Here is a 134,998-nt window from a genome sequence, read left to right as displayed (position 1 = left end):
GCCAAATTCATCTGTCGACTTTCCTCAAGCATGGTAAGTATCACAATAAACATCATCCGGGAGATTTCTTCAAGCATGGAAAGTACATGCGCCGTGTCATGGGATTTTCCCGTCTTTTCTCCGCGTAAACCTAAACGCGTTTTATCCTTTTTAAGGCTGCAGCTTTCCCGCGTCACGCTAAATTCTCCCGTGTCACGGCATGTTTTGTCGTGTCGCGGCATTTATTTTTAGGGTTTTATCTTTTTAGGTTTCGTGTGTTCCCTCTACTCATTTTCCCTATAAATACCCCCCTCATTTTTGCAGTTCGGGACAAAAAATCATTCTCTCTTCCTCTCTTCTACACCAAAAAAAAAATCATTCTCTTCTCTCTCTCTCTCATACTCTAAGCCTTAAACCTATATTCCTAATTACATCATTCCTTCCTTAGGCACTCCAAGGAGTCCATACTTAACCCGAGATTGCGTCCTTAAAACCAAGGCGTGAAAGGTATAATTAACTGAGGGTTTGGATCAAATCAACTCTACTTTTAATTTAATTTAATTTAATTTAATTTCAATTTGATTTATATTTTTATTGAAGTTACTAACAATTTATTCATGATGTAGCAATTTTAAGGAACGCGCGTAATGTGAGTAATTAATTATTTTAATTACTTATTTTATTTTTATATTGCTAGTATCATGATTAGGTTAATTTATATTTGATTTGACTAACAATTTATTGTTAAATTGCTTCCAATATTAATGTTTATTCTATTTATTGATCACCATATTGCATGTTTAAAGGGAATATGTAATTGAAAACCACGCCTAATAAGATAATTTGGACGACTAGCTTAGGTTCCTTTTTAATCTTGTTATTTAATCAAGTGATCACAAATTTTAGAATTATATGTTGCATTAATATTCAACCAATTTAGCCTAATAATAGTTTGGAGCGAATTGAATATTTTGTTTGCATGCCTTTGAGATTGCAAGAATCACTTTTCACTATAAGAATCGAGTAGAGGCCAATACGGGCGAATGTGATTCCATGACTCACTTTGTACCATCATCCCCGATCCTTCTTTCGTGGTTTCGAACCATATGGAGTTAGTAATCTCATGGATTATGAATGGGGTGTAACCTTCACAGGTCAATCGTTGTTCTCTATCGTTGTCTCTTTATCGTGGTTGCCTTTTATGATCCGTGAACGGTTTACAAGTTCCTTAAAAACTTGTTGGCGGCTCCCTACTTTATTTGTCCCTAATCGTATACGTCAATTCCCACTTCGTATGAGTGCCAAGCATATTCACAACATGCTTTAACGTAGTCGCACTTCGAACGACGCCTACAGTGCCTCAAGTCATTGATGTACCTTGTGTTTGGTTCGGCGATTCCTTTTTTTTTTTTTTTTTGAATGAGTGAATGAAAAATGCTACGATCGAGATATAAAGGAAATATGCTCATTTTATTAATGGAAAAGGTGAACTAAACACATGAAACATATAGAAATTCGAAATGGAAAACCTATGCTACACATGAATGGGGGAGGGGAGATGAATGATAAAAAAAGGAAATCATGGAATCTTACACGAAGGATCTGATGTGCTCCTTGTCTACAGAAGGTTGTTCATCATCGAGCATATACTCTACAAAATAAGAGCATATACTCTCTTTGAATTATGTAATCAAAAGTCAACTAATATGGACAAAATATATGCTGAATATCCGTGAATACTATTGATTGAGAAGCAATATTAAGAAGTCAAGGATATTATCTTGGAGTATCTTTAATAATAAAATCTTTAATAATTATATACTCTACCAAAAAAATAATCCACATGTTTTTAAAATCTGTCAAAAAAAATAATCCACATTTTTTTAAATAAAATTAAAAAAGTTTGAATTTTAATTTATATCGAGAACTAAGACCCGAATTCGAATTAGCCCAAGGGGTGAAGTAGGTGGAACACTAAAAAAAAGTTAGTAATATTTTATACAATAAAAGATAAGGAAAATAGGTGAATATATTTTTGATGAAGTCTATCACAATAATATGATTTGATGAATATTTTTTTAAGGAAGTGAATCACAGTTATAAAAAGAAATGAGTTTTTTAGGAAGGGAATAAAAAAAGTTTTGGAGGGAAAAACAACATCACCAGGAAGTGATACGTATCATTCCCGGTGTTTGTTTTAGTATTAGTGAAAATTATTGATTGATGATTGATTCTTTATTAGATCTAAGAAAAAGTAGAGGTGATCATTGGGCGGGCCGGGCTGAAGCTAATAAAATAAGCCCACTTCTCGGGCCGGGCCAAGCTTTGGGTCGAAATTTTTGAGCCCAAACCCACCCAAAATGATCGAATCGTGTGGGCTTTTTCGGGCCAAGCCTAAAAATCAACTAAATATGCATAAAAACGCATTTCCAAACCCGGCCAAAAAAAAAAATTTCGAGCTGGGCCGGGCTCGACTTGATTCCAGGCCAAAAATTTCTGCCTAAAACCCGCCCAAAATCGGGTCGAGTCGGGCCGGGCTAACTTTGATCACATTTAAGAAAAAGCATAATTATTTATTAGTTTCTCTATTCCAGAATTTAGTCTTTCTTCACTATTCATATATTAACTTTGACTATAGTTTTTTTTTTAATATATTAATAACATATGTTATTGTAAAGTATGTTGTTAGTATCAACAACATATTTCCAGGCCAAAAATTTCTGCCTAAAACCCGCCCAAAATCGGGTCGAGTCGGGCCGGGCTAACTTTGATCACATTTAAGAAAAAGCATAATAATTTATTAGTTTCTCTATTCCAGAATTTAGTCTTTTTTCACTATTCATATATTAACTTTGACTATAGTTTTTTTTTTTAATATATTAATAACATATGCCCTCCCAACTCATGCACTCGTGTGTTTAAAGAGATAAGCACTCAACCTAAAAATAAGTTCAAACTAGTGCCTCGTCATGTGATCAAAGTTTGATTGTGTTAGTTATTTTGGGATAGAGGGCATATTCTTTACTAAACTGATTTTTTTTTACTGAACGAAACTTGTTTTTAATGAACTTAAATTATTTTAATGAATATTATTTTGGGAAATTCTCTTTGATATTATCAAACTTTTTGTATTTTTCATTGGTGAATTGCAAAAAAAAAATAATCTATTATCTTTGGAAACCTTGTAATATTGATTACCAAAAATATTAACTACTTTAATTAAAATCATTAATCATGGTTAGTTTTTTCAATTTTTTAATAATTCAATTTTTTTTTAAATAATAATAATGAAAAAAACCAACCCACTTGATATGTCTATTATGTATAGTGTTTTACCCCCGTCCCTTGGTCATAATTAGTAGTGTTTTTGGCTCTTTAGAGCCACTTTTAATACTAATTGGTGTTTTCTAGTGTTTTCGTAGTTTTGGTTGAGTTTTGTAGGAAATTACATCTTTGGAGCTTTTTCCCGGGATTATTGCGGTACAACTACGAGCATTTGAAGGCATGACCGATTGCATTTGGACACCGAGTTTTCAAGACCCGAAGTGGAGATTCGAATTGGGCCAAGAATGAAGCCCAATCCAAGTCCAGCATATAGCCGGGCCCGCTCGGGCGAACTTTAGCCCGATCGGGCGGATGCCCAGAACGAGTGGGCGAAGAAAAAGGCGGCTCGATCGGGGGGTGCCTCACCCGATCGAGCGCGTGTTTTTGAGGAGAAGTTTAAGCGTCGTTTAAGTTGTTTTAACTTAGGATTTTCGAGCTTAGTATAGATACGCTTTTGTTAAGCGAGTTTAGTATTCTTTTCTCCCTTTCCCTTACTCTCTCTCTCTTTCTCTCTCTAACTTTTCTCTCTCTCTCTCCTCTTAAACTCTAGTATTATTTTCTCTCTCTACAACTCTTTGTTTAATTCCATCTCTTGTTTCCTTCAACTTTGGGTAACGATTTCTTCTCCTTTAATCTCAGTTATTTATTCTCTCTCTTTCATCATGACTTGTTTAATTGCTTTGTTTAGTTTATATTTAATTATGTGTGAGTAGTTTTCTTTCTAGGGTTATGGAGATCCATAAATAATATGAAGGGATAATTTATTATTGTTAATTGTCAATGCTTGATTAATTTCCTATTGATTGATTTAATGCTATGCGGCTAGATTTGGCCAGATTTAATTCGTATGAGTTTAGCAATATTGATTCGAGATTCGAGAGATGAGAATTGATGTTTAGGCTTAGTTTCAACAGGCAGACTAATTTATAAATGGTTAGGTCGAGATTCGAGAGATGAGATTTAATACCGGTAAATTAACTCTGTAAATGTAATACGTAGCGTAATCCCTTTATGATCTGATTAATTGATGCATTGATGATTGATTGTTATGTTTTACCCTGGAATATTATTTATTGGTGAACCTATGCCCTAGGTCTTTTATTATTTGATTTCTCCTTACTCATATTCTTCGTAGTATAGTTCCTTTAAATAACAACTTTTGGTTACTTAATAATTTAGATTATAATAATTAATTAGGAATAGAAAGACTCGTTTCCCTGTGGATTCGACCCTACTTCCCTATCTATTATTAGTTAGTGGTTTTAGGAATTACTTTAGATTAGGTGATGCGACTTTAGCCTGTCAAAATTTGGCACCGTTGCCGGGGAAACGGTTTTATTTTTATTTCTGATTGTTTTTATAGTCTAGATTATTTTCTTTCGTCCCAGAGAACGTAAGTTCTTTGGGACAGTTCTCATATTTGTCGTCTAGTTCTTTGTTTATGCCTAGGTGTTCCAAATCAGGTTACATTCCTTTCGATCCTGAGATCGAGCGCTCTTTTCATAGACAAAATTCAGAATCAGAGATGACGGCACCTAAGAAGCTCGGTGATTATTCGCAGCCGACGCTTACAGATTTTCCACATCTTACTCCCGTTCCGGCTCTTGATGGGGTACAATTCGATATTAAACCCCAATTTATCACGATGATAGAAAGGAAGCAATTCAGTGGAGCTAAGAGTGAAGACCCAAATCTTCATATTGCGAACTACTGTCAATATTGTAATACCATCAGGCAAGCTGGGGTCACACAGGATCAAATCAGGGAGATTCTCTTTCCTTTTTCATTATGTGGAAAAGCCAAATTATGGTATAATGGATTAAATAGAACTGCACTTGGTATAACTAACTGGGAGACTCTTGTTTTAAATTTCTATAATAAATATTACCCTGTTGAGAGGACAGATTTTCTAAGAAGCGTAATTCAAAACTTTTCCCAAGAGCCAGATGAAACATTGTATGAGGCTTGAGAAAGATTTAAAGATCTGCAGAGGGAGTGTCCTCACCATAATTTGGCACAGTGGCAGTTAATTCAAGCCTTTTATAATGGGATTGGAAATTTATCTAGAACAATATTGGATTCTGCAGCTAGTGGGAGGTTTATGAACCTTAATGTTGATGATGCAGGTCAAGTTATCGAAGATATGGCAATCCACAATTCCCAATATGGGAATCCTAGAGGCTTTGCTAACAAAGGGAAACATAGTGTCGACTCTGTATCCTTTTTACAAGCTCAATTAACCTCTATCTGTCAAAAATTAGATAATCTTAGTACTGCAAATATAGCTAATGTTTCTGCAATTAAAAATAATGCTAATGAGGCTTTCTGTGAAAACTGTGGAATTGTAGGTCATTGGGAGCAAGATTGCAGGAGTTCCGTGGAGCAAGTCAATGCCTTTCAAGCTTATAGGCAAAATGACCCATACTCCAACACCTACAATCCTGGGTTCCGGAATCATCCATATCTTTCTTACCAGAGCACCAATGTTCAAAATCCGCCACCTCCACAACAATCACAGGCGCCACAACAACCCCAACAAAAATATTACCACCCCAATGCTGGCCAGAATTCCCAACCACAAACTCCTCCACCTACTGATCCTGCTTTGGCAGAAATAAGAGCGATGCTAGGAAGTATGCAAAAGCACATGGAGAGTAGAGATGCTCAAATTGATTCGATCATAGCACATAACAAAATAGTGGATAATCAAATTGCGCAGATTTCTTCTACTCTACAAGCCCGTCAACAGGGAGCCCTCCCAGCACAGCCAACCAGGCCTACGGATCAAGCTTTCGCAATTACTCTAAGGAGTGGTTCACACTGTGAAGGCCCCCCTATGCCCAGAGATGATGAACCTGTTTTAATGAATAATGCTAATCTTGATTCCATTAAACCTAACAATGTTGCTAATAGCCCTACAGGGCTAAAGAGTAGTACTAATATTTCTGATAATAAATTGCAGGGTACAACTCCAGGGAAGATAGCAGCTCCAGATAAGAGCATCATTGCTCCAAAGCCAACTATCAAACTACCATTCCCCAAGCAACATTTGAAAACTAAAGTGGATAAGCAGTTTGGTAAGTTCCTGGGGATGGTGAAAGATTTGCAGGTAACAGTTCCTTTCACAGAATTAATTACACAAATTCCTGCATATGCAAAATTCATGAAGGAAATATTGACTAGAAAGAGATCTATTAGTGAGGTAGAGACAATCGCTTTTACTGCAGAATGTAGTGCCGTAAGACAAAATAAATCTCCACCTAACCTAAAAGACCCCGGTAGTTTTTCTATTCCTTGTCATATTGGCAATCTGAAGATTGATAATGCATTATGTGATCTGGGTGCTAGTGTTAGTGTCATGCCATTGTCTGTTTGTTCAAAGCTAAATATGGGTAAATTAAAATCTACTAATATTACTCTACAAATGGCCGACCGTTCTTTTAAATACCCCCTAGGTATTTTAGAGGATGTTCCCGTTAGAATAGGTAAATTTTTTATACCTGTGGACTTTGTTGTTCTTGATATGGCTGAGGATTTGCAAACTCCAATCATTTTGGGTAGACCATTCCTTAATACTGCGGGAGCAATTATAGATGTACAAGATGGCAAATTGACACTATCAGTAGGGGATGACAATATTGTATTTAATTTAAATAATGCCCCTAAAAGCCCCATGATTGAGGAGAAGTGTTTAAGCATTGATATGGTTGAAAATAATTGTTCTAATGAGCCCCAAGCTCTTGTTAAGGATCCCTTGGTGGCGGTATCTTGTGTTGCATCTTCTACAGGTAAAACTAAGACATGGAAGGAAGAAATGGATGCAATAGAACGAGCTCTATATTATGAAGGGCTTGGTTTTGATGATGAGGACGAGGAGCAAGGTGAACAGTTTGCGATAATTGAGCCCTTAATGAAAGTCCTACCTGATCGAGTAGTAGTGGCTCAGTCGAGTGGGGAACCAAGGAAATTTGAGCCTAAGTAGGTGCCTCTTGCAATTAATGATAAAGAACCCCCAGTACAAGTTACGGAAGATCCGCCCGACCAGGCGAGATGGCGCCCGATCGGGCGCGAGAAGAACAAAGATTGTGGCCTTAATTTCGCCCGATCGGGCGAACCCTCGCTCGATCGGGCGGGAGATGAGGTCCGTATACGAAAAATTTCCCCCGACCGGGCGAGATGGCGCCCGATCGGGCGCGTGAAAGAACTTTATCGAGGACACAAAATCGCCCGACCGGGCGACGAGCCGCCCGATCGGGCGCGAGGTTAACGAGTTTATGTCCTTATTTTCGCCCGACCGGGCGCGCCATACCCCCCCTCCTTTCCCGCTTTATTTTTATTTTTCCTTTTTCTTTCCTTTTTATTTTTATCTTTTCCCCTCTTTTCCTAGTCTCTTTCTTAAAACCATCTAACGTTTAGCCATGCTAAGCTAATTCCTGAGCCAATGAGGACATTGTCTGATTCTGGCTTGGGGGAGTTTTCGGATTGAGGTATGGCTTCTTTCTTTTATTGCTTTCTAGTATAGTGTTATTGCTTTCCTATATGAAGAGAAAAAATTGAAGAAAAAATTGAAAAATAAAAAAAAATCCAAAAATATGTTCCAATGAATTGTAAATCATGCTTCCTTGAGCCCCTTGAAAATTGTTTTGATTCTTGGTATATGACGATGAGCATTGTGGATTTGTTGATCATGATTTGAAGTTTGATTGCTTAGATATCCTAAACACGCCTCAATTTTGTCCAACTACTTGTGAATATAGTGCTTGACTAGTTGATTTGGATAGGAATTGTGTGATAGTTCCTGGTATGTCAATGAATTTGAGTATTGGTTTGCAACTATGAGTAATGTTTATATGATTCACTATTATGCACATTGTGGAGGACGAAGGCGTTCATTCTTTTAGGTAGCCTTCAGACGATATTAGATACATTTGTTCCCTTCTTGCTACCCATGTTGCTGCTTGTGCCCTTTTGTTGTTTATTAGCCACATTACAAGCCTTTTTAGCCTCATTGGTTACTAGTCCCAAGCTTGGCTTGGGGGAGCTTTTAGTTAGTGAGGTGAGGGAGTTGTAGTGTGCATATAATTTGCACAATGTGAGAATATAAGATGAGTAATTTGTTCTTTGGTTTTGTGATTGGAAAAAATAAGAATTTGTGTTTCAAAGTTAAATTTCCAATGTGAGATAAAAAAAAATAAAAAAAAGAGCAAAAAATTAAAAAAAAATTATTTCAGTGTTCAAGTGTTCTATGTGAAAGTTACTCAAAAGAAACGGAAAAAAAATCAAGTCAAAGAAAAAAAAAAAGAATGAGTTCAAATTTTGTTTATTCACTCTAGTTCTTTAATATCATATTTTCATGAGTGAAGTTGTAAGTGACGGTGATTTTGTGAAATATTGATTTCGTAGTTTGGTGAATTTTTGTGGATTTGAGTTGTGTTGGAGATGATAGGGTCATTATTTATTTTTAACCTTGGTTTTATTAGGATTTTCTCCCTTAAGCATGGCTTTTCTCTCACATTTCCCAAATATTTTCTACCCTTTACCCTAGCCTTACATTACAAGTTTTAAAGACCTTCCGACCTTGTGCATGGAGTCGTGTGAATGTGAAATTAGTTGTTTATCAATGCAAAGAATGATTTGACATATTTTGAGTCGACTATTAGGTTGAGTGCTTATCTCTTTAAACACACGAGTGCATGAGTTGGGAGGGCATTGTTCACATAAAGGGGTTGGGATGGAGAGCGATCGAGTACATCCTTTACTCGCCACATAAATTAGAGTTGAGTGTGTGAGCACTAGTCTTGAATTCTATATGCTCTTGTGGTTCGCTCTATTTGACAATTGTTAGGGAAGATTGGTAGTTGGATGGATTTGTTTGATTGACTTTGATACTTGTTTGTCAGATTTACCTTGAATCGTATTTATTGATTTTAATTGTATTTGGGGTGAAGTATTGGTTTATTTATTCATTGCCTTGCTTAGGGACAAGCAAGGGTTTGGCTTGGGGGAGTTTGATATGTCTATTATGTATAGTGTTTTACCCCCGTCCATTGGTCATAATTAGTAGTGTTTTTGGCTCTTTAGAGCCACTTTTATTACTAATTGGTGTTTTCTAGTGTTTTCGTAGTTTTGGTTGAGTTTTGTAGGAAATTACATCTTTGGAGCTTTTTCCCGGGATTATTGCGGTACAACTACGAGCATTTGAAGGCATGACCGATTGCATTTGGACACCGAGTTTTCAAGACCCGAAGTGGAGATTCGAATTGGGCCAAGAATGAAGCCCAATCCAAGTCCAGCATATAGCCGGGCCCGCTCGGGCGAGCTTTAGCCCGATCGGGCGGATGCCCAGAACGAGTGGGCGAAGAAAAAGGCGGGCCCGATCGGGCGGTGCCTCGCCCGATCGGGCGCGTGTTTTTGAGGAGAAGTTTAAGCGTCGTTTAAGTTGTTTTAACTTAGGATTTTCGAGCTTAGTATAGATACGCTTTTGTTAAGCGAGTTTAGTATTCTTTTTCTCCCTTTCCCTTACTCTCTCTCTCTTTCTCTCTCTAACTTTTTCTCTCTCTCTCCTCTTAAACTCTAGTATTATTTTCTCTCTCTACAACTCTTTGTTTAATTCCATCTCTTGTTTCCTTCAACTTTGGGTAACGATTTCTTCTCCTTTAATCTCAGTTATTTATTCTCTCTCTTTCATCATGACTTGTTTAATTGCTTTGTTTAGTTTATATTTAATTATGTGTGAGTAGTTTTCTTTCTAGGGTTATGGGGATCCATAAATAATATGAAGGGATAATTTATTATTGTTAATTGTCAATGCTTGATTAATTTCCTATTGATTGATTTAATGCTATGCGGTTAGATTTGGCCAGATTTAATTCGTATGAGTTTAGCAATATTGATTCGAGATTCAAGAGATGAGAATTGATGTTTAGGCTTAGTTTCAACAGGCAGACTAATTTATAAATGGTTAGGTCGAGATTCGAGAGATGAGATTTAATACCGGTAAATTAACTCTGTGATTGTAATACGTAGCGAAAGCCCTTTATGATCTGATTAATTGATGCATTGATGATTGATTGTTATGTTTTACCCTGGAATATTATTTATTGGTGAATCTATGCCCTAGGTCTTTTATTATTTGATTTCTCCTTACTCATATTCTTCGTAGTATAGTTCCTTTAATTTAAATAACAACTTTCGGTTACTTAATAATTTAGATCATAATAATTAATTAGGAATAGAAAGACTCGTTTCCCTGTGGATTCGACCCTACTTCCCTATCTATTATTAGTTAGTGGTTTTAGGAATTACTTTTGATTAGGTGATACGACTTTAGCCTGTCACCACTCCTCCCCCACCGATCCACCAGTAAACCTTGCCTCCTCCCCTCCGCCAGCGCCACCCCCCACCCCCTTGCCAGCACCCTGACCCCCTCCTCCGACACTGGCGCCGAATGACGATCAACCCATCCCTTCTTCTCCCATCTTGACTCCCACCTCCCTCCTCTGAAAACCCCTCCCTCGCCCTTGAAAACCATAAGTCCACTTCTACCATGGTTGTAGCAGCTGCAAGCAAAAGAAACCCTCGAACCCTATCTCATTTATCATTAGGTGTACCTTCTTTCTCTCGCCTCCTCTATTTCTTTTTCTTTCTCATCCGTTGTTGCAGTTTCTAATACGTTCAATCTGTTATTTATTCTCTATTTTGCAGGAAAAACAAAAGGATTTCCAAGGGTAATAAGGGAGGCAAGAAAAAAGTGTATGTTTACGAACACTAATTTTTTTTTAATTTAGTTTTTTTTTTCAATTGATTTTTTGATGTGATTGTTTTTTATGTTGATGTTGTTTGATGCAGCTCTAAGCAATTTCTAAGGGGGGTGGTGGTTTAGGGGAAGAGGGAGAGGTGCGGCAGGGGTGGGGGAGGCTGGCACTAGGCACTTGGCATCTGCATCGGCGTGGGTAGGGGCGAGGTAGGGGTGGCTAGCTAGCAAGGAAAAGGGTGACTTTAAAAAAATAATAAAAAAATAACTATAGTTAAATATTTAATTAAAACTTATCATTAATGTTATGATTAACTTAATATCAAAATTTCATGATTACCATAGATAATAGGTTTTTTGCAATTAATCAAAGGGATAAAATGAAAAATAGTAAATTACCATAGAGAATTTCCCTAATATTTTGTAAAGGTAAAAAAACAGGCCATAAAATTGTATTTGTAAAAAAAAAAAATAATAAAATAAAAAATTAACATATAAAATGTATATAGTGCGATTAATGTATTTTAGACTCGGTTTATTTTGATGGAAAACATATTTGGAAAACTATTTTCTAAGGAAACCATTTTCAATGGATGTTAAGCCATATATCGTGTATAGCTAATGGGCCAATGTATAAGCCCTAATCATTATTCTTGACATGGTAACGTCGTATGGGGCATCCGTCGGATAATATTGTCAAGTTAGTGCCTGCTATTGGTGCTAGTTCTAGTAGCAAATTATTGAATAAAGACTGTGAAATTTGTCCACAAGCTAAACAATCACGGGATAGTTTTCCTAATAGTGAGAGTAGGGCTAGTCGTATTTTTGAAATGATTCATTGTGATTTGTGGGGGTCGTATAAGACACCTTCTACTTGTGGTGCTCATTTTTTTTTACTATTGTTGATGATTTTTCAAGAGCTGTTTGGGTTTATTTGTTAAATGATAAAACTGAGGTTTATTCATCCTTTGGTTCTTTCTTTTCTATGATTAAATGCCAATTTGATGTTCATGTTAAATGTGTGCAGAGTGATAATGGTGTGGAGTTCAAACCCATGCTTCCGTATTTCAATTAAAATGACATTCTTTTTCAAACCTCTTCTGTTGGTACCCCCACAACAAAATGGTAGTGTAGAGCATAAACACCAACATATATTGAATGTTAGTCGTGCATTGATGTTTCAAGGTAATCTTCCGATTGCTCTTAAGGGTGAATATGTTCTAGGTGCGGTTTATTTAATTAATCGTACTTCCTCTCGCATATTAGCTAATAAAACCCCATTTGAAGTACTCTTTGGTAAGGAACCTAATTTTGATGAATTGAGGGTGTTTGGGTGTCTTTGTTTTGCTTATAACCAAAAAGCTAAGGGGGACAAATTTGCTCCTACGAGTAGGAAGTGTGTATCCATGGGTTATCCTCGTGGTAAAAACGGTTGAAAGTGTTATGATTTAGAATTGGGTGAAATATTCGTCTCACGTGATGTCAAGTTTTTTTAACATGAATTTCCATTTGAACAAAAAGGTGATACTCGTGTGGGAATTGGCGAAGAGTCTCACGAAGATAGGGGGATTGATATAGGTTTTTTGGGCGATTTGGAGAGTCTCCTAGAGGCTAGTGAGGCCTCAATTGAGTTAGGAACACCGAATAACAATGCAGGGGCCAGCTACGGCCAGCTCGTGGCAACAACTGCCAGCCACGGCTAAACCGTGGCATCTATTGACATCAGCTCCCAAGTAACAGCAGCTGCCAGCCACGACCAGCCCATGGCAATGGCTGCTAAGCACGGCCAGGCCATGACACCTCCTTCCACCACTTCCCAAGGTACTTCGAGCTCAACTTCAAGCTCTCAAGCACCTAATTCTACTATTGACTTGAGTCGTGGTCTTCGTCAACGACATCCTCTGGGTCGGCACCGTGATTACGTGCACATACTATCTCTCTCCCGGGTCCATCTAACTCTTAAAGTTCATCGCCTTCTCCAAGCTCCTCAGCTACTCCCTATCCTCTAGCACATTTTGTGAATTGTGATAAATATTCTATGCGACACCATGTATTTATTGTAGCTATAGATACGTCGGTTGTGCCTCGTAATTTCAAGGAGGCTATGTAGGACAAGGGGTGGAGAGAGGTGATGCAAAAAGAAATCTCTGCTTTGGAAAATAATGAGACTTGGGTGATGGAAAATTACCGCTGGGTAAGAAAGCTTTTGGGTGCAGATGGGTTTACAAGGTCAAGGTTAATTCTGATGGTTTAGTTGAAATATTGAAGGATCGTCTTGTTATATTTGGTAATCATCAAGTTGAGGGTATCGATTATAATGAGACATTTGCTCCTGTTGCTAAAATGGTCATTGTTCGTGCTTTTTTGGTTGTTGCTTCTGCGAAGAATTGGGAGTTGCACAAAATGGATGTTCATAGTGCATTCTTCCATGGTGATCGATCTTGATGAGGAAGTATATATGAAACCTCCTCTCGAGTTTCATGGTACCCAACCTGATATGGTGTGTCGTCATCAAAAATCTTTGTATGGACTTCGACAAGCACCTCGTTGTTAGTTTTCTAAATGGCCACATAGGTATGGCTTTCTACAATTGTACTTTGACTACTCTCTATTCACTCTGAATAATGGGGCTATACATCTTAGTGTTCTAGTGTATGTTAATGATTTAATGATCACTGGAAATGAATCTTCTGCAATTTCAACATTTATATCATATTTGAGTGATTGTTTTCATATGAAAGATTTAGGTGTGCTGAAGTAATTTCTTGGTATTGAGGTTGCACGGGGTCCGGAGAGCATATTTTTATGTCAACGGAAATATACACTTGATATTATTGCAGAGTCTGGCTTGTTAGGGGCACGTCAGACAGGTACTCCTATTGACCAGAATCATACTTTGGCTAAATCAAAGTCCCCTCTTATTTCTGATCCTGAAATGTATCGTCGTCTTGTTAGTCGTTTAATCTATTTGTCTTTCACAAGAACTGGTTTGGCTTACGCAGTCCATATTTATCCCAATTTATAAAACAACTGCGTTAGGATCATTGGGAAGCTGCCCTTCGTATGGGTCGTTACTTGAAAGGATATCCGGATCAAGGAATCCTATTGAGTTCAGATTGTGATTTACATTTGACAGGTTGGTGTGACTCAGATTGGGCTAGTTGTCCTGTTGTCCTTTGACGAGGTGATCGATTTCTGGTTGGTTGGTGTTTCTTGGTGGTTCCCCTATTTCTTAAAAGACTAAGAAGCAACATACTGTTTCTAAGTCTTCTGTAGAGGCAGAGTATCGTTCGATATCTAATATCACTGATGAGTTAAAATGGTTGAAGGCACTGCTCACCAGTTTGGGAGTTCCACATCCGCGGGCTATGAGCTTGTTTTGTGATAGCAATCTGCGTTATATATTGCGCAAAATCTGGTCTTCCATCAACGCACTACGCATATTAAGGTTGATTGTCATTATGTTAGAGACGCCATTCAGGAAGGGGTTATAAGTCTATCGTATGTTAAGACCACGGATCAATTAGCAGATATTTTCATAAAGGCGTTGAGCAATAATCAATTCTTGTATTTTCTTAGCAAGTTAGTCATTTGTAATTTGCATGCTCCAACTTGAGGGGAGTGTTAAGCCATATATCGTGTATAGCTAATGGGCCAATGCATAAGCCCTAATCTCTATTCTTAGGTTATATAAATATGTTGTGTATACGGTAATACAATACACAGAAAACTATTCTCTCTATTTTTAACATGGTATCAGAGCTAGGTTCACGATCTCATGATTGGGGCCTTAATGGATAAAGTATACTGAGCCAAAAATTATAGACAGCTCACATATGAGAGGGAGTGTTGAGCACTTGAGCCTATGAACAACACGTATGTGAGTTCTCTTGTCCCACACTAAAAAATACTAAAGGGGGAGTGTAGTGATAATGGAATCTCACATTGAAAGAATTCAAGAGTTATCACCACTATATAATATTAAGGGGCTACTCCCCTCATTGCCATATGGTTTTGAGGTGGAACCTCCTTGGTCTTGTAAAGTGGTAGACTAGCACTCTCTCGTGACGGGTGCGGCCCAGACCCGTATTTAATAATGGAAAATATGATTGTGAAGTATTTTCCTTTATTTGTTTGATTATATAAAACTTATGGAGAAAAAAATTGGGAGTAAATGGAGGGTCGGGGAACGATATAAAAGAGAAAATAGAGAAATGAGGAGTAAAAAGGAGGAAAAAGTGGCATACCTTCCTTGCAAAAGGAAAATGTCTTTTCTTCTATTAAATGTTAACTTTCACCTTTTGGGAAATTGTTTTCCACTACCCTTTAAGAAAATAAACAGAGGAAATAAAGGAAAATTATTTTCCTGAAAATATTCTACACTAAAACAAACGTTTAAAAATGGAATTTTCTTAAAATAAAAAAAAAAACTTTAAAAAAGGAATCTTAATATTATTTTTAGTTGGAATAGTCCATAATTACAATAGTTAACAACTCCAACCATAACAACAACAAAAATTCAAAAAAAAAAAAAAAAAAAAAACCTTTAATTAACTCCTACATTACCACATAGTATTGGATAAATAGTTAAATTACTAATAGCAATTACCGTTTATTCAATTATAATAGTTTAATAGTTTGATTTTTGATATATAGTTTAATGGGGAAAAAAGAGAAAAGTATCACTAGTAGAAACACCTAAAAAGGCAGCAAGTGAAAAGCATCGGTTTTTAAAAAAGCGATGCATAAATTATGAATTCCTTTAACATGAAAATTGCAAACATAATGGGGCATCGGTTAAAAAAAACACGGTGCGTACTCTTAAAGGTATTGGTTTTGATGAATTAGTGCCTTTACGCTTTTTTTTTTTTTTAAATTTAGAATTTTCTCAAATATAGTCAGGTACTCTCAATTCGAGTCTCTCACTTCTATCCCCTAATTGCCTTATCTCTCTCTCTCTCTCTCTCTCTCTCTCTCTCTCTCTCTCTCTCTCTACTCGAAGATGAAGGTGCAGCTGCAGCTGCAATCACAACCACTACCGGGCAAAAGTAGAAACCATCACAAATTCTTTCCTTCCTTTCCTTTTCTCTCCCCTCTAGCTTCCTGCAGTCATCAAAACCCTTTTCCCTCTATCTATCATTTTAACTTTTTTAGGGTTTATCAAAATAATTTATCATTATGGTTCGTCTTTTCTCCCTCTCACTAGTGAAAAAAAGTGATTTTGCTTCGGTGGTAAAAAGAGAATATTTGCTCCGGTTTTGAACCAAAACACTTGTGGGGGCCAATAAGCCAATAACAAGTAGATAAATGCTCTGGTTTTGAACCGGAGCGAAAAGTGACTTTTTGTTTTAGTTTATAAAAAAAGGGAGCAAAAAAGTTGCTCCAATTCCTTAAAAAAAACGGGATCAAATAATTACTTTTCGCTCCTCTTTTAAATCTTAACCGGAGCAAAATGTCATTAATTGCTCCAAGTTTTTACCAAAAACCCGAAGCTTTTTTATGAATGTTACTTGCATATATACCCACAATTCTAGCTTGCTAGTAAGTATTTTTTACAAATAACTTGCATATATTCACTGCATGTAGCTATGTTTATATACTATACAACATCAATATTTTGTCGCAACAATTTAATTATTAATATAAATATAGTGCAAATAGCTGTGGCTACAAAATTAACCCAAAATATAAATTATAAGAAACAATTATTGAAACAACAATCAAGTATTTATGGCAAATTCAACAACAAATGTACACAATAAATTCAAAAACAGTTATGAACCATAAATAGAGCTAATTTGTCTCGAATTTCGTCTATTCCATTAGTAGTGAACGACCCTTGCTTTGGTGTTATGAACACCTAAAGTAAGCCAAAATATTATTGGAAAAATTGTCAAAAATAATACAAACTTTGAGCGGTCTGCTAAAAACAAGTCAAACTTTTAGTTATTTCTAAATAATACAAACTTTGAGGGATATCCGCTTTAAATAAGTTATTTTACCTACAACTTATTTAGCCGGTTAATTTATTTTATTTATCTTATAAAGTTGTTTAATAGTTTAAAAAAATAATACAATGTCACGTGTTCTATATAACCTATACACAAGGTAACTAATCGGTTTTAACTTGTTTAAAGTGGATAACCCTCAAAGTTTGTATTATTCAAAAATAATTAAAAGTTTGACTTATTTTTGGCGGATTGCTCAAAGTTTGTATTATTTTTGACAATTTTTCCAATATTATTATGATACAATATTACAAGAAATATTTTTTTTATTTTTTATTTTATTTTTTTTAACAACAGAACGAGTTTCAATTAATCAAATATTATAAGAAATAGTCTAAATATAAAAACAAGTCATTTTTACTATATTTGAGATTTTTATAACTTGAAATTACTTAAAACGAATTTCATTTTGTGCAAATACATATTCAAAGGAGCAAAAAAAGGTTGAAAATAGCCTAAAAAATGCTACTAACTTGCTCGAATTGCTTATTTTCACCATAAAAAAAATGACTTGTTAGAAATGTTATATAGTAGTTTATAGTGAAAATAAGCAAATACAAGTTTAAAATAGCAAAAAAAGGTGCAAATACATGGCCTAAAAATGCTACTAACTTGCACAAATTGCTTATTTTCATTGTAAACTATTATTTAAAACTTCTCACACAAGTCACTTTTTTATTTGAGATGTTTATAACTTGTAATTACTAAAAACTAGTTCATTTGATGCAAATACAAGTTCAAATGAGCAAAAAAGGTTGAAAAAGAAACATATATCAACTCTTAAATTATATAAAACAAATTATATTAAAATTACTAAATTAACAAATTACGTGAAGTTACTATGCAACACATAATTGACACATAAAATAAATTTTATTTTATAAGAAATCGACACAAATATAATAATGATGTGAGCGCGTGGTTATTATTTAGTTATAGTTATTATTAAATGATATATTGCATAAATATATTTTGTTAATAATTCGCACATTATATAAATTATATTATTTATAAAGATAAAAATTAATGTATTGTCAAGTTTAATGTGATTAAATTTTATGTTTTGATAAGGAATTCACTTATTATATTAGAACACCAAGCCTTTTATTCTTTGATGTACGTATCTATTTAAATTATTTTTTAAAAAAATGCGTTAGTATCATTTATTTTATAAATAAGTGTGTTGATTTTTATTTTTTATTTTTTTTGTAGCATTAAAGATGATGGAATTTGCGAAGATGATTATCTATCTATTGTTTGGAGAGGAACAACAAGATGAATTGTTTGTACGTTTACATAAGCAAATCAAACCTCTATTGAAAGGTTTTAAAATGTCTAAAAACCTACATATTAAGATATTTGTGGGGATAGTAAACGTTTCTAAGAATGAAAACAAAATTTTGGGTAATGTTAAATAATCTAATATATAATTGACATTATTTTAAAAAATGTTGTTTAAAAAAAGTGTCAATATCATTTGTTGACAATTTATTTGATTCAAGTATTTTGTGTATTTCTTATAATTGAAGGAATAATGTTTATGTGAGATTGTCGACAAGTAAACTTTTTGATGATACTCGACCACCTTTTATTCCAAACTTTTCTTCCCAAAATCTCACTACTACGTACAAAGAGATCGTTATGGTATTAATTTTTGGATGAGATCATGTATACAATTTGCACATTATTAAATAATTACAAATTCTAAAATCTCTATACAATCTAATGTTAGTTCTTGCACCGGGTGCCGTCATTGTCGACACATGGTCAAAGAAAATTCTTTTGGATAAAAGTCCGACAATCTGGCCATTGACGGCATATCAATGTTTGATGTTGGGAACATTACGTTCTTGTGCCTTTGCGGCTGGTGATATTGCATGCTTGATATATTATCGTCGTTGTATGAGTCTCTGTGGTTTGATTTCTTCCTCTCTCATATCTGCGGCGATAACATGTACTTTATATGATAATTATTTTCATGTTATAACATAAGTAATAAGTTTTAAGAGTTACAAGAATAGAGAAATACTTATTGTGTATTATTGCTTGGCAGTGAAAATATATACAAGTCTCAAGATATCATCATTATATGACAAAGTCAACTCACTACCTAAAATAAAAAGTTACAAATTAAAGTTAGGTTGTACATTATAAGATGAATTAAAATACTATGTATACTAGGGATTGTAATTGATTAGTTCTCATTCATTTAATGCTGCAAATTAGGATATGATATCTATTTAGTTAATATGATATATATCCGATCTTTGATAATAATGTTTGAGAAGTGTTTAATTATGGGATCAAATGTATACATTGATTTATAATTATATAAATTGGCGTACATAATAAAAAAATATTAAAAATAAGGAAAATACACTTTAATTTCAACTATGGGCGATTTACTTCTAATAATCCCAACAAAAGTTTATTATCTAATAATTTTAACTATGCTATGTGTTTGCCTCCAATAGTCTCAATCGGTCAACACCAAGTCAACAACCTATTATAACAGGTTACTATAACACGTGTCAACATGTAATTGGTCCAAAATAAATAAATAAAACAAAAGAAAACCCCAAAATTCCCAACCATCTCCCCCCTCCCCAAACCCTAACCCAATGTTATTAAAATTGCGATTCGAATCGTAGAATCGTATTCTACAATCCCAATCCACCTAAACGATGTAAATCGTAGGTAGAATCGCTATGCTGCAGAATCGCTCATAGAATCGTTAGAATCGGTACCAATTCTATATTCTACAATTCTATATCGATTCTAATGATTCCACTCCCGCACAAAGCCTAATTTTTCGAAACCCATAACTTTTGATTGCAAAGTCGAAATTAGGCTTATAATATATTGTTGGAAAAACACTGAGGTCTACTTTCTAATAGAATTGGTCTCGTACTCATATCATTTATATATTTTATATTATAGCCTAAAGAGTGTAAGGGTGTCATAGAATTGGTCTCGTACTCATATCGTAGTGTACTGTTTGAGTTATGCGAGTGCAAAATTACTTCTAAAACTATTTTATTTATATTTGTATTGTCGATATTATGTTATGAACAATATATATTATTATTATTCTCGTTACTTGAAAATTATGTATATAGTCATTAGTTATATTTTGAAGCCTAATTTTACAATTTTGTAGAGTCGATTTTACCGATTCGATTCTACCCCACTCACCGATTCAAGGTAGAATCCCGATTCTGATAACTATGCCCTAACCCACTACCCCTAACCTTGCCGGAAATCGACCGACCATCCCCTTAGCCACCGAAATTGGCTGATCAGCCCTCTACCACCCCATTTGACCTACCTACACCCCCGAAACTAACCATCTAGCCACTCCAACCCCCAAAACCACCCACTAAGCCACCCTAACCCCAAAATCATGCATATCTAATGTTATAATTTTTTATATCGGTTAAAACTTACCAACCTTCATAAAATATTTTTAGTTGGAGTATATATATATATATATATATATATATATATATATATATATATATATATATATATATATATAATACAAATATTTAATACAAATATTTGTAGAAAAAGGGGATGAGAAAGAGGATGTATTAATGTGGGAAGAAATAAATGATGAGAATTAGTTAAAGGATGAAAATAGTAGAAAGGGGGATATATAAAAGAGAAAGTGAGGCGTCAAAAGAGGAATAAAAGATAGAGTAAATTAAAGGATGAGGATGAGGACATGGTTGCCCATGATCTAATATGGTTAAAATATTATGCAATTGGGGTGTGTTGAAGAATCTATAATATAATTGCAGAATCAGTTAATGGAGGCGAGTGGAGGTTTCTCCAAAACCTCAATTCTCATGTACTCCCTTTTTTTTTTCGTTACTATCATTCAAATAACTTCCACTTTTTTTAACCAAAATAAATCTCCAAATAACTACCACTTTATTAATTTTTCTCTAATTAACACATACTATCTAATTTTTTAGATAGCTATAACCAGCCTAAAAATTATAATGTAGTAAGCTAATACTATAGTATCCCAAAATTACAAGGAATCCATATTACCTATTTTAATGTATCCAAAAAAAATACACACACACACACACAAAATTACCTATTCTAATATATCATCCAATAATTTACTTTTTAGAAACCCCAAAATTACATGGAATCTATATTATTATTGCACATTTTTTTCCTAACTTTTCTACATAACACATCAAAATCAATCATTAAATTATATGTACTTTATTTTCCTTTAAAAAAGTAACAATTGTTTTTCTTTTATGTTTTTACAAATCACTCAATAACCACCTTTATATTAATTCAATAGTCACCAAAATCAAAATAACACATTTTCTGTCTAGCTAGCTACACAACCCACACAAAACACTAATCAGGTAACCCCTGTCGGAGTAACTTTTGACTGAACCCCTGCCCGTAGGAATGACAGCGGATCGGATTCGGGTCGGATGGGGCTAAATCCGAATTTGATCCACTTCCTAATCGGATCATGGACTTTGATCCAAATCCGCTTAATCCGAGTCCAAAATCCAATCCGACTCATTATTTTAGCATCCAAATCCGATCCGTTTATTCAGACATCCGATAAAATCCGCTTCGTTTACGTGATATACTAAAAATTTCATGTATTTTCTCTAATAGATTTCATTTTTTTACTTCATATTAGTCGAATTCGGATCCGGAGTCGGACTTTGTGCAAGGTCCAAGTCCGATCCGTCTCTTATTCGGATTGATTTAGCCGAATTCGGATTCGGACTACTTTTTAACAGATTTGTATCGGACTTTTTTCTTCGGATCAGATAGAATTTGAATCGAACTCGGATTGAATTGCCATCCCTACCTGTCCGACAAAGTAGCTCTTGATTGAGTTACCCCTGACTAACCGAATATCCCCTGACTGATTAACGCCCGATTGACCGAGTAACCCTTAATTGATCGAATAACCCCTGATCGAGTAACCCCTAACCTAGTAACCCTTGAACAACTAAGAAACCCCTAAACAAATAACCCGGCCGCATGGTGTGGCCAGCCACATATGAAACTTTGTGAAACAAAAAATGTATACAACATATCTTCTACCTATTTCAATTGTTTCGTTTTATTTATTATTTTTGACAAGGAGTTTCAATAACCAACATTTCACTTTGTATTGTTTTCCTCGCATATAATATAATCCATGCATTGGTATGCTCGTTGACTGATATTTCTGAAAAACATTCAATAACTACCATATTATTAATTCAATAATCATCAACAAAAAAAAAATTATACAATATGTTTTATGTGCGACAAGCACCAGCGTGGATGCTTGTAAAAAAACAAAGTAACTTCAATAACACTGATGGAGTAACCCTTATAACACTAACGGTTTCACCTCTATAACACTGAATAAATAAGCCTTTAAAACTGATAAAATAACTCCCATAATAGTTGGCCACATGGTGTGGCTAGCCACATATAAGAGTTAGTTACCATATAAAATTGAACTTCTCGAATTTGAAATATAACTTTGTTATTAGATTTTTCGAAATATCATTCTATAAAATATATATCCCCTGTATTGCACGGGTACACTCTAGTTTATGAGAATTGATAGTTAAATTAATAGTTTATGAAAAAATAATGAATATAAGAGAGCAATCATAAATAATTAATAAGAGAAAATTTTGCCAAAAACCACTTTTTTTTTTATCCTGGTTTTTATATTTTAAAAATTACCTTTGAAAAAAATTTGTTAAAAATCCACCCAATTTAAATATTTTGTTGTAATTTGATACCAACAAAAAAAAAAAAAAAAAAAAAAAGTGACTATTGAATAGTTTGTAAACAAAGCTCATTTTCCTAACGACAACAAAATTTTTAAATTAGGTAGTTCCTTACAACATTTTTTGTAAAAAGGGTTCATTTTCACAAAACATGATTTAAGAGGTGATTTTTGATAAAATTTCCTTAATAATAATAACTAGTGTGTGACCTAGGTGATTCTCCGGGTGTTGTTTTGAGTATTTATTTTTATATTAAAGAGCTTGAAATATTTGTTGACTTTTTAATTGTTTGTAAATTATAATAATACAATGACAATAATAAATTATTTTGGACAAATCATTTTTCCATTTATATTACATTCTAATATCTATTAACTATTACTAAAATAGAAGTTGTCGCTTTCTCAATAAAAAATTTTCCGCCTAAATGCAATGATGATGTCATCTTTTTTAATTTTTTTTTTATTTTTTTAAGAGCTATCATATTTAACATTTTTGAAATTTAAATATTGGAAGCTTCTACATTACAACTAAAACCTATCAATTTATCGTAGGAAATTGAAACAATTTTAAGTAGCACACTAATAAATGACCTCCTACATTGAAGTATAAATTAGACAACGTTGAACAGATACTATATCATAAATTTTGATTAAAATAAAAATTTTAAAATTACAAAATATACGTAATTCTTATTTATATTCATGTATAATAGCGATATATTTTTAAAATGTACAAATTAAAAATAGGCTTTATATAAACCGTGCATCGCACGGGTTCTAACCTAGTATATTTATATTATGTAGATATATAGAAAGAACATGATTTTTAATTAGAGAGAGCTCTCCAGGAAATTGGCGAGTTATGGAAACAATGTTACTACACTTGATGATCGAAGCTTGTATTGTTGTACATTCAACGTACATATCAACTACATTATTCCAAAATGTGCAGTAGATTTCCAATATTGGAATCCAAGGGTGAAGAGTGATTGGATCAAAAATGATGATGCTCCGACTAAGCGTCTTTATAATTAGGTCAAGCAAATTAAAGAAAATCACAAAATGAGATTGTCACATTACGGGTTAAAGATGGTACTTGGGTAGAAGAACATGCTAATGCCTCAAGCTTAATTGTTAACTCACTTAAGGAGGATTTTAAGCCTCCAATTGAAGAATATCATATTGAAACTATTGATGTCCTTCTCTGATAACTTCATTTTCCTTCTATTTTGGCTACGAAGTGTGAGAATTTGGTTACCTTGTGATAATGATGAAATCAAAAGAGCACTCTTTAATAGAATGAGTTCTAAATCGACTGGTCCGGATGAGTTTATTGCGGAGTTTCTCCATAAGCATAGGGAAATTGGTGATAAAGTTATCAAAAGTGTTTAACATTTTTTTTATGCTTTCTTCTTATTCAATGAATGAGCTCAATTTGATCTCCTAGTCATGATCCCAAAAACTGATATTCATGAGATTGCTTCTCAATTTTAGTCAATCAGTTTATGTAACATTATAGTTTAAAAGTGTACTGCAAAGTGTTTTGTCTCTCGGCTAAAGCACATTCAACTATCTTTAGTTACAAACTATCAACATGCTTTCATCCCCAAGAAGTATATCGAAGATAACATTTTTATGTCTCATGAAATTATGTACTTCATTTATTCAAGACCAAATATCTACATACTCATCTTACAACCATCAATTAAAGTGATGTATATGTCTAAAGCTTATGACAAAATAGACTCGCTCTTTCTTCAAAAGGCCTTGCAAGCGTATGGTCTCCCACCTAAATGGATACAACGGTTTTCTCAATGCATTACTACAGTTTCCTTTAAAGCTCTTGTTAACAAGAAAGCTACGAACTCCTTTACACCAAAGTGCAGTTTAATTAAGGCAAGGTAACCTCCTTTCGATCACCTTACTTATTTTTCTTTCGTATGGATGTTTTATCTCGTATGCTGTCCTTAGAAGAAGATATTTCACATATATTTTTTTGTAGACGATGCAATGTTCTTTTTCAAGATCGACAGGGATTCTTGTATTAATTTCTTTAGTAAAATTTATCTCGTCGGTGTCCCCAGAGGTAGCAGAATCCCTTAAGAATATTCTTAGGGTCCTGGTTGTTGATAGTATTAGAAAACATTTATCTTAGAAGTACCAGTAGATATTATAGGGAATATTGCAACATTTTGTTTACCTTGTCAAACATGTTAAATGAAAATTATCTCATGGGCGCAATGCAAACTCTCTGAGAACACAAAGTAAATTCTTATTAATTATGTTCTTTTGGAAATTTCGTCTTATGTTATGAACCTTCAAATTACGGTTTGTAATTGCAAATAAGCTAGATTCATTTATCACTAGCTTTTAGTGGGAAAAAATGATGATAAAGGGATCATTAGCCTAGGTATTTGCTCTGTGAATTTGTATAATGATGCTTTTCTCTTTCACAGGTTCAAAGGAAACTTCTAACAACAAGAGTTTTAAATTGTGACTCGAAATCTAGTATGGCTGACTTTGAATGCAATATCCCGTATTTCTATACGTGTTTTAATTTAAAACATTATTTGATGAAATATTTAAATAATTCGAAATGAATTTTTTATGGTATTTTAATAATTTAAAAAGGTTTATTTAAATTAAAAGTCCATTTTTATTTGTTAAATCGTTTTAGAATTATTTTATTTTATGATTTTGAATCTTTGGGGCATATTATCTTATAAAAGGGGAAGTTTTCAGGTTAATGAAGTTTTAAAGAAAGTCAATGACTATTTTGAGTAAGAGGAATCATTAAGGTTAGAAAATGAATTTAAGTTATGAGAGTTTTTAGGAGAGGGTATAAATACCCATCATATGAGTAAATTAAACATTGACCAAGATGGAGAATACCCAAAGGTAAAACCTCTCTCTCCCCTCTTATTTTTCTTTCCCCTTTATTTCCCTCTTCCCCTCACAACACTTACACGCACATACATCAAGGTGGTCGGCCGCCACCACCACTTCCCATAGCCCGACCACCGCTGCTTGCAGCAACCGACAACAGTAGCCGCTGGCGTGCAGGGCGACAGCAGCCCCCTCCGCGTGTGTGCGGTTGTGTTAAAAAAATCTCTTTCTCTTTTGTTTTAAATTAATCCGCCTTGTTTAATTATTGATTTTTTATGTGTGTGATGATTTCATGATGTTTTAATTATGATTTATATGTATATAATTTTCAGAATTAGTTTTTGAATTAAAAAGCCCCAAATTGAAAACCCTAGGTTTCTAAATTATTGTTTATTGATGGAATTTGATTTTAGTTGATCAAAACCATTGAAATTAATGTTTTTAATCAAAATTACAGCAGGTTTATATGTTTTTATAATGCCGGAGTTTATATATAAAGGCTAGAATCATGTTTCTTGAAATGATTTTTGATTATTCGTTAATTGGGAATAAAAGTAGGAGGTTTATATTATTTTTCAGCATGTTTTAAAGGGTTTAAAAGTAAATTTAAAGAGTTCATATATTGGAAATTTATATTAAAAAGGTATTAATGTCTCTTTGTAATTTGGGTTGTAAAAGATTTCGAAGTGAGTGATTTAGTGTAGTCGTGGTACGTTCGCGTGCTCAGTAATTATTTAATTGTGTAGAAGCATGCTAGGCTTTGTTTAATTAATTCCAATGTAGTATCATGATAGGTATTGATTGGAATTGTTGGTTTTAATGATCTTGGTGAATAATTCTTGATGTATGGATTAATTGTGGTGGATTGATGATTAGAATTAATTATGTTGGTATGTTGATTATGAACCACACTTTTATTATTGGCATGATTGAGAGCATATTTAATTAATTAAACTAAGTGTTTAATTTTGCCTGGAATATAAAAAAGAAATTTTATGATGGTTCATATAATTTTTTTTTAATACTATAAGCATGGGAATTGAGCTATTAAGTGTCTTAGTACACAGGAATATAATATGATGCGGTGCATAAGTGCACTTAAGATGCTTTAAACACCAAGGATAGGATTGCGGTGCTTTATGCGCTTAAAATGTTATTCAACGACGAGGTAGTTTATAAAGGGTTCAACGTTAAATTTATGTGGTCACTAATTATTCAAGAATTTAATGGGTATGTTTGATTCCCTGAATGAATTATGATGTTTGATTGTGTTGTGGATTGAGAGTCATCACCAAGTCTTAAATATGTAAAGCAACGTAAAGTGAAAGAGATTACACATCAAAACTCTTGGAATGTATATACCTCGAGTATGAACACATGAGGGGAGATATGGGGTTTTATATTTAATCATAGCTTCTACTGGGATGGAGTACAGGACGATGTATTTCCCTTTAATTTTTATGCGCAGGACGTCCGTCACTCATAAGTGACACTTTTGCCTACCCGGTTAGCTCTCGGTGTAGTTTACCTCAATTTATTTGAGGCAAGGATTTGGTGGGAAACTCGTTCGATGCGTACTCAAATTAAATAAGTAATTCATTTATTTATTGGTTGGTTATGTTGTATATTGTTTGATTGTAAACAGGTGAAACAAGCTACGTAAGTTGTGTGATGATAGGATAAAAGCATGTTAGTGTGTACTGTTTATGCTTATGTACTCAACATTGTGATTGTGTGTTTGTATGTTTGTTTGGCCTTATCTTTATCTTGGCCCTATGACGACCCATTTCTAATGACGAGTAGTGGGGACAAAGTAAAGAGAATTTTTTTCAGGTAATGAAGTATATTCATGATGGGCATGAGTGAAGAGTGAATCCTGTTTGGTTTCCATAAGAATATGATGTGTTTTATTTGCTTTGATTATCATATATTTGCTAGTGGGACTAACACAAAGGTTTTAATATTGGTTTTGGTTTTGGTAAGGGCCTACAATGGTTCTACCTTGTCGGTTGACTTCGTTTGACTTTGGTTCATTTGACTTTTTAAGTTGACTTGTTTTGAATGGTTTTAAAGTGAGTCTTTCGCTGTGTGTCTATGATAAATGTCTTAGCCGTTTTCACGGTGGCGATACTGTCTTAGGATTTCCTATTTCGTATTTTAAAAGAGCAAAACAAGTACTCCCTCCGTTTTTTAAATAGTTGCTTTACTTTCCTTTTTCGATCGTTTTTAAATACTTGCTCCTTTTCCTTATTTAGAAATTTTTTACAATATTTAATTCATTTTTCTTAGGAAAATTTGAAATTTGCTACCAGCAAAATCACCTTGCTTCACATTTACTACCGATTTAATTTTTATTTTATCTTACTACCACCCAAATCCTAAAGTTATAGTTATTGCTACCACTTAACGAAATCCTTTTTATTTCATTAAATAGTAATTTAATTTATTAAATTCCTAGCCACCTCCTTTTCCCCGTCAGCCACCCTCCCCTCTCCCTGTGCCGGCTTCTATCGTCAGTGCCGACGCCCAAACGCACCCCTGACACCGGCGAACCCCACCTCTACTATTTCCCAAAATCCACGTTGCTCGAAACCACTCTAAATGGGTGACAACGAAACCCTAAACCCGTTTAGGGTGGTTACGGGGAATGGGTTTAGGGTATTGGTACCAGTTTTTGGGTGGGGGAAGGGGAGGGGGTCGATTCAAGTTAGGGGAAGGGGAAAGGGGCCATTTCCGGTTGGGGGAAAGGGGGAATTGGTGGTGAGGTGATTGCGGCTGTTCCTAGCCTTGGTGGTTGAAGGACGGGTGTGTTGTTGGTGGCTGTGCAAAGGTGAGGAGATGTTGGTGGCATTTGGGAAGGAGGTGGGCTGCTGGTGGAGTTTGCGGCTGCTGGCCCGATTGCACTTGTTGCAGTTGTTATTGTTTTGTCGCTGTTGATGGGGGGAAAGGGAGGGGTGGGGTCCCTGGCATCAGAAGATCGTTTGGGCGCCGGCGTTGATGGGGGAAATGGAGGTTTGACGGTGGTAATGAGGATGGTTGAAGATGGAGTGGTGGCAGTGAGGTGGCTGGAAAGTGGCAGTGAGGTGGTTGGACGGTGGTTGGGCACTTGGGCCCCACTAACGAAAATAGTAACGGCATAAGGCAACAGGTAATGATATCCAAAATTTTGGGATTTGGGTGGTAGTAAGATAAAATAAAAAAATTAAATCGATAGTAAATGTAAAGCAAGATGCTTCGCTGGTAGCAAATGTCAAAATTTTCTTTCTCTTACCTAGTGGACCCAATATAAATCATATTTTATCAATTTGATATTCTCTTTCCTCCAATTCTCTTAACTACTTTTGTTTTTTTTACAATTTTTATTCTTCCACCAACCCCACTACCTCTATATTTTATTATTTTCTCCAATTTCTACTAAAACTTCACGCATGGAGAAATGGAGCAAGTATTAAAAAATGGAGGTAATTTTTTAAAGGAAAGGAATTTCTAAGATGTTACATTAAATGCAAATATCTCTCAAACTATTAGTGATTTTGAGGTGATTCAAGTTGTAGGTGATAGCTTGTTGCAAGAGCTTTCGAAATATAGGTCATGTGCCCAATTCAGATAAGAAACAAAAAAGTTATGGCAGTTTTACGAAGACATGACGAAGTTGGAAAGTTATGACGTGGAGGCAAGCTATAGCTCTGGGCAAGTGAGCTTTAGCTCGACCCTATGAAGACTTGCGGTAGCTAGGCTTGAGCTAGCTGCGGTCTTGTGCTACAACTTATGGAATTATTCCTAATTTGGTTTTCTTCACATGACGGCTATTTGAGTTTTACTTGGGAAATACTTTAGGGTTTTATTATGGTTCCCTTATGTTATAAAATGACCCTTTAGGTGATCAATTGGATCACAGCTTCACACCTTAGAGAGGCATTGAAATTAAGACTTGATTTATGACAGGATAAAATCGTATCACCTAATCAAAATTATTACCTAAGTCCTCTAACTAATGTAGATAGAGAAGTAGGGTCGAATCCACAGGGAAACAAGTCTTTCTATTCCTAATTAATTAATATAATCTAAATTATTAAGTAACCAAATTGTTGTGATGGATATTAAACTAATGAGAATAAACGTAGGGAAGAATACAAGTAGGGAGAAATTAATAAATAAAAGCCTAGGGCATAGGTTCACCACTAAATAATAAACCGGGATGAAAGACAAAAATCAATTATCAATGCAAAAATTAACCAGATTATAAAGGGCTTTCGCTACGTATTATAATCACATAATTAATCTACCGGTATTAAATTGCATCTCTCGAATCTTGATTTAACCATTTATAAATTAACCTGTCTATTGAAACTAAGCCTAAACATCAATTCTCATCTCTCGAATCTCGAATCAATATTGCATAACTCATACAATTAAACCAGCGCTAATCTAATTGCATAGCATTAAAACAATCAATAGGAAATTAATCAAGCATTGACAATCAACAATAACAAATTACCCCTTCATATTATTTATGGATCCCCACAACCCTAGGAAGAAAACTACACACGCATAATTAACTCTAAACTAATCAAAGCAACTAAACAAGTCATGATAAAATAAAGAAATAAAATTACTGAAATTAATAGAGAAGAAATCGTTACCAAAGTTAACGGAATAATGAGTTGAATCAAGAACAAAGTGTAAAGTTGTAGAGAGAGAAAATAAGAGAGGGAATAAAGCTAAGTAGTGAGAGAATTTCTAAGAGAAGAGGTCACTAATACTAAAAACACTAAATCGTACTTATACAAAAACTCCTAACAAATCCTAATTAGAACTAAGTAAATCGCCGAAAACACCCCATCAGAAACACGCGCCCGATTGGGCCCGCCTTTTTCTTTGTTCTCTGATCCTGGACAGCCGCCCGATCGAGCCAAAGGTTGCCCGATCGGGCCCGGCTATGCTTGGACTTGGATTGGGCTTCACTTCTTAGCCCATTCCGAATTTCCAATTTGGGGCTTGAATACTCGGTGTCCAATGCTCGGTATTTCACATGTCGAGCCCTTAATCACCGGCTCGATGACTCTAACCGGCCCTGGCCTGTGAAAAGTGGTCGTGCTCCTCCAATGCTCGTAGTCGTTCCATAAAATCCCAGAAAAAAGCTCCAAAAGTGCAATTCCCTACAAAACTCAACCAAAACTACGAAAACACTAGAAAACACCAATTAGAAATAAAAGTGGCTCTAAAGAGCCAAAAACACTACCAATTATGACCAAGGAACGGGAGTAAAATACTATTTAAAATAGACATATCAAACTCCCCCAAGCCAAACCCTTGATTTTCCCTAAGCAAAGAGCTCATCAATGAACAAATAAAACATGCCTCACCCCAAATAATCAAAATCAAGAGCAACCAATTCAAGGCAAATCTAACAAGCATGCATCAACATCAACCAATCTCATCCATCCAATCACTCATCCTCCCTAACAATTCTCAAATAGTGAAAACCACAAGAGTATATAGAATTTATGACTAGTGCTCACACATTCAACTCTCATTTATGTGGCGAGTAAAAGATGTACTCGATCGCTCTCCATCCATGCCCTTTATATGAACAATGCCCTCCCAAACTCACAACACTCGTGTGTTTGAGAAAACATGCACTCAACCTAATAGTCGACTCGGAATATGTCAAGTCATTCTTTGCATTGATAAACAACTAATTTCACATTCACATAACTCTATGCTCAAAAGTCGGAAGGTCTTTAAAGCCTGTAATGTAAGGCTAGGGTAAAAGGTAGGATAAATTTGGGAAAATGTGAGAATAAAGTCATGCTCAAGGGAGCCATATCCTAATAAAACCAAGGCCAAAAATAAATAATGACCAATCATCTCCAACATAACTCAACTCTACAAAAATTCACCAAACAACCAAATCAATATTTCACAAAATCACCGTCACTTATATTATCACTCACAAAAGTATAACAATGTAAACTTGAGTGAATAACAAACTTTATTTTCCAAACTTGAATTTTTCGTTGAAACTCATCATCTTATTTTTCCTTTCTTTTGATCAATCTCCCATCAGAACATTTGAACATTAAACAATTTTTTTTTCTTTTGCTCTTTTTTTTCTTTTGAAGTTCACTTATTTTTTTCACTTCTTTTTTTTCTTGAACTTCTCTATTTTTTTTCTATCATGCTTTATTTTTTTTAATAAATTCAACATTCAAGATCATCAAAAATAAACCACAATCAAGAACAAATAACTCCTCATATCCACCCAAATTGTGCAAATAATGTGCACACCACAAAACTCCCTCACCTCACTCACTAATAGCTCCCCCAAGCCAAGCTTGGGACTAGTAACCAATGGGGTAAGTCGGCTTGTAATGCAGCTAATAAACAACAAAAAGTCAAGGCAACAACATGGGTAGCAAGGAGGGAACAAATGTATCTAAAATCATCTGAAGGTCACCTAAAAGAACAAATGCCTTCGTCCTTCTCAATGTGCATAATATTGAGCCATACAAACATTACTCAAAGTTGCAAACCAATACTCAAATTCATTGACATACCAGGAACTAACACACATTCCTTACCAAATCAACTAGTCAAGCACTATATTCACAAGCAGTTGGGCAAAATTGATGCATTTTATGGTATCTAAGCAATCAAATATCAAATCATGGCTAACATATCCACAATACTCATCATCATATACCAAGAATCTAAACAATTTTTAAGTATGGGGCATAGGGAAGCATGATTTACAATTCATTGGAACGTATTTTTGTGTTTTTGATTTTTCAATTTTTTTTTTTTTTGTATTTTTATTATTCCAAAGCAATAAAACTACTCTAGAAAGCAATAAGTCTATACTAGAAAGCAATAAATAGAAGAAAAGAGAGAAAGTAATACCATATATACAAGATCATCCCCCTAAGCCAAATCAAGCAATGTCCTCATTGACTTGGGAATGTAGCTAAGAATAGCTACTCCTCCTCATCATCCTCATCCATCCTAGAATAGCCACCTCCATGGCTAGAGCCGGCACCACCATAACCCGAACCACCTGCAAAATAGTTAGGATCCACATTCCCCCCAATCCTACCAAAAGGAACATCGGTCCCATAACCATGGACCGAAGAATAGTCCACATAGCTACCAAAGGCACTGGGGGTCGAATATCCTCCTTATGGATATTGAAACCAATCGGGAATAAGAGCCTCGGGGGGAATAGCCCCTCGGCGTGCATAGTCATCATACATGGGGTATAAACCCCTCCCTAGGTTTCTCTCCACGTACCCGAACCGTCTATCTAGAGAACCTACTCTAGAGTCAAGGTTTTGAACTAAGCCCTCCACCCTTCCTTGCCCCCTCTCCTATCAAGTTGGCTCCTAAAAGCCGAGAAGTCATATGGTGCATTGGGATCGATGTTGTAGTCAAAGGAAGAGGTAGAGATATCATGCATGTAGGGTTGGGTTTGTGGAGGAGGTTGGAATTAGGGTTGTGGTTGAGGTGGTAAGTGGTGAGCCTCTCGAGCCTCTCCTTGGTTACCTAGTTCAAAAGTGTAGGTGGACTTACCCTTATCGAACTTGGTTAAGTTCGGATTAGGCAATGTGAAGGCTTGATCCCTCCTACCTGACTCTCTATGAGTTATCCACCACATCTCACTAGGTTGAGTCACACTATGGGTAGGTTGGATCCAGTTAAGGCTTCCTAGGTATGTGAGGTCCGTAAGGGTAGGGCCATCTACTCTCCTATGGTCATTGGGTGTAAAACCCATCAATTTCACTACAATGTGGGTGGCTAACCCACCAAAGTAGATAGGGGTCCTAGCTCTACCGGCCTCAGCCGCCTTAGCACTTCATTGGAAGTGTTGACCATCCTAAGTGGGATATTTAGCTTCTCACTCTTAGAGATCATGTAGGTGCCCAATAACTCTAACTCATCCCTCCTCACATTTGCCGGTTCATGCCTCCCGAATATGCTGAGGCCAATAAACCTTTGCCAAAATTTTGGCACGGGATGTTGAATCCAAGTTCCCTTGGCATGTTGGAGGCTCTCTAATACATTCCCAGTTAAAGCTAAGTAGACTTCGGCACAATAATCCCTAGGTGGTTCCGTAGGCCTATCGGATTTTAGCTCAAAAAGTTTACCAAAATCTTTCAAGGACATTCTCACATCATTGTTAAGTAGACGAAATCGAACATGATAAACAGATGCACTAGACTTAATCAAATTAAAGGTAGAAATAAATTCCACAATCAAGTAATCATAAGTGTCATAATGCAAGTTAAATAAGCCACTCATTCCAATTCCCTTAAACAATTTTTCAACTTGTTTGTCAATTCCTAGTCTAGACAAGGTAGGGTGATGAACAAAGCGAGTAGGAATTACCTGTCTCTCGACGAGGTTGAGCATCCTAGTCTTTTGCTCCATGCTTGTTACCACCACCTCGCTCCATCCTGGAATTTGGAGCTCCGGGTCGACCGTGGGTGTCGGTCGTTGCCTTGATTTCTCACCCCTTTGAGTCCTTGATCTCTTGAATGCCATTTGAATTGATTTCTTGACAAATTGAAGCTTTCTCTCTCTTAAGGTTTCCTAAAAAATTTGAGAAAAACTAGTGAAAATTAGATGGAGAATGTAGAGGAAAGTGAGAGGATGAGGAATATGTAAAAAATTTCGAGTTTGATGGGAGAATTTGAGAAGATCTTGATTGGAAAAGTGAGTTTGAAGGTATAATAATGGAGGTTAGAGAGAGAAAGTGTGAATGAAAGAGATGAAAGAAGGAAGAAAGTGAAAAGAAAAGAGGAGAAAAGAGATCAGTAGCCTGGCGTAAGATAGGCGCGTCCAGGCATAGGTCCGCCCGATCGGGCGAAGCTCCAGAAATTCGGATTGCGAGTTCCGCGCCCGATCGGGCGCGAGGGACCCTTGCTTTTCGCTCGATTCCTTCGCCCGATCAGGCGAACTTTGCCCGGGATTTCTTTTTGTGTGACTCGATTTCTCCATTTTTGCGCCCGATCGGGCACATCCTTCCGATCGGGCGAATTTCCTTCGAATTTTTCTTTCACTTTCACGCCCGATCGGGCAAGATTTGCCCGATCGGGCGAATTTCTCACTCGAAGATTGGCTGACTTGCGCGCCCGATCAAGCGTGGCTGCCCGATCGGGCGAATTGACGCTCGATCTGAACTTCACTCTCGCGCCCGATTAGGCGAGGTTCTCCTGATCGGGCCCCTGCCCAGCTCGGAGCACACATTTTTTAACTTTTTCTCTTTAAATCTCCTTACTTGTTGATTCGAAACCTGTACAAAAACAACTTGAAAAGGTAAAATTACACTCTCCTCACCTCTCAAAAAAAAATTAAAATAAAAAGAAGGAAAAACTAGTCTAGAAAGCAAGAAATACGGGTTGCCTCCCGCAAAGCGCTGGTTTATCAAGGTCCCGCACGACCCTCTTACCACAACATTGCTCAAGATGAACCAGAATCGATTAGGTGAAGTAATTCAACCGCACCAATCGTAGCCCCTTCATGGTATAGCTTAAGTCTTTGACCATTTACCTTGAACTCATTACCATGCTCATCGATTAATTCCACAGAACCAAATTTATTAGCCCTTTTAACAGTAAAAGGACCTGACCACCTTGACTTTAACTTTCCTGGGAAAAGTTTAAGTCTAGAGTTGAACAACAAAACCTTGTCACCCTCTTTGAACTCTCTCGGAAGGATCATCTTATCGTGCCATCTCTTAGTCTTCTCCTTGTAGACACGTGCACTATTATAGGTCGTCAACCTAAACTCATCGAGTTGGTTAAGTTGAAGTAGCCTTTTTTCTCCCGCTAGCTTAGCATCCAAATTGAGTTCCTTAATAGCCCAATATTCCTTGTACTCTAATTCCACCGGGAGGTGACATGCTTTACCATACACAAGTCTATTAAGGAGTAGTACTTATTGGGGTCTTAAATGTAGTTTTGTATGCCCAAAGGGTGTCATTCAACTTATCACTCCAATCTTTCCTTGATTTTGCTACCACCTTCTCTAGAATGGCCTTAATCTCACAGTTAGAAACTTCAACTTGGCCACTAGTTTGGGGATGGTAGGCTAAACCTGTCCTATGGTATACACCATACTTCTTGAGAAGGGTGTCTAACTTCCGCTCATGAAAGTGAGATCCTCCATCACTGATTATAGCTCTAGGTAATCCAAATCTTGGAAAGATGGTCTTCTTGAAAAGTCTATGGACCACCTTAGCATCATTGGTAGGAGTGGCAATGGCCTCAACCCACTTGGATACATAGTCAACGGCGACAAGTATGTAGCGATTCCCACTTGAAGAGGGAAATGGTCCCATGTAATCCACACCCCAAACATCAAAAAGTTCAACTTCCAAAATTCCAGTTTAAGGCATCTCATGCCGCCGCAAGATGTTGCCAGTCCTCTGGCAGGAGTCACAAGCCTGCACAAAAGTGTTAGCATTCTTAAACATGGTGGGCCAATAAAAAACCAACTCATTAATCTTGGCCACCGTTTTGGTGGGACCATGATGTCCTCCATAAGGTGAGGTGTGGAAACTAGTAAGAACGCCGTGAACTTCCCATTCGGGAACACACCTGCGAAATAATCCATCTGCACACTCACGAAACAAAAAAGGATCATCCCAAAAATAATGCTTAACATCATAAAGGAACTTCTTCTTCTGTTGGTAGGACAAGTCAGGAGGTAGAGTACCACCCACTAAATAATTAGCAAAATCAGCATACCAGGGGTGTTGCTCTACAACTGCATACAAGTGGTCATCAGGGAAAGAGTCATCTATAGGGAGAGAATCCTTACCCTCATCATACCTGATATGTGACAAGTGATATGCCACAACGTTCTCTGTACCTTTCTTATCCTTTATCTCCACATCAAAATCCTGGAGCAAGAGAACCCAACGGAGTAGCCTAGGCTTTGATTATGCCTTGGCTATTAAGTACTTCAAAGCTGCATGGTCAGTAAAAATAATAACTTTAGAACCAACTAGATATGATCTGAATTTGTCTAAAGCATAAATCACAGCAAGAAACTCCTTCTCTGTAGTGGCATAGTTGACTTGAGCTTCATCTAAAGTTTTACTTGCATAATAGATAGCATGTAAAACTTTGTTCTTTCTCTATCTTAGCACGGCACCTAATGCAAAATCACTTGTATCACACATGATTTCGAAAGGAAGAGTCCAATCGGGTGCACATATGATGGGTGCCGATATCAATGCCTGATCTAACCTGTGAAAAGCCTCAAGACACTCGTTAGTAAAATCAAAAGGGGCATCCTTGAGTAAAAGCTGAGTTAGTGGTTTAGCAATTTTAGAAAAATCTTTGATAAAGCGACAATAAAACCCCGCATGACCTAAGAAACTTCTAACCACCTTAACATTAACAGTAGGATGCAATTGCTCAATCACAGAAATCTTGGCTTTATCTACCTGTATACCCTTATCAGAAACAATATGACCAAGAACTACTCCCTCTGTCACCATAAAGTGACACTTCTCCCAATTTAAAACCAAGTTGTATTCTTCACATCTTTTCAAAATTTTAGCAAGATTTACTAGGCATGCATCAAATGAAGACCCATACACACTAAAATCATCCATAAAGACTTCCATGATAGACTCTATGAAATCAGAAAAAAATACTCATCATGCAACGTTGAAAAGTAGCAGGTGCATTACATAAACCAAAGGGCATTCTACGATATGCAAAAGTACCATAAGGGCGTGTAAATGTAGTCTTTTCTTGATCTTCAGGGTGAATCGGCATTTAAGAAAATCCCAAATATCCATCCAAATAACAAAAGAACTTATGACTAGCCAACCTCTCAAGAATTTGATCAATAAAGGGAGAGGGAAGTGGTCCTTCTTAATGGCGATGTTTAATCTACGATAGTCAATACACATACGCCACCCTGTAACAGTTCTAGTGGGAATCAATTCATTTTTATCATTTTTTATCACAGTCATCCCACCCTTTTTAGGAATCACCTGAACAGGACTTACCCACTTTGAGTCAGAAATAGGATAGATAATACCTGCATCAAGTAATTTCATCACCTCTTTCTTAACTACTTCTTGCATATTAGGATTCAACCTCCTCTAGGGTTGAATACATGGCTTGTAGTTGTCCTCTAAATGTATCCTGTCCATACAAAAATCAGGGCTAATACCCTTGAGATCATCAATACTGTACCCAATTGCCTTTTTGTGGGTTCGAAGAACCTCTAGAAGTTGGGAAGTTTGTGGGTCATCAAGTGCAGTAATAATGATCACATGGTATAGTACCTGCTCATCAAGAAAAACATATTTCAAATGAGAAGGGAGAGGTTTTAGTTCAGGTTTCTTGACCTCTGCAGGTTTTGATTCCTTAACTAATTTCACTACCTTCATGGTCTCTTTAGGATCAAGCTCCTCTACTGAAAGAGCTTTCTCAATAGTATCCACCTCATTGCTCCAAATGCTTGCATCACCTGTAGATAAATCTCCACAAAGAACTTCCTTTAAGGGATCCCTTGCAAGAACCTGTGGTAAGCTTTCTTCACAAATATCATCCATTATATCTATGACATCAATTAAACAATAGTTTTCTTCTAGCATAGGCCCTTTTAAAACCTTCCCCAAATTAAAAGTGATATTATCATCTCCTACATAAAGGGTTAGTTTTCCATTTTTAACATCAATAATGGCTCCTACAGTATGGAGAAAAGGCCTACCTAATATAATGGGAATTTGTGTATCCTCAGCCATTTCTAACACAACAAAATCAACAGGGATAAAAAATTTACCAACTCTGACAGGGACATCCTCTAAAATACCTAAAGGGTATATAACAGAACAATTTGCCATCTGTAAAGTAATGTTAGTAACTTTCAAATCACCCATATTAAGCTGAGCACATACAGACGATGGCATAACACTGACACTAGCACCCAAATCACATAATGCTTTATCAATGAAGACATTACCAATATGACAAGGCATAGAAAAACTACCAGGTTCCTTTAATTTAGCAGGAGATTTATTTTGCAGTAAAGCACTACATTCCTCTGTAAAAGCTACAGTTTCTACCTCATCAAAGGCCCTTTTTCTAGTCAAAATATCTTTCATAAATTTAGCATATGCAGGAACTTGAGTGATTAAATCAGTGAAATGAACTGTTACCTGCAAGTTTTTCACAACCTCCAAAAACTTACCGAATTGCTTATCAAACTTACTCTTCAAATGTCTATTAGGGAATGGTAATTTGATAACTGGGCTCTGCACATCTCTACCCTTGTCCTGAGATTTACCCTGCAAAGAAACATTAGAAGGGTTAATTTCTTTTTGTAGCCCTGCAGGGTTAGCAAGATTAGCATTTGGTACAAGGGAATCAGGATTAGCAACAGGTCCATCATCCTTGGGCATAGGAGGCCCATCATAATGTGAACCACTCCTTAGAGTGATTGCATTGGCATGATCTGTAGGATGGCTTGGTTGCGATAGTAGAGCTCCCTGCTGACGGGTTTGTAGGGTAGATGAAATCTACGCAATTTGATTGTCCATGATTTTATTATGAGCTATAATCGAATCAATTTGTGCATCCCTACTCTTCATGTGCTTTTGCATGCTTGAAAGCATTGCTCTAATTTCTGACATAGCAGGGTCAGAAGATGAGGAGGATTGTGACTGGTTTTTCTGGCCAGAATTAGGATGGTAATATTTTTGTTGTGGTGGTGGTTGCTGTTGTGTTTGTTGTGGAGGTGGAGGGTTTTGTACATTGGTACTCCGATAAGAAATATATGGGTGGTTCCAGAGGCCAAAATTATAAGAGTTGGAGTATGGGTTATTTTGCCTATAGGATTAGAAGGCATTAACTTGCTCTATGGAACTCCTACAATCTTGCTCCCAATGTCCTACAATCCCACAATTTTCACAAAAAGCTTCATTGTTAGCAACAGCAGAAACATTAGCTACAGAGTTAGGAACAACAGTAAGATTATCTAGTTTCTGACAAATAGATGTTAACTGAGCTTGCAAAAAGGATACATAATCGACATTATATTTTCCCTTGTTAGCAAACCCTCTCGGATTCCCATATTGGGAATTGTGAATTGCCATGTCTTCGATAACATGACCTGCATTTTCAACATTTAGATTCATGAATCTCCCATTAGCTGCAGAATCTAGAATTGATCTAGATGAATTTCCAGTCCATTGTAAAAGGCTTGGATCAACTGCCATTATGCCAGATTATGGTGGGGGCATTCTCTCTGTAGATCCTTGAACCTTTCCCAAGCCTCATATAGAGGTTCATCTGGCTCTTGGGCAAAGTTCTGAATAGCACTCCTTAGTAAAGTTGTTCTCTCTGCAGGGTAATATTTATTATAAAAATTCAAGGCAAGAGTTTCCCAGTCAGTAATACCAAGTGCAGTTCTATTCAAACCATTAAACCATAATTTAGCTTTTCCACATAAAGAAAAGGGAAAAAGAATCTCCCTGATTTGGTCTTGCATGACCCCAGCTTGTCTAATGGTGTTGCAATATTGGCAGAAATCTGCAATGTGAAGATTAGGATCTTCACCCTTAGCTCCACTGAATTGCTTCCTCTCTATCATCGTGATAAATTGGGGTTTGATTGCAAATTACACTCCATCAAGGGTCAGAGTAGGAGTAAGGTGTAGAAAATCTGTCAAGGACAGTTGCGAATAATCACTGAGCTTCTTAGGTGCTGTCATCTCTTATTCTGAATCTGAAGGAACTTCTAAATCACTAGAATCAGTTGGAGGGTCTCTGTGATTATTGTTATCCCCATAACCCGCCAGAATTTGTCTGTAAAGATTCTTTTGTCTATGGAAAGAGCGCTCGATCTCATGATCGAATGGAATATAACCTGATCTGGAACACCTGGGCATAAACAAAGAACTAAAGGACAAATATGAGAATTGCCTCAAAGAACTAACGTTCTCTGAGACAAGAGGGAATAATCTAGACTACAAAAAAAAAACAATCAGAAATAAAAATAAAACCGTTTCCCCGGCAACGGCGCCAAATTTTGATAGGATAAAGTCGTATCACCTAATCAAAAGTATTATCTAAGTCCTTTAACTAATGTAGATAGGGAAGTAGGGTTGAATACACAGGGAAACAAGTCTTTCTATTCCTAATTAATTAATATAATCTAACTTATTAAGTAACCAAATTGTTGTGAAGGATATTAAACTAATGAGAATAAAAGTAGGGAAAAATAAAAGTAGGGAGAAATCAATAAATAAAAGTCTAGGGCATAGGTTCACCAATAATTAATATTCCGGGATGAAAGACAAAAATCAATTATCAATGCAAAAATTAACCAGATTATAAAGGACTTTCGCTACGTATTATAATCACAAAATTAATCTACCGATATTAAATCGCATCTCTCGAATCTTGATTTAACCATTTATAAATTAACCTGCCTATTGAAACTAAGCCTAAACATCAATTCTCATCTCTCGAATCTCGAATCAATATTGCATAACTCATACAATTAAACCAGCGCTAATCTAATTTCATAGCATTAAAACAATCAATAGGAAATTAATCAAGCACTGACAATCAACAATAACAAATTACCCGTTCATATTATTTATGGATCCCCACAACCCTAGGAATAAAACTACTCACGAATAATTAAATCTAAACTAATCAAAGCAATTAAACAAGTCATGATAAAATAAAGAAATAAAATTACTGAAATTAATAGTGAAGAAATTGTTACCAAAGTTAACGGAATAATGAGTTGAATCAAGAACAAAGTGTAAAGTTGTAAAGAGAGAAAATAAGAGAGGGAATAAAGCTAAGTAGTGAGAGAATGTCTAAGAGAAGAGGTCACTAATACTAAAAACACTAAATCGTACTTATACAAAAACTCCTAACAAATCCTAATTAGAACTAAGTAAATCGCCGAAAACAACCCATCAGAAACACGCGCCCGATCAGGCGAAGGGCCGCCCGATAGGGCCTGCCTTTTTCTTCGTTCTCTGATCTTGGGCAGCCGCCCGATCGAGCCAAAGGTTGCCCGATCGGGCCCTGCTATGCTTGGACTTGGATTGGGCTTCACTTCTTAGCCCATTCCGAATTTCCACTTTGGGGCTTGAATACTCGGTGTCCAATGCTTGGTATTTCACATGTCGATCCCTTAATCACCGGCTCGATGACTCTAACCGGCCCTGGGATGTGAAAAGTGGTCGTGCTCCTCCAATGCTCGTAGTCGTTCCATAAAATCCCGGGAAAGTGCTCCAAAAGTGCAATTCCCTACAAAACTCAACCAAAACTACGAAAACACTAGAAAACACCAATTAGTAATAAAAGTGGCTCTAAAGAGCCAAAAACACTACCAATTATGACTAAGGGACGGGGGTAAAATACTATATAAAATAGACATATCAATGTATTATCCTCTTATTCTTTCTTCATTATAGTGAAGAGCTTCTCGAATCCCTCACTTGTTGATGTAGGTTTAATTTGACTGAACCACATAAATCCTTGTATTCTTTGTTCATTATTTTTGTTGCTTTTCTCATTGTAATTTTTCATTGACTTGTTTCGCATGAATCAAACACAACTACACCCTTATTTCTTAACAAATTGGTATCTAAGCCAGATCTTGAGATCTTAGGTTTTAAGTGCTTATAGACGAACCGAGTTTGATTAAATTATGTAAATGAAATTCGACATTGAGAAATTCGATATTCGAGTGAATTTTAGCCTATGGCGATTGAAGATGCAAGCCATCTTGGTTCAAAGTGGCTTTCACAAGGCTCTAGAAGATGATGTATCCAAAAAGTCTTCGGGCATGCATGATGATGGATTATCGATTTGAAGGTCTTTTGGCAATTCATTTTATGTCTCTCTAATGAAGTTTTAAGAGAGGTTAACAAGGAGATGACTGCTGCGGATTTGTGGTTAAAGTTGGAGTTACTTTATATGACAAAGAGCGTGACCAACCGTCTACTACTCAAATATAGATTTCATGATCTTCGTCTAAAAGAAGGTAAATTGCTTAAGTCTTATTTGGATGATTTCTTCTCTAGTATTATGGATTTGCAAAACATCGATGTTGAGATCGATGATTAGGGTATGGCTATTAGGTTGTTGTGTTCTACCACCTTTAATTTGTATAAGAATTTTTGAGATACTTTATTGTATGGTAGAGTTTATTTGAGTTTGGAGGATGTTAAGGATTTCTTAACTCAAATAGATTTAATTGACATTATATTGGTTAATAAATCTAATAATTACTTAAACTAAGGCTTTGGTTTCTCATGGTGGTAAGAATTTTGGAAAAGGAAAAGTTTGTAACTATTGCCAAGTTAAGGGTCATATCAAAGACAAGTGTTGGAAATTGAAGAAGAAGAATAAGGAGAAGTCAAATGAGGAAAAATTTGCAAATATTGCCAACGCCGACAATGATGCTGATTTTGCACTTTAGGGTTACAAGTTTTGGGGGTGCGGTTTCTACGATCTCTTTATGATAGGTGCCCTTTTGAGATCTCTTAGTGAAATGAGAAACCGTGCGGATTTTGGTATGGAGTCAATGATAGATTGTTTTTTATTTTTCGCTTGTAATAAAGTAGCAATCTTGGTTATGGATTAGTTATGCTATTTCTTATTTCAATTAGGTATTTTTATGTTTTGTTAAAAAGTACAATTGCAATTTAGAAATTCTAGATGTAATTTTTAATTTCTAATATTGCTTAAGTTTTTTTAGTTTGGTTTTGAGATGAAGAAGTGTTTGGAGAGATTTTGGTTAATTTTGATAAGCATTCTTGGTGTCGGGACGTTATACTCTCAATCTAGGCCATGTGATGGTATTGTGTACGAAATTTTGTTTAAGGTGGAGGTTCTTTGTTTTCTTGTGAGCATTACTTCTTGGTTTTTGGTTCAAGGTTGATTTACCTTGTTTTGGTCTATTTCAAGTCAAGGTGTAGATTTGTTCAATTATGACTCGAAATCTAGCGGGGCTAACTTTGAATGCAGATATCTCTCAAATTATAATTGATTTTTAAGTGATTCAAATTGAAGATGATAGCTTGTTTCAGAAGCTTTCCAACGATAGGTCATATGCCCAATTCCAAAAAGAAACAAGAAAGTTATAGGCTGTGTTTAGTAACTAGTTTATTTGAGCAAAATTAGCTTATTTGACCAACATTAGCTTATTGACTATTAAATAAGCTAATTCAAAGTGTTTGGTGGGAAGCTTATTTAAAAAGCTTATTCCATTAAATAAGCTCTTTTTCAAAAAGCTCCATTTAGGAGCTTTTTCAATTAGCTTATTCAATTCTTATGGTAAAATGACACTTATACCCCTATTTGATTAAAAATCCTATATGAACTACCTAGCCCCACAATTAGTTTATTTGTCATTTCATATAATCAAATAGCTTTAAACAATTAGCTATTTACCAAACATTTTTCTACAATAAGCTAATAAAATAAGTTAGTCAAATCAGTTAACACAATATGCTAGTTAAAATCAGCTAACACGATCAGCTTTCAGCTTTTCCCCAAACACGACCATAGTCATTTTACGAAGACCTGACGAAGCTGGAAAATTGCGACGGAGGAGGCAAGCTAAAGCTCTAGGCGAGTGAGCTATAGCTCGGCCCTATAAAGACTTGCGGTAGGCTTGAGCTAGTTGCTGAGCTCTAGCTCGATAGCCTGGTCTTGTGCTACAACTTATGGAATTATTTCCTAATTTGGTTTTCTTCACATGACGGCTATTTGAGTTTTACACCTTTAGGGTTTTATTGGGATACCCTTATATTATAAAAGGATCCTTTAGGTGATCAATTAGATCACACCTTCACACCTTAGAGAGCCATTGAAATTATGACTCCTTGTATTATTCTCTTGTTCTTTCTCAATTATAGTGAAGAAGCTCCCGAATCCCCTACCCGTGGATGTAGGTCTAATTTAACCAAACCATGTAAATACTTGTGTTCTTTATTTATTATCTTTGTTGCTTTCCTCGTTCTTATTTTTATTGACTTGTTCCACATTAATCAAACACAACTACACCCTTATTTCCTAACAAAGTGTTTATAATGCGTTCACTTAGCATGTCTATTATGCACGAGGAATACTAGGAAGAAACCTCAATCTTCTTTTTCGTGGTTACATAAGAGTATGCATAACCTTTTTCTCAAAATAAGTAAAGTCTTCTCCTTGAAAATTAGTTTTGGGAAAGATATTTTAGCTTGTAGCACAAATTGGGTTATGGTAATACTCCGGTAGTTCACTCTAATCAAAACCTACAACACAGTGAACAATGCACCGATTTTGATACTATTGATCATATATCTCATAGATGTGAGAATTATTGAGAAGCATTTTGAATGGGATGGTGCAAAAGAGATCTTCACATTAAACTAGCCACAACAAGAAGAAGATGATTTTCTTTATCGACCAAACACCCTTGTGGAAGCTAAGGTATACATTTAAGCATGGTTATGCCTTTCTTTTAGTTACAAATAAAAGCATGGAACAATCACATAGAAAGGAAGCCTTTGATTTTTATAAAATCAAATGAAATTTGGAAATTCCACCAAAATGACAAATTTTTCTCTAGAAATTAGTAGGTCTTCTAGTTAAAGAAAACCTTCCTAACTAGAGGCTTGCAAGTTGATGGCTTGTGTGACTATTTTGGTGTTTAGATTGTTCTATAGCTCAGTACGTTTAGGATAATTGTGGTATACCACTATACCGAATTGTAGAAACCTATTGGGTTTAATTCCTTACAAGAGTGGATACAAACCTATATACTTTGCTATATTATAGTCAGAATGGTCATAGAAGCTATCCAATGCAAAAAGTTGTAGCTACTTTGTGGTCTCTATGGACTATATGAAACAAGAGGGTCTTTGAAGGGGATAATGGTTACTTGAGGAGCTTTTTGTAGGGAATATTTCAATCATCCCACACTTGAGCCCCATTGTGATCATACACTTGAGCATGGTGGCGTCCAAAGGGAAGGAAGCTAGAGCAAAAGAGTCGCCAACAAGTTTTAGGAACTTGTAAACCGTTCACAAGGGTGAAGGTTACACCCCTTCACGATCCATAAGATCGCTAACTCCATAGTGGTCCTGAACTATGACTGGATATTTGGGGATGAAGGTACAAATCCAACCTAAAAGAGATTGAACCTGCCCTAAAAATAGGCCTCTACTTTATTCTTCTCATATTCATGTGCGCTTTCTGATTAACATACAATCAATATATTAGTCCTAAACCTGTTTAATCTATGTTGTTTGAATATTAATGCACAAACAAATCTATTATTGGCGATCACTTGAATTATAATCATATTAGCCTGAACAAGATTATTAATTATCTTATTAAGCGTGATTACAAGTACAAATTCCCTTTAAACTTGCAAGAGAGGGCGTGATCAAGCAATAACAATAATAATATCAAGCAACATAATATTATTGACACAACAAATCATCATCATAATAATATTCTCAATCTCAATAAAACATAGAAATATTAGCAAGATCCTAGGCATGATACTAACATGATTAATAACAAATCCTAGCATGTCAATAAGCAATAAAGATCAAAGCTTTATCCCTAACATGATACCAACATGATAGAAGAAATAGGAAGCAACCTAAACATGATACTAGAAAGCAATAAAAGCATCCTAACATGATACTAGGAATTAAAATGACATCCTAACATGATACTAGGAATTAATATAATCTAAGCATGCTTTCTATAAAAATAGAGCAATTAAAACAACTTACTTGGTTGCCTCGTATCTTTTTCTAATAACAAAATACACACGTTAGTAATTTCAAGGAAAATATTAAATTAAACAATTAATTTAAATAATTGAAATAGGGATTTGGGACCAAACCCTCAGAAATTATCAACCTTTCACGTCTAGGGCGAATGCAACTTCGAGCTTGGCTAGGTGTGTCTAGAACTAGTGAATGTGGTATTTTTATTTGAAAAGGGAAGGCTTAGAAAGAGGGAGAAAGAATAAGCTTCTAGCTTAAGAGAGAAAAGAATAGAATTAGATGATGATTGTGAATTATTGTTGATGAATAAAAACGGGGAAATACGACCCTATTTATAGAAAAAATAGTCTGAAAATGATAGAAAAGAGTTAGAATTCCGATTGGAATAAAATTGGTTCTGTCGCAGAATGATAGGGTCCAACACGATGCGACAGCCCTGTTGCAAAACGACAAGGTCCAGCGCGACGCGACAGCCCTATCGCTGTGCGATAGGCTTGTCATTGCACGCTAGCCTTGTCGTTTCGCGCTGATTCAAGTGTTTTCTAAAAACCTGTACGGAATCCTTAATCTAATTAAATTCGATTAACAATGCCCGTACTTATCTTTGAAAATCAGATTTAATCTCTGTAAAAACACTTGTTTTAATACAAATAGAATTCTTATTTTCATAAAAGATATAATTATTATTCCTAATATCATTAGAGCTCAAAATAACCTTCTAGATTATTCTAGAAAATCAAAATCAATCCTAATAACTTTAGGAATATTAATTAATGAGCCCTTCTCTAGATCATTGGGCCATAAAACCATTTCAGGCCTAATTTAGTATTTTGGCAATAACTTCCTCATTATTCATCGGAATTGGACTTATAATATATCGTTGGAAAGCTCTTTTCGAGCCCAATCCAACTACACTATTATTGGACCTTTATCATGGACCAAACTAAATTGGAATGAACATTTTCATAAATAAAGTTTATTTTTAAAAACAGAAAGAAGAGTTATTTTTATTAAAAACAACCGCATCACAAGACTTTACACACTTTCACCTCGTTCGACAATCAAATGACGTGAAAGGTACTGATCATTGGGTTTGGTTTTGGGGAGACACAATTAGGTGTTACACTTTTATTCAAATCTGCTTCTTGCATTGCAATATCTTCATGACCTCTTGAAGTTGGATGACCGAAAATTGGGTATTTTAAGGATATATGATGGGGATGTACATGTACCACTTGAGTTCTTATAGGTCTCCTTAGGAGCGGAGAATCATTTTTTGCATTTTAGGACTACTCCCTAGATAACCGTAGTTTGTGTTGATGGATCTTGGCACAAAGGTACTAACACTTATGGTTTTGGACAATGACCACTTTTGAACAAGCGCAGAATGATGCGGGAGGTGATTTTGGAATTACAAATCCAGCTCTTTAAGTGGAAGAGTTTGCCTATCTTTCTACTTTACGATGGAATCTTGATTGTGGACTCTAATCCCTAGCTATCTGCACAGACATGATGGTGCTAGATAGTAATAAGGATATGGACATATGGCTAACATGGAGATACATTGGACGATAGAAGAAATTTGAAACCTGGAAGGTTAGCTGAGCTCATCTGCTAGGAAACTAATGACGGTCTTTTCGTTCATCTTTTTCTTTTCCATTTTAAGTTCTTATGTTGGTTTGTTTTTTATTTTGCAATCTGCTAAAGTTTAAAAAATAAAAAATAAAAAATAAAAAAGCTAATAAATGTAGTCTTTATTCAATGAGCTGAGGTTTAGTGTTCAAACCTCTTTGCTTGTTTGCATTTTAATTAAATCATGACAGGCTATGACATGAAAAAAAGAATGTTGAATGATGATTTGGCATAATGCTACTACAAGAATGGGGTACACGTGACACATCTACATTTTTAGAAATGTTTTTTTAACATAGAAGTATAGATTTGGGAGTGAATTTTAAACTTTTAACTACAAACCTTTACTCAATTGTGTTAACTATTTTCATACTAAGTTTAGATCTCATTGTAAAATTCGTAAACTTTCACCAATTATAAAAATAGTACTCCCTCTATATTTTATCACTTGCTCCACTTCTCTTTTGCGATCGTATTTTATTATTTGCTCCATAACCTTTATTGAAACTTTTTAACAATATTTTACTATTTTTCCTCCCCACTAGTGGTCCCCTCATACTACATTTTAATATTTTTTCATATTCTCTCACCTGCCCACTTACACTCACTTTTCCTTTTTTAGATTTTTTAATCCTTTAACCAATGTAACCCTGATTCTATAATATTTTATTACTTTTTACTATATCTCCTAAAACTCCGTACATGGAGAAATGGAGCAAGTAATATGATATGGAGGGAGTAATAATTATAAAACCAAACGTACTAGTGTTTATAATTAGATCTAAAAAAAACAATGTTTGTTTATGATTAAGGGATAAAAGAGATATTAGGGGATAAAGAGATAATCAAAATAAGTAGTAGAAATTATTTTTTAAACTTTGCTTTGTTTATCGTAAGATGTTATACTTTCTCCATTTATTTTTAGTTGCATCACTTTAGAAATTATGGAATCCTAAACAAAATTTGGAGATGAGAGAGATAGAGATAAAGAAAAAAGTGGACCAATATGATAAGAGAGAGATAGAGATAAAGAAAAAAGTGGACTAATGTGATAAGAGAGAGTTTTTTAGTTAAAATGAAAAAGTGATGCATCTGTATTGAAACTTACCTTTTTAAAATGTGATGCATCTAAAATAATAAAGAAAGTATAATCTTGGTCAAAATTTCGGGCCGGGCCGGGCCGGGTCTTAACATAGTATCTCGTGGCCTAACCTGCAAAAAGTATCGGGCTTTTCGGGCCAAAACGGGCTTTTCCAGTTTTTTTTGGGCCGGGTTCGGGTTTTTAACTAAAACTGCGTTATTAGGCTTTCCCAAACTCGTCCTATTTTCAGACAGGATCGGGCCGGGCCAATGTTGATCACCTCCACACTATCTTTACCATTAGAGTGTGTAGTACTTGCCTGCTTGGGGCATATTCTCATTTATTAAATTGAGCTGAACTAAACTGATTGGAGTTAAACTGAACTGAATTGAAATGAATATTTTATGAGAGAAAGAAATTAGGAAATGAAATGAACTGAACTAAACTGATTGGAGCTGAACTAAACTGAACTGAACTTAAGTTGAAGAGAACAGACCCTTGGTATACTTAGAGCTAGGGGTGTCTATTCGGTTTTCGGTTTGGATTTAGGCCAAATTCAATCCGATCCAAAATAAAATTCGGTTTTTGATTTTTAAATCCAATCCGATCCGAATTTCTCATGAATCCAATCCGATCCAATCCGAATTAAAATTCGGTTATTTGGATCCGATCCGAAAATCTGAATTAAAATACATTGCAAATTTTTTAGGGACTTAAGTGATTATAAAAATAAAAATGCAATTATAAAAAGCCTAGTTTTAAATACATAGTTCTTCATAATTAATACAAATATGAAAAACATAATTTTTCATAGTTTATATTAATGTAATTATCAACAAAATTTTACATGATTAATATAATGTATCCTTATTTGTAAAAGCATGATTTTATATTTCGGTTAATTTGGTTTTTTGGATCCGAACAACCTCAATCCGATCTGATCCGAAAATCCGAATTTTCAAAAAATTTCAATCTGATCCGATCCGATTTAAAGTTTGGATCCGATCCGAATTAATAATTCGGTTTGGATTGGATTGGATTTCGGTTTTTATCCGAATAATGGACACCCCTACTTAGAGCATGATATTAAACTTTGTTCACTTCTTCTATTTTTGCTGAGTTGAAATTATTTTTATTGAACAAAAATTGCTATTGCTAAATTTGAACTATTTTTGCTGAACTGAAATTATTTTTTTTACTGATTCTCCATTATATTTCTTCTTTAAAGTTACTAATTTCTACTAAAATAAAATATTTTACTAAATTCAGATTAATTTTATTGAACTAAATTTATCATTATTGAATTAAAATTTTATTTGTTGAACTAATTTTTTATAAGGCGAAGTGAATAGGCCTTAATCTATGACCTTTGTTAATCATTGAATTTATCTCTTACCCTTTGAAATTCCTATACTCTCTAGGTTGTCCCATTACAAACAATTAGAATGCCAACAAGATATATGATTAAATCATTAAAAATTGATGTGCATTTCAATTTTATTTTATTTTATTTTTAATTAAGAAGCAAAGGTACACAGGTCTAATAATCATTCTATCGTACGGAAGATAACTAGAATCTACAAGTCTCAATTTCTCAGCAAAATATAATAGATAAAAAGAAAAAAGAGAATACATAAAGCAAAGAAATACAATAGTAGTTGATAATATAAACAATTGAACATTCATTCCAAATTCATAATGGGTCCCCCTTTTCTAACTATTTCCATCAAATTGCTGATGGTATCTACTTTAGCTTCACCCACTACAATAACAACAAATCAACCAATTAAAAGAAAAAAAAAAAATATTAACCCCCCAAATTAAAGTTCCCAATTGATTAATGGGAAAAATTAAACATAAATACTCACATAATAAAATCTATCTTTTCACACTTGGAAATTTAATGAAACTTATTTTGCAACTCTTAACTAATTAACCCTTTAACTAATACTGATGAAACTTGTTGATCGTCTTAGAACCATGCTTATTACCATAATCATAATTATAATTATAATTAGAAGCATTATTTTGATGTTGTATATGCCTTAACCCTTTGCTAGTAGTATCCATGTTGATGTTGTTGCCTTTCATGCTACGTGAACGTATAAACTGATCAACTTCAGGCTGCAAATCAACCGAACTCGGGGCTTGAAACTCCGATTGTGTTCTCCTATGAGACGACCCGTTAAATGAGTCTCCGGCACTGCCTAGCAAGTGGTAGCTCCGCCTCGAGCCATCGGAGAGGCATCGAAAGCTATGTTTGTGTATGTTTTGCTTCTTGATTGTACGTACAAGAAATGGAATTAGTCCCTCCATGTATAATTTTTGTGGTATGAACTCTTTTTTGATGAACAAATAAAGTTGAACTTAAAAATGGGTTTGTAAGAAATTGTTTGGATATTGTGTGAAATAAATGGATTAGTGTATGATGATATATATAGTGGAATAATGTCAAATAGATAGTTGTAAAGATTGAAAGAAAATTCAAAGAAATTGACATTTGAAAAAGAGGAAGTAATAGGATATTACTAGTTGGCCAAAGTTGAACATAGAAAAAGTTCAAAAATAAATGATTAAAAATTGACAAGAGTATGTTGATTTTGGTGCACATGACGAGTTGAAATTATCTTGATTTAACGAATTTTAGTGGGTAACCACTAAATTAAACATTTTTGGCATGTTGTATTTGCTATAAGCTATTGTAGCTAGGCTAATTTTTGGTATAAAACCAGCAATTTGTGCACGGTTTTATTCGGTGAATAAGTCTTATGGCGTTCGCCTTAATCATTGCCGTCTTCTAGTGGTCAAGTCTCATGTCTCAACAATAAAAATCTCTTTAAAATGATTAAAATATGTAAATAAAAAACTAGTGACTACTTTATCTATTTTTAATTCATTGCAACATACTACTCCCTCCGTCCCTTTTTATAGTCTATTATGGGCATTTTTCACGGGAATTAATAAACACAAATAAGAATAGTTAAAGTATATTGAAAAAGTAACTTGACATTGGGTATGCAAAAAAGTAGAGAGAGAAAGTAATAAAAGTACATGGAAAAATAAATTTTACATGGGAAACTTAAATTTGCACAAATATTGTTGCAAATTGGAGGGAATTTTGGTAAAAATTTAATATTAATGGTTGTTGGAAAAAACAAATGGAATGAACATTTTGGGACTAAAATTTGTCCATAAGGAACTATCAAAAGGGGACGGAGGGAGTAGTATTTTTTTTTTAGAAAACTGACTACTATATACCAAGTATTTTGTTATTTATCTCTTTCACTTACTACTTGCATTTAGCACTGTCAAAATGGTTGGACAATTTGGTTTCCATTCAGTTTAAAACGTGTTGGTTTAAAATCGGTTCAAGTGATCTCCGGTTCAATATTGGTTCGATTTGAATCGGGTTGGTTTGAAATCGATTCAAGTGCCTACGGGTCAGTTTCGGTTCGATTTAAATTATTTTCGGGTCAATTCGTTTTCGGCTATTTTTGTGCAGTTTTAATTCGGTACGGCTTGTAAATGGTTCAGGTAGTAAACAGTTCGGTGCAAAGGATTGCGGTTTGTGAACGGTTTTTAACCTGATTTAAACGGTCTCAGGTTATAATCGGTTTGAGTTAGTAATGGTTCAGTTCTTTTTCGGTTCAGTTTTATTTAAGTTTGGTTTAGAACTATTTCGGTTCATTACCGAGTTCGGTTCTTATACGGTTTAACATTATTCGGATCGATTCGTTTTGGGTTTACTAAAATACTATTTGGGGTTTCAAATAATCGCTTTTTAATAGGTAAGGTTCTCATTTGGGTCAGTTTCGGAGAGTTAACGATACTCTAGTAAAAAATGTACTTTGTAGTAAACATATGCACATAATTAGATTTCATTTAAAAGTCTTTTTAATGTGATTTTAAACTTCCCTTTATAGTTCATACATTTAGATTAAGATTAAGATGACAAGATTAATTCTAATGAGGCTATCAATTTATTAAAGTGAGCAGCTTGTAAATGGTTCGGTTTATAAGCGTTCAGTTCATAATAGTACAGTTTGTAAATGGTTCAGTTTATAAGCAGTGGAGTTTGTAAACAGTTTGGTTTATAAACGGTTCGATATAAACGATTTTTAACCTGATTCAAACGATTTTGGGTTAGAAATGGTTCAGGTTAACAATGGTTCGGTTCTTTTTCAGATCAGTTCTATTTCAATTCGGTTTAGAATTGGTTCAGTTCATTAACGGTTTCGGTTCTTATACAGTTTAACATTATTTGGATTGGTTCGGTTTCGGGTTAACTAAAATACGGTTCGGGTCGATTTCAATTTAAAATAATATATTTTTAATCGGTTCGGCTCTCATTTGGATCGGTCAATTTCGAGCAATAAACGACTTCGATTTGAAATTTGACAGTGCTAGTTGCACTAATTTCATACTTATGTTGCTCTCCTTATATTTTGAAATGAGGATGGAGAAAGAGAAAATTAAATACGTAGTAAAAAGGCATGCAATGAGGAGAGACATGCAATGAGGAGAGATAATTCCTCTATCCTTATTTGTTTGCTTCATAAGCAAAATGTGCTTTATGAATGATTGAACCAAAAAATTGCAGGTGAATGAGGGTGTATTTGTCTTTTTCACTTTTATGAGTGTTTGTAAGTGAGTTTAGTGGTAGGGGCATGTTATTAATTAAGAAAAAAGGACAATCTTTAAGGGACATTCCAAAATGGAATATAGGACAAATAAATAGGGATAGAGGAGTAAGAAAAAGCATGCTCAACTAGGAAAGTGTTTACAAACTTCCTAAATTAATACACTCTCTGTGTTTTCTTTTAAGTGTTCCATTTTCACTTTGACACTATTCACGTACATCACTTTAACCAATGTTTATGAAATATACAATTACAAATGATTAAACATAGTCAATTAGTCGTATAGGCACTTGTTATAATCGTCTTTTATACTCTATAATTTATACTTATTGCTAACTGAAGATACTATTGATTAAAGTTTCAAGTTGACAAATATGCTAGTCAAAATAAGCCACTTGAAAAATACACATGGCAGCGCTGGTTGTTCCGGGTGTCCGAGATATGAACAAGCCAACAACCCCTAAGGAGCTAGATAAGTAATTGTTACAATATTTGGAGAACAAAGGAAATATTACTGGTACAAAGAGTCAAATGAGACGAGCAAAGAGAAACCAAGAGTAATACTTATAACTAAAAAAGATTTTAATATTCAATGCCAAGCTTCATACAATGTAGTAACGAACGCTACATTTTTGGATATCAATAATAGAAGCTTAAAGGTGCAAGTCTTATTTATACAATAAAATCATTATGTATAGAATCATACATCCAAAGTTTCCAATGATACTGTATATTATAGGGATGATCTGATCAGAAAGGTCTATGTCTTTGAGCATGTACTTGTAGCATTACATGCTTCATATCTGGTGATCCTTAATGCTTTCATCAGCTCGAAGAGTAAACTTATGGCTAAGTCGTTTCTCACTAGGAGAACCAATCACTAATTCATGACGGCCAGTAACCAACTTCCTATCTCCTTGCTCATCCACAAGGCTAAAAGCTTCACACACATTTACTTTAACTACAGCCAACTCTGTCTTCCCTGCTTTCACTTCAACTCTCTCGAATCCTACAAGTTGTATATTGGGTGCTCCCTCGATCTCACTCCATACAGGCGGCTTCCAAAACATGAGCACAACGTGCCCTCCATCCATCTTCCCTTCATTTTTCACCCCTACTGCAACAACATAGTCTAACTTCTTGCAGTTTACTTCTGATACATCAATGATCATTTTGTCATCAGCCTGATTATCAGATAGAAGAAGCAGTGTTTGGTTATTGGTGTTATTGAAATTTTGTTTGTATGATCTTTTGATGGTTATTTTTGAGGGGGCATGTATTAGAAACTTGATTAAAGTAGTATAGCTGAGTCCATGGCCGAACTCATAGACAGTTTTCCCAGTGAAAAATCTGTATGTCCTACCGGGAAGTCTTCTGGATCTGTCCTTCCTCATATTCATGTTTGTCATTGAAATTTGATCTACGTACTCTTTCTGGTACCATGTAACAGGTGTCCTTCCACCTACAGAGATCAACCAATACAAGTAGAGAATTAGTATTGTTTGGACTTATCTGAACTTATCTAAATCCTCGGAACTAGTATAACATCATCTGAACTTTAAGTAGTTGTGCGTTGAACTTTGATAACCTTGTTGGAATTTATCAGATTTATTTAAGCTTATTTTCTTGAAATTTTTCTTTTGAGGTTATGCACAAAGCTTTTGTTAGGATGAATTTAGTTTTTCTTATATTTATGATTTATATCAGGAAAGAAAAGTTTAAACTTACTTGGGTTGTGATATCCAAACACTACTTGAGCAATGGCTTCACCTCCTTCTTGGCCTGGGTAGCCGACCCAGAGAATTGCTCGAATCTTTTTCAATTTGATTGCAAATGACACATCAATTGGACCAGCTGACATGATCACCAGAATAACCTTTCCTTTGGCTGCACTAGTGACCTTCTCTACTAGCGACTTCTGGTAGCCGGGCAATGTCAAGTTAACCCTGTCTAGTCCCTCTGCTTCAACCGACTGATCAAGCCCCACTACCAATACCACCACATCAGCAGCGGCAGCCACCTTAGCAGCAGCCTTTATAGAGCTTTTATCTTGACACTTCACATCTTGGCACCCTGATTTATAATACACTCTCTTCACATATTTTTGAAACCCTTGTAGAGGACTAGTATACTTGCACGGTACACCAGCATAGTTACTTAACATGGTTTTTGTTGCATTAGCATTAGGACCAATAACGGCCAATTTTCTTACATATTTTGTGGACAATGGAAGAGTTGATCCTTTGTTTTCTAGCAGGACTATCCCTTGTTTTGCAGCATCAAGAGCCAGCTTTTTGTGATCTTTCGTACATACATCAGACGGCCTTAGTTTTCCAAAAGGGTTCTTTCTAGGGTCCCCATCAAAGAATCCAAGTCTCATGAGGACTATGTAATTGTATATCAATGCCTGGTCTACAACTGATTCCTCCACTTTTCTCTCATTGACTGTTCTCACCGTGTACTTACGTAGAAAGTCTCCACAATTCATGTTAACTCCTGCATGATGATTACAGATATAGATCATGACTTGCGGGAGTAGAAAATTATCTTAAGAGGGATCAAATATGAGTGTAATCTAACCAGCTTTTAAGGCAAGGGCTACTGCATCCTCTGGTGAAGCTGTGTAATTAATCGACTCATAGAAGACTTGTATAGAATCACAATCAGTGACAACATAACTGGTTAGATATCAAAGAAGAAGATGTCAAATTTTAGTGTCTTTGGAAATATTCAGATTTCAAATTTCATGAGAATGCATGAAATAAGATAAATATACAAATCAATATATTAGCAAACAAGATATACAACATTACTTCGTACAACTTTGAAACTGCATACAGGTATCTTAAATTAAACATAGTAGGGAAAAAAGTGTACAAACCCATTTAAATTCCATAGCTCACGAACTATTCCTTTTAGAAGATTGGGATCAGCACAAGTTGGAATTCCATTCACTCTGTTGTACGAGCACATCACACTACTAACACGCCCCTTCTCAACGCAACTCTTGAATGGGGGCTGATACGTATCCTCCAAGTCCTGCTTGCTAACCTACAAAAATTAACATACCAGATTCAGATGATTAGTTAATTGTTGTCAAATATAGTTAAAGTTTTGCTAGGAAATATTATACCTTTGCATCAAAGTGGAAGCGATCAACACCTTTCCAATTATCAAGGTCATAAGCAGTATAATGCTTACAACAACTAGAAACCTTGAGCATGTTTCTATTACCAGAGATATCAACCTCTTGTAGACCTCTGACATAGCTGACAGCATACTTGCTGACAAGCAAAGGGTCCTCCCCCGGGGTCTCTTGCCCTCTACCCCACCTCGGGTCTCTATATACATTCACATTTGGGCTCCAATACGTGAACCCGGCAAGACCTGCATTGTACATTGCTCGAGCTTCAGTTGACACAACCTGGCCCATCTTGTACCACAATGATGCATTAAAGCTTGCAGCAGATAAAATAACTGCTGGAAAGCTTGTTGCACCAGGTATTGTTCCATTGAACCTTACACCAGGGCCAGTGTTAGAGACTCCATGCAGGGCCTCTGACCACCACTCGTAGGCTGGTACACCTAGCCTAGGGATCCCCCTAGCCGAGTTCACTAGTTGTTGTGCCTTTTCATTCAAGGTAAGGCGAGAAACTAAGTCCTTAGCACGAACAGAATAAGGTAACAATTTGTTACAGAAAGATAATCTTTTTACGTCAACTTCACGCTTGTTACAAGCATATTGTTGAGTAGTGTATGGGGCTAGAAAAAATGTTAAGAAAACAAGTAAAAATCGAAGTAGATTCCTCATTATTTCTCGTTTAATAAATTTTGTACTTCGATATTGTTAGAGGTACATTTTAACTTATCTAAGTCGTGTTCATTTATAGCAGGAACCCTTGGACCAGTGGTAGAGTGAAGTGACCAGCTTGAGTGAAGTAATAGTAAATTTTGGGTACCTAAAACACAAGGTCCTGAGTTTTGGTGCGTTCACCAAGCAAGACTTGACTCACTTGGTAAGACTTACTTTATCCTTGAGGTTTATGGTTTGAATCGTGCTAAGTGATGTTGCTTGGACATGATGATTCTCTTATTTTTTCCCCCTACTTTCAAGTATCTGGACCGTAAATATTAGACCAAAAAAACATAAAGAGTTGAGGTCTAATTAAGATCATTCTCTTAATCTCTTATGATTAAAAGAAATGTTTGGACGCATGCTAAAGTTGTTATTTTGGCATTTACTGTAACCTTACATTATAAGCGAGAATGATTCTAATGCTTTAGGAAGCAAAAGTTTCACTGTACAGAAGGTAAAATGGCCCTAAGAATGCTGCCTTAATGGTCCTATGCATGCGTTGCTGTGGGAATTTTATTGGATGTAACTAGACTTATTGCACATTTCAGATCGCTTCCATCATGCTCTTTGCTTAGTGGTGTATACATCTTACATCGTTTTCCTTTTGTTTGGGGACCTGATCGGTCATCTTCAACCTACTGTTCATGAATAACTCACCAAGCCTACTACGATCAAATGCTTGCGGAGCCGGTGAGCTGTCCACTCGCATTAGGCTAGGTTTGGGGAACAGTCTGGTACCACTACCATGTGTTCCAGTCTTCCAGACCTAATCGACTCTTAGCAACCAGTTCGTTTATTGGTAAGTCAGTTATTAAGAGCCGATCTCATAAACACTCTTCTCATTTTGTTCTTTCAATTGATCGTTTGCTAAACTAGGCATTGGAGGAGCTCACTGACTGTATCTTTGAGTCTAATAGTCACACAAGATCATGCTTTTAATTCTTTTAGCTACAATTAGCAACCATGTTATACTGTGATATATTGATATGATAGTTATTATTAACAATTCAACACACGATTTTAATTTTGTATCAAATCAATCTTGTAGCCATATACTTTCCCCTATCAATTATGTAAATAATCCTTATGAAAATTCAATAGACAAGAACACACAGAGTTGCTCAATGCTTGAGATGCTAGATCATTTCACCAAGGCAGGTCGATTCATTGCACCAAGCCAAAGCTAACTGCCTCTGTTTTGAGGATCAACCCCTGTGCCCCCCTTGCAGGCCCTAGCCACAAAGTCAGATAGGTATTACACCAATGCAGACCACGACCCTAAAAACTGTATGTCTTCTCATGCATTAGGCTAGATTAGTAGCACTGCTGACTGAGAATAGCACTGCCTCACTCACCATCATAAAATGATCCACAAAAATTATAGCAAAATAGCAGCGTATTATCATGAAGTTGTTTTACTCTGTTGACGACTGGAGGAAGGATAGTTGTTAGCTACTGGGGATATAGCAATGAATAAAACTTCCTATATCAAAGATCTACTGTAATTTTTCAGCACATAAAATGTATGGATTAAATTGTTATTACATAGAGTCCTTTCATACGCTGATCTCTAAAGATTAGAAGCCAAGAATACAAAAACAATAGTGTGATAGTTTTTTTCGCTCATTTGATCACTTTTTGTTCATTCTATGATCTTTGAATAAACAATACAAACAAATGAGCAAAGAAATACGCTTGATTTTAGGATGGAGGTCCTTAGACACAAGATGTCCTTGTATTTTTCTAGTATATTTGTATGCCTTATAAACGTTTATTGTGACTATAAAGCAACAAGATGTCAAATTCAGCGAGACAGAAAAAGTGGCCTGGCTTTCCAACAACTTTCGAACTATTCACCAAGCAATGAATAACTCAATTAGTCTCCAAATTTTAACAATACGAAAATTAATTTTCAGCACAGCACAGAGAAAGCTCCACTAAAAGTTTGAGGTTGAATAACACAATACTGCATTTGATCGAAATCAACCAACCCAAAACTGTAAAAATTTGAATTCACTAGTGTAAACTAAATTAAACCATTGGAGAAATTCAAATTTTAACTCAAAAAAAAAAAAAATAGACAATTAACCCCCTTGACAGTAACACACTAACACATACAGTTACAAATTGCATCAAACAAAAAAATACAGAAATAAAACACAGAACCTATACTGCACAATTTTTTAAGGAATGCAAGAATAAAAAAATAAATTAAAAAAAAAAAAAAAAAAAAAAAGCTCATATTAAATGCAAAGTTAATAGACTTACACGCGCAGCAAACCTAGAAGTGAAACTCCGTTGAGAGAGGAATGAAGATGAACTGAATTTTGGCTGTGAAGAAAACAAAGCCACAGGAAAAACAAGAGGGAGACAGCGCAGAAGCATCTTGATCAGAAAACAAATTGATAAAATGATGAATGCATAGAGTTATCAGATAACCCGCCTCTTTACCATGCATTATTTCCTTTTTCCAACATTGCTGGCGCTGACATCTGTGCTGGTTTGGATGCTTGGTTGCACCAACCTTGGTGCATCTGAAAGCAGTAAAACACGATAATTTGCAAATTTGACCCTATAAATTAATACCAAGCTGCCCTCTTGCATCTTAAATACAATATGAAGCAGGAAAAAGTATTGTAGTCATAATGCAAATGGAGATACTTTTTAGCTTATTGATTTGATACAGCCAACTGAATGAGCAAAGTCAGCAAACACTCGAAGTACAAAACACAACTGTGTGATTCATTGTTATCCAACAACAATCCAATGCCTAGATTCAATCATAGGTGCAAGTATAATAAACATGTGCATTGGCTATGGTTTCAAATCCGTATACAGCATATAATTTATTGAGCCTTGAACATAGCAGCATGGCCGTTTGGGAACATTTGATCCCACAAAACCCTGACACTGAAAAATTATACTGTTCACATGAGGAGAAGATACTAGTTTGATTGTTTCTTAGGGTATTCTCTTGCCCCAAATATGGTGGATCCTATTCTCACAATTGAGCTGCCCATCTCAATCTGCAACAAGCAAACTTGCCAAGTAAATCTCAACACCCAGTATAAAATATTGTTTATTCTTTCACATCTCAGCAACGAGACATGACAACATTTAGAATAAAGATGCTGATATAAATTAACGTAATACTAGCACAATATCACAAAGTGAAATTGTTCAATTGGGTCACAATATTCTTACCGCTAGCTCAAAGTCAGAAGACATGCCCATAGACAACTCGCATTGCTCTTCTTTTAACCCAAGAGTCCTGCAAACCTCACTTCTACAGTTCGCTAATGTCTACAAGACAGAGGATTGAATTTAGTCCACATACATAAGGTCTTGAGCAGTAAGGCAATTTTTGTGCTGAGCTTATTATCACAAGAATACCTTGAAGTTTTCAGGAGTTGATGTGTAATCTAACATCCCAATTGTCATTAAGCCACAGAACTCAAGGTTGGGACAATTTTGGCAAACGTGTTTTGCAAGATCTACACATTCTGAGGGTTCAACACCAAACTTTGCTGCAAGTACATTGGAAAAGGGGATCAAAACGGATTTTAGCATGAGAATAGTTAGCCAATCTGGAAATAAAAGAGCAAACTATGACCAAAAGATTAATAGAAAAGTGCCCCAAACCATCCTTCATTGTAAACTGATACATAAATATTCTAGATCATGGAAGTGACTCAGTTTACATGCTCGTAGTTGGGAAGCAACTTTCTGAATTTCATGCAAAGCAAGTTCAATTAAAAGCAGCAGAGTACTAAATTCTTGAGCAATATTCAGCAATTTCCAAACCAATAATAAAGAGTCTTAGTCGATATATAATGCCAGGCAAAGGGGAAACGTTTCAGTCCAAAGCATAGTAACAACAAAACCATGGATTTAATTTAGTATTTCTTAACAACTGTGAGGTGCCATACTGCATATTTGCACAAGCACTGGCCTTTACCCTAATTTCAGTATGGACTACTAACCTAAGCTACTACGAAATAATTGATTGCAAACAAGTTACTTTAATATCTTGCAAGAAAGGTAAAACCATTATTCATCACATATAGCAAGATCATTCTCACAAATTTCTCCACTGGTATTCACTTGGACCAAAACTTTTAATGGTGTTCTTCCAAGATTACCCACAGCACGATCAAGATGATTGGCTATCTGCAAATAAATACAAGACTTGTGAGTTACAAAAACCGATGAAGAGTTGGATATCATCACAGTTTTCATTTACCATCAATCATCTAGATGGGTGATGCTTCATTATTAGAGAAATATCGATTATAAAAATGTACAGTTGTCAAACTTAGAAACTACTCCTGTTACGCTATGGAGTAGATTGCTACCAACTAAATTCACAAACACCTGAACAAAACTACAGCCAAAGGCACTATGCATTCAATAATTTTTATTTCCATATTATGACAATAAAAGGCAAAACATAAGACTGAGGAATAACAAACCTATATCAAAACTTAGTATATAATTCTGAAATAATTTAAACTTGATTCATCTCAAAACTTAACCAGCCAATTATATGTTTACCTTCTGATCATCCACACTTTCCACCATGTAAAGATTTGGGACACCATCTGCAAAATGTAAAAAAACATTTATATATCAGCTGCAAAATGGGGGAATAGATTTTAAAAAAAAAAAAAAAAAAAATTAAGGTTCTAATAGACAGAAATGCATGAACATACCAATACATGTATAAGAAATAAAATTAATTCAATTCCAGGCACAGTTGCCATCGTCTCCCTCCCATTCCCCCACCCTTGTCCTCCACCCCCCCCCCCCCCCCCCAAAACCCCACCCTCCTCAATGGGTGCGTTTGCATCCGTGTGTGTTGTGTGCTTAAATGAAAGTGGACAGAACTCAGGAAGAGAAGAGTGTCTTACTTAGAAGAACTTTAACTTTGTTGCTCTGCAAGTTCCCAATGAAATGCCATTCAATGTCTTCAGGAAGCTACACGATACATAAAACACCAGCATGAGTAATCTTCATATAAGAAGATATAACGCTCATTCTGGCTAACCTTATTTAAACACAGGCCTAATTTCATAAAAAGTTAAAAATATATCATCTTTGTTCTGCTTTCCATTTTCTTACACTCTTACAGCTTATTCAGTCATTTGGCCCAACTCATCAGGCCCGTTTAGCAGGCAGCGATAAATGACTGTCATAGTAATGCGTTATAAGTAATTTTACATTAAAAGTCTTGGTAATGTCCTCAATAATCATTCTCCACCTTTACTTGTGGGTTTTCATTCACCTATTCACTATTACCGATATGCCAAAATTACCATATTTTTTTTTGGTAATGTACTAATGTGTTGTAATAAATTTTACAGAGTATAAAATTTATCAAGGACATTAAAATAGGACTTTCCTAACAAACTGATTGCCTACCAGACATGCCACTAAGGTACTAAATTAAGCTAAGTATAAACCTATGCAAGCAAATTTATACTTATATGATATATCTATGCTAGAAAATTTAGTATTTCTTCATCATCCTATGAGTACTAATAGATACTTAATTGATTAATAATAGCTTAATTTTATCTCAAATTCAATAAAAGAAACAGAATAAAAATAAAACAGCAACAGAAAATTAATAATGAAAATGGAATGTTTGCTAAAATATGCATCCAATGTACCATCTCACTACCTATAAATTCACTACCTAATGATAAAGAACGAGCAACTTTTAGAGGTATCTCTTAATTATCTGAGGATTAAAATTTCCGCTATTGCTGACAAGATACCATTCTAATTTGTTGCATTGTGCATGTTGATCTTTAAAGTAGAGTGTGCACTCATACCAGATATATACGAAATCTTCTCTTCAAGAAGCGAGAGCACTTAATCAAATTTTTTTAAAAGAATAAATCTATCCTGCATTTATTCTCCTTGTTAGAACCAAATTACCGGTTGTTCTATAGTTGCAAGCTGCAAGCTTGCAACATACACTTTCAACATATTTCTAACTAAAAAGAGCCTTCTAAACAATTCATCCTCATCTTTCTCAATAAGCCAATTAAATGTACACCCACAAAACACATTTCATGGAAAACTAGATAGAAGAAGTTCAAATGAACTTCAATGCCTCCAAATATTCATTAATGGTTAGCACCCCACACTTCCCATGGCCAGTACTAAAGAAAACAACATTGTTTCCAAACTCCAAACCCAACCTATCATACATAGGTAACATAGGTCTGCCAAGACAAACTCGATTTTGGAGCAGTTGTTGGAACCCTCTCTCCCTACTTTATATGCTGTTCATCTCACAATATAAGACTACATGAGACATGGCAATGCATCATGGCTAGATGCAAGAGAAATATATGGAGCCAGCTTTCATCTCCTAGCAAAGCCCTTAGACTAAGAAGATGCTATTAATAAAGTTATTGAAAAATCTCAATGACCACCTATCAAACCGAGGCAGATGTAGCAGATGATATTATTTTCACATATCATGAATGCTTACATCACCACACGATCAATTCGCTTCCCAGCCAAAGTTCTTGGACAACTATCAGCAACTGCATTGAATGGTCCACAGTTTGATAGTCAGTGTCCCAAACATTTCATGGACGCTTATAATAATCCCTTGGATTCAATAGCAACCATGGGATTTTACTAAACCAGAATATGCTTTTATGATGTTCTTACAAAGCTCCAATGACAAATGCCAAACCAGTTCCCACTCCCATCGCTATCAATCCACCATTATATACGCAAACAGGAACCCCCACCCCTTCCCGAACCCCATATCCTATCGTTCACTTGTTGGCAGTCGCCAGTGCATATCTCTCAGTTGGCAAGTCAGCTTAGTGTTCCTTCAACCATAAATAGTTATGCTTAATGGACTCCCTCAAACATCTCCATCTATACCTTGCTGGCACTACATTGCCAGTCACCTCTCACCTTTCTTCTAACATAATAGTGTACCTACATTAATGCAGATAGGTCTGGCGATAAACACAAATATGTCCCAACAACATGTATAATTTTTTAATTTTTTTATTGAGCTGTAACCCAGCTTTGTGAAGCTCCAAAAAGCAACAGACCCTAGCTCATTCCTCAACTGAAGCTCAATAACGTGCCACCACAGCTACAACAGCTGAAGTATCATGGGTTCTAATTCTTCTAAATTAGCTACATCACACACCCTCAGCTCCAACTAGCGTAATAATATGAGCACAACATATGCAACCGCCAATCCCAAATTCCATTTTAAAATAAGTCATTTCACCTAGACTACCACTTTGCTCATATGTACAAAGTAACAAAGTTAAGCATCACACTATTCACACATATTCCTTATAACGACCAACTAGAATGAGCCACTTTCACCTTGATTACCATCAATTTGTAATGATACCGACACAACATATGCAGCCGTCTAACTCAAATTCCATTCTAAAATGAGCCATCATCACCTTGACTAGTTGACTACCACTTCGATCATGAAAACATACTAAGTAGTGACAAGTTAAGTGTCCAACGAATTCCTAATAACGACCAACTAGAAGAAGCATTCACCAGCCCCCTTTCTCATACTCATATACTTACCTTGATGTCCCCAGTTCGACTTACTCTACCGCCGTCCATCTTATGAAGTTATGAGGGCATGATAGATGCAAACAAGTCAATGATATCCCTTTAATTATCTTCAAATTAAAAACTTTTCTATTGTTCAAATAATACCAACTCCTAATTTGCAGTCAATACTACTATATACAAATCCAATCCTCACAATTATTGACCATCATATAGAAATTAACATCAATTTCAAAAAATAAATAAATAAATAAATAAACTCCGCAAATTCATTTCAAATTGATCATACAAAACCAATAAATCAATCTCAAACATCACATTACATCCCTAAAACGCTATAAAAACAGCAGATAGCACGAAAAGAAGCTTATTTGGAAAGAGTAATAATCCCAAAAGAGAGGATTGACCTGAGGAGCTTTATCAATGAGTTCCTGAACGTAATTCTCGCCGAAGCAACGGTGGCCGGCGTCGTAGACCTCTCGGAGAACAGAGACGGGCTTAGTTTTACTGACGGCGACGACTTTAACCTGGTCGGGACTGCGGCCAGAACGCTCGGCGGCTTGGCCAACACGGTTGAGAACTGACCGGAGCGCCGCCGCTGGAACGCCTTCCATGGCTGAGGTTGCGGCCATAGTTTTAGCTGGATTGTTATTGTTCTAGATGGTTTTGGGCTTGGTTTGGGTACACAAATGGAGAGGTGTCACTGTGATCAGTTTTGAATTTTTGATGGTGTAGCCACTGTAATGGCATTGGTTACGGATACTCCCTTTGGGCGTATTTAGTTTGTTACTTTCTCCGTGTTTTTTTTTTTTTTTTTTTTTTGACATTGTTTGACTTTTACACTATTTACATAATATACTTTGACTCGTTTTTGTAGTTTATATGATACGATAAAACATATTCACGTGGGATTTTTTTTAAATTGTTTCAATGTATATTTTATTAATATCCACTTTTTATATTTTTCCAATGTTGATAATTAGAAATATTAATCGTTAAAAACATGCGTTGGCAAGCGTGATAATAGAAAGGTTGAATGGGGTTTTTTTAATTTTTATTTTGTTAAAACAAATCAATTCATTAACTAAAAGTCATACGACATTTATAAATTAGATCTAAATCAACAAATACATAAAATTAAATTAAATAAGGGTTTTCTTCAAGCTACGATTGTTGAATAGATCTTGCACTATGGTACATCTCTCGCACACAATGCTAGAATACACAGCCTTTTCGGAGAGATGGTCTAACGATTTGTTGTTGCCGTAAAGATGATTTTCATCTGATTCACTTGAACGCATTTGAAGATTTGACAACCGTTGCGATTCCGGACAACTCTTTATCAACGAACTGATAATAAGGCAAAATAGGATTATCTTTTTAATAAACCCTAAAACACACAAAAACCCTAAACAAACACAAACAACTAAACTAACAAAAACTAACGACTCTACCATAGGGAGACGGACGAACATCTTCACTACTCGTGTAAATTTATTGAAACTAAATTACAAAAATAAGGGGAAAGGGGTCGAAAATAGTCTAATTTCCAAAGAAATTAGACTATTTTCAGCTTAAACGGCCAAAAAAATTGGAAAACCCTAGAAGAGAGAAGAAGAGGAGAGGGAGAGAAGGAGCGTAAATACTTACTCTTTATATTGGAATGGATTGTTGTAAATTTCCGTACTCTCTTTTTTTTTTTTTTAAGTATTGCTAAGGAGTATTAAAAAGAACGGAAATCTCATAATAATCTACTGTAAATATTTTGGTCTCATTGTTGGAATGATTTATATAGTTCATTAATGGAATGAATTGTACTTGGACTCTAAGTCCATTCCAATCGGTTCTAAAAGGTCCAACCAAAAATGGATTGGAATAGTGTTAGAGTCCATTACATCCATTTAATTGTTTGGTTAGGCGTTTTAGGTATAGAATATCATCATATACTTAGTGGATTTCTAGTCCACCTCATTCCCTAAAATCTTATACTCACCTCACCCCTCACAATCCATTTCTTTAATGAAATGTAAAAGTCATTCCAAAAATAAGCCAAACAAGCTTAGACTAGTATGAATACATTCCTCTCTAGTATGAGATCCTCACCAATCCATCCCACGACCCAAACAACCTCTTAGGAGTGAGGTGAGTATGGGATTCCATGGGAATTAGGTTGAGTTACTAGAAGACTTTTGGTATGAGATTCCATGGTTAAATTGCTTAACCTAACAATAAGATAAATTAAATAAATTCTACCTCCATTGCAACCTATTCTAAAACATCTAACCAAACACACTCTTAGTTTCTTTTTGTTGTTCCTGTTTTGACCAAAAGAAATAAATGAAATACAAGCCTTGGAACTTAAAAACCAATTATGCAAAACAAATGGTCGAAATCTAGGCTCGGTTTGTTTATTTTGATGGAAAACATTTTGTAGCAAATCAATAGTTAAATCTTCCCTAATTTGATTCTTAGATAATACTCCTGTTTAGAGATATCAGAATTATTAGATCCAACCAATTAAGATTTCAACTTGTATAGGCACAATGTTTAGCATGACTCAAACTTAAATCACATACATGAATCACATAATACCCTAGAGCCTCAACCCAATTTGTTTCATATTATCTTAATGGGCCTCTCTTATCTACGGTTGTACAAGTTCGAGTTTGGTTACTTTTCAATAAATTAATTTGGGTAATCATTACTTTCAATTAGATATGTCAATTCGGGTTTTCCGAGTTGGGATCGGTGGAATCAAGTCTATTTTAAATTTGAGTCATACTAAATTTTTTTTTTGTACATACAAGTCGAAATCTGAATTTGATTTTAAAAAACTCTAATTTCAAGTTGCCTTTTTATTAGCTCTAAACCATATACAAAAGTATATCGAAAACTTTTTGTACTTGCCTTTTTTTTTTTTTTTTTTGAATAGTTTGGTACTTGCCTATTCGAATATTGAGTTCTGTTGCATAATGATTATTTTAAATTTGCAACTGTGTTGACACTAAAATTATTTCATTTATTACTTGAAAAATTCTTTGTTGGAATTATGGACATACACATGTAACACATCTACTATAACTAGTATTTTCTTAACTAACTGCCTTATGTTGCAACGACGAATTATCTTTTCCCCATTTGCAATTAAAATAAACATTCAATATATACATTCAATATATAGTTTATACATCTTATGTAAATATGAATATGAGCTATTCGCTTACTTACTTTGTTTATCCACAATTTCGTTTCATATTTTTTACACATTCAAAAAATACAATTCTAAACCTAATAGTTTAATTCAATTGCCTATAATAATATTTCCAGTTCGAATTTTTCAACTTTCATAATCAATTTTGATTTATCGGGTTTTTTCACAAGCCCTACACTTATCCCCTATCAATTAATTACTTTTTAACCCTTTTTAACCAATTTTCTTACCAACATAACTTTTACGTAATTCATTACCTCAAAAAGTTTGATTTCTATACCTTGCAACAAGTGTTCACTCTAACGCGTAACCGTAGAACTCCACTCTCCAAGCTAACTAACATTAGAAGCAACACTCTCCTCAAACCCTCACCTCTTTAATCCATCACCTACACGCAAACCCTTAACCTTAATCTAAACTTTTTTTAAGATAATTACTTAATTAATTTATTAATACTACGAGTATACTCTTGCATTTTCTCATCCACTAATCATATTATAAAAACACATCACTTAATTTTAATTTTATAAAATAACTCTTTACATGTGTCGTTTACTCAAAGCCTTAAGCTTTGCAATACTTACACATCATAGCCCCATAAAATAAGGTCACAAATTTATCCGCAAAATAAATGAAAACTTTATTATAGTATTATAATATATAGTTTTTATACAAATAAGATTTGGCACCTGTCCTTAGCATAATACTCGCTGGTTACCCTTGTCAATCTTATCTGTACTGTTTATTCACCCTGCTTCTCCACTACACTCAATCACAACTCACCAACAAAATGTTTTGTGCGTAATTTCATATTTTTTATTTTTATTATAATTTATATAATTTTTAATTAATTAGTCAATGGGTGATTGACACTTGTTATATTTTGAGTTCCGTAGATAAATTATTTTAATGACCAAGATTTAATATTGTCTCGCTTATTTTTAGGAAAAGTACAATACAACTTAAATATAGTACATGTTACACACTAACGTATCACAAATTCACAATCACATCATTTGCATAGATGCAATTAAAAATCATGATCTAGATCCTAAAATGGTAAAAGTAACTTTTTGATATTCTAAATTTAGTTCTCTCTATCCAAATTTGGGAGTCGGCCTGCATTTTACTACAATGCTCGAAAATATATATGATCCTTAAACAATAACTTAGTTGCAAAACTTAATATATCTTGTTTTCAAGTATAGCTAGAGCCATGTACTACTTCATACTTCTTAGTATATGATTTTCGAGAGTAGTCGGGAGGCTAATGAAAGCCCTATCATCTTACGGAGTACTAGACTAGATTTACACTCTAAACCTTTAGAATTCGAGGAAAAAACTTATCAATCGAGAAAATAAACATTTTGTTTTTGCAACGCTAGTGTTAAGTGATGGAAAAAAAAATAGAAAAAAATAATGCTAAAACAAAGTATTAATGATAAATTGAGTGAAAATAGTATAGTGCACCCGGGTGCACGCGGAAAGAACATTAGACATATTTTAAAGAACATAGGCAAAAAAAAGAACATTCTAGTGTTTGAAAAGAACATATCTGTGTTTGACAAAAGAACATGTTTGTTTTTGACAAGAACATGACATTACAAAGAACATAAAGTTTTTACAAAAACGAACATGTTATTTTTCATGGTTACTCGGGTGGTTGAACGTGTTTGAAAAAGAACATTATATTTGACAAAAAAGAACATATTTGTGTTTGACAAAGATAGATGTGATCATTGGCAGGTCGGGCCAAGGTTAAAAAATCAGCTCACTTATCGGGTCTGGCCAAGTTTTAGGCCGAAATTTTTGTGCCCAAACCCTCCCAAAATGGTCTGGCCGTGCGTGCTTTTCGGGTCGAGTAAAAAAATCAACTAAAATGCATAAAAACACATTTCCAAACCCGCCCAAAAAATTAAATTTACGGGCCGGGTCCGACCCGAATTTGGGGGCAAAAAAATTCTTCACAAAACCCGTCCAAAATCGGGCCAGGTCGGTTTAACTTTAATCAGCTCTACCCAAAAAACATAAAGTCTTTACAAAAAGAACATGATAATACATTAAAGAACATGTTCTTTTTCCTGGTTACTCGGGTGAATTTTTTTTTATTTTTTATTGTTTTTATGTACATACATTAAAAAACATATTGTATAATGTAAAGAACATATAGTTCAAACTCAAAGAACATAATAATCAAACTTAAAGAACATATTATGCTCGCGTTCTTTATAAATATCTATAATGTTCTTTTTTTCGCCCATGTTCTTTTAAATATACCTAATGTTCTTTGCGGGTGCACCATGCGCATGGTGCAGTCGGGTACACCAACCACACATAATAAATTGAGAGGTTATTAATGGAAAAAATAATATGCAAATTTAAAATATTCCAAATATAGTAGGTAATGTTATTGGTTAGTCAACTAGGTAATTGATCAACAACAAGCTAATAAGATGCTTCCAATAAATGTCAATTGTCCACCTTAATATTACCCAAATAATAAAAATACAAGTATTCACAATTCACATTCACATTCACATTCACATTCACATTCACACTTAGCACACATATACAGACTGGACTTTGAAGGTGAAGAGATTCATTACTTAACTAATAATTAAATTAACACCACCTTATTCTTTGGATATTCTAACTTAGCTAACACGGATGTAACTATGACCTCACTCACTGTTTTTCCTCTTTAAGGGACTATTTCCTCCCTTTGACGTACTCCACTAGAGCACCTCTCTTTTTGAGCCGACTTTTGTATTAAGGAATGAAGGAAGTAATATATTACGAAGTACTTCTATTGATCATTAGCTAGGCAATTTTGAGAACCTGTATTAGCACCATTTCTTAATACTTATAACATGTTGACTTTTATGTTGCATATATGTATTCTAATTTGACAATAGGATAGTTATGCTAATGAAAAAGAGGAAAAATATAATCATGCATAATCTTATTAAATTTAACTTAATCTTTAATCTATAAGACAATTATAAATTGACTAATAAGGAGTAATAAAGAGAAATAGTATCTACAAAACTTGGAGCCGTGTTTTGAAAACACCAGGTGGCATGTTATTACTTTCTATCACCTTCGAAAAAACAAATTAAAAAAATTTATAAGAAGAAGCTTCAAAAAGGGTGAGGTGTCTCTTTGTAATTGGCATACAATAGTTGGTTAAGAAATGGAGAAAATTGGAAGGAATAAGGAAAATACGTTGGACCACACATACAGATTGAATGAATGAATACTATAATAAATAAAATTTGACAAAAACTAAAAAAGATAATAGGAAAGTAAAGGTTAGCTAAGTGTTTAAAGTTGTTATCTATCTTAAACCATGCCAAACATGTGCACGTTAAGTTAAAAGAGCCTTAACACATTAACACATCATCACAAAATTAGAGGTAATCAAATCACATAGGCAACTAAGGAAACATAGGCGGTTACCTTCTGTTACTCTATTCCAGCCCACATCCATCCTCCATTATTAACCTAAATTATTCTAATGCCGACTACAATCCACTAATCAACTATTATACGTAAATGCATATCAAGATTGTCTGTCAACTGTCTTAGTTGGTTAAAGTATTAAAACAACATTAAAAGCCTGATAGCTAGTTTAAGTACACTCCATATATTGAAATGATACTAAAAACCAATCATATCTGTAACACTGGTGTGATCTTATTGATTTGTAGTCGTAATGAACAATATTGTACTGTATATAATATGTACAAAAAAATTTCTTAATTACATGGTAATAAATCAAATCAATATGTAATTTCTACTACTATCATTTATTAATAAATATTTCACCCAATAATAATTTTGTAACAACAATAATAATTATAATCATAATGACAAGAATCAAGCTCTCTATTATTTACAAGAAATACCCAAAAAAAAAAAAGTATTTTTTGAAGTAATTAATAAATCAATGAAAACTAAAAGGGCGAGGCTTCTTAGATGGATGTGGGCTTTCAACCTCTTGATCAAAGCAAGCTTGTTTGATAACACCATCAAAGTCAACGGACAAATGATTACCAGGAAACGCCGGTAAATTCAAATCGAAATCGACACGACTGTGTGTCACGGTGGATGTTGCGGCGGCGCCGTCAGACACGGTGGAGTTCGCGGCGGCGTTAGCGGTAGCGGTGGCCGAGGCCGAAACGCTTTTATTATTATTATTACTAATCCCACCTTCATAGTGACACCTTTTGTGACCACCTAAGGCTTGACCGCTAGGAAAAGACTTGTTACAAATCGTGCACACGTGCGATTTACCACCGCCGGTAGAGGTGGAGGAAGACGAGGTAGCGGTTGCAGTGGGTGCTATTGTGGTATGTAAACCATCCACGACAGCCGGTTTCCGGTGACTGGCTTTATGACCGCCTAAAGCTTGGTAAGAAAGAAACTCCTTGTCACATACTCCACACTTGTACGTCACCCTTTGTTGTTGTTGTTGTTGGTGGTGTTGGTATTGTTCCTTTTCTTCGGAGGTGGCGCCGCGAGCGAGCATGACAAGGCAGAGAGCGAGGTACTCCTCCTCGGAAGGCGGGGACTCGAGGCGAGGCCGCTTGGACCGTTTCTTCTTGGTCATCATGAGATTCTCATCGGATTTCATCGGTGGATTGGACGAGTTGAGCGCCTCAAGAGCCATATAAACAACAAAGAGAGAAGGAGAAATTGAAATGAATTTGGTGGAAGTGAAGAGAAAGAGTGAGAGAATGAAATGAGTTTGTGTTGTGTTGTGTTGTGTTGTAGGTAAATAATGTTGTGGTGGGGAAGTAGGGGAAAGAAGGGGAATATATATATATAGTAATTTGGGAAAAGGGGGGAAAGGAAAGGAATTGAGTTGTTGGAGAAGAGAAGTGAAGTCGGTCAACTAAGAGAGAGTAGTAGAGGAGTGGGGAAAGAGAGGTGGTGGCTAAGTAGATCAGGCAAATTTTGGACTTTTTCCAGGTCAAATACCCACTTTTACACACTACATATTTTTATGTTTTCTTTAATTTTTTCCTACTCCATAATATAATCCTTTTGGATTTTATTTTATTTTATATACTTGTATATCGGATTTACTACGTATGTATACCTTGCGAATATCTTTTTGATTTGCATTAAATTTTCAAGTATCTTAATATTGTCATAATGAGGTGTATAGTCAGTTAGTCACTATACGGATTAATATTACCGCAACATTTCAATGGATGTACTGAGTATCATTTTAATTTTTTACTACCAACTACGAGTAATATTTTTAAAAATATCTTCACCAAAAAAAAATAATTTTAAAAATATTATTAATTTGATTGTTATTGTTGTGTCAATGTTAATTATATTTATTTTTTTAATAAGTGTGGCCGAATTTTATTTTTTCCTCTAAAACTTGAGCCTAAACCTCGTATATAACAATCAACCTAATCTCCTTACAATAACTGGCCCTAAAAACACAAAATTTTCAATATTTCTCCAATTAAAGAGGGCGAAAGTAATTATGATTTTAATTAAAAAAAATACGTAATGCTTCTAAATTGATGTTAAATTCACTTGTTTTCGCTTCTTAATTGAGTGATTCATCATTTCGTGTTTAAATTTTGGAAGAAAAAACAAAAGTGAACCCCACTCGCTGGCTTTTGTTGCCGGAAAATTAAAATGGGTAGTGCTAGTCAAACATTTTAAATTTAATGGGTAGTTTTTTTGATAAAAATTTTAAGCGAGTAGTCATTGACAAAATGACCTATTAGGCAGGTAGTTTCTAACAATTTTTCCTAATAAAAACGAAGTACTAAATGCATTAGATCTGAAACTATCATATTCATATAAATATAGTTATTTACTATTCAACAAAAAAATGTAAATATAGTTACACGCCTATACATACATGTTTCATGTTTGTAATTGAATTCCTGAATGTGCAGCTTACTCGTTTCAAAGATTATGTGCAGCTTGCAATTAGTCAACAAAATCAAACAATAAATTTATGGAGTACTTTGCGTTGAATAGTTATTGTTGATACTCATATATATATACTTGTGTTCTTGCAATGAACAACAAGACAAAATTAAATGAAGATTGATTTTATAACTTTAGGGGCCTCTTATAACTCTTATATCCAATTTATTGTTCAATGGAACCCTCAATTAGAGGACGTCAACATTAAAATCTGATGTTGATCAACCTCATACATATACGGATATACCTAAATATTACAGAGTACTCAGCAAATTAACATTAATTACTTAAGTTGATATTCATGTGTACGAGACTAGTTAATATTACGTTGATTACATAATCAAATTTCCTCATTTTATAATAGTCAAAATATTATAGTCATAGTTTATTGATTTCATGTAGAAATGTTAAAGACAATTAAATCATATGATGTATATTAACAAATGGGATAAAAAATTATAAAATAATACCACTACTAGTACAGTCCACTCTCTCTATATTTTAGATTCGGGGAAATTGGATCGTGTTTTAGTATTAATTTTTGGCATAAATCAACATGTTCGTCTTTATTTTTATTTAATTAATGGATATTATTAAATTAATACATACTTTAATAGAGATTCATATACATGACCAAGTAAGCGTATGTAAAGATAATCTTGGGAAATATTGAATTGGATCCTAGTATCAACTTCACTCAAGTACGCCACATTTTTAAGAGTACCGAGTTATTGGCCAACTATTTAATTACTTTTCCATTTTTTTAATTTTATTACGTTAAAAAGTTGAATATAGCTTGATACACGATAAACATAGTCCGATACTTTGTATCTATGTGCGACGCAAATAAGTGGTCCCATATTTTTATGTGATGCCTTCTATCAATTTTGTTAAAAATAAATTAATAAAGCATGATTTACATACGACCAAAATCCTTAATTGTAATAACTAATTAAGTAATCAAGATTTGTTGATCTTACTAATAGTAATTGAAATTACTTTTAACAAAATCAAATCCTTTTATTGTAATAATCAAGATTAGGGATGGGATCTTGGTGACAATTAAATTTTAGATAATTGGTATATGAGATTGATATGAGGTAGATATTTAGTTATGCCATAAATTTGGATCTAATATTGACTTGATTTGTGATCTTTAACTTTAGATTTAAATTTGGGATTTGGGATTGGTAGAATAAGGAAGATATGAGGTTCTCTTTGGGTTCTTTAAGACAAGAATGCAATGCTAATGAAAGCCAAATAAACTTATGCCTAACCTCTTTTTTATTTTTTATTTTATTTATTTATTTATTTATTTATTATTATTATTATTATTATTTTTTTTTTTTAATAGAACTTATGTCTAACTTGATTGACCTATGTGTGGTCAAATTAATCCAAACTGGTTTTAACTTTTAAGTCATACCTAAAAGTCCCTACCTAAAACAAGATAATTTATGGTATGTTTGGTAATACTGTAAGGTTTTTTTTTTTTTTTTTTTTTTTTCGAAAGTCATATGATGTTATATATGTGTCATACAATAAATCAATAATTAGTCAAACATGTTGAAACCCTGATTATTTAGTAAATTGACAGTAAAAAAATAAAAACTTTATTTTATTTTATTTTATTTTATTAATTATTTGGGTTTTAAAAACCAGTAAACTAGAAACAAATAACACTGACAAATAGATTCTATAAACCAATTAGAGTAACTCTTTACCTAATTCATGTTTTTGGTTGACAAGAGCTTCAAAACTAAATGAAATTAGGAACTGAACTGATTGGAACTGAACTGAATTGAGCTGAAAATAAGTTGAAGAGAACAGGCCCTAATAGTGCTACTTCAATTTGCACAATTGCAAAAAAACGAGTATATTTATCTCATATTTTCATTCCACACTATCTACTTTAATCACATCTATCGGAAAGATGATCGAATCATCGAAAAAATTGTTGAACTTGGTCACTATAGTCCAATTAAGCATGATGCAACATCTCCGATGGGGAGTTATTTGTTCTTACTATTTTGATAGTGTAGGTTCTTCCTCGAAAGAAATGTCAAAAAAAATATACTCGAAGTTAGGCAAGTGTACATTATTGTAGACCTTGATGAGTCTAAATAATCCATACAACCATATTGGCTTCTATAGTTCTATATCCTTTATATATAATTAAATAAATTAATTATAGTTTTTTCTTTTTATGTATTCAAAATCTAAATTACTACCTCCGATTTTTTTTAGTTGCAACTTTGGAATATTAGGTAGTAAATTTTATTGTCTAATTGAAAGTCATATGTCATTTTTAATAGATATCAAAGTGTAACAAAATCTTAAGTGTATATCAAGTTGGTTAAAACTCGATCTCCTAGTCAGATATCAATTCTTCTATGTAAGATCGTAAAATTCATCATATTATGCTCTCTCTTTCATACCATCATTTCATATATAACCTTTTACGAGAGGATTACTATAACTTTAAAATAAAAGTTTGATCTAACTCAAAATACATATTGTGCTTTGTAGATGAAGTATGACATTAGATTTGAGACGGTATTCTCTCTATTAGCGAATTAATTTCTTTGTATAAATTAACTGCAAAATATAATTTAACATACAATATGTAAAGAGTAACTAATAAATCATGAAACTCACAACACATGTAAATTTATTGAAATTCAAAGGCATGAATTAAATCAAACAAAGCACTTTTTGTAAAATCTATTAAGGACATAGCAAATAAACCTTTGAGATGAAAGAGATTCAACGAATGTTACTATTTTGTTATTTTATTTCTTTCAACTTTAAATTACAATAAAGGCGGTATATCGAATGAAAGGAGAATGAACTCATGCCTAACTAAAACTAAAGAAAATAAAATCCACATAACAATATTCCCTCCGTCCCTTTTTTACATTCTTACTTTCTTTTTTGAATCTTTCAAAATTACATTCCTGCTTTTCTTTTTTAGTAAGTAAATTTTTACCAAATATCCCAAATTATCCCTATTTTTCTGTTTTATAATTAATGCTTTCTCTATTTTCTCACTCTTATTTTCAGAATCCATGTGCATCAATTTAGATAAATATGATTGGTCCTTTTTTTCACCAAAAAATGTTATTGGTCTTTTTTTTCAAAGGATTGATGACATGTACAACGTTAAATATTATTCTATCTTTGTTTTACTCAAAGACATCAATTAATGTCTTGTAATTCTCATTGCACTTTGTTTTATTGTTCTTTGTTTTATTCCAAGTTTCTTAATTCTCGTGTAATTTTACAAATAGGAATGTAAAAAAGGGACGGAGGGGTAGTAAGCATGTGCTTATGTCATGGGTTAGGACGATAAATGGCATAATTACGAGGAATTAAAGAGGATTTTGATTGAAAAAGATTATTATGCCACTTCTAATTCATTTCCCAATGACAAAATCACATGTTATAGCATTACTCTAGTCTCTACTAATCAATTGTGTCCATAACAATAAGGTGCAAAAGAATTTTGTTTGCTACCTTAATATATTTGTGAAGCCAATTAAAAGAGTTTAGAAGACTTAATTTGGTTTTTACGTCATTAGAACTTACGTCATTGCCTTATTATATATTTCTCACGTTACTTCCTCATTGTTGGACTGTTAGTTATGTAGGGAATTTGTGGTGAACCGCAATTAGAGGTGGCAAGTTGTTTATTGTATCCAGGTTGATTTGAGTTGGCTTAACTAGATCGAGTTATGTTCTAATGATAAGTTATTCTATTTGAGTATAAATTAATCGAAATCATGTACGAGTTGGCAATGCAAGTAAAATCATAACAACTTTGGTGATATTAAGTTCATGTTTTCAGCCCGTCTTGTTCTGTATGTGGCTGGTCACACTGTGTGACCACTTTTAAAATAATAAAATAACTCCTATAACACTGGCCAATCAAGTAACCTCTGTTACACTGACCGAGTAACTCTTATAACACTGACGAATTAGCCCCTCTAACACTGACCAAGTAACCCCTATTACACTAATGAAGTAACCCATATATTAGATGGCCACACCGTGTAGCCGGACACATATAAGACTTTGTGTCATGTTTTAGTTTGGTTTGAATGATCGGTTTTCCCAGAACATGTACAATGTGTATGTTTAATCTCGTTATTTGAATGCATCTTTGCAAAATGATTGCATACATATGTAAACCAATTGATCAAAATCATCAAATTCATCATTTAAGTCATGTAGCACATTGTAATTTGTTTCTTATTTATACTTTTTTTTTCTTTTTTTTTTTTTTTTTTTTTTAATCTTAAATTTCAATTCTCCCTTCCCTTTTGAGACCCTTCCTAATTTCCCCATCACTTTTAGTGTTATAATAGTCCGACATTTCTTAATCTTATACATAGGGAAATTCTTGATCAAGAAATCTCAATTAATTAAGCTATTATATCTAATTGCCTTAATACATTATTGGACTTGAGTGGTGCTCAAATCTAAGGTTCATAGTCTACATCCTTTCAAGTGTTATTTTAGTCTTCTTAGAGGACTTCTTCACGAAATATCCTTGTGTTTTACTTCGTATTTATTTATTTTACAAGGTACCCTTATAATCTGAAAATTGCACCAAACATCGATCCTTGATACTACTAAGCTCATAGAGAAAATATATACTTGATGAGTAACCACTTCACCTAAGATAAACTGAAAGTTAAGTAGCTAACCCCTACAGTTGCACACAATGCATCAATGTCAAATATGGGCCTAGGCCGTACCTATGACTAAGAGAGGAAATTCACTTCACAAGTTCATAGAGCTATTATATGACAATAGAGGGAGTATATCTGTATATCTCTCGAGTCTTATTCATTGTTTAACTTTCTCTTCCTTTATTAATGTGAAACATCATGTGCTGTTTAGAAAATCTATATATATGGTGATATGGTTCAACATAGTATACAACCACACATATATGGAGTCGTGCTAATCCTAAAGATTAATGCCATTGTTCTAATTGTATCAAATTATGAGCAATAGTTCTTTTAGGAAAGCGACCTTGCCAAATAATCACACAGTCACAACACTATTATTCAACCCACATCTTTACCACTAATTCAAACTAAGTTAAACCAAAACATTGAACAATGAACATAAACATGTAAAAAGCCAATATCATGTTTATACTATAGTTTAGACCATGAATATAGAAAGCTTAAGAAAGTGTGTAATAAAAAAGTAGAAACAAAGAAATCTCCTAACAAGAGTAATGTAGTTAACAACTTTGGCAACTTTTAGTATAGTAGTGGTCACTTCACACACTAAACACTTAGCAATACAAACAAATTGACACCACAAGAATGAATGAAAAAAGGACGCGTGTATAATTAGGCAGGTAGAACAAGTAAGACTAATTTTGCAAGCCACACAAATACAAATACACTCCCCCCACTTCACTACTTCCCTTTAATATGAATGAATATGAATATGATGATGATATTTGTTTTTGGTTTTTTTCTATCTTACCCACTTTGGTTTTCTATACAATTCTATCCTCTTATGTTTAACATCTGGAAGTTGCTAGAATAAATGCTTCATAGTCCCACACCTTTACATTTCCAAATCTTTCTAGAAAAATTAATTAAAAGTGTGCCGGTCATATTATTTACTTCCATTCATTTTAGCTTATTTTGGTTTTGTGTTACCGTAATTTCGGTGATAAAATAAATGGTTAGTATAATTATTCAAAAGGATGACTTATCGAATAAAAAGTTAGGATGAAAAGTGTGTCGGTTATGTTATTCACTTCCATTCATTTTGCTTATTTTAGCTTTGTGTTGCCGTAATTTCGATAATAAAATAAATGTTTAGTATGATTATTCAACAGGATGACTTATCGAATAAAAAGTTAGCATGAACTTTGATGAGACTTTTATTGGATAGAGTTTTTAGTAGAACTGGTCATTTGGTCAATATGGAGTCAAAATGATAGCCTGATGATTTTATTAAAGATAAAAGACATGATCCAATTAAAACAAATTACTTGTACAAGTTTAGTTTTGTTTTCACATACTTGTGTTAAATTTTATTTCAGTTTTTCTCATTTTTTCTTGACGATGTATTTATTTGTCTATTATCAACCTGCTATTGAAGCACTATAATTATCTCAACCTGCACCAATCCGACTCAACTTGCCCATCAACTATGGTGTTAACAATTTATAAAGTTCCTCATAAGTACTCGTAACAGTGGCATATTTTGTACCAAAAACTAGTAATTTTATATTTTTAGCTGTAACTCTCAAAAATACATCCTGTCCGCCATGAATTGGTATGGTATTCATCAAAGAGAATGAGAATCAACTGCCCTCATTCCCTTTGTTGTCTTTTGCTGTTAGGCCATTTTTCCCATTCCCTTTGCCTTCTTCATTCACCCAAATCCCTCTAAGTTGATTCCCCATCCCCTAGGTATGTATTTCCATTCCCATTCCTTAGTAACCACTACACCACCATACCACCACCACACCACCACCCTCCTACCTACCCACACCACCGGAAAACTAGCCACCGCACCACCGTCCCTTCCCCACCTTTCGCCACCCCTCCCCAACCCTCGCCGCCCCTCCTCTCCCCCAAAACCCTTCCCCCACCCCTGTAAAAACCTAAAAAACCATCCTCCCTCTCCGTGAAACACCCAGCCGAACACCCTAGGCGCAAGATTCCCCACCACCAAACCACCTAGCCACCCTACTGCAACCCCTTGACACCCCACTGTATCCCGAAACCCCTTTCCTTTCCCACTGAAAAACCCTAAAAATTCAACTTCTAGGGAGAGGGGCGGCCATTGTTGAGCTTTCTCGAGGCTAGGGTTCCGTGGGTAGGGAGAGGGGCGGCGATGAGTTGCAGTGGGGTGACTGGGTGGTTGGGATATTCACAGTGACCGGAGAAAAAGGGAAAGAAGAAGTGAATTGGAAGTTTTTGTGGTGATTGTACGGTGGTTTTTTGTTGTTTGTGATTTTATTGTTGTATAAAACAAAACACGTTGCAAAACAAAGGGAATTACATTCTATTTTTTTCCATTCCCTTTGTTTAAGTTATTCCCTTTCCCTTTAATGAACCAAACGGCCCCTAAGTTTATAATCTTCCCAAAAGAAGAAAAAAAAAAGAAGAAAGAAATAGAAAAAAAGTTTAATAACAACATATAGTACTTCATATATTGAGTAAGCCAATATGAATCCCAACTGCCATTGACTAACTAAAACAGAAATAGGAGCAACAGTTACACAAGTAGGATATAATGAGGTCACATAGTTGACTTTAATTTATATACCAAGAGACGTTCATACAGTCCATAGTGGAGGCATTTAAACTGTTTCTTGGTGGCCACCAAATTAATTAATTACTCTGTATATTATTATTATTATTATTGGAACTTCAATTATTCACCGTAATTCCTGGCAAATGGCCATACAATTATTATTAAGCCAAGGCTCATGCTTAACTGTGGGAAGTTATGTTCATTCCAGTTAAGATAGTGTGCTAGTGTGCTACAACTAGTTCTTATTTACATTATTATTATACATTAGCACTGCGCGCAACCCTCTTCACTCACGCACGCAACCGTGACTTTCTACACCAAGTTGATTGGCGCGATGGAGTTTTTTACTCCACATGTCACTTTTAATTTCTATATTTAGTAATTTTTTGTGAGAGAAAAATGGTCAAAGCGTAAAGATTAAAAAGTGACTGGTAGAAGGAGTGGCAAGCAAGCTGCCTTCTTGGAAATTCCTTAATGTCTCACAAGCTGGAAAATTGATTCTGATAAATGGTATTCTAGTTGCAATGGCCAGCCATATTCTGAGTTTGTACTTGATTCCCCGTACTACGGTAAAAATAATGTCTTCTTTAATCCTTAAATTCTGGTAGTCATCCTCTATGGATAAACGACCAATTAATTGGAGGAAAACCTCACTTCTTGAGAAGCACAAAAATGAGGGAGGCATTGGCCTTCGGAATATAAATAATCTCAACCAAGATCTTGTCTTCAAACAAGCTTGGAGCATGCATTCTAACCCTCAACACCAGGTAAGCAAAGTGTTTAGTGCGAGATACACAGACAAATGGTTCTATAAGGGAAGGAAAGGTGAGCTCAAGCAATCTATGTCGTGGGATGCTAGAAGCATCCTAAAAAGTATACAAAGTATGAAGGGAGCTCTGAGAAGAACAATAGATGATGGGGCAACCAGAAGTATTGAAGATGACTTGTGGGTCACCAAAAGTACAATAAAATGCAAGAACCTACAACCGAACAATATGGATCATAAACCTACAACCGTAGGTGATCTACTTGATGACAGAGGTTTATGGCGTGTGGGGCTCATATGGAAATGGTTTAATCCTGAGGTGGCAAGAGACATTCTGGCCATTTTCCCTAATAGGAGCTGCAGCAAGGATGGATGGGATTGGGGGCCGTCAGACACAGGAAATTACTCTACCAAGGCTGGTTATTGGTGTTTAGGGTAAAAATACCCCATATACGTGGTCCAATCCCGTAGCGACACGTGGCCTAGTCAAAGGGCGACACGTGGCCCTATGGGAAGATGACGCGTGTCCAAGGCTCAAAAGAGCACCTGAAATCAGCATAAAAAGGCCTTATTGCATCATGGCCCAAATCCCGAGAGATATTCTTGAAAGCTACAAAACGGCGCCCCCGTATTACACGTGGCACCTCCTGATTGCGCAGCCAATCATGTCACGGAATTTTAGGTTACAAACCCTAATGGGGCACAAACTCCCAACCCTTTAAATACCCCAATCATTTATGATGGGAGGGGTGGATTACGACATTACAAAAAAGAGCATTAAATAGCTCCAACTTCTCTCTACTTTCTCTCTCTAGCCTTTCCGTTTCAGATCTCTAACTTGATCGTCGGAGGCGAATATTCCGGTAAAGGAATATTCGTTCATTTTGCAGGTGTCCGACTCATTTCCTGAAGAGCGCGACCGATATCCGAGGAAATCCAAAAAATACCCGAAACATTTGGCGCCGTCTGTGAGGATACTCGTCCGTTATGGCAATAGATGGTCAGACACCTAATACCGGCCCTCGTCCAGGCGAGGACGGTCATGTAGAGGATATAGTCCCTACAATTCATTCCAGTAATCCTTTGACCGCCTCATTTCAAGAGGCCGATGATCCTCCAGTTACTGCTGCTTCCTTACAGACCGCACTCAACAAATTTCGGAAGGAGTTTGAGAGCAACCGAGCTTCTACCTCTAGGCAGCCGCCCAGAAAAGAGGGAGAAGGAGCTCCAAAGAAAACTCAAAACAGAGCAACTAATGCAACATATGCTGGGAGCACCCCATCCGACCGAATGGAAGGTCTCCTAGGGTGCCACAGACGAATTTGTCTAGTCTGTTGGCGAAAACCCAGTCGGCTGAGGGAAAGGGCAGACAGCCTCGAAGAGAGGAGACAGAGCCGTCTCGATGCTGGAAGGACGCGAGAGATTACCTTCGGCATAAACAACGGGAACGTGCCGCTTACTCATACACGGCCTCCACTCCCACAATGCCGAATGAATTTTCTAACCACTCTCTTTCCCAACATAGCAACTCAGCCATCTCCAGCAGGAGTCAGGTTGTTCGTACTCTAACCCCCATTCCAGTACAACCACTTAAGTATCAGTCCCCCCAGGGTTTCAACAGCATTCTACAGCCGAGTCCCCAGGTCTTCGGACAATATGGGCCATTTAGCCAGACTCCCTATTTGGCTGGACAGTCCGTGCAACCCCAGCCAATTGATTGGCAGATGCGTTTGCTGACTCTTGGAGATAAGCCGCCTCCGTTTTTGCAAGAAATTTTAAGCGCTCCTCAGCCGCCGAAGGTGAAGAGTGTACTTGTGGGCGCCTACGATGGTACGGGTAACCCCGAGGAACACATCACTTTGTACATAAACTTGATGTACTTACAAAGCGTAGATGACACTACCTAGTGCAAATGCTTCCCGGCCACTATGAAGGGTGTGGCGCAGGATTGGTTCAATAGCCTTCCGGCCGGGTGTATCAATTGCTTTACCACACTCAGTTTGTTGTTCGTGGGGAATTTCTCTTACAACATACTACCTCGAAAGACAAGTCTCAATTTGGCAACAATTGTGCAAGGAAAAAATGAGGGCCTACGTTCGTACGTCCAAAGATTTAACCAAGAAAAAGCCTAGATTCATAATATGTCGGATGAAATGGCTTACTCTGAATTTCTCTGGGGATTAAGGCATAATGGTTTTAAGTTTGATTTGGTAAGAAAAAAGGTTCGGACATATGCAGGCGTTCTGCGGGAAGCCGAGGCCTACATTGAAGCAGGCGACTTTTGTTCGCTTACAAAAGCAGAGGCGCCGACCATGGGGGCTGAGAAGAGACAATTTACTTAGCAAGACTCGGCCAATAAAAAGAAGGAAGGAAGCAAAAGGAAAGAAGTTTGGGTGGCCGACGGCCAACAACCAAAATCAAAGAAAGTCAAGACGTACGAGCCCCAGTACGAGTTCAACAAGGGTTGTTACTCTATCTTGATGGAAATCAAGGATAAGTTCGAGTTTGAAAAACCCCAACCGTTAAGAGGCTAAGCCCAGTGCAGGAACAAAAACAAGTACTGCCACTACCACAAAGATGTGGGGCATGACACAAACGATTGTATCAATCTGAAGAGAGTGTTGGACAAGCTAGCCAAGAAGGGCATGCTCAACTCTTATGTGATGATGTCCAAATTCACTTATACACAGACAGACAATACGTCCGAAAAGAAAAAGAAAAATGACAAGGAAGATGATGAGAATAGTACCGATTCATGCTTTGTGGCTGTAATATTGGGGGGATTCGCCTCAGGCGGCCCCACCATCAAGGGAATCAAGCAGAACACCTGAAACTTGGGAAAGGTGATGCAGGAGAACGCGGTGAAGGCTGAACCCTTCCCCGAAGTAACCGTTAGTGAGGCCGATCGGGGGGAGGTCAAAGCCCTGCATAACGATCCTATGGTGTTCATCATGAAGATAGCCAACTTGAAAGTGGGTCGAATACTGATAGATACGGGCAGCTCGTCCGATATTATCAGCCTGGCCGCCTTGAAGAATTTAAAGTTCCTAGAAGATGCTCTAAAAGACATCGCTCATCCCTTAATAGGGTTTGGAGGAAGCATCATTCACCCAGTCGGACAGATAGATTTGCCAGTCCGATTTGGGCAGAAAGGGGAAGAAAGGGATATGGTCGTCCGATTCTTAGTGGTGAAAGAATTGACTGGCTATAATGTCATACTCGGCCGTCCCACCCTAAGTGCTGCAAAGGCTGTGATCGTCCCCCATTTGATGCTGTTGAAGTTTGAGCGATCGGACGGAAAAATTGGTTTGATTTAAGGAAGTCTAGAAAATGATAAAAGAATGTAATCAGCTAGCTGTTAAGCCAACGATTCGTGGACATGGAAAACTGTCCGAGACAAAAGGGGATGAACCCCCACTCCAAGCATACCAGGTCGGCCAAAAGCGAAAGCAGGCCATGGCCGACCAGGCATAGCAGTTAATGACCGTCGGTCGGCCTGAAGAGCTGAGACCCCAACCGGCCGGCGATCACCAAGATGTAGTGCTCGACCCCGATCAACCAGGTCGGACGGTCAGTGTAGGAACTATAGCTATGGGTCTGCTTGGAGATGAGTTAGTTCAGCTGTTGAGAGAATTTAAAGATGTGTTTGCGTTCGAAGTTAGTGAAATTCCAGGCATAAGCCCTAACCTGGCCGTGCACAAGTTGGCTGTGAACCCAGTCATTAAACCTGTCCATCAGAAGAAAAGAAATCATGGAGAAGAGAGGAACCAAGCGGCCGCAGCTGAAGTGAAAAAGCTACTGGACGCTGGTTTCATTTGGCAATGCTACTACCCAGATTGGGTAGCTAATGTAGTTCTTGTGAAAAATCCGAATGGGACTTGGAGGATGTGCATGGACTATACAGATTTGAACAAGGCATGCCCTAAGGATAGCTTTCCCTTGCCTAAAATCGACCGCCTAGTTGATTCCACGGTCGGGCATGCCCTATTGAGCTTCATAGACGCATACTCCGGATTCCATCAAATTCCTCTATGGGAAGAAGATCAAGAGAAGACTGCATTTGTGACCGAGCAGGGGTTGTACTGTTACAGAGTTATGCCATTCGGCCTCAAGAATGCCCCTGCTACATTTCAGCGGCTGGTCAATACAGTCTTTAGAGATCAACTCGGCCGGAATATGGAGGCGTACATTGATGACATGATTGTCAAGTCAAAGGAGCCGGACGACCATCTAAATGATCTTCGAGAAGCATTTACCAAACTCAGGCGGCATAAGATGATGTTAAACCCAAAGAAATGTGTCTTTGGCGTTGAGTCCGGTAAATTTCTCGGATTTTTTATTGATCAACGTGGAATCGAGGCTAACCCTGAAAAAATTCAAGCCGTCTTGGACATGAAGTCTCCAAGAACAATTAAAGAGGTGCAAAGATTGACCGACTGTTTAGCAGCACTCAGTCGATTTCTGTCAAGATCAGGGGACAAATGCCTATACCTTTTTCAAACTATCAAAAAGAAATCCATGTTTGAGTGGATGGAAGAAGCTGAGGAAGCATTCGTACAGTTAAAAAGTTATCTGCATACATTGCCTCGGCTCGTCAGTCCACTCAAGAATGAGAAGTTGTACATTTATCTCGCCATCTCAGAACACTCTTTAAGTGTCGTCCTGCTTGCTGAAAGGGACGACCACCAGATCCCAGTCTATTTTATCAGTCATGTGCTACACAACGCCGAGCTTAGGTATCCCCCTGTTGAAAAGTTTGGTCTAGCATTGTACATGGAATCAAAGAAGCTGCGGCCGTACTTCCTGGCACATTCAATTGTGGTCTACACTGATCAACCACTCAAGAAGTCGTTTGCAACTTTAGAAGCTAGTGGCCGCGTTCTTAAATGGGATTTAGAGCTGAGAGGCTTTGACATCACGTTCGAGCCTAGGAAAGCTATAAAGGGGCAGGCTTTTGCTGATTTTTTGGCTGAGATGACACGGCCAGACTTACAACCGGCTGGAGACCAGATCTGGAAAGTATATGTAGATGGTAGTGCAACGGCGACCGGGTGCGGCGCCGGGATTATCTGTCAATCTCCAGAAGGAGATAAGTTTGAATATGCAATGAGATTTCAGTTCCAAGCCTCCAATAATGAGGTCGAGTATGAAGCGTTGCTGGCCGGTCTTAGAATGTGTAAGGCAGCAGGGGCAACTAAAGTTGATGTGAGCTCGGATTCCCAACTTATAGTCAACCAAGTTAATGGTAACTTTGAAGCCAAGGAGCCGGCCATGATGAAATACTTGCAAATGGTAAAAGAAGAAGCCAAGGGTCTAGAGCACTTTACCCTGCAGCAAGTCCCCCGTTCGTTCAATCATCAAGCGGACGCCCTCTCCAAATTAGCATCCTCAGCATCATGTGATACTCCCAGATCAGTTTTTTGGGAAGTAAAGGAAAAGAGGAGTATTGATGCCGAGCCAGTACAGATCATTGATGGAAGCTTAACTTGGATGGATGGAATCATTTCCTACCTTAGGAATGGATTGCTCCCGGCCGATTCGAAAGAGAGCTGGCTGATGAAAAAGAGAGCGGCCTGGTTCGAGATGAAGAAGGGGGAGTTATTTAAGAAAGCTTTTGTGAAGCCTTATCTGAAGTGTATTACCCCTGAGAGAGGGCATGATGTGCTGGATGACCTCCACCAGGGGCATTGCGGTTCTCACATTGGAGGACGAGCTTTAGCTGAAAAGGCCACCCACTTAGGATACTGCTGGCCGAGCCTGAAATCAGACGCCATGAAAATGGTAAAGAAATGTGACAAGTGCCAGAGATTCGCAACCCTAATTCATCACCCAGCTAACAGTTTGTCGGCCATAAGTAGTCCGCTCCCCTTTGCAAAATGGGGCATGGACATCTTGGATCCGTATACACCAGCGTCTGGTCAAAGGCGATATGTGTTGGTAGCAGTAGACTACTTCACGAAGTGGGTCGAGGCCGAGGTCGTCCGGGGCATTAACTGGACGGATGTGTCAGCTTTCATATGGAAGAACATAATTACTCGCTATGGAGTACCTCAGTCAATGGTGTTCGATAATGGGCCCCAGTTTGAAACACGCCAACTCAAGGGATGGTTGGGAGACCAGGGCATAGCTCATTGCTTTGCCTCAATTGGCCGACCACAAGCCAACGGCCAAGTAGAGGCCTACAACAAGTTGATCTCCAATGGTATTAAGCGCAAGCTTGAAAAAGCAGGCGGCCTATGAGCCGATGAGTTGGTTAATGTGTTATGGTCCGTACGAACAACAGTAAAAAGCTCCACAGGGAGACTCCATTCTATTTGGTCTATGGTGCCGAGGCAGTTCTCCCAATAGAGATGTACGAGCCTACCCTCCGGGTGATGTTATATGATGAATCAGCCAATTGGGAGGCCATGAAGACCGCCCTGGACTTTCTTCCAGAAGCCAGGGACAATGCGGCGCTCAGGCACGAAATCTATCGCTTGAGGATGGCAAGGGAATATAATCGCCGAGTGTCTAAACGTCCGCTAAAGATGGGAGACCTGGTGTTAAGAAAAATGGAAGCTGTAGGCCGAGCAAATGAGGATGGCAAGTTAACCCCAAACTGGGAAGGGCCGTATTGAATCAGCGTAGAAGTTCGAGATGGTATTTTCCGTCTTGAAACCCTAGATGGCCGTCCAATTCCATGAACATGGAACACGGACAATCTCAAAAAATATTATGTTTAAAGTCTTTTGTACTTAGCCAAAAAGCTGTATATACAGCTAGGTCTTAATGACCGAGCAATGTAATTAGAGCCGTATGGCCCCAACAATGTAATCTTGACATATTAATGAAAAAGTCAGGCATTGTTATCTTATTGAGTTATCTGATTTCTTTTGCATATGCTTTTTGTTATTTGAGCTGAAAGGCCGAGTGAAAATCATAACTATGTTGCTTGCAACATAGCAACACGACCTATAAAAGCTGAACAAAATTGTTTACGATATAGCAAGACGGTCACAAGGGAGCACCAAAAAAAGAATATATATATATATATATATATATATGTATATATATATATATTATATATATATATGCTGGAAAGTCACAGGTAAACCCCTATCAGGGTGGACGATAAAGGCATCAGGTACCCTAAATCTGTCAAGGGCATACCTAGGCATAATAGCCCAGCCAAATTTAGAAATTTCTGAGTTGAGATATTACTTGAAATTTCCTGAGTACGTCTGAGCGATAGATTCAACGGACGCCTCACATGAGGCACATTAAGCGGCCGCATAAGCTGTTGATTCGGCGTTTCACCTAATCCAAGGGCAATCATTACTATGATTTGATTAACTCGCTAGTAGTTATACCCTTTAAGGTATAAAAACTACTAGGTCAATCAAACCACTCAGAATATGGACTAGGCGTCCCTTAATGCGCAAAAATTTGCTAAGTATAGAACAGATAAAATGAAAACCGCTCAAAAGGCGGCAAAATATCTTACAAAGCCGCTCAAAACAGGCGGCACCAAATCAAAAAAATTGTTCAACAAAAACAGAAGTTAAAGACTGAAAGGCTTGAATTAAGGGACGGCAAGAGGAGAAACTGGGCTCTATTTAGCAAAGTCTTTGTCTTGGGCAGGCTCCTCAGAGGCAAGAGTGGATGCATTATCAACAGGCTTTGTCTCTTCTCCTTCTTCGCCTTTTGCCTCTTCCGCTTCACCCTCCTCATCTTCCTCCCCGTCCGAAGTGGCCGGTGTAACGACCAGTTTGGGAGAAGGCTGTCCGGCCTTCTTGGCCTCCTCTCTGAGGCAGACGAAGTTGAGATGCTTAGTGAAGCGTTCCTGATAATAGGCGGCCTCCCCTTCCTCCACCAACAGCTAGAACGCCTCGAAGAAGTAGCTTTTCAACCTCTCCTCGGCGTTGTGTTCAATACGGACGATCTCGGTGGGGTTGGGCGGCCGAGGTGCCTTAAGCTGCTCAGTCAAGTATGAGACATTCTTCTTCAGCGTCTCCACCTCCGCCTTGAGGGCCTCCGCCTCTTGGAGGGCCGTTTCTAGGTTCCGTTGGGCAAGGGCCAGGTCCCCCTTCAGCTTTTCGGACGCCTCAAAGCCATCCTTCCATTGTTGGGCGTTAAGGATAGCCTCGTCCCTCTCTTGTCGAAAGGTGTCCCTGGCTAAGGTCTCCTTTTCAAGAGCCTTCCCTAGCTTCATCAGATCCTCAGCTTACCGCGCCGCCTTGTCGGACAGCGCGTTAATCTGGGTCTCTAAGTGAACCCTTTGGATAGCTGTCGTCCCCGTCACTTTATCTGGTCCTTTCTAACAGCGATCTAGGCCTCTTTCAGCTGCTCATTCTCCTTCCACTCTAGGAAGGCAGTGAGCCTAAGAAAGAGCTGCACGCGGACGGAGATTCGTAAGTAAGAAAAATTATTCAGGTATAGAATCTAAAATAGCAAGTGGACGCAGACAGCTACCTCAGCGCTGCAATTTATCATGGGGCCGAAGAAGCCCTCGTTAATTCCCCGGAGCTTGTCCCTCTGCTCCTGAGGGACGGCCCTAGCCATGGCCTCCCTCATCGCTTTTCTGTCCGCACCAGTCAGTGACTGGTCGGGCAGCCTCATATTCATCTCCTCCCCAATATCTGTACACGATCACAAAAGCTGTTAAGTAAAAAAAAAGGGGGAAAACACAAGTATGGAATTCTTGTCTAACCAGTTGAAAAGCCGGGAGGAGATGGGAAGTTGAAGGTGAAGGGAGGAGGAGGTTGAGGTTCGTCCTCCTCTTCACCTCTGCGGCCGGTTAAATCTTCAGTCGAGTGACCGACAGCTGCTTGCCAGTCCGACTTCTCAACCCTTTGAACAGGGCACCCGTCCTTTCCCAAGGACAGGCCGTGGACCGACCTTGTTGGCGGGTCCACGGACTTGGATTCCCCACTCGTTGCCAGCTGGGGTTGGTGTCCTTTGGATTGCTTTGAAGCAACCCGCGGCGTCGTCTTGACCGCAGAAGCTGAAGGGGTCCTAGCAGAGACCGACTTCCTTTGTTTGGACGCCTTGTCCTTGTCCTTGGAAGAGGTGGTCGGTGCCTTTCATTTTGTCCTTGGGGTAGGGATAGCCAGCTGCAAAGGAAGGAAGAAGTTAGCGCAGGAATAATTAAGGCAAGTAAGTGTCCGTGCTAAAAAGGGAAGGAGACCCCTCCAAACATAGCAGCACGGACATAAAGAAAAGTTCGCGCAAAAAAGGTGACTCCCCCCATAGTAGTAGCACGGATAGAAGAAATTGTCCGCGCCAAAAAGGGAGGAAGCTTCTCCCCGATGTACCAGTACGGCAAAGGACATAAAAGAGGGCAGCTCGTACCTCCTTGGTCTGCTCGTACGCTCGCTGCCGAGCCTTGTACCAAGCAAGATCAATCTCGGACATGTCAGGCTCCCCCTTCTGCTCCTCGTCCAACATGGCGTACGCTTCCTCTGCAAAAACAAAATTTAACCAACAGTTAGAATAATTTCCAACACGAAATGAGTTCGGACGTTAGAAAGAACTGAAGTCCCACCTTGGGGAATGTTCGTGTACAGGCCGCATGTGGACATAAAAATTGGGTCCCGGAGCCAGCCGACCAAGGGAATCCAGTTCTGGGGCACGACCACCAACTTTCCATCCCGTCTAACCTTCCTGACTTTAAAATATTCAAGTTGGTGAGCCTGGTCTGGGTGGACGGGTGGTTTGTATGGTCTATGATCCCCTCGACCGAGTTGGATCGGCTTGGCATTAAATTAATTCATCCGCGGATTGAACTCTGTATCTTTTGTTTTGATGCGGTAGAACCGGTTCTTCCAATCACGCCACTTCGGCACACGGTCCATCACCACCATATAATATTTTGTGGTGCTAAGTATGAACCATTCGTCCGTGTGCTTCTCGAGGCGGATCATTGCGTGCATCTCGTAGAAAACTGGAAAATCCGGCTTGAAGCCCTTACGGATGCACGTCACCAAGTACCCAAATATGTTCACCCAGTTGTTTGGCACCAGCTGAAAGAGGGCAATATCGTACTCGTTCAGTACTGTACGAATGAAGGGGTGAAGGGGGAAACGAAGTCCAACGTCTAAGGCAGCTCGGTAGACGCTGAATGATCTGCGGCACAGCCGCTCATCTTCCCAGGCGGCCACCGAAAGAGACCTTTTCGGGGCCTTAAGTTCAAATCCTTCTCCTAGGTGGAGAAACACCTTGTACTCGTCAAGGCCCTCATTCAAGTAGCTTAAGGCCGTGTTACCCATCATACAGGCGTACAGGTCCTTAAAGGTGTCTACATTGGCAACGACCTCCTCGGTCGTTGCCTCACCCTCGGCCGCATTCCGGCCTTCGGCCATATCCACTGCCTCCTCTTCTCCAGGGTGAGGAGCAGATCCAAACTCAATAGACAAAACTCTGTCCAAATCAGCAGCCTCGGCCGAGCTCCTGCTTCTGGACCCGTGGCAGCCCCTAGAGATAGCTGCCTTTTCAGGAACTAAGGGACCCTTGCCCTTATCCCTTGTAGCGGCCGCCTGATTTGTCGAAGAAGGATTGCTGCGACGTGGCAGGTCAGATGGCTCATTAATGATAACCCCAGTCCTAGGCCTGTCCGGCCTGCTATGTTGGAGATGGGATGGTGCAGGAACTGAGACGGACGGACCAGCAGTGACCGCCCGAGAAAGGAAGGAGGCCTCTCACGAGATAGCAACTCGGCCGCTTGCATGGCCGAGTTGGCATGTTGTGAGGACCTGAGTTCCGGGGTTGGCCCGGACACTCCCACAGAAGAAGAGACGCCCTGTGCATGTTGGCGCTCTTCAAAAGAAGAAGTTACTTCCACGGCCGAGCAATGAGTACCCGTGGAAGTGGTCGTATGGGTAGTAGACCCGATTTCTACATCCGTGCTATCTGGATTTCTGGCCGCATGAAGATCATGCGTTTGCATTGTCCTTGCCATGTCCGACTGCAGGGACAGAGAAGAATAGGTGGAGGTGAGTAGGTACGCACTAGAAATGGACCCACTCCATGAAGGAGACAACTCGTATCCGTCCACTCTAGACTCCTCAGTCCCAGGCGAACGACCAACCTCATGAGGAGAAACGGACGAAGCCGAGTGTTGAGCCATATTTAAAAAAATAAATAACAAAAGGAAAAATAATAATACAAGTAAAGGAAAAGGGAAAGAAAACAGGCGGTCTACCTCTATCCGTGTAGAAAACTCGAAGAGTTCTTGAGAAGTCTTGAAAGTTGACCGGAAAACTCAAAAATATGCCCGGAAAACTCAATCACACGGCGGAGCTCTTGAAGATTCAAAGGAAATCACTTTCTCTCTCTCTAAAAAGCTCTGATCTCTCTCTAAAATTTGCAAAGTTCCAAAGTGCAAAAGTAAGGTCAAACCCTCTATATATATATAGGCAAAATTTATGGGGGCATATTAGTAAATTCATCTTTCCCGCCTTCAGAATTCAAACGGTTATAATTTGAAAATTTAACCTAGAATTCAAAAGGATGAAAAGATAGTCCTGTTAAGTTGGACGGAGAAAGAGACGGACGAGTAACGGCGCATCCAAATAGACGGTCAAGTAAACGGAATTAAGGGCTCCGTCCTAAAAATCCGGGCGTCCGAGCTCACCCCCGAGAATCCAGGTGGCATAGTTCGTCCGTCTAACTCCCGGACTCGAGCGTCCCCTAGAAAAGTTTTTAGGCGGATGAAGACATTCAACCAGCCCAGGACGGCCAACTTTATAAGGGCGGACAGATCTGCTCTCCTTCTCAGCAACATGCCCAGTCTCCATGTACTCGTACGCCTCAAGATGGGTGAAAGATCAGAGGAGGCGGCCTATAGCGTACGAGCCACCCCTTCTGAGGGGCAAATGTTTAGGGTAAAAATACCCCATATACATGGTCCAATCCCGTAGCAACACGTGGCCCAGTCAAAGGGCGACACGTGTCCCTATGGGAAGATGACGCGTGTCCAAGGCTAAAAAGAGCACCTGAAATCAGCATAAAAAGGCCTTATTGCATCATGGCCCAAATCCCGAGAGATATTCTTGAAAGCCGCAAAACGGCGCCCCCGTATTACATGTGGCACCTCCTGATTGCGCAGCCAATCATGTCACTTAGGTTACAAACCCTAAAGGGGCACAAACTCCCACCCCTATAAATACCCCAATCATTTATGATGGGAGGGGTGGATCACGACATTACAAAAAAGAGCATTAAATAGACCCAACTTCTCTCTACTTTCTATCTCTAGCCTTTCCGTTTCAGATCTCTAACTTGATCGTCGGAGGCGAATATTCCGGTAAAGGAATATTCGTTCATTTTGCAGGTGTCCGAGTCTCATTGCCTGAAGAGCGCGACCAGTATCCGAGGAAATCCAAAAAACACCCGAAACAATTGGTACTTACAGAGTGATCAAAACAACTCTGAGGCCGCGACAAAGATGTGGAGGAAGTGGTGGACTTCTAAAATCTGGCCGAAACACAAGATTTTTATATGGAAGCTCATCAACAACGCTTTCCCTACTACTAGCAACCTACAAAAAAGAGGTATCGACGTCTGTAATTTATGTAGATTATGTAACCTCAAAGAAGAAACTTCAGCTCACATCTTTAGGGACTGTGACACAACGTTGAGAGTATGGAAGTGCAGCAACTTAGGTATCAACGCGGAAGTGGGGAAGGACTTGGAAATCAGCAAGTGGGTTTCTAACTTCATCTTATCTATTCTCCTATGATGACAACCAGGGAGATATGCTTATGGAATTTGTAGATGGAGCTTGGAAGCGTACTTCAGATCAAAATTCCAGTTGGAGAGTTGTTGTAGGTTGGGTAACAAAGAAAGAGGAGTGATAATTGATAGAGGCCAAGCACCAGTCTTCGCAGTATCCCCAGCGCAAGCAGATGCTATTGCAACACTCAAAGCTGCAAAAAATCCTACTCTGGGTGGAAAAAGCATCACCCTTCTCACTGACTCCTTGAGCTCGTAAGAGCTTATGAAGACGCAAGCAACGCGAAAAGGGAGGTAAAGCAAGTGGTGGAATAACTTAAGTCTTTCACTAGGAATTTTACCTGTTTTTCAATTAAGAAAGTAAAGAGATGTAAAGTAGCAGAGGCCCATAACCTTGCCGTTGCAGCAAGGAAGGGTAGCTAGTTTGTATCTTCTCTGTTTTGCTTATTTGATTGTAAAAAAAAAAAAAAAAATAATAATAATAAAAAATAATAAAAAAAGTGACTGAGAAAGTGTTTTTTTAAATTAGTCTTCTTTACGAACCGTTGTTGAAAAGAGTTTTAAGAGATTAGGTGGTTTTACATAAAACTTAACTTGGGTCACATTATGTGATCCATGTCAAGTTTGAGCCAATTTAAAATAATGAACTAGTGCTTTTTCATTTTAATACCTTGGTAGGTAGGATGCTAGTGTACATGATTTTAAATTTACTCAGTTTTCTTTTTTTACTTTCAAATAAATTTTTGATAATGTACGATATTCACATACTTAATTTCAATTATATTTCATGATTTATTATACTTAAAAAAAAAAAAAATAGCCATATGTGATTATTTTCGTACTCAAGGATACAGAGGTACGGAGTGCATAATTGATCATGTAGAATCATCTTTTAATGTCTACTTTATTGATGTATAATTATTAATTTATTATACGAGTACTTTGTAATATTTACAAATGCATAATTATAAAAATATAAACGGTTAAAATTTTGTATGGGGTATTGATAAACATAAAAACAAAATTGTTAGACATATAAAAAATAGAGGAAGCACAACTTAAGAAAATGAATGCATTGTATTTTCGACTCAAAAAAAAAAAAAAATTATTAATTTATCAATATTCATATGTAAACAATAGGTGAAAGAAAGTGGTGATCTTGGGTTAAGATTGTGAAAAAATAAGCTCTGTTTGGTTTATTAAATTTTGTCTGGAATCATATCATTTGAACTAATATTTTTTGCAATTGTCTTAATTTTATTATTAGTCTAAATTTATAAACTTAAATTATTTTTCACCAACTTTTATATGTGTGGCCAGTCATCATAGGAGTTACTTCGTTAGTATTATAGGGACTACTCGGTCAATGTTACAAGTGTTACTTGATCAGTATTATAGGGTACTCCGTTCGTATTATAAAGGTTACTCGACTAGTGTTCTCTTCTCTATCATAAGGAGGGGATGATGAGGATCGAACCCCATCACTTAGGGAGGTGATGAAGGGACTAATCATCCCTCCACTCCTAGATCCTCAAATTGAAACAAACATACCCGATGTTGGGGTAAATGTTGGCCCATTATAATAAGTGGACGCTGTAAAATGTGATGGACATTAGCTCACACTCATTGTGGTAGGATGGTCATCAATCCTACAAAGTTTCAATTTGCAAAACATCAATACATGTAGTAACTCAATTTAATCTGCAATTCATTTATTTATTTTTTTGGTAGAGAATGATCTTATTAAATTAACACCTTTCACAAGTGCATCTACACAAATCATTTCTTGAGATTAAAAAAGGAAGGTACCTGGCCTCATATGTAGTTGGTGAGCTTCAAGTCACAAGGCGAGTTCCTCATAAGCTTGATAATTTAGTTACTTTTTTCAAGAGACTTCCACTATTCAATTACTTTTAATTTTAAAAAACAGACATGACTCAAAAATTATCTAGTAAACAATTAAACTGAGCACTTTTCTATTCTCACATGTCAAAAACTTCCATTCTTCAATTACTTTTAATTTCCAAAAACGAACATGACTAAAAAATTATCTAGTCAACAACTAAACTCGACACTCCTCGGTTCTCACATGTCAATTTTAAAACGAGATTTGATTAATCAAGCATTCAAGCCTACATATCAAGAAAGCAATCCCATGGGCCTTGAGAAACCAAGTCTTAGCTCAAAAATTGAACACAGCAGAGCCACAACCCAAAATTGAACATCCCCATCTAATTATCTAAGTATATCACTCCAAATTTTCCGAGCAATCAGTTTAGAGCTTCCAAACATAGCTTCAATGGCGACCGCTTTTCTCTCTCCTATCTCCACTCATAATCCAGTCTCTTCTGAAAATCGTGAAATGGGTATTCTCTCAAATGGCCTCTCTCAATCATCTTTCATTTTGGGTACTAAACCCTTTTCTTCTTCAACCCTTTTCTCTTCTTCAATTCAATCTAAACCCACGCTTAATCGGAGGTTGTTCAAGTCACCTTGTGCCCAGAAATCTTCATTTGATCATATTCCTAAGCAATTTAGGCAAGATAATCTCAAAGAAGGCTGTAAGTTTCTACTTTTTTTCAATTTATTATTGCTTGGCCAATTTTCAAATCCTGCTTATTGTATTCTCTTATAGAAGATAGTTATAATTATGTTATTGTTAGAAGATTATATTTTTATCAATTAGTTTAGGGGTATTAGTTAAAATTTGCTGATTTATGTATTTGAAGCTTTTTATTAGATTTTGGTACTGTATTTTACAAGTAGAAGTTATGGAGTTGTGTTTACAGTCCGAATGTTTAAAACACTCAAATCGTGTGGCGCGCTCTTGCTGATATCGGGAGAGTGACAATGAGTCTAATACGGAGTAACTTATTATGTGATTTGGTTTATATGAGATAGGTTTTTCATTAGAAGGAAATTGTATATATGTGAGAAATTGAACTTTATAAGATGATATTTTATCTCTAAATATGTGAGAAATAGATGGGTTTCAAGTTTAGGGAAGCTTACTCTTAACAAAAGTAGGCATTTCATGGAATAGTGATAGAGAGCTAAAGAAGACTTGGTGACCAACTGAGTTTGGTTACGAATCCTATTGTAGACTATAATATCGACATTTTAAGTGGTTTTAGTTTATTATTTGCCTTTTATGAGAAAATACTATAACACTTTAAGATTATGATAATCAAGAGTGTTGTTTCATGGATGTTATCTCTATGTGGGCTACATTTCTTTCAGACTCCCATTTCGAAATGGCAGTTTCTTGATTGCATTTATTTTGCTAGCCAATAAAGAGGTCAAGGATATGGTTGGAAAAAGGGACTAGCTTGCAAATATTAAAAATGTTAAGTTAGTAGCTACACCATTGTTGCACATCTTGTTAATTAGCTTTGGCAAGCAAAATAGCTTTGTGGAGCTAATTAGCTTGGTATATATTAATTAGATAAAAAAAATTAAATAAATTTATTGATAATTACCTTAACAGTTGGAGCAACAAATAGCTAAAATTGTTGGAGCTTAAGAAAATGATGTGGCATGACAAACAATTAAATGAATTGGTGAACCATTGGAGTTTTAGAAGAGATGGAGTTCCCTGCCATAATACTGTTGGATTATCCACGATTCTAAATTATAAAAGAGACATGTTATCTAATGAATAGTGTTTAGATTTTAAATATTTGAAATATTTGAAAGAATTTCAATCCTCTTTTAGGGTTGTCCGTCCGATAGTTTGCAGCATTTTACCCAATTTGCTAGTACATATTACTATATTAGTATGTGTTCACATATTGCTACCAAAATTTTTACTTTGCTTTGTAAATTACAAACACAAATATCCTGTTTCAAGTGTCAGTAAATAAACATGTCTAGATGTGTCATCATCTTACCATTTTGTCATGTTTCTAAACAAATATTCAAGTTATTTGAGAATGGTTTTTTCTTTTTGGGGGAGGGACTGAGGAGAGGGGCAAAGGGCCAAACTTCTCTTTTGAGGATCACTGGACTACTATATAAATACATTGGAGAACATCTAAGGCTCATTTATGTAGATGTGAACAAATTTACTAAGTATAAAGCTGGGGCCTATTCAGTAATGGAGTCATCTTGCTCCCACCTCAACAATGCATCAATGCAGACAGGTCAAAGAAAATGCAGGAGACAGGAAAAAGGAAAAAAATAAAGTGGCATGCTTAATATGATAGTTCACAACTTTGTCCTCTATTGAACATCAAATTAAAATCAATAGGATTTGTCATATTTCTGAGTATATTCTCTATTATTTTTAATTCTGACAATGCTTTATGCATATCTTCATTTACAGTGATGGATAACTTCAAAAATGTCCCTCAGTATCTTTATGGCCTCAGTCCTTCACAAATGGACATGTTCATGACAGAGGATAATCCAGTTCGCCGGCAGTCAGAAAAAGTATCAGAGGTACATGATTGGCTATAATTATTGCTGTAACGCTGTAATTCAATTTAACAGCTGTGTCTCATGTTTGCAATAAATTCTCGCAGCAAAGCATTTCATCTGCGAGCAACTATCTAGACAATGGTGGGATGTGGAGTACTAGAGGAATGGATGATAGAGGTCCATCAAAATACAGTATGAGCATTAGCATGTATCGTGGTGGTGCTAGAGGATATGGAAGACCAAGAACTGCCCCTCCTGATCTTCCTTCCTTGCTTTTGGATGCTAGGATTGTGTATCTTGGCATGCCAGTAAGACCTCGTCACTCCTAATGCTTATATAGAAGTACTGCATTTCCATTATACTTCAGTCTTTGGTTCTAATTTTTAATTGTTCTGCTCTATTTGCTCAGATTGTGCCTGCAGTTACTGAGCTGATTGTTGCTCAGTTTATGTGGCTGGACTATGACAACCCCTCAAAGCCTATATATTTATACATCAACTCATCTGGAACACAAGTGAGTGAAAAGATACATTATTTGTGTGGTAACTCCTGTAATTTAGAAATCTAATTCTAAATAAGTACTCTTCCCAGGAATATTGTACTTACTACTAACTGCATGGTAAGCTTATATGTTTGTGCATAGGAGCCTAATGTAATTTTATGCTGGTTTTTTCAAAATGATTCACACGAGCATGAGCGGAAAGTACCACTACTAATAAGTTTGCCAGTCATTCTCTTATATTGAAGACTGATAACCATTCACTAAATAATTAAGACGTGGGGGAGGGCTGTGAGTGGAAGGACTTACGTCCAATACACTTGAAGTATATAATTGTTTGATTGGTTGAAATGCAGCCCCAAATCATGCCTTGACATGCTTTTTGTATTTTCAGAATGAGAAGATGGAAACTGTTGGTTCAGAGACAGAGGCATATGCCATAGCTGACACCATGGGTGTAAGCAAAATTGTTTATTTATTATTTTCTGTGCATTTGTGTGAGCCCAATCCATCAGTCTTTGACTTGTGCTTGATCAACTTTCATGTAGTATTGCAAATCAGATGTCTACACAGTGAACTGTGGCATGGCATATGGCCAAGCAGCTATGCTTCTATCACTTGGAACAAAGGGTTACCGTGCTCTGCAGCCAAATTCATCAAGTATTGCACCACTACTTTGCTTGTCCTTATTATATAAATTTCAATGTGTTCTTGCTTGTATTTGCTGCATCGCTGACAAATGCCTCTTTGCTTTATGCATCTCTCTCAATGAGAAATACTTGGAAAACATCGAATCTGAAACGAATCAGATTCAATTATTTGAGAACACTTAAATAAACTGGATGTTTTTTCTATGCAATATGGATTCCTGTTGCCACTTAAAAAAATGTGAATACTGAACAACAATGACAATGCCTTCACTTGAGTGTTGTTTGCAATAGTGACCACATATTTGCTTTTACTCAATTGAATCTTGAAACTCGAGAATTGCTTTTTGGATTGTTGAGTGAACTCATCTAGACTAAGGAACTCATTTTTAAGTTCCACCTGTCCCTTCTCTTTCGTATTGTTTGTTGTGTTGGGGGGGGGGGGGGTGTAGGGGACATGCAAAATTTACATTTGGACACACATAACATGGTGGATGAAGAATATAATGCTTAGTGAGTAGAAGAATTATAAATGTTGTTGGATTTATAATGCTTTGTCTTGGCTTTAAGTTTAAACCTTAAACTTCTTTTCTTCCTCCTCTCATCACCAAATCTTAAAAATAAGATGCAACTTACTAGAAGAAAATGTTATTTATCCAATCCTGGTTTCTAAATGCTCTCCAATCTGAAAATGCAGCAAAATTGTATCTGCCAAAAGTCAACAGATCTAGTGGAGCTGTGATAGATATGTGGATCAAGGTACACCTAATCCTTTTATCATGATCCTTTATTATGCTTGCAGTTCCAAAATGTAATATCAACAGTATCATATGTTAATCTAATTCCAAAAGATTGGGTTTATGGCTAAGTGTTATATCGATTGCCCCTTAAACATAAGGATGAGAAGGAACAAGCACCCAGCTCTACTAATTTGTGTATGCTTAAGCTAAGAAACCTTTGATCTTTGTAGGCAAAAGAACTAGATGCAAATACGGAGTACTATGTTGAACTCTTAGCCAAAGGTATTGGCAAACCAAAAGAAGAGATCGAGAAAGATATTCAGCGCCCCAAGTACTTACAGGCACAGGAAGCCATTGATTATGGCATTGCAGACAAGCTGATTGATTCGAGGGATTCTGCGTTTGAGAAAAGGGTGAGCTTCTCTTATTATGACAAACTCAATTTTGTTTTCCCCTTTGGGTATTGGGTTCCATCCATCTTTGATACTGACGAAAACTTTCCATGGCTCAGAATTATGATGAGATACTTGCACAATCAAGGGCGATGAGGAGAGGAGGACCTGGACAAGCTGCAGCAGCACCCTCTGGCTTTAGGTGATTAGTGCGAAATGGGTGTTTTGATTCCAGCAAGCTGTTGCTTTTGAAGTACATGTTAAATCTGTTTATTATAGACGGACTGCTGGTGCTTCCATGCTCCAGCACTACCTTTCAGCTTAAAGCTTATGTAACATACAAGGGGGGTGATGGAATTAAAAGGCTAACCTCAGTTGTCGAAATTTTGTGTAATGATGCTGTAAGTCTGTAAGTGCCAGTTAATGTAGAAAAAGCATACGTGTCTATAAGCTATTTATATGATTTATTGGCTTTTAGACTTCATAGTTTGTGAACCTCAGTTTAGTTTTCATCATGATCTCGTGGATAGTAGAGGTGAAGACTCATATGTGAGAGTTAGACCTGGTTATTGGGCGGGTCGGTTTAGGGTCAGTACGGGTCGGGTCAAAGAGGGTCACATTTTATAGGGTCAATATCGGGTCGGACTAATGCGGTTTGCGGGTCAATAGCGGGTCGATAATTGGTGAGCCTACAAAATATCAATTAAAATAAATATTGGACAAAACCATTATTTTATTAAATACATAAGAATACAAATTTATCCATGTAATTATTTTGCATTATTTATTTTCTTTCTCAATTAAATTGGAAAAACATTTTGACCATATATTGACCCTATCCAATAAGAGCTCTGTCCATTAAAGGCCCCTGTCCATTAAAAACCTTTTAAGCTTGGCCCTGACCCTATTATCATTGGCTACCAGCCAACCCTACTCAATAACCACCCTTAAGTGGGAGTAGGACTGAAACTAGTAATAGCCATGATGCACGTATCAAACTCGAGTCGTGACTTGATGGAAGATAAGTTTAGATAATGTCTTGGCAAACATTCTTACTTTGAGTTAGACTCGTTCACTTTACCTTAAAAAAAAATATTTAGTAAAAATAATTTCAATTCAGCAAAAATAATATAATTTCAGTTCAGTAAAAATAATTTTAGTTTAGTAAATGTAAAGAAGAAATATAATAGAGATTCAAGAAAAATAATTTAAGTTCAGCAAAAATAATTTCAGTTTAGTAAAATTAATTTCAGTTTAGTAAAAATAATTTCAGTTCAGCAAAAATAAGGTAAAGTGAACAGGGCCTTACACTTGTGACACAAAAATGGGGTGAATTCATACTCATGTGTTGCCCGGTATTAAATAGTGTTACTTATTACACGAGATAAAATCCACGTACCACAAACTTTTAAATGTTGCTGGATATTGTGTGGTAAGTCATCATGGGGGTGATTAGTCATCATGGGGAGTACTTTCTTTGTGTTTTAGGGGTTATCACAAACTCTAAATAACAATATACGATTTTTATTTATTTTTAATTATAACAATATACGATTCTCTGTTTTTTCTTTTTAGATGGAAGGTTTTTTTTTTTCTTTCCAGATGACAGTTTTTTTTAGGTGGTAGTCTTTTTTGTTTAGATGGTAGGGTTTTGATTTATTTATTTATTTAAAGAATTGTAGCTTTTTTTTCAAAAATAAATAAATAAAATAAATAAGGTATTTTGGAAAAGTGAAAGTTTTCACCCAAAACCCCCTTTCACTTTATACATAAGATAATGACTCAAAAACTTGATTATAAATCTAATTTAGAATTTAATCATTCATTCCAAATTATCTAATCAAAATCCTATCGCTAACCCCCAACTCAAAATACGTTTAAGATAAGTTATTTATGAGTAAACTAAAAAGGAGAGTACTGATGTTTGAGGAAAGTTGCAGATAGAGTACTCACGTTTGAGAAGTTGCAAATAGAGTACTTAAACAAGTATTCACCCACTAAAAAAAAGTAAATACCCTTGCAGTAGATCTTCCCACTTCTCTAGACCTTCTAGTCACCACTTTTACGATCGTAATATGTATGTACTTGAATGATGCTATAAATCTCCATCAACTTCAAGTATTGGACTTACGTGAGTTGGTCGGGTCAAGGGCCTGGGGTAGTCGCTACAGAGTAGGCTTGAAACCAAGCGGAACATGGCTTTTACTAGAAGGATTCTCCACGGAACTCCTGTGAGAGCGTATCCATTGTCCCCTATTAGAGAAGGCCCTACCGGGTAAAGGAAAGTGCAATAAAGCTAGTAAGGCAAGGTGCGTAGCGGGAATGAGGCTATGTACACACAAGCTAACTTCAGGTATGCAGTTAGTTCTCAAGCGATTCCCTTGTTGACTTCGCATCTGTAGATAGGTCATCCAATAGCTCTCCCGCGGCTAGTTGTAAAGGACTCAATGAGAAACCAAAAAGGCTAACGTTGCAAAGGTAGTTGTTGGAATTCAAAAAATTTACAGGAAGCATTTCAAAAATTATAGAAAAAAAAAATATTACTTATTGATAAAAAGAACATAAAAATAAAAAACCACCCCCACCAACCTAACCACCTATCACGACAGCCCACTCCCACAAACCCGACCGCCTGGTGGCCCCTCAGCACTGGAGCGCCGCGCCATGCTGCTCCGACCGCCGTATCCCTCCCCTTGAATGCGCCGATCGCTGTACCCCTCCCCCTGATTCTGAGTCGGCAGAAACAGCATCACTGGTATTCTGAAGGCTCGATAGAGCCTACAGCCAAAAAAATATAGATCAAAGGTCAATGATTGAACTCTAATAGAATTTAAATTTTACTAGATATCAATGGAAAATAAGAAAATTAATATTACTTACCAGCCTCAACTTCGAAAAATCAGCAATGAACTCATCTACCCATGGCTTCTGTGGAACAAGTTGTGGAGGGCACTCCTTGATATCAGGAATATCGGGCATGTAAACACTCTGGTCCTTGACTTTGATATCAAGTTTGGCATCTTAACTTCTGGAATATGCTTAGCTTCCCACCTATGAGAAAAGAAAATGTAATCTCAGTACTAAAAAGTCAAGTATTTACTGATGCCCCCAGAACATACTTAAACATTTACAAGCTTAAGCTTTCTAATCACGAACTAACTTTTTTTTTTCTTTTCATCTTGATTGTTAAGAGCTCCTATGCTGCAACAGCATAGCAAAGGGACAACTTTTAAAAGCTAGATTAAATGTTATGTTGCTTGTTCTTTCAAGTGGGGCATAATATATGTACTTCTGAGAGAAAAACGCAGTTATTTTTTGTTTTAGCAGCTTTCTTCTTGCATATGATGCACTAGCTTTCCTCCAACACTTCCTATAAAGCAATGTGTTTAACACTAATACAGTATCCAGGATTCCTCCAAAAAAAAAAAAAAAAAAAAAACTATCCAGCTGAAAGCCTGGACTGTGTTTTGATAAATTTTATGCGGTCAAATTGTAAATAGCAGGGTTTTGGTAATTAATGACAGTCTTATCATTGCCCAAAAAGGTATTTGTGCATCTTTCTCCCACTCCTACTTACATGTCTTTAAAGGCAATATAGTATCAGAGATTCACAAGAGTGACAGGACACATCCAAACCAAACAGATCATATCTCTGCTTCTTGCTTTCTACTTCTAACATAAATAAAAGGCTTATTTCCTAACAGATCATATTCTCAAATGTGTTAAAAAATAAAATATAAAATAAAATAAAAAAATAATACAAAAACTGGCAATGTTTTTTTTCTGGAGTTCAAATGCTCTAAGACAATGATGATAAGGGTTCTCTGGCCTCTGATAACTGAAAACAGGAGTACATCACCCACAAGTGATTAGAATGTGTCTACTTTTCAGAGGTTGCTTGTTTGAAGAGAACAAACCAAAAGGGTTTATTACACAAAGGCAATCCTGTGGACGGGTAGCAATCATGACAGCATCAAGATGATGTTCCAACACTCATTTTACAGTCAATTATATAGGTTTTTCCTAGCTGAACTGAGCCTCTTTTTTTTTTCCTATTCTTTTATACTCCATAGTTCAGAATAAGTCATAACAGCAAACAATAGATATTGATAAAGCACTAACGTGTCTAGAAATAACTAAAAGTAAACATTAAAACGCTTCTTAAGAAGTGGTATGCCCGACTCATGGTCGTACTTGGAGCAAACTGATAATAATAATATGTCAAACTTGGAGATTATACTCCAAGGAATATATCTCTACAAATAAGAATAGGGAGGCTAAAGTAAATAGTTCAGAATAATTACAACCTAGTGCCACCTCAACAGGAGCATGTTTCACATCTATTACTACTATTACTAGTAGTATACTAGTCAAACGCTTAATTTGGATTTTGGCTGGAATCTACAGAGAGGTAGTATACTTTCGATACAAGCAAAGCTTCACTTTTTCATTTCTACTACAGGAGTATGGGGCACATGTATTTAGTAAATGCAGGGATTCTTATGGCTGGAACCTACAGAAGGTAGTAAACTCCAACATAAGCCATGCCATACTTTCTGTAAACTTAAAATGACAATGTGTCACTGACTCACCAGCATTTTCTTGAAAAATGATGTATTGACCAAAAAGTAAAGCCTAAATGGACCATCACCCAAAACAGAGATGTTAAACTGCATGATTCTTCTCCTGCATTTTTCTTCTCCTCCATTTCCCCACCCTTAATCTTGCTTCCTTCACCTTTCATTTTGACTGCAGTTAAAGCAGCTTCATCAATGCCTCAAAAGATCTCATAATCCCCCTTATTCTCCCTAAGTCTTATATATCTACTTTTCATCATATGCTTTCATTCCTTGTTTATGTTGCGTGATTTCGATATCTTTCTATTACCTGTTTTCAGATTATATTTCTGTCACTGAAAGACTAATATGAGTAATTAGAGCACTGCAATAAACAAATGATTTTAGGGGGAAAATGAGGGACAAGAGAAAATGAGGAAACTTCATCTATCTGATCAGAGAGATGGACGGAAAAAAAAAGGAATGCATACATGATAAATGCATAAAAAGCCATGAAGGTGATCAGTAACCTAAAAAAAAAGTGGTTCCTGAATCCTGATAGAGTAAGCCAGGGCCATGCTCTATCACAGTCCTAAAGATAAAGACATTTTGTTTACTATTGACAAAAGATACCTGTATCAGAATTAAGGCATTTTATATGAAATAGAGCTTTTGTACTCATTTGATTTGGAAATGACACTATTGATAAAAGATAATTGTATCAGAATTGTAACTTTATTAATAATATTATTTACATAGAATACAGCAGAGTTTACTTCTAGAATGCTAATGGGATTAAATTGCCAAGTTCATCAAATTAAATGCTCTATATCGAATTCACCACCTTATGGTGCATTATTCAGGCAGCCAAAATTGCAAGTCATGTTAAAAGCTCCAAAAGTCAAAGTCTCGGAGGAAATAATGAATCTTTTATGTCGCAAAAATAACAAGATTGAGTTAGAATATCAAACAGAATTTCCAGTCCCAAATTCCCAATGAACAAGAATAGAGACAGCATGTAATTATTTTAGAACTAAGAAAGTACCTGCAAAATAACTTACGAAATAGCAGGAGTTTGCCCAATAAAGAATGCTCATTGATATTAAAATTGATGAATAGGTTGTCATCAAAATATTTCTTTTTTAAACTAAGAAGCAAGGAAACTTAAAAGAACATGAAGTATACCTGACACATCTCAGGTATACTTATCCATCTTCTGGTGGCCCAGATTCAAAATCTGGTTCACCTTCAACCTTAAAAGCAGGTCTATGAATGCCCTCAAATTCATCATCACTCTCTTCATCTTCACTCCAATCCCCTACCAAATCATCACCATCCTTGCCACTATGGTCCCCCTCACAAGTACAATTTGAAGAACTAATAATTTCTGCATCACAACTAGCGTTTCCAGATCACGATTCTCCTGAAAAACATCATAGAGCTTAGCAAATCTAAACTGTCAAGGGAATTGACATCCTATGGTTGCAATAGAGAAAGATATGGGAGTGAAGTAACGAGTCTGAAATCATTCAACAGCCAAAGCACTCATACAGGTGAAAATCAAAGCAAAATTCACTATCAGATATTATTCACGTATAGCACCATGCTACTCGCAATCAAGTTCTACACAATTGAGCAAGTTGTCATCTACAACACTAATACACTATAGCACATAGTACACTATATACCAGCGGTATTCACAACTCTAACTAGACACTATCAACTCGGACTAGTAATCAGGCATCAAGATCAAATGTCAATTGATCAGGCCTAAGCAGTTAGTAGCTATCTTCTTTCTTCTGTAGACAAACATGTTTGGATTATAGCATCTTCCCCTTGCAGCAGCCATACCTGTGACAAAAGAAATCGATCTATCAAATTGACACAACCAACTAAAGAAGATAACTCAGACAACAAAAGGCATAATGACCCCACCCACTTTCTGATAAAACAGAACTAAGCTGCATGAGTGTCAAAGAACGTGAAGTGTGAGAGAAAAGCTTGATGGTGAATGAGGAATAAAAGTTGAAGTATACTGAAACATGTCTCAAGATTCAATTAAGACCATGCAGGGACAATGGTTGAGGAAAACACAAGGAAGAACAACGGAAAAAACCTCTTTTAACTTGCTGGAGTTAGAATCTTTATGACTGTGTTTTCCTCCCCCCGCGAACACAAAACAAAGTCTAACAATATGATACAAGAAAAGAAAGGCAGGCTACAAAGCAGAAACAGGCAGAAATAGCAGAATCGAAGCTGTGTGCATCTTTATCTCCCAACATAATTAAAACAATTTAATGAAAACCTCCAGAAAATTTTCAAATAAATACTAGTTGCTCAATCCTGTCCAAGTCATGTTAGAAGTCTTAGAACAGAAGGGATAGTTGATGATTATTCTCATTGGCCAATCAAAGAGCCCTCCCAACATCAATTGTACAGGCCAGTAGGGCAGACAAAGTAAGGAAAGGATTAAGAGGCAAACAACAATGGCAATAGTGAATTTTGTAGTAGGTAAATTTTTCTGGAAGCCATATTCAAATTAACAATATGATACTCGATGAACATATGAGAAAGTTACAGAGCACTATGGCATTTTGCAAATGAAGTTTCAGATAAGCTACCCCATCCCCTGACAGTTTTTCTACCATGCATATACACAACAGCAAGGCTTGAGTAAATATCTATAGTATAACCTAGAAAAATCAAGTAACCAAGGAAAAACTAACATTGGATAACAATATAATCAGGCAAGTATCAATCAAGAACACAGACCGAAATCATTTCCATCTTATTGGATAACAGCCAGAGAAAAGACTATCAACTCAAAACCACAATAAGGCTGTATTTTTGCATAAACCCGAATCACTCATGCTCAAATTCCATAGGCCAGCAGAGCAAAAATCACTCAAATCATTCAACGTATCAAAGAAACAATTCAACGATTACTTCAAGATTGAAAAGTACAAAGGTAACATAAAATAAACCGAATTGGCGACATAAAACCATCAAAAATAGTTCAACAAATCATACAAACAACTCAAATAGAGAACAGAATTCAAAGAACAAAGAGGGAAAAGAGAACATACCCAAAAATCCTTGGTTTTTGAAAGTAGGAACATGTGAGCAAGAGTATCCAGAAATCCTCCATTGTTAAAGTTCTTCCTACCACCACCAGTCTGCTGATTCTTAAAACTACCCAATTCATCATACTCCTTCACAACAGCAGAAAATCCATTGTAAATTTCAAACCAAAACTTCTTCTGACCTATAACATTCACATATCCCATCACCTCCATATCTTTCCTTGAGTACATACACTTTCTCTTTGCTCCATTAAAATCAGCAGCAACAAAACCAGTGTTGTTTCTTGCATTACTCTTCTTCCCCTCCCTTCGATTTTGCTTCGCTTCAGCCATTGTTACATCATCAACGAATGGAGCACCAACCCCAAGAAGCAAAGTTCCGTCAATCAACTCAATCTTCAATGAACTTGTTGAATCTTCACCCTTTACCAATTTCTGCAAAATCCCATTAAAATTCTCCCCCTTTTTTGCCGATTCCAATTGCACAACCTCACTTACAGCTTCACCAGATTGATTTTCCGAGGAATTTTCATCTTTAACCCCAATTAATTCATCAGAACCCTCATCTATTTCCCCCAAATCAGATTGAGGAAGTTCATCCTTTCCATCAAGATTCAACAGTTCCTTGGAATTAACACCCGATTGTTCAAGTTCAGCAAAATGTCCAGAATCTAGGAGAGATTCATCAGTCATACCACCCTCTTCAGAAAGAGAGAGTTCCGCTTTTTTGGGGATTGTTCTGGGGAAGAATCAGTTTTCTGGGTTTTAGTAATACCCACTTCAAAATTTGAGGGTTTGGCTTCCAAAGATGAAGGAAGAGAGAGAGTAGGAACTGGGTTTAACGAATTGAGGGGTTCGTGGTCTGAAGGAGGAGAGACCATGTCAGTGATTCTTCGTTTGTGGGAATGAGGAGAAGTTTCAGGAGATGGGAATGGTGATTCTTCCGCCATTGTTACACTGCTCTGGATCGAAGAAGAAGGACAGTACGAGAGAGGAAAATGGAGGTTCACAGAATTACAGAAAGAAAGCAGAAATTGAAATTTTGAAAATTGAATGAAATTGAAGATGAAGATGAAGGGGAAGGGAAAGAGAATTAGGGAGGGTTTTATAAGAGCACCAGCGGGTGAGCATTGGACAGGTACCGTACAGTTAGTACTAACGGTTCGGATACCCGATAACCAAAATCCCTAAAAGTAATATTTATAACCTGAACCGATAAGTACGGGTACCCGAATTTTCGGATCGGTTATCGGGTATCTAATTAGATATCTAATAATGATAATTAAACTTAATTATTAGTTATTATGATATAATTTACCACTAATTAACAATAATATCATATGATTTTGACCAAATTATTAATAATATTACTAATCATTGATATTATAAAGTAAAGTAAGAGTTTAGATTTAAAAAAATAGATTTAAGTAGGGAAAAAAAGCAAAAAAATGCTTATCGGAACGGATCGGGTAACCGTTAATTTTAAAATGATACCCAATAACCATACCCGATAACAAACTATCGGAACAGGTACCTGAACTGTTATGGTTATCGGATCGGGTACCCTAATTTTCGAGACGGTTACAGATCGATTTTTCGGGTTTTCGATTTTTCGGGTAGTTTTGCTTAGCCCTAATCAGCAGTGGCAAGGATTATAATCCTTTTACAGCCACTTTAGGATACTTTGGTATCCTTACCAATGTTGGTTTATCTAGGAGGATCCTTTACACAAAGGAATACACTATTTCCTTTCCATGGAAAAGATAATTTCCTCGGCCCAATCGCAAGATTGAGCAAGTAAAGACAATAAGGGGAATCTGTATTTGACAAAAAGTGGACGAATTTTACATTGCAATGGTAACTTAGCTGACATGCAAGGCATGTGAATTCATTGCATTGCATTGCAGTGGTAAATTGAAGTTGCTTCATGACACTTGTCATGATATTATTGCATTTAAATTTTTTTGGCTTCAATTTTGTATAACGGCTATAATATGTAAACGGTAACTTATTTGGGAAAACTAAAAACACCAACGGTCATGAAATTTTTTTCTCTATAAAATGAGTATATTTTGTCCATATTTCACAAACTTTCATTTTTAGTTAGAAATTACTCTCCATATTTCCAATTCATATTTTCAGTTCCATATCTCCAAGTCATTTTTTCTCCATAACACTTCTATTGCTAATTTCTTTTTTTGACCAACATATCACTTCCAATTTCAAATACCCTTCAATATGGATCGTAATAATTCAAATTACGGGAATAATATGAATTTTCCAAATAATCCAAACTATCAATATAATCAAAATAATCCTCCTTTTGACCCAAATTTATTAAGTAATCCTCATTTTTAAGCTGCTTTGCAATGGTTTCATAATCAATCAAGACCAATAAATGTCAATAATATTCCACATTGTCAACCTTCTTTCCCTTTTCCTCAAAGTAGCTTGTCATCTCAACAATCTTTTGGTAATGTGCCGGGTTTTCCCATTTCTGAACATTTCACTCAGAACATGGATCAATCACCGGGAGGTTTTGGTGGTAGCAATGCAACTCCAATAGAGGAGAGTGAATATGTGGAACAATTAGTGGGGGCGCAACATCTAGAAGACATTAACGATGTTGATGTCGAAATTGTTCCCGAACAAAATGTCAACACCACCGGGCAAAGGAAAAACCAATCATGGAGCATAGCTGAAGACAAAGCACTTGTATCGGCCTATATAAACGCAGGGGGTGACGTAGTGAGAGGAACCAAGACAAAGAGAAGTGGGTTATGGGTTGACATCTATAACCGTTACGAACGTTCTAGAATAGAAAACCCCGATGAAATAAAGGTAAGAAACATTAAATCTATGCAAAATCGATGAGATCATATCAATTTACATTGTAGTAAACGGGTAGATGCATATGGGTATCATTATCGAACCAAGGGTAGTGGTGAGTTCGAGCAAAATTTGGAGAAATTTGCTCACAAAGATTATTACGCAACTAACAACAAGATGTTTTGTTTATTGCATTGTTTTGAGGAATTGAGAATTTATCCGAAATGGGATCCATCTTTGGCCAAAGATCAATCGAATATGTTACCTGGTGGCCAACAAACGTCAACCGAAAGTGGGGGAAGCGGTAAAAGATCACAACCTGATTCACCATCCGAGGTTGGAGGAAGAGGTAAAAGACCTGCTGGCATAAAACAAACAAAGATGAAAGGTAAAGCATCTACTACTTCATCTTCAAGTATAAATCTTGAAGCGTTGAACACAAATTTTAACGAAGTTGGTGATAAGTTGAATGATTTGGGTGAGCGACTTCTAGACTAGTTGAAGGAAAGAGATGAACTTAAAAAAGCACAAGTTGAAGAAAAGAAAAGGCAAAAGGACGAGGCCATGAAGTTTAGAATGTTAGAAATGTTAATGCAGAAGCCCGTTCTTGATGAAGTTGAATTAGAAATGTATAAGAAACTTAGAGATGAATTCAGTAGTAGATTTTCGATTTGATTTAATTTACCCGATTGTACCGAGTAATCATGATTTGTTATTACGATTATGGTTGTATGTTTTATTATTACTGTAACTTTGCAGAATTATTGTCAATGTACCATTTTAATGTGAATGTAAATTCTATGTATTAATATGAACTTTATTTTTACTATATTGAGTTCAAGTCTGTAAATGTTACTATATATTATTGTGATAATGTATAAGATTGCTACCCATGACATTCATCTAACCAAAATCTTATCTTGTGACATCCTTTGTTATATGACCACATATCATTATCTGAAATCTTATCTTCTAACTAACCTTATCGTTTTTTTGTTTAGATAATTTATCATATTGCTCCCATGACATTTCATCTAACCAAAATCTTATCTACTGACATCCTTTGTTTTATGACCATATATCCTTATCAGAAATCTTATCTTCTGACTAACCTTATCCTATTTTTATCTATAAAATTCATAATATTACTCCCAATAACATTACATCTATTAATATCAACCTTATATTCCCTTTAGCATTTTTTTTTAAAAAAAACCCCAGAACCTTATATTTCAAATATTGTTTGGTAATAAACATAGTATGAATTTCGATTCAAACTCTTCAAGTTCTTCTTCTTCGTCTTCAAATTCAACTGATGAAATCTATGATCAAATGGTCATGAATTTTATCAATGAGAGTCATTGATTACAAGTAATGAAAAATGCAGTACTTGTAGCTGTAAACAATTCAGTACATCAAAATGAACAAAAACGTCAAAGAAAACGAAGAATAACTGTGCCGAGAAATCGTGAAGCAGCTCACAACAATTTAGTTTCAGATTACTTTAGTGACCAACTAGTATACGATGAAACCACATTTCAAAGGAGGTTTCGTATGCAAAGACCCCTTTTCCTTCACATTGTCAACACATTAAGTGCAACTAACCGTTACTTCCAACAATACCCATATGCTACCATGCGTCTTGGTGCTTCACCCCTTCAGAAATGCACAACAGCCATACGTATGTTAGCTTATGGTTGTTTTGCTAATCAAGTAGATGAGTATCTGAAGCTCGGTGAAAGCACTGCTAGAGAATGTCTTGCACAGTTTATCGACGGAGTAATTGCTCAATTTGCAACTGAGTACCTTCGTAAGCCAACATTGGAAGATATCCAACGCCTCCTTAGAGAAGGGGAGGATAGAGGTTTCCCTGGCATGTTGGGCAGCATTGATTTCATGCATTGGGTCTGGAAAAATTGTCTAGCTGGATGGAAAGGAATGTATCAAGGAAGATCTAAAACGGCGACTGTTATTTTAGAAGCGATTGCTTCTAGGGTTTATGGATTTGGCACGCCTGGATCTTGCAACGACATTAATGTACTTCAACGTTCTCCGGTGTTTGATGATATAATAAATAATCGTGCTCCACAAGTTCTGTTCATTGTTAACGGAAATAATTATAACAAAGGATATTATCTCATAGATGTGATTTATCCAAAATGGTTGACATTCATAGACGCTATTGCACCCCCACAAACCTTAAAGGATAAATTGTTCACTACACGTCAAGAGAGTGCTAGAAAGGATGATGAACGTGCATTTGGTGTGTTACAAGCTCGGTTTGCAATAATTAGGAAGCCTGCTTTGGCATGGAGTGTAGAGTTGATGTGGAAAATCATGATGACTTGCATCATCATCCACAACATGATATTTGAAGACGAGCGTGATACATATTTAAACTATAAAGATCCACTTGAATTCGCCCAAGAACAGCCTGAAAATATGCCAGGGTCGTCCTCAACCAAAAATGCAACAACATTTATCGTAACTCCTGGGCAGTATGATCCTGATAATTTTAGTAGATTGATAGCTTCAAGAGGGGACATTCGCGATAGACAAGTTCATGAGGCATTAAAGAACGACTTGGTTGAGCATTTATGGGCAAGGTCAAGGAGCTCGGTTGAAAATTAGCATTTTAATAATTTTAAATTATGTGTGTTATTTTCGTTGCTTATTTTCATCCGTGTATTTCATATTTTTAATTTATGCCTTTTAATTCATGTATTTCGTATTTTACTAATTTTTTTATATTAATGTGAAAATGTATTAGTTGATGTATTTTTGTTCGATTAATAATAATAATAATAATAATAATAATAATAATAATAATAATAATAATAATAATAATAATAATAATAATAATAATAATAGTAATAGTAAACATATTTTACAAACTTTAATAATTATTAAGTGTGTAAATAGGAGAGAGAATATAAGGTGGGGTATATGTAAACAGGAGAGAGAAAATGGGAAAGGATACTCATTGATGTTGGAAATATTTAAAAAAGAGGATAAGTAAAAGGATGGAGATAGTGGGAAGTGATGTGGAAAAAAGAGAGTGTGATGTGTCAAATGGAGGAATGGAGAGAGAAATTGGGAAAGGATTGTAGCTTCCTTTTGAATGCTGGTGCTCTAAAGGGGGTTTTTGAGACGGTTGATAACTGAACAGACGAATGACTGAATGTCGAGCTGCTTGAGTCAAGGTTGTGGTTTGAGCCTTGGAGCTTTAAGTGAAAGCTGGCATTAGAGATGGGCGTGGGCTGGGCTGGCCCACGGGCCACAGGCGGCACGAAAATGGCACGGCACGGCACGACACAAGCACGCCAACGGCACGGCACGATGACCGAGGAGTGGGCCGTGAGCCGTGCCGTGAACACTCAAAAGTTGGCACGGGCACGACATGAACTCGCGGGCGGCACGGTACTTTGGCCCGCGAGCACGGCCCGCTAACACGATGCATGGCACGGCCAATCATAGTATGCGGCACGCCAGGCACGGAACAACCCATGCAAAACGACTACTCATTCACTACTTCGAATAAATTAATAATAAAAATAACATAAATGATAAAAAACTATAATAATAAAAAGAACAATAATAATATAATAATAAAGTAACATACACATAAATTAATAAAATTATTTAAATACTGTATCCATTTTAAAAGTTGTTAAAAAAACGATTTTTTTTTAATAGAAAAAACATGGGCGGCACGATGACCAACCCGGCATGGCACGCCAGCATGTGGGCCGTGCCGTGTCGTGGGCCGGGGTGTGCAAAATGGTAGCCCGACACGGCACGGCTCGCAAAAATGCAGGCACGGCCAGCGGTGACCCGGCACGGCACGATGCCCATCTCAAGCTGGCATTGGGTCGGGCTAGTTGTCTACATAAGGTCGTGAGTTTGGAATGGGTGGTTGGGCGCGCCCTAGTCAATTAGGTTGATTGATGAAAACATGTAAATCTGTCCTTTTGTGGGTCATGCTTTGTCATATGAAGGTTCTTATGGAAGAGTGGGAAGGCATTGGCTGTGAAAAAGCTTGATGTTTCCCAAGAACCAGAGTCCATGTGGAGTTTTTGACACAGGTGTGATTTACTGCTGGAAACTACTACTCCCTCTGTCCCCTTTTATTTGTCACTTTTAAAGGAAAATCACAGGAATTAAGGTGGAGAATGTGAAGTAATAAAAGTATATGGGAAAGTGAAATTCTTAACCAATAAAGTAATATAAGTGCATGGGAGAGAGACACTTCCAATTAAAAAAATAATTAAAGTGTAGGACTTTATTAGGTACTATAAAGCGGAAAAACATGAATCATATTCATAAAGCACCTAATCCCAAGATCGCATGCATAACACACAAGACACATAATCATACCTTTGAAGCGTGAATTCCACGTAGCAATTCGACAGGCAAATAGGGAGAGAATAGATCCCCAAGCGTTGCTCCTCTACTTAGTCCACGGGATTTGAACGAGCCGTCCACCAATACTAGATTGGTCGAGTGAAAGAGGAAAATCGCGATCACCACCTTTAATGGACTGAACCGACCACCACGGACCACCAAGACCGTCGCCGAGGGGAGGAGAGAGCCGTGAGAGAGAGAGAGAGAGAGTTTGAGAGGGGTTGGGCTCGTGTTTTCTAATTAGGGTTTGACACATTCCATAATTTAATAGGTAGACTCAATTCAATCTTGTAGCAACAAAGCTCCCACTCAACTTTTGAAGTAACTAGGAAACATCCTTTATAATCTCTAGTTTCGGGTAGACGTTTGAATGTACCACAGTTAAATCAATCATTGAATAGAATTAATGTTCCACTCATGTCAAAGGAATCCACTAATATATCCGAAAGCTCTATACTTAAACTTTAAAGTAGGTCAGTAGTTCGATCATGCATCATTCATGCATATCCAAGTGATTGACCGAGCATCACTATGCCCCTATAGCCCATGAAACTGCGCTATCCAATCAATCTTACATGTTAGTCCATTAATTGAAATCATTTATGTCCAGTATAATGATTTCGAAATAAGAACTTAAATAATGTATGAATTTTGTTCACATGTGGGGTTCCATTCACCAGGTCCAACCTGATGAGCCCATCATTTCATAATTATTTAGGACATTTTATTTAATTTTCAAAACCATAATTAAATAAGAGAAATAAAATTTCTGTTTCTAAACATAATTATGCAAGTATATGTATTCCTTATGTAATATGTTTTCTCAAAACATACACTACTTGAATTACATAACTTGCTGCAATCCAAGACTTTAATATGACTCTCATACTTTAGTCTGTGAAAAGGGTTTAATGAATAATATTCTCACTCGTAATAAAACTCTACTGATCACGACATCTCGCTTGTCATTGATCTCATAAATGAGGTGATATCTCATATCTGTTTGTTTGGATTTGTGATGTGACCCTGGCTCCTTTGTTTTGGCAAAGACATCCTGTTAGTTACAATACAATTTGATCCAAACTTCCTCTTTAACTACTCTTACAGTAGCTAAACACACATATTCTAACATTGAGTATACAACAGTGTTGTGCTTTGAACTCTTTAAGCTCACTGTACTTCCCCATACAGACACAAAATGTATCCAGATCAACATCTAAAGTCATCTTGTCTTGCATCCGTATAACCTTTTGACAACTTTTTCACTCTTGCCCCCATAAACTAGAGACATTCCTTTAGTGCTTCTCAAGTACTCAAGGATTTGTTCTTGGTAACTTTCAGTATGCTTATCCTGATCTTTCTTGAAACCTGCTACACATGCACAAGTCATATGTAACATCTTGCTTTGTACAAATCATGGCACATATAATGGACCTTTTGCAGAAGCATAAGGCACACTATCCATACAACTCAACTCTACTAGCTTTTAAAGGCAATGAGTTTTACTAAGCGTAATACCATGAGACATGGGAAGATATCCTCTCTTGGAGTCTTGCTTCATGAACTTTTCAAGAACCTTATCAACATAAGTATCTCGATGTTGTCTAATCATTCTTCAAGATTCATTTCGTTGATCTTGATTCCCAATATGCACTCAACATCTCCAAAGTCTTTCATATAGAAACAACTCTTTAACCATTAGACTGATTCAAGCATTGATATGTCATTTCATATGAATTGTATGTCATCTACATACAAGACTAAGAAGACCAGTTGCTCCCACTAAACTTCTTATCTCTACAAGATTCCTTTTCGTTCTTTGAGGAAATCAAATTGTTTGATTGCCTAATCGAAACGAATGTTCCAACTCCTTGATGCTTACTTCAATCCATAAATGAACTTCTGAAGTTTGCAAAAATTTTCTAGGAATTTCTGGATTTTCAAAACTCTTAGGTTGTATCATATACATATCCTTCATCAAGAACATTTCAAGAAGGTGATTTTTATATCCAATCCTAAATTTCATAATCGAAAATCAGCAATCATTAGAAGAATCCGAATAGGCTTACGCATTTAATAGGTTTGACCCCATTTGTAAGACTATCATGGACTAACACATCTTTACAGACATGGAGTCCATTCTGGATTTTATGGCCTTAAGCCATTTCCTGAGTTGGTACTTACCAAAGCTTGCTTGTAGGGTATGGGTTCTAACAATTCAAATAGGAAAATTTAGAATCCACCTTTTCTCAGAATTTCAATAAACTGTTTGTTTTGATCCCAAGTAACCTACATTAGGTATAAGAAACAATAGAATTATTTTCTTCAACTCTTTGAAGCCTTTCATTCAAGTGGGACGATAGAAGCCTCGCTAGTCGAATTAGCTTGCTTCGACACATGATTTATCAAATTAGCTAATTTCACGCGCCCTCGTCTCTGATGTGGTGTTATTCACATCCTTTTGTTGCTCGTCTTGAATCTCACCGAGATCTAATTTCACTCCCACTTGGCTTTGTAGGAAGATATTTCTTTCTATAAAGATACTATCGCGAGCAACAAACACTTGTTATCTACGCGATTGTAGGAATAATACCTCTTAGTTTCCATGGGAAGACCCACGAAGAACTATTTATCCAATTTAGGGTTTATTACGTTATCTATGTAAACATTTTACATCGATTTCATAACCCTTAATCTTGTTTAGAAAATACAACTTTTGGAACATTTCCAATTCATAACTTTTATGACGTCTTTTCAATTACTTTGGTTGAGTTTCTGTTTAGTATATTCGCAATTGTTGTTCTAATGCATATATCCTCAAAACGATATTTTTAAATCATTAAAGTTAATCTGGGATCGAACCATGGCAAGCAAAGTTTGATTCCTGCTTTCAACACACATTTTTAACTGTAGTGTTTCTGAATTGTGAATTAATTCAACAATTCCCTTTAAATGATCATTAATTTTGAGGTAAATATTTATCACAACAATCATATTGTAGTGTTAAATTGTTTATCTCAAATTGATTTTACATTTCATTCTAGAATTCTTGAACATTTCAGTGATTCCAAGTTTTACTTTATTAAGTAATTATGGACATATTTACTTAAATCATTAGTAAAAGCAACGAAATAGTTAAATCTCTTGCTAATTCTTCAACTTATTGGTCCACACACATCATATGTATGAGTTCCAAAAGGTCATTAGCTCCTTCACCCTTTCAACTAAAAGGCAATTTGGTCATCTTACCTTATTAAGCATGACTTTTAATTCTCAAGTAATTCATAATCAAATAAGAATAAGATTCCATCCAATTATAACTTTGGATGTGCAAATGGTTTATGTGACCTAACCTTACTTTGTTATAAGTAAGTTTATTTTAAATCATCTAAATTCGCTTTTGTGATCTACTTATATCAATGTCATAAAACAAAATTAACTCGTATCTAGCAAAAATGAAAACAATTTATTGCCTTGGTCATGGATCAATACTTGTCTAAGTCACGTAAAACCAAACTAGTATTCAAACAAAAAACTGAAATATTGTCTCATCAAAACTGGAAATAGTCTAAATCATCATAAAAATTCAAAAATTAAAACTATGAAGCTTTTCCTGGTCACTCGAACACTTCTAATGCACCTTCAAGCTTCACTTCCATGCTAGCCTCACTTCTTTGCAGTTTCTGCACAACATTGATAATGTTAAGCACTGCAACTTGGTATTACATACCTAAGTGAAAGTTAAAATGTTTATAACATAATACCTAAGGTGGATGCTCCATTTTTCTTGAAGAACTCAAGATATTTGTGGCAGTTGCGCTTCCAATGCCCCTTCTTCTTGCAGTAGGCTTATGTATTTGCTTTTGGCCTTCGGAGTCACCTTAGGCTTTTCAGGAGCCTTGGCCTTGGCCTTAGGCTTTTCAGGAGCCTTGGCAACTTTCTTGCCCATGCCCTTAGCCTTTTTCCCTTTGTTCTTGAACCCCTTTCCCTTTTGAACCATAAGAACCTCTTTCTTAGGTTCCTTATGGATTTTCTTCTCAGCACTAATCAACATAGCATGCAACTCATTCATAGTCTTTGTAGCATCAGACATGTTATAATTCATGATAAATTGGTTGAAAGTTTCCGAAAGTGAGTGGAGAATGATGTCTGTTGCCATCTCATCATTGTATAGGTGCCCCAGTTTTTCCATATTTTGAATAAGGCCGATCATTTTGAAAACATGATCATGAACTATGGTACCCTTCTCCATCTTATAATCCAAAATCTTTCTATGAAGCTCGTACCTCTCAACTCTAGCTTGTTTCTTAAACAAAGCTTTGAGTTCTTGCATGATAGTATATGCATCCTGGTCCTCGTAACGCTTTTGAAGACTAGGCTCCATAGTAGCAATCATTAGGCAAGTGATAGGCACAACCCTATCTAGTACTTCCTTGCACTTACGGACCTCTTCCGCAGTAGCATCTTCTGCCAAAGGTCCTGGCAATGGGGTGTCTATGACATCCTCTCTACCTTCAAATTTCAGAACAAGCCTTAGCATCCTTTCCCAAGTGGAAAAGTTTTCTCCTGTTAACCTATCCTTCTCAAGGAATGGTCGTAGATTGTAAATGTTGTTGTCATTGTTATGGCTACCCATCTATGTCAAAATAAGGCAAAGTTTAATAATTATGTTTAATTTAATAATTAAAGTACCATAAATGAATTATATAGGTAACTTTAAAAGCAATTTATTCAATATTAGTTGATCCCAATTGAATTTTAAGTGATTCAAAGACCCTTTATTTGTGTAATAGTTGATCGGATTGAGGCCCTACCATCAAGCATTACATTTTCAAGGTGAGTAAACTCTTTACTGATTACAACTCTTGTAACTCTTGGTTGAATAATTAACCATCACATGTTTGATTATTACCCTTTTCTTCAAGGTTCTAAACTCTTTAGGTAACCTTGTTGAGCATAACCAATTAAATATGTAGAACATGATCTACCCCAAATTACCCAAGATAACAAGTGACACTCTGCTGAGACCAACCCATCACTCATGATCGAAGAATTGTTGGGTATCTAATTGGAAAAGCAATCTCAATATTACTGGGACCTAGATTTATTATATTGTGATTATTTAGTGAACTCTAAAGCATCATCAATCAACATAAATAAAATGTAACATGCATAATCTACTAATACAATAAACATGACATAGTATGGCCCCTTAGTCCTAAGAAAACTAGAAATGAAAATGCTCCCACTTGAACCAGAATGGATCTCCATCCGCCTTACTCCTTTGGGTCTTCACTTCATGGGTTTCTTTGGACTAAACTATTTAAATAACTATTTAATTTAAATAATTGTTACAAAAAATACTTAACGGCTCGCACACCGTATTTAGATTACAAACATACATCACGATGCGCAGATCGTATTTAGAATCTATGGGCCATACTAGTCTATATATATATAGCAACAACATAATATCATATATTATATGAAATGCCATATAATAAATCACTCAACATACTTGTCTAAACTACAACATCGAATGTTCATAATTAAAGGTAATGCATTTCCTAAAATATCTCATATTTTAAATCATAATTAGATAATATCATATATTATTCATGACCGATTATAAAATATCATATATTTTAATTTAGGCATGAGGTAGAATCAAATCATATTTTAATCTAGAAAGATAAATAATTTTAATCTTCCAAGATTATCCTAACAACTTTAGGAGATTCTATCCTAATTACTAGCCAATCAAATAATTTTAGAATCAATTATATCCTAATCTAATGATGGGATAATCATATTATTTAAATCAATTATTATCCTTTTGAAATATGCTCAGAATATCCTTACAAATCTTATCCAATATTAAACATTTTAATTATGGATAATCACCAAAATTAACAACTTCAAACATGGATAATATCAAATATAACAACTTTTGAATATTTGATTTTATCCTAAATAAAAGATTTTATTTCAAATTAGCTAATTTCATCCCAAAATAATTCTGAATTTATCTTGAAATAATTTTTAAAACAAAATAATTTTTTTTTGAAATTTGTGCCACATACGCCGCCTACCGTGGTTGGCTAGCCGAAGCTAGCCACGGTGGCTGGCTGCTTCACGCAACCACTGCCGTAAAGGGCAGCAGCGAGTAACAGCTACTGCTGGGGCTGCAGGCCACCGTGAGTGGCCAGCTTTGGCTAGCCATGGTGGCTGGCTGCTTTGCAACAGCCACTGCCGCGTAAGGCAGCAGCAGTAGTAGCAGCTGTGCAACTCTTGCACGTTGCTGTCACAGCCACCCGAACCTCTGTCCTCCTTCCGTCCCTCAGGACTGACCACCAGGTTGGCAGCCGCCGTGGCTGCACCACCCAGCCGTGGCTGCCGGCCATTTTTTTTTTAGGTTTTGATTTTTAATTTAATTAAAAATAACATTTATTAAAATTAAATTAAATTAGTCCAAAATTTAAAATTAAATCCCATTCAACTTTAAATTTAGGGTTCATTATAAAATTAATCCCAATTTAATTCTAACTTTTAAAATTAAATCGATGATCATACACAAAACATTTTTATGCATAAATCAATCCAATTAAAATTATGAAACAAAAACAAATCGAATTAAATAAAAAAAATAACAAGCGCAAAAAATCGAATTTTAGGGCTTTTAAATTCGAAAAATTAGGGTTTAGGGTTTGAAATTTTCGAATGAATTAGGGATAAAATCCGGTTCTCTTTATGGCTATTTGAGCATAATTATATCGCATTTAATCAATTCCAAAAGTTTAATCACATTAAAAATAATAATTGAACTAATAATTAAATTAATTTCTCCCTCTTAATTGATTATGAAATTAAGAACACGGACTTCAAATAATCGTATTATTATTATCAAGCGTGTTCATGCAAGAGGCTCTCTGATACCACTGTAGGACTTTAATAGGTACTATAAAGCGGAAAAACATGAATTATATTCATAAAGCAGCTAATCCCAAGATCGCATGCATAACACACAAGACACATAATCATACCTTTGAACCGTGAATTCAAAGTAGCAATTTGACAGGCAAATCAGGGAGAGAATAGAGCCCCAAGCGTTGCTCCTCTACTTAGTCCACGGGATTTGAACGAGTCGTCCACCAATACTAGATTTGTTGAGTGAAAGAGGAAAACTGCGATCACCACCTTTAATGGACTAAACCAACCACCACGAACCACCAAGACCGGCGCCGAGGGGAGGAGAGAGCCGTGAGAGAGAGAGAGAGTTTGAGAGGGGTTGGGCTCGTGTTTGCTAATTAGGGTTTGATCAAACTAATCACTGAATTTCTCTACTAAAAACCCTAGGCACTTAGTCTATTTATAATCCTATTATAATTAGACTAAGTCACGAAGCTCAAAACCCTCCTTATTCCTTCATATGGCCGGCCATGCTAGGGGATGAGGCCCATCATGGGCCTCGTCCTGTCGTGCTCGATCTAGGCCCTTTGTGTGACCTTATAGGATCCGTCTAATTGGGCTTTGGCCTATTTTTCTAGCCCAAAGATCGTTAGTACCTCTAGCTATGATATAACGACGACCCAAATGAACGAACTTAATTATCTCCATAATTTGATCCATTTATATATCTAGTAATTGCACATGACGAAAACATAAATCCTTCATAAAGTACATAGGAAAGAGAAATTGAGAGATTCAAGAGTGTAAAACATTAAATTAGTCAAAAGTTGGTATAATTTTTATGGCAAATATTAGGGTAAAATAGGAAGATGACTTAATAAGGACAAAAAATATGAGGGTGTAAAAGTCTTTTATATGTATCTTAATAAGTATGAAAATATGAAATGTGACAAACATTTAGGGTCACCAAAAATGGCAAAAGTGACAAACAAAAGGGGACAGACGGAGTAGTATGGAGTTTTACTTTTAATACCTATTAGGCTTCTAACTAATTCAACAACATATTGTATAAAAAATTTTATTTATTTGTTATACATTAGTTAGAAATACAAGTCAAAGACACTAAATAAATAGTTAAAAGAGTCTAATTGTTGCTTAAAAAAAACAGAGGGAGTATAATCTTACAACTTATCACCTAACTGTCTGTGCAAACTTTCATGCAACGGTTATATTGAAACAATTGGAGTAATTACGACCACAAGGTGCAATGTAAAAAAAGATCTCACGTACAATGAGCAACCCAACTATGCTTTTATATACCGAGGATGTTTGATTTTATGTGGTTTAGCTTGATACTACCTCCATTTTTAAATAGTTGCTCTACTTTTCTTTTTCAGCCGTTTTTAAATACTTGCTCTATTTTCTTATTTGGAAAACTTTTACAATATTTAATTAATTTATCTCATCTAGTTGATCCGCCATGAATCATATTTAATTAATTTCATATTCTCTCTCCTCCAATTTTTCCCACTACTTTTGCTTGTTACAATTCTTTATTCTTCTACCTACCCCACTACCTCCATATTTTATTACTTTCTCCAATTTCTCCTAAAATTCCGTGCATAGAGAAATGGAGCAAGTATTTAAAAACGGAGGGAGTATATGTTTGATGATCTTCGAATTCTAATGTACTCCGTGGATATCAAAGAATTTCAAATTAATAAAATTTAATTAATATGATTGTTATTGTGTCTAGACGTATATTATAGTAGTGTAGACACCCAAATGTGTCTCCCCAAAACCAAGCCCAGTGATGAATACCTTTCGCGTCATTTGATTATCGAACAAAGTGAAAGTGTGAAAAGTCTAGTGATGAGGATGCTTTTTATTAAAATATTTTTCTTACTGTTTTCAAAAATATTTCTTCTCTTACTCTATTTATGAAAAATAGCTAGCCTAATTTAGTTTGGTCTATGACAAGGGTCCAATAATAGTGCAATTGGATTGGGCTCAAAAAGAGCTTTCCAATGATATATTATAACCCCAATTCCGATGAATAATGAGGAAGTTATGGATTATATTAAATTGGGCTCGAAATGATATTTATATGCGGCCCAATGATTTAGAGGAGAGCCTATTAATTATTATTCCTAAGGTTATTAGGATTGATTTTAATCTTCTAGATTATTTAGAAGGTTCTTTTTAATTCTAATGAGATTAGGATTAATAATTATATTTTAAAGTGTTTTATTTTGAATAAAATATGTGTTTTGGCACAAATATGATTTTAGTCTGCTTAACGCGGAATTTGCTGCTTAATCATATTAAGAAGAGGATTCCGTACAAAAGCGCGTTTTATCTTTTAATTAGCGCCAAACGACAAAGTCTGTCGCCTAGCGCTAAGCTTGTTGCCTGGCGCTAAGCTGTCTCCTGGCGACAGATTCCAGTTTTATTCCGAATAGGACTTGATATTATTCCGTGCTATTTTTCTTATAAATAGGGGTCGTATCTCCTCTGTTTTCATTGACAACAATCATCAACAACAATAATCATCAATCTCTCTTTCTCTCTCTAAAAGCTAGAAGCTTTTTCTCTCTATTCTTTTTCTAAAACATCCCCTTTTACAAAATTCCACATTCACAAGTTCTAGACACACCTAGCCAAGTTCGAAGTTGCCTTCGCCCTAGACGTGTAAGGTTGAATATTGCTGAGGGTTTGGTCCCAAATTCCTATTTCAATTATTTAATTTAATTGTTTATTATTTTCCTTGAAGTTACTAACGCGTGTATTTTGTTATTAGAAAGAGATACGAGGCATCGAAGTAAGTACTTTAATGGCTTTATTGATATAGAAAGCATGCTTAGATTATTTTGTTAATTCCTAGTATCATGTTTAGGGTTAACTGATATTTCTAATATTATGCATTTTTTTATGATGCTTCCTATTTCTTTCTTAATATCATGTTAGTATCATGCTAGGGTTTGTTATTAATCTTGTTAATATCATACCTAGGATCTTGCTATTATTATTAATATGATGATGATGATTGTTGTTATGTTGCTTGATATATATTTTTATTGTTATTGCTTGATCACGCCTTTTATGCATGTTTAAAGGGAATTTGTACTTGTAATTACGCTTAATAAGATAATTAATAATCTTGTTTAGGCTAATATGATTATAATTCAAGTGATCGCCAATAATAGGTTTGTTTGTGCATTAATATTCAACCAATATAGATTAAACAGGTTTAGGGTTAATATGTTGATTGTATGTTAGTCAGAAAGCGCACATGAATACGAGAAGAATAAAGTAGAAGCCTATTTAGGGCAGGTTCAATCTCTTTTAGGTTGGATTTGTACCTTCATCCCTGAACTTCCAGTTTAGGTTCCAAACCTATTGGAGTTAACGATCTCATGGATTGTTAAGGGGTGTAACCTTCACCCTGTGAACAGTTTACAAGTTCCTAAAAGTTATTGGCGACTCTTTTACTCTAGCTTCCTTTCCTTTGGACGCCACCATGCTTAAGTGTATGATCACAGTATGGCTCAAGTGTGGGATGCTTGAAATATTCCCTACAAGTAGTATAGTACTTCGTATGAGGAAATGCATGAAATTTTAATTGTAGTAGCTAGTCCTTGATCTAGTTTAAGATACTAATTTCCTCTCTTATTATTTGAAACAAAGAGGTATTATTGATGAGCGTCATTTATGGCGCTTAAAAGAATAAGATTTTAGGTCTTTTTCTATATTTTCTTTCTTTATTTTCCTCTTCTTCTATTAGTTTTCTTTGATTTCCCTTTTTTTAAATACTCATTTTGGTTTTCGATTAGTTTTTACAAGTTTTTCAAGTTTTTAGTTCTTTATTGAATTATTTTTGGTTTGATTTTAGTTTCCTTTATTTTCTTTCCTTTTTCCTTTCTTTTATTTTGATTCAATAAATTTAGTTTAGTAACTTTTTAACTTTGTTTATTTTATGTCTTTACCTTTTATTTTACTTTATTTAATTTGTTTCTTTTTTGTCCCAATTTCCATTTTATTTGGTTCATTTTATAGGTGATTGCTCAATTGATCGTGTCGCACCGCCAATTGTAGCGGCAGCCGCAACTAACCAATGAACAGCTATAGCCACAACCACCTGCGCATAACAGTCACGCACCTCACTTCATAACCGTATCTTCACCCACACACGAAGTCCCCTGCTCCATCTCCTTAACCCACAGCACCGCCACCATTTCAACAACCATCCATCAGCACTGCATATTCCCACACCCAGACAACCTCCAATCACCACCGCAACAATTGCAACAGCAGCATCGAACACCGCGCACACCACCTCTGCCCCCAGCCAACTCCCATGCAAGCCAAAATCCAACCACCAACATCACCACATATACCACAATTTCCACCGCAATAACCACCTCATCCCACAACAACAAACGCCCAATTGCACCTCCGTAAGCCGCGTAACCTAAATCCGCAACTACAGCAACCTAGACCACCGCAAGCGCGGCCTCTGCCACCGCGGGCGTGTACAGGGATGTGAAAATTGAAATTTCGAGGCAGTAGCTCCCAGCACCCAGGCCGCGGCCTAGCCGCGGGCACGGTCATCTGGTTATGTAAAAATTGTATCAAGAGCATCCTATATCGAAGAAGATGGGAATGGGTTTGACGTTGTGGGATTTGGAGTTTTCGAATTTTCTTTTCCTTTAACTTTTATTTTTCTTTATTATTTTAATTCCTTTTCCTTTTATTTCTTTTTATTTCTTTCCCACTTATTTTATTTCCTCCTTTTATTTACTTTATTTTCTTCTTTTATTTTTCTTAATTTCCTAGCTTTGTATAAATACCCATTTTGGGGTAAAAATAGGGAACAATTTTTAATCCATTTAGTTTCCTCATATTCTTAGCTTAGTGGAGAGCTTCTCTCTCTAGTTTTAGGGTTAGTTTAGGGGTAGTTTAAGAGAGAGAAAGTGAGGGATTTCAATGGTTATTTTAGAAATTGAAGATTCAAGGTGACAATTATATTGAAGATATCCATTATCAATCAATGAATATTTCTCACTCTCTCTCCTCTTTATTGTTTTGTTTGATTTCATAGTTGTTTGATTTGGTTTGATGATTGATTCTTGATTAGTGTAGTTGTTCTTCTATATTTGTTGATTCTTGAATTCCTTTTTCTTTCTTGTTGAATAGATAGTGATTCTTGAGTAGTTGCTTTGCTAGGGATTGGGTAAAACATGTATGATTGATGGATTGAGATTGATTTGGGAATTTGAGTAGTTCTTGTGTTGCAATTAAATTGATTAATAGACATTTGCATATTGTCTAGTTTGATTGGAGTAGCTAACCATGATTGCTAAACTTGATTGCATGATTGAATTGATTGACATGACCACTTGATATTGATTTGATCATAATTGGTTGAGTATTTGATTATGTTTCTTCTTATTGTTTAACACTAGAGAAATCTATGTTAGAGAGTATGAGGATGATTAATTGAATTCTCCTAATTGCTTTTACTATTTGTCATTACACTGCTTGCATTACGTGATCCCCTTATTAGCTTGATTATCATGAATGCATGTTGATCCTCATTCCCTAGTGTTTCATTTGTTTGGTTCTTGGTTTAGGTAATTTTTTAGTGTTACCTTTCACCTTCGACTTCGACCTAGCTTAAGCGTTAATTGGAAATACTTGAACATAACCGTTCCATGTGGTTCGACCCTTGACTTACCTCTATAATCGTATTTATGTTTGTTAAGTGATTATAAATTTGTTTGGCTTTAGGGAGGATTAGATAACGACTTACTTTTCCCTACGTCAAAATGGCGCCGTTGCCGAGGAGCAGTGTCTATGTTTGAGTGTTTTTGATTGCTTGAGTCTAGGTCTTTGTATATAATTTTCTTTTATTTGATTTTTGCTTATTTTGAAAAAAAATAAAAAAAAATAATAAAATGGCATGTCTCTCATTTCCTCAATATGACAATGAACCTTTTTGTGAATATTACAATACACTTGAGGGATTTCTTGACTATAATTGTTGTAGTCTTTGGGAGGCTTGTGAGATTTGTTATTTTTTTTTGAATGAGCAAACTAGGGACATAATTGAAAGCATGCATAACGGTGAATTTAGAGCATTATCAATTGATGATGCTTGGGATTTTTATGTTTGATTTTCTTGGGATGTCTATAATAGGGGTAATCACCATTCTAATATTGATGTACAATGTCTTGATTCTTCTAAAATTAGCATGAATTCCCATGATTTGTCACATGATCCCATTAGTGAACCTAGAACGAATGATTTCGACTTTATTTCCTCTTTTGCTCATGCTGATGAGGTACATGCTCAAGTTGATGCCAATGGTGTGTTTCAATAGTATTCTTCATTATTTACCATGCCTTCTTGTGAAGTGCTTTGTTCCCTTAATGACGAATCTTATGTGCTTGATTGTGCCCCCACTCCCTAATGTGATGTTTATGCTCATGATCTTAATGTTGAATCTTCCAAACTTGGTTGTACTTCTTCTTCTCTTGTTGAGCCTCAAACTTCTACACCTTTTGAATCTCTTGTTGATATTTTTGAATCTTAAATTAGGCGCATTGAGCTTGATAATGATCTTGAGCCTACTAAGGAGATGATTCTTAATTCTATGAGAAGTCAATTAGAGATATTGAAAAAGAGCGAGGAGCGTCTTGAGGAAGGAAGGAGAAGAAAAGATGAGTTTGAAAGTCAATTGTCATCTTTGATGCTTGTTTGTGAAAAATCCCAATCTAATGTGTGTGTTGAGGATGATGATGATGATGATGATGATGATGATTTTGAACAACCAAGAGAGTGTGAGGATCACATTGGTGAGCATTTGAGTGATGGAGAAAGAGTTGAGAATGAAGAGAGTGTTGATTTTGAAAATCCTAACTCTCTTTCCCATCTTGATGAGCCTCAAGTGCATGATTGTGATTCTTCTATCCATGAGTATTTGGATTCATTTGAGGTTATGCCTAATGTGTTCATTGAGTGTCAAATGAAAACTTATATCCTTTTGAGTGAGTTCATTGAAAATGCTTCATGGGAGAGAGATGAGTTTGAAATGAATTTGCATCAATTCATGCATGGTTTTGAGAATTTAGGCTTTGAGGATATTAAGGGAGTTATTGTTCATCGTTGTAATGGAGGGTATGATGTAATTTCTCTTGGAAGTTGGATGTTTGAGGGAGATGAAGATCACGAGTATCCTTATTTTGAGGATTCTATGATTGATTTTCATGCTCTTATTGGTGTATATATATGTATATAAAAAAAATCGATATAATTTTTTTTTTAACAACTTAAGTTTATATAAATAATGTTATTAATTTATGTTTATGTTAATGTTAATATATATTTTTTTTAACAACTTTAATTTAATTAAAATTATATAAATAATTTATATTTAAGTTTATATAAACTTAAACATAAATTATTTATATAAACTCAATTAAATAAGTTTATATAAATAAACTTATTTATTTATTAATTAAATAAGTTTATTTAATTAAATAAGTTTATATAAATCTTTAAGGTGGGCATGGGCCGTGCCACGTGTCGGGCTGGTGGGTCGTGCCGGCGTGTCGACCCACGGGCCGACGATCGTGCCGCCCGCCGTACCAATGCCGGATTTCAATTTTTTTGTTCACGGCACGGGCCACGGCCCACAAGTGGGTCGCCGTGCCCTGCCGGTCCGTGCCGGGCCCATGCCGCCCACGTGCCGGCACGGCCCATGCCCACCTTTACATATCTCCTACATTCCTATGTCCCTCCTTTCTTTTCTCAATGAGCCTATTAGGGACCCCCTTGTCTATGATGATTTACATCTCCCTCATTCGTCTTCTATTGAGGAAAAGGGTGATTTTGTAACCCAAAAACGTTTTGAGGAGAGTTTGCCTTATTATTCTTTTTATTTTTCTTCCTTTTCTTATTTTGTTAAATTTTCCTTTGATTCTTCTTCTTTCTCTTGGCGTCTCTCTCCTCATAGGTGTACACTAAGCATGTTGCATTCTTTCATTTTGTCTTGTGCATACTTGCTTTCATATAAAATGTGTAGTAGTGCATTTGACAAGCTCTTGCGTTCGTTGTAATATTATTTACTAGAGCGGTCAAGCTTGGACCTTATGCAAGCCTTTCTCGGGAAGTAACCTGTGTTTTAATTGCTTTCATTTTCTTTTCTTTTTAGAATAGATTTTCTCTCATGGAAATGTTTGTGTGCCTTTTTCTAGGTACATAACTTAATATACTTTGGTGCATTGGTTTGGATCAAGAATCAAGGAAGTAAACTCCACATTTGCTAGCATATGGAAAGCAAGATTCAATATTAGAGGTTGTTAGCTTTGAAAGGTTTAGTTGGGTTATTTGCGGGTATTTACACCCACCTATATCCGGTAATATCTTTCCTTGCTCTTTCTCTAATGGTTGGTGACTTGTTGGACATGTGTGGGTTTGTTGGATTGATTTCTTTATTTTCCCCTCCTATGGATTATTTGATTTATGTTTGAGCATGTTATCTCATTCAAGCTTGGGGGAGGGTATTCTATCATATTCAATGGGATGTTGATTCATATATGTCATGCACAATTGTATATGCATTTCCATGTTCTTTATTTAAAAAAAAAAACTCCAAAAAGATTTTTGTTTCTTTCAAGGCAAATTTGCATTGTGTTTTGTTTTGTTCTTGCTTTGGACATAAGAATTTTGGACTTGTGTACATGAATGCTTTTCTTTTTAAATGGTAATGGTTTGCACGGTTTGAGAGTATGTTTGGTTGATTCTAGGATAGAGTATGCTAAGGTAGTGTTTTTAGAACTTTTGGGACCTTGAAGCCGAATTCTAATTGTTTGTGGTAAGAAGGTGTTGCTCCCTTTGGTGAATTTGAAGATAATAGTGAGTTATTGCTACAACTATGTGAGGTTTCATTCTCTTTTAGCCTTCTACACATTTTGCATGAGGGGCACATGGATCCTTGACTATTGCAAGCTTTATCTAGAACTTGTCTCTTATCTCCCGAGATCGCGACCGAACCATTTAGGGAGGACAAAGGCATCTTTTCAAGGTGGTAAATTTTCTTTTTCTAGGATAGATTTCATTTCTTTATTTTGGGTTTACATTGCCTACTTGCTAACCATTTGAGCTATAAACCTTCTTCTCAAGCCATATCTTTAGCTTTTGAGCCTTTTGTTTAATTCTTGTTTCCATTCTTGGTTTTTGTGAAGCAATTGATCATTATTGTTGGATATTATGGTGGATGAGTTTGGATAGTGGTTCTTATAATGTAAGCAAGTTTGTTTTGTGTATTGGTCTGGTGTTAACTTGATTATATTGTTCAGGATTGGTCACCCTTTGCTTCACAATTTAGGTATACCACCAAATTTAAAATTTTAGCCTACCTTCACCCTTTTCGCCATTACATTACTACCCTTTTCATGACCTTTTGACTTTTTTGGTTGAGTCACAAGTCGGTGGAGGGAGATGTGAGTCAAGCCTATGGAGCGGTTTACATAGTCAAGATGTCGAGTAGCCCTAAATCTCTTCTTTTCTGGTTCCTTTGAGGAATTATTGAGATGCTTACTAGAGGTGGATTTGAAGCTAGTAGGGAGAACGCGGTAATATTGTTTGGGATGAAGGTGAATTGTGTCTTATTAGTTTTCTATGCTTAGTATATTCTATGTTTCAATCAACCTTGGATATATTGAAACGTGCACTCCCTTACTTGTTTAGAAAGAATTGCATCCATTTAAGCTTGTTCATTTGCAAAAGTCCTTTCAAGAGCATATGTTTTCTCTACTTTTCTTTTGATTTTGTTTTTATGCTTTGCCTTATTTGTTTGGTTTGTGAGAGTTATGGGATAATCTCTTAGGAAACCCTTACGAGAACATCACTCATCTTCTAGGGCAACCTAGGGGTTTAAATGGCTTGTCTTTAGTTGCTAAAATTGACCGCGATTCCTACGAAAGTGAGTAAGTGCATATTCTCATCTCCCCTCTTCTTTTCTTGTTTTTAATAAATTCATCATTTTCCCTTGGGTTTGATTTTGTTTTGCTCGAGGACGAGCAAAATTTTAGCTTGGGGGAATTTGTTGAACATCATTTATGGCACTCAAAAGAATAAGATTTTAGGTCTTTTTCTATATTTTCTTTCTTTATTTTCCTCTTCTTCTATTAGTTTTCTTTGATTTCCCTTTTTTTAAATACCCATTTTGGTTTTCGATTAGTTTTTACAAGTTTTTCAAGTGTTTAGTTCTTTATTAAATTATTTTTGGTTTGATTTTAGTTTCCTTTATTTTCTTTCCTTTTCCCTTTCTTTTATTTTGATTCAATAAATTTAGTTTAGTAACTTTTTAACTTTGTTTATTTTATGTCTTTACCTTTTATTTATTTATTTAATTTGTTTATTTTTGTCCCAATTTCCATTTTATTTGGTTCATTTTATAGGTGATTGCTCAAGTGATCGGGTCGCACCACCAATTGTAGCGGCAGCCGCAACTAACCAACGAAAAGCTACAACCACGCACCTCACTTCACAATCGTATCTTCACCCACACACGAAGTCCCCTGCTTCATCTCCTTAACCCACAGCACCACCACCATTTCAACCACCATCCACCAGCACTACATCCCCCAGCCACGCATTCCCACACTCGGACTACCTCCAATCACCTCTACAACAATTTCAACAGTAGCACCGAACACTGCGCACACCACATCTGCCCCCAGCCAACTCCCACACAAGCCAAAAATCCAACCACCAAATTCACCAGATATACCACTATTTCCACCGCAATAACCACCTCATCCCGCAACAACAAACGCCCAATTGCACCTCCGCAAAACGCGCAACCTAAATCTGCAACTGGAACAACCCAGACCATCGCGGGCGCGGCCTCTGCCACTACTAAAATTCAGCCAAATTGCGACCGCCTTTGACGGTCGTTGAAAATAGCAAAAACGGTTGCTAAAAAAAATTGCGACCGTCAACGGTCGTAACGTAGTAGTCGTTATTTACGTGGTCGCAAAAAACAAACTTACGACCGTTTGACGGTCGCAGATTTTTTGCGACCGTTTTTGATATTTTCAACGACCGTAAAGTAAACGGTCGCAAATATTAATAATTGCGACCGGTTTAAGCGGCGGTCGCAAAACTGAATATTAGCGACCGTCTAAAGCCGTCGCTAAAAGTTTTTTTTTTTTTTTAAAAAAATGCATCTACCTCCCTGTGCTTCACAGC

The 134,998-nt window shown here is 36.1% G+C and overlaps 6 protein-coding genes and 1 non-coding gene across 7 annotated transcripts; 2 read left to right on the top strand and 5 right to left on the bottom strand.

The window, feature by feature from the left end:
* Positions 1-5,209: 5,209 nt before the first annotated feature.
* Positions 5,210-5,316, bottom strand: LOC145580511 (small nucleolar RNA R71). The gene has a single exon (XR_014099536.1). It is a non-coding gene; the product is annotated as a small nucleolar RNA R71 (small nucleolar RNA).
* Positions 5,317-54,436: 49,120 nt separating this feature from the next.
* LOC145579027 (putative beta-D-xylosidase 5) lies at positions 54,437-57,764 on the bottom strand. Its single transcript, XM_081636309.1, has 5 exons — positions 57,006-57,764; positions 56,754-56,923; positions 56,453-56,550; positions 55,601-56,368; positions 54,437-55,334 (listed from the first exon to the last, which is right to left on the bottom strand). The coding sequence occupies exons 1-5, from the start codon at positions 57,681-57,683 to the stop codon at positions 54,670-54,672; spliced, it is 2,379 nt and encodes a 792-aa protein (XP_081492435.1). The 5' UTR covers positions 57,684-57,764; the 3' UTR covers positions 54,437-54,669.
* A 2,607-nt stretch (positions 57,765-60,371) lies between these two features.
* LOC145579026 (uncharacterized) lies at positions 60,372-66,047 on the bottom strand. Its single transcript, XM_081636308.1, has 7 exons — positions 65,717-66,047; positions 62,639-62,705; positions 62,283-62,329; positions 61,811-61,898; positions 61,122-61,255; positions 60,933-61,031; positions 60,372-60,754 (listed from the first exon to the last, which is right to left on the bottom strand). Exons 1-7 carry the CDS (start codon positions 65,939-65,941, stop codon positions 60,674-60,676), a joined length of 741 nt encoding a protein of 246 aa, XP_081492434.1. The 5' UTR covers positions 65,942-66,047; the 3' UTR covers positions 60,372-60,673.
* Positions 66,048-72,293: 6,246 nt separating this feature from the next.
* On the bottom strand, positions 72,294-73,449 carry LOC145579024 (zinc finger protein ZAT10-like). Its single transcript, XM_081636307.1, has one exon. The coding sequence runs from the start codon at positions 73,190-73,192 to the stop codon at positions 72,467-72,469; it is 726 nt and encodes a 241-aa protein (XP_081492433.1). The 5' UTR covers positions 73,193-73,449; the 3' UTR covers positions 72,294-72,466.
* Positions 73,450-97,431: 23,982 nt separating this feature from the next.
* On the top strand, positions 97,432-102,441 carry LOC145579023 (ATP-dependent Clp protease proteolytic subunit-related protein 1, chloroplastic-like). Its single transcript, XM_081636306.1, has 9 exons — positions 97,432-97,821; positions 99,585-99,700; positions 99,784-99,987; positions 100,089-100,193; positions 100,573-100,635; positions 100,727-100,838; positions 101,523-101,584; positions 101,796-101,978; positions 102,077-102,441. The coding sequence occupies exons 1-9, from the start codon at positions 97,560-97,562 to the stop codon at positions 102,161-102,163; spliced, it is 1,194 nt and encodes a 397-aa protein (XP_081492432.1). The 5' UTR covers positions 97,432-97,559; the 3' UTR covers positions 102,164-102,441.
* Positions 102,442-108,067: 5,626 nt separating this feature from the next.
* Positions 108,068-110,649, bottom strand: LOC145579022 (uncharacterized). The gene is made up of 2 exons (XM_081636305.1): positions 109,600-110,649; positions 108,068-108,364 (listed from the first exon to the last, which is right to left on the bottom strand). The coding sequence occupies exons 1-2, from the start codon at positions 110,287-110,289 to the stop codon at positions 108,299-108,301; spliced, it is 756 nt and encodes a 251-aa protein (XP_081492431.1). The 5' UTR covers positions 110,290-110,649; the 3' UTR covers positions 108,068-108,298.
* Positions 110,650-113,799: 3,150 nt separating this feature from the next.
* On the top strand, positions 113,800-115,056 carry LOC145577853 (uncharacterized). The gene has a single exon (XM_081635284.1). The coding sequence runs from the start codon at positions 113,800-113,802 to the stop codon at positions 115,054-115,056; it is 1,257 nt and encodes a 418-aa protein (XP_081491410.1).
* The last annotated feature ends 19,942 nt before the right edge of the window (positions 115,057-134,998 follow it).

This window comes from Chenopodium album, chromosome 14, assembly GCF_948465745.1.
Source record: "Chenopodium album chromosome 14, dcCheAlbu1.1, whole genome shotgun sequence".
Classification (NCBI taxonomy): domain Eukaryota; kingdom Viridiplantae; phylum Streptophyta; class Magnoliopsida; order Caryophyllales; family Amaranthaceae; genus Chenopodium; species Chenopodium album.
The sequence above is the reverse complement of the archived record's forward strand: the minus strand, read 5'-3'. Positions and strand labels throughout refer to the sequence as shown.

Coding starts and splice junctions, on each gene's coding strand:
- LOC145579024 (XM_081636307.1), bottom strand. CDS start 73,192: ATGGCTCTTGAGGCGCTCAACTCGTCCAATCCACCGATGAAATCCGAT.
- LOC145579027 (XM_081636309.1), bottom strand. CDS start 57,683: ATGAGGAATCTACTTCGATTTTTACTTGTTTTCTTAACATTTTTTCTA. Junction 56,924..57,005: donor GCTTCCACTTTGATGCAAAG/GTATAATATTTC, acceptor TAATTTTTGTAG/GTTAGCAAGCAGGACTTGGA. Junction 55,335..55,600: donor GTTTGGATATCACAACCCAA/GTAAGTTTAAAC, acceptor TGATCTCTGTAG/GTGGAAGGACACCTGTTACA.
- LOC145579026 (XM_081636308.1), bottom strand. CDS start 65,941: ATGGCCGCAACCTCAGCCATGGAAGGCGTTCCAGCGGCGGCGCTCCGG. Junction 62,706..65,716: donor TCATTGATAAAGCTCCTCAG/GTCAATCCTCTC, acceptor TGTATCGTGTAG/CTTCCTGAAGACATTGAATG. Junction 60,755..60,932: donor CTTCTGACTTTGAGCTAGCG/GTAAGAATATTG, acceptor TGCTTGTTGCAG/ATTGAGATGGGCAGCTCAAT.
- LOC145577853 (XM_081635284.1), top strand. CDS start 113,800: ATGAAAAATGCAGTACTTGTAGCTGTAAACAATTCAGTACATCAAAAT.
- LOC145579023 (XM_081636306.1), top strand. CDS start 97,560: ATGGCGACCGCTTTTCTCTCTCCTATCTCCACTCATAATCCAGTCTCT. Junction 99,701..99,783: donor AGTCAGAAAAAGTATCAGAG/GTACATGATTGG, acceptor AAATTCTCGCAG/CAAAGCATTTCATCTGCGAG. Junction 101,585..101,795: donor TGATAGATATGTGGATCAAG/GTACACCTAATC, acceptor TGATCTTTGTAG/GCAAAAGAACTAGATGCAAA.
- LOC145579022 (XM_081636305.1), bottom strand. CDS start 110,289: ATGACTGATGAATCTCTCCTAGATTCTGGACATTTTGCTGAACTTGAA. Junction 108,365..109,599: donor CAAAAACCAAGGATTTTTGG/GTATGTTCTCTT, acceptor CTTTTGTCACAG/GTATGGCTGCTGCAAGGGGA.